The 137550-nt window shown below is 42.6% G+C and overlaps 2 protein-coding genes, 1 long non-coding RNA gene and 1 pseudogene across 5 annotated transcripts; 2 read left to right on the plus strand and 2 right to left on the minus strand.

Moving 5' to 3' along the window:
- Positions 1-8464: 8464 nt before the first annotated feature.
- On the minus strand, positions 8465-14936 carry LOC144253324 (uncharacterized). Its single transcript, XR_013343278.1, has 3 exons — positions 14827-14936; positions 14372-14452; positions 8465-14215 (listed from the first exon to the last, which is right to left on the minus strand). It is a non-coding gene; the product is annotated as an uncharacterized LOC144253324 (long non-coding RNA).
- On the plus strand, positions 14392-77898 carry Masp1 (MBL associated serine protease 1). 3 transcript variants are annotated; one of them, XM_026389391.2, is made up of 16 exons: positions 14392-14734; positions 20057-20288; positions 41386-41563; positions 43099-43230; positions 46035-46231; positions 48932-49079; positions 50509-50627; positions 51622-51700; positions 57886-58023; positions 59718-59792; positions 70233-70370; positions 72461-72574; positions 73093-73278; positions 75077-75144; positions 77018-77117; positions 77451-77898. In XM_026389391.2, exons 1-16 carry the CDS (start codon positions 14715-14717, stop codon positions 77639-77641), a joined length of 2115 nt encoding a protein of 704 aa, XP_026245176.2. In that variant the 5' UTR covers positions 14392-14714; the 3' UTR covers positions 77642-77898. The 3 variants fall into 3 exon arrangements, with proteins under 3 accessions (XP_026245176.2, XP_026245175.2, XP_026245177.2); XM_026389390.2 differs by lacking the exons at positions 70233-70370; positions 72461-72574; positions 73093-73278; ... (1 more) ...; positions 77018-77117; positions 77451-77898 and adding an exon at positions 64332-66790 and having other exon boundaries at positions 14394-14734; XM_026389392.2 differs by lacking the exons at positions 57886-58023; positions 59718-59792; positions 70233-70370; ... (3 more) ...; positions 77018-77117; positions 77451-77898 and adding an exon at positions 54056-57339 and having other exon boundaries at positions 14405-14734.
- LOC113183171 (adapter SH3BGRL pseudogene) lies at positions 45054-45416 on the plus strand (annotated as a pseudogene).
- Positions 77899-95327: 17429 nt separating the features above from the next.
- Rtp1 (receptor transporter protein 1) lies at positions 95328-97889 on the minus strand. Its single transcript, XM_026389415.2, has 2 exons — positions 97618-97889; positions 95328-95847 (listed from the first exon to the last, which is right to left on the minus strand). Exons 1-2 carry the CDS (start codon positions 97887-97889, stop codon positions 95328-95330), a joined length of 792 nt encoding a protein of 263 aa, XP_026245200.2.
- Between the last annotated feature and the right edge of the window lie 39661 nt (positions 97890-137550).

The raw sequence follows: 137550 nt of genomic DNA on the forward strand, positions 1-137550 counted from the left end.
GAAAAAGGGTCTTAGAAAAAGGAAAACCAGTTCAGTAGTGCTCAGAAATTTCCAAAAAGCACAGCGATAGCTTCAACTAGAACAGTAGCAGAGAGATGATGGGTAGAGCCATTTTAGCATTTGACCCATCCACTGCTGAGACCTGGTATGGCTGTTAATAAGAAGACAAATGACACCACCCCCAGGAAAGTCCGCATGACCCATAATATACATTCTGCAGGAAGTCATACCAACTGTGAACAAGATGGTAAAGGGTGTTTTTAACCCTTCTCTGACCATGATACATCAGACCTGGAATACATTTCAGATACAGCTTTGAGCCAGCCACACAGGAGCATGTCAATGTAAGTGGGTAACATTTTTAAAATATCTCAAACCAATGAGGATGAAAATAATATAAATGTATCAGGGACATTTTTGTAGAGATCTTCACCTAGGTTCAGCAGGGTCTTTCTGGAATGTCCAGTTCAATATCATTTCTGATTTTATTCATTTGGATACTCTTTTATCGATTCAACGCATATTTATGGACTATAAAGCACTCCTAAATATGTGAAGCATTGTTCAAGTCACCTTGGGGGATTCAGCAAGGAGGTAGTTATAGGTACATTCCTCAAGGAGCTGAAAGTTTGATAGGAAATACAAGATACAGATATAAATAACCATAACACAAGTGGACAGAGATAGATAACTCAAAGAGAAAATCTGAAATGGTACTTCTAGTTGGAGTCATGTAAGGGAAAAAGCAGTTCAGAAGACTTCCTAGAGGAGATGGCAGATAAAAAAAGTGATTTTGAGATTTTTCCAGAATGTTTACAGAATTTCTCTGTAGTTCTCAGGGAAACACTGGAGGATAGATTGAGAAGGTATTGGGATCATTAAACCACAGAAGAGGGACCTCCAGGAAGTGAGCTTATTTGTAAACATTCATACTACCAGAAAGAAAGGAGAAAGTAGTACTAAATGCCAGATCTTCTGTTCTCCATCCTATTACCATTTAGGCCACGTTTCTGGAGTATTTAGAGAAGTCTCTTTCATATAGCATAGGTCTCCTTCCTAATTCCCAATGGGCTGCTTTGCTTTTCTCAGATGCTGGGAAATGACTTTGAACTGACTTGACCAATTAGCTATTTGATGGAGCTTTGCTGATCCTGTTCTCTGGGGAGCTGGGTGGATTCACAGAGCCCCAGGAGTTTCCTGTTGGAACTATTGTCTCAGAAAGAGTCTGAAATGACTATCAGAATACTTGATTGTTTTTTATCAGAAATACAAGCATGAGACATATTCTGGAGTGTCTATTGACACATTCTCTATCTTTTTTATTTAATTGTTTTTATTTTTTCAATGCATGACAGCAGAATGCATCACAATTCTTATTACACATGTAGAACACAATTTTTCATATCTCTTTTTGTATATGAAGCATGTTCACACCAATTCATGTCTTCATACATGTACTTTGGATAATGATGTCCCCCACCATCATTGCTAACACCCTGCTCCCTCCCTTCTTCATAGGTAATAGAACATTGTGGTTAAGATTACAGATTCTAATATCACACAAACATTGCCACTTGCTAGGTGTATGATATTAGACAACTTACTTAACCTAAGTCTTCAAGTCTGTGCATTGCAAATAATAATAAGGCTTAATTCAGAGTACTTTTAGCTTACACTAAGCACTTGGTATGTGTAAACTCTTGTTTTAATTATGTCTTTCCTAACCTTCAAAATAACATACACTCTTCTGCTTCTAGTGAAAATAACTTTTAAAAATAGGAACAAATGAAAGACTTCTACATATTTACAAAATTTTGAAAATTCATCACCATCAGACCCACATTAAATGAAACATTCAAGGAAGTCCTTCAGACAAAAGAAAATAATACCCAATGGAAATATGCAACACAAAGGAATGAAGAGCACTAGAAATCATAACTACATGGGCAAATACATGAGGCTTTCTTAATTATCATTTAAATCTTTAAAAAATTAATTTCCTTCTTAAATTAAATAATGCCAATGCATGTGAAGCTCATAACACTTAAGAAAAATTATTGTCACATCGGTATAATGATGCAGGGCAGGAAAATGAAAATATGTTATTGTAAGGTTCTTAGGGTACACATGAATTAGTGTACTATCATTCAAATTATACTGTGATAGTTAATTCACAAAGCAAACAAAATAAAGAATTATAATTCATAAACTAACAAAGGAAATTTTTTTAAAATTGTAAGTACATTATTTCTAATGTGCGTTAATATAAAAGAAGTCAAAAAATAAAAGTAAGAACAAAAAGGACCAAGAGCAGATGGAACAAATAGAATACAAAAAGCAACATTATAGACTCAAACCCAACAATATTAATAATCACAATAAAGGTCATTTGTCTGGGTCAGCAAGATGGTAGAATAGGAAGTCCACTGACTGTTTCCCCCACAACAACAGGAATTTGGTCTTCATACATGGACAAAAATGTCTTTATGGGAGCTTTGGTTCCTAGGGTTCTGAAGGGAGAAATGACTCCATGTGCCCTAGAAGGTAGGTTTTCCAACCTTACTCCCTCAGAAAATCCTGAAACTCACTTCTCAACCCTCTCATCTGGGTCTGAGAGCAGCCTTGTCTCGGATGAGGCACACTCATCCCAGCAGAGCTCAGTCTCAACTGAGGGCCTTTAAGCCACTCTCTGACTTGGTCCTTCTCTCAGCCACAGTCCAAGAGCAGTTCTGATTGACTGGGGCCAACTCAGTGGCCCAGCGAGAAACTTCCCAGGGACCCAGAGAGAGTCATGGCTGGTAACAGACCCACCATCTGTGGACCCAAAAGGCAAACCTGAAATAGAACCTTATTTCAATGCCAGTTCTATTGACCAAGATCCTAGAGGCTGTTCAGTCTTCCCAGGGACCAGATGATTCATGCCCACTCAGGCCCCTGGTAACAGGCCCAACAACTGCAGACACCTCTGTAGTCTCAGCAAAAGCTATGTGACCCGACTTCACTCAATTAGAAGTCATCAGTCCAGAGACCCAATAGGAGAAGGACTTTATCTGCTGAAAGCAGTCTATAAAAATGAGAAGAAATGTTAGCTCCTTTGTAAAACGACAGGAATAATGAAAAACAGGAGAACATGGCACCACCAAAGGAAACTCCAGCAATCATTCCTACAGAAATGTAGACCTATTTGTTGCCTATTAAAATACACAAAGATATCTCTTAAGCCAAATGAGATGAAAGAGAACATAGTCAAACAATTGAAATCAGGAAAATAACGCACAAAATTAGAAGTTAAATAAGGGAATAGAAATCTTAAAAAAAGAATCAAATAGAAATCATAGAGTTGAAGAATACAATAGTAGGACTAAAAGTACAGAGTAAAGCTTAAACAACAGATTCAGACATGCAGAAGAAAGAAACAGCAAACTTGAAGAGACAACATTTGTAATTAGTCAATTAGAGGCACACAAAGTATAACAACTAACAAGAGTGAAAAAACCATAAGGAAACTATCAAGCAAACAAGTATATGAATAAATGGAGTTCAGGGAGATAAAAGAGGGAGAGAAAGAGGCAGTAGGCTTATTTAAGGAAATAATGACTAAAAGCTTCTCATGTATTGGGAGAAATATATTGAAATCCAGAGTCCTGAAACTTAAAGGACTCTCAGCAAGATCAAACCAAATCAGAACATCTCAAGACACATTACAATCAAATTGTAGAAAGGCAAAGGCAAGAAGAAGAAGAAGAAGAAGAAGAAGAAGAAGGAGGAGGAGGAGGAGGAGGAGGAGGAGGAGGAGGAGGAGGAGGAGGAGGAAGAAGAAGAAGAAGAAGAAGAAGAAGAAGAAGAAGAAGAAGAAGAAGAAGAACAAGAACAAGAAGAAGAAGGAGGAGGAGGAGGAGGAAGAGGAGGAGGAGGAGGAGGAGGAGGAGGAAGAGGAAGAGGAAAAAGAAGAAGAAGAAGAAGAAGAAGAAGAAGAAGAAGAAGGAGGAGGAGGAGGAGGAGGAGGAGGAGGAGGAGAAGAAGAAGAAGGAGAAGAAGAAGAAGAAGAAGAAGGAGGAGGAGGAGGAGGAGGAGGAGGAGGAGGAGGAGGAGGAGGAGGAGGAGAAGGAGAAGGAGAAGGAGAAGGAGAAGGAGAAGGAGAAGAAGAAGAAGAAGATTTGAAAGCAGAATGAAAAAAAAAAAGAGACACATTAGCATCAAGGAAACCCCACAAGGCACTGCAATTCCCATGGGGGGAAAATGATAGATACGAAGAGTAGAAGACTACATTCTGGAGAAGGAATGAAGGCATTTTGGGTTGCACCAGGAAAGTCTCCAAACTATTCAGTCTCTCCCCTTTACACATAATCAGAGAATAAAGAGAATTTGACAAGCTCAGTAACCTTCCAACCCCAAAATACTTGGTGATGTGGAGGTTCCTCTAGTGTTACAAACGTATTAAATGGTGAACTGGTTTGGTTAGGGATTTGTCTGTTGAAGAATACAGACTTACACTATATCTAACATTAAAAAACTGGAGTGCCTTTTCATTTGGCTAAGGGATGGCACATTCAAAACTCTTGCTATTTTTTAATCAAATATATATGAATTATGTCCCTTTCGGACCTGAAAACTCTAAAACTTATTCACTTGTTTCCATGTTAATGATTACAAAAAGTGAAGCACTTTATAGATGCTTATTTGAAGATTTTAAGAACTTTGAATCATTTTAATTGAATACCCAAATTGTAATGACACAGATGGAATTGGATATGATCAAGACCTCCAAATGTGGATTTCAGTGTGTTACCAACAAAGTTTTATTTTTTTCCCCATTCATCCCAAGGCATTTGGTAGGAAATTCAGATGAATGGACTGACCATGTGATAGAACAATGACAAAAAAACCTTCCTTTCAAAACGTGTCATTTGTCTGCTTTAGTGTTCCTTCCAGCTGATGAAATTCCAGGAGCTCTTAATGAATTAAAGCCATATTTGCCTGAATAATTTAGCAAAGTAACTGACTAGTTTGAAATTTATTATGTGGAGGGTAAGAAGCCACTTATGCAATGGTATTTGATTACCAGTACTGTTTCCACCAAATTTGCGGTCTCTATGAACAAATGAAGAATAGTTTTCTGTGCAGTCCACACAACTTAGAAATATGGAACAGAAGATGGGAAAATTCAAGAGGGAGTGTTCATGCCAGTGTATATCAAATCACGTCAGAGTTAAGAATGTGAATGTGTTCTCCAAGGTTCCAAGAAAAAAAAAAAAAAAGCTATCCATCATGATGCAGCATTTCCAAATATAGTTAATGATTGTAAAAGATGACCAGTTCTTATGAATAACCTTTCTGCAGTTGTCCATAATGTATCCTGGTAATATACTTTTCTGGGGAGGGGCACTGGGGATTGAATTCAGGGGCACTCAACCACTGAGCCACATCCCCAGTCCTCGTTTGTATTTTACTTGGAGACAGGGTCTCACTAAGTTGCTTAGCGCCTCACTTTTGCTGAGACTAGCTTTGAACTTGCAATTCTCCTACTTCAGCCTCCCGAGCCACTAGATTACAGGCATGCACCTTTTTTATATGATGAATTCTCTCTTTGGGCTTTTTGTTTTTTTCTTTTTCATTTTTAGCATTTTTCTACTATTTTAAAGTGTTAGCATTAGTTTTATAATTCTCTATGCTATATATTTCATCTCTTCATTTCTAATACCAAAGATAAAAATGGTGTAAAGACTTTTAATATAGCAATTTGTTTTATGGATTGTTTTGTGAATTTAACTCCACAAAAGTGCATTATTACAAAGTTGGCTTTGTGTGTAAACATTCTGCATGGATAGAAAAACATTAAAATTTCTCCAACAAATGAAAAGATGGCTTTTTTTTTGGTTAATCTTCTGGTGTGAACATTAAAATTTCTCAAGATTTCTGCATTTGGTCTGATGGCATATGTGGTGGTGATCCACAGTGAATTAATGTTGGGGAATAGATGGTTCCTTTTATTGGCTTCAGATAATTTTGTGAAGGGAAAGAATAGAATCAACTGGGAATAGTTGGGCTCAGCCTAATGACCAAAGCATGACTGATGTCTCAAGCATCATCCAAGAGAAGACCAGAGGTCATGCTATCACTGGGAGATGTTGCAAACCTCAACACTATACCAGGTGGAGGCAAGAGGTGCTAGATGGTTGGTGGGGAATAGAAGTCGCTGGTTGTGAGCCCTTGCTGGCCCCACCAGCCTTGGAGGATGCTGGTGCCTGTCCAGTAATGGCTTTGATCAGTGCCACCATCTCCTGACCCAACCACCAATTCCTCCAACTTCCGAAGAGCCTGAATCTACACCCTAACCTGGGAAAGGGTCTGAGTGGGGCTCAGTGGCTGCCTCTGCTGTTATCACTATCTAAACAAGTACCCAGCTAGCTCAGGGAGGAGATACCATATGTGTTTGATACAGGGTCAGCTGTCTTTCTGCTTTTTTGGGTACCTGGGGTGAATGCCACCTGGTACTGCCATGTGCTTGATCCAGTATCATGGTATTTGATTGATCCCATCAAAAGATGTAGATTGTCCATTACTGAGTTTCAGATGTTATAAAGCTGGTGGACTTACTCTTTTACCTATTTTCTTTATGAATATGATTATTTATTCATAACTATTATAGCTGTGAGGCTACCATTATCATTAATATACTTGAGTGTTTCTGTTTGCAAAAATATTTTATTTTTGCCTACTTTGTTGTGTAAGGTGTTCTATGAAGTGTTTTATTGTGTTTTTATGTGTTTCTCGAAATTTATAAAAAAAAATTTAATGTTTTCTAAGGAATTTTTAAAATTTTTTAAATGAATTGTATTTTTGAGAATTTTACCTTTTCAGATTTTAACATTCAGAATTATGCTGTTCAGAATTGTGTCTTTTGTGATTATGGCCCAAACCCAGATGTAAATATGTAGTCAAATTCAGAATAGTGATGGTCTCAACTTACAATGGTTCAACTTATGGTTTTTAAACTTTTGATAGTACAAAAGTGACACAAATTCAATATAAAATGTACTTCAAGTTATGAATTTTGATCTTCTCACTGGCTAGCAATATGTAATACAAAACTCTCATGACCAAAGGAAAACCCTCAGAGCCCAACTGCCACCACCGACTTCCCACAAGCCTCTCAACCTCCCCCACTCCTCCTGTTCTTGAGGCCAATTGGCTGGGTCACGTGGGCGGAGCCAAAAAAAGTCCCCCATTGAGTAGCTCCGTGGTCTGAAAGGGTGGGGAAACAGCCCAATGAGCATAGAGGAGCCAATCAGTTGGCAGCTAGAAGTTTGCTGGGGCCGCTGTGAGCCAATCATCAGCTGGCAGCTGGAAGTTTGCTGGCCGCTGGAAGTTTGCTGGGGCCCCTTCGGCTGTGGCTCTCAACATCTCCCTCTCTGTTTAAACAACAAGCATGTGGCTTAGGGACCGTGCCTGCCTTAGGTTGTCCAATACTACATATGGTCCTTACCCGTCATCGGATGAGCTGACCTCAAGGTGTCAGCCTCCTGTCTTAGGTTGGTACCATTGCAATTGGATCTTACCCGTCATTGACTACCGGTCCAGCATACAGCCACACCTGTGGAGAGGTCTTTGTACAGGAGGGATGAGGTTCTTTGCCTTACCGCTGTGTGCTGAATAGAGGCACCAAACCCACTTAGCCATGTGATCACAAGAGTAACTTGGCAGTCTACCATGTTTCTAAGCTGTGATGTCTAGTAGGTTAGGTGTATTAAATATATATATTTGACTTATGATATTTTCAATTTACAATGGTTTTATGAAAATATATCTCCATCTTAAATCAAGAAACAGCTGTACTCATATGTAACGGTGGTGCATAAATGACTTTTAACTCCATGGTAAATTTTTTTAATATTTAATTTTTTAGTTGTAGTTAGACTCAATACCTTTATTTTATTTATTTATTTTTATGTGGTGCTGAGGATCGAACCCAGGGCCTCGCACGTGTTAGGTGAACACTCTACCGCTGACCCACAACCCCAGCCCTCTACAATAAAATTTAAAGGACAAAAATATCTTCCAAATTGTAATTATAATGATTTGCTAATAGACACACAAAATAAAAACATGCAAAACGTGGCAACAATATCATAAAACAGAGGAGTGGTAGTTTCTGTATGAGATGGCTGCTATGTCATTATCAGGTTAAAATAAAATTTTATAACTATAAGATGCTTTATGTAGGCCCCTTGGTAACCATAAAGTTAAAATCTCTTGGAAGTGCATAAATGGTGAAGACAAAAGAATATAAACCTACCACTCTGCCACAGATAAATCACCAAATCACAAGACAGCAAGAAAAGAAAAAGAAACACTCAAACTGCACAACAAAAAAAAAAAACAAAAAGACAGTTAACAAAACACAACAACAAAAGCCTTACCATCAAAACTTTTATTAAATGTAAATAAAATTCTACAGTTGAAAGATAGAATGACAAGACAAGATTTTTTTTGTAGAAAACAATATGAAATAATGTGCTGCCTATTAAAAGACTCATGTCACCTTTAAGGATACACATAAGGTGAAAATGAAAAGATAGTGAAAGATATTACACGCAATGGTAAACAGAGAGTAGGGGAGGGTACACTTATATCACAAAAATAGACTGTCAGTCAAAATTGGTCACAAAAGACAAAGATGGTGGTCACTGTATAATGTTAAAGTGATCAAGAAGATATAAGATATATATATATATATTCCACATTGGAGTATCTAAATATAAAAAGTACATATTAACAAAACTAAATGGACAGGAACACAATAATAGTAGTGGACTTAAGATATGTACATTACTCAACCTGCCCTTTTCACATAACAAAAAGGGTTGGAGTCAAATCCATATTGATTCATATAGATCATTTTTGTTCTTTCTAATTAGTGTTTAATATTTCATGGTATGAATATAACATTTTATAACTAGCCACTCTTTGTTGAGGTCCAGTTTTCTCCTTGACAAATAATACTACAACAAAAATGTTTATATATGTGAGGGTGTTTTTAAAGTAAAATTGCTGATTTTTAAGATAAGCACATTTTTATTTCACTAATAGAACCATATTACCCTTTAGAAAAGTGTCACTTTATACACTCACATGCATTGTATGAATATACCCATTGGTGTTAGTTAACTTCTTTGCTACTGTGATCGAAAGACCTGCCAAGAACAATTTTAGAGGAAGAAAAATTTATTTGGAGTTCATGGTTTCAGAGGTTTTATTTCACAGATTTCTAATTCCAGTGCTCTGGACCTGAAATCGGGCAGAATATAATGGCAGAAGAGTGTGATGGAGGAAAGTGGCTCAGACATGGCCACCAGGAAGCAGAAAGAGACTGATCCCCTCCAAGGGCATGCTCCAGCAACTTGCCTCCTCCAGCCACAACCTGCCTTTCTATAGTTACCACCCAATTAATATCTATCAGGGGATTGATGTGCTGATTAGGTTAAGGCTGTCCTAATCCAATCATTTTACCTCTAAGCTTTCTTGCAATGTCTCACACACGGACTTTTGGGGGATACCTCATATCTTCTAAACCATAACACCATTTCTCCACAGTATTGTCAATACTATCTCTAACAATTTTGTCCCTCTTGGTGCACATTTTTCAGTAATGCTTTCTGAAAAGGTCTTTAATGGTAAATTTTAAAGTCTGAATATATCCTTGTTCCATCTTCAACTGTACATAGTATCTTTTGACTTGTGTACGATTATAAGTTTAAATGTCTTTTGCACATTAAACGATCTTCTATTTTCCCCTTATTTCTGAATGGCAATTTAGAAATCTGATGTTAATCTGATCTTCATTCTTTTGTAGACAATTTAACTTTTGTTCTCCAGTAATTTTTAAGATAGTTTTCCTTGATATACTGAAAGATTAGTAAATGCTCCTAGATATAACTCTTCTACTACATGTCCCAATTGTGGCTTAGTAGATCCTTTCAGACTGAGGCTTAATGACATATTTTTCATTTCTTGAAAAACTGAAACAAATATTTCTTCAAAGATGGAGATGGAACTGAAGACTCTAGTGTCCCCAGGGTTTTTTGGTTGGAATTGGGAAGGAGAGTGAACAACAGTGCCACAAACCTAAGTTCTTCTGGAAAGAGTGAAGGAATGACAGAGGTGAGAAGGGTGTGGAACAGCCAGAGTGGAAAAAGAGCAGGAGAATTTGGAAGGAGGGTGGGAAAGCAATGTTCAGGAAATAGCTGTAGGGAGTTAGGGAAGTCAGGGTCCTAACTCCTCCCAGATCTGAGAGCTGTCCCCCACATGGTGGAACTCCAGCTGATTGTTTGCTTTTTGTGGCTCCTGGCTCCTGGCCCGTGGTCGAGTCTGCTTGCTCCATGTGACCCTAATTCCTGGAGAACTTCCAGGGAGGGGAGACACAGGGAGTAGACAGGACCGTAATGGGTACAGGATGGATTTAGGTGAGAAAATTAGTGAGGTGTGAATGGTATGTTGATGTACTAATAATTATTAATTACTCATCATATTAATTAGTGCAATCATGAATTAATTAATATATATGAATATATTCTTGCAGAATTCTGGAGGCTTGTAGTCCAGGATCAAGTGCTGCAGGTTTGGTTTCTTCTGAGACTTTTGTCCTGGGTGTGAAGAATGCTGTCTTCTTCCTGTGGTCTTCTCCTGCATGGCTGTGTCTTCATCTCTTCAGAAGACACTAGTCATGTTGGACTGGAGCCTACTCCATAGACCCCCTTGTAACTTAATCACCTCTTTGTAAGCCACCAAAGTCATGGTCCGAGGTACTGGGGTTGGGATGTCAACATATGAGTTCAAGGGGGGCTTAATTAGCCCCTATCAGATCCTAAGTGTTCATCTTTTAAATGTAAGCTATTTTTTTTCCTTCTCTGAAAAATTGTGTAATCCCATGACAGCATGACTCATGAATATTTAAATTCCACAGGAAGTATCAGAAGTCTGTAGATGAGGGGGAAAAATCTGGATTTGGGATTAGGAGCCTGAACTCCAGACAATGATCATTCCTTTACAGACACACTCATTTTCTCTGAACAATGTGGTCTTCATCTGTAAAAAGATGTGACTATTACATGCAAAAACATACATGAAAGAGTGTGGTATTACTAGGTATTATCTCATCAAATCTAAGACACCATCAATTATAAGATGTACCATTATGTTACATTACCAAAAATGGCAAAATCACACCAGGGGAGATTCTAAAATTGCAAATTCAGATGCCCTTACAAAGATTCATTGAATTTAAATCTCCTGGGATGTAGCTCCAGGTTTGGCATTTTTAAAATTACTTTCAACACAGTTAGTCAATATGTTGAACCACCCAAATTTTAACTCTAGCTACGGTCTTTGGATCTATTTATCAGTTTCTTAGTTATTCTATAGGGAGCCCTGGGTCTCCGGCTTTGCCAAAAAACCTATCACCCAAATTCTTTGCATTGTCGGACACATTCATGGAATTCCAGAAACTTGCACTCAGGAGTTACACAAAATAAATACTTTGGTAGAACATGTAAACCCAAATCCTCCAGTGGTAGGAATGCTGCAGCAGTATTCCACAGAGGTAAGCTCTCTGAAGCCCCCCTCTGACAGTAACCCAAGAGCAGCCAGGCCACCTCCAACACCATACACTTGTATGATTCTAAATAAACTAATAGTTCCTCATATTCATTTTTAAACCATTTTTGTCAAACTTAAAAAAAAAAAAACTCATTGAAACCCTTTAAGTTCTATTCCCCCCACCCCTGAATATCTATGAAGGAATTCTGAGTAATGAATGGTGACCACAGAAAAAGCAAGTGCCAAGATGACGAAGACTACTCTAGATACCTTGAGTACTCAAGATACCTTGACTCTTCAGTGGTCTCACGATCCACTGAGCCTCCTTCACACTATCATTGCACGACCTTCACGTTCACATTAGTGTGCTCAGTAAGTTCAGCTGAGTCCAATGCATGGATTTGATGGCTGAGCAAACTGATGTCCTCCCCCAAGAAAGAAAAATGACTCTCCTAAGGTCACACTCAGCTCACAGACACTGAGCCCAGTTCTCCTAGTCCCGGTCCCTTGCATGCCTCCCCTGCCCCACCCACAATCTGATAATGACATCCAGGAGTTCACATCAAAAGCACAGGACACTGTCGCAAATGCGGTCTGACCCTATGTGGATCTGCGCTGGTTCTCCCCAGATCCCTCACTGAGCCAGTTACAGTTCTCATGCAGATTTTCTCTGAGTCTTGGCTAAATCCCAGGGAAGCACACATATCAGATCTGCTGTATATTGGCAGAACTTTGGCTTCGAACATATTTCAAATGCCTGCCATTGAACACTGGCAGCCTTGGAAAAACACCGCCAGGAAATTATTCTGGGAGGCCTAATTGTTCTATGACACTTGAGAACAAGAGGGAACGGTGACTTTCTCTTCCAAGCTCTTCCCTCTGTGCCCAGAACCAGAACAGATGATTGCCTTTCCCAGTGTGTCCCCTAAAATCGGGGAGGGCGAGCTCAGAGGCAGCATGAATCCAGGGAGTCTTTCCTGGGCAGGGCCCTCTGCGCAGCACTGTGTGCGTTTTTGCCAAGTTCTTTCTCCTTTGGTTTTAAAACCTTTGTGTATTCCAAAAGAAATGCAGTCCATGTGTTTCTGATTCATTTACACTTAAATCATTAAAATGTTGTCTTGTGAGAGTTATTTGATGTCTGAGGAGCCTGAGATTCTTTTTTAATGGGAATTTTAAAGGCGGTTTCTCTTACCCTGCCTGCAACAGAAAGCAACATTTTGTGAAAACTGTGCCTGAGTTCAAACATATGTTCTCATCTGATATACTTGTACCTGTGTTCTTGACCACAGTCTCCTGATAATGCCAGGCTTGGCAAGACCGACATTCTCAAGTGGAATGAGATTGGAGCGAAAATGGGACATGACTTACAGTGAGAGCTCAAGTCATCGGTCCCCAAAATGTGCCAGAGGAATGGCGTCTTAGAGAGGGAGTGCACGCACTTGCCTCCTGGGTTTGAATAGCAGGTAGCCCTCTGGACAACTAAGATAGCCCTTTCACGGGCATAATCTCATCTCAAGCCTCATGGCAACCTCCATTTTGCAAATGCAAAAATAAGATAAGAGATATTAAATTACTATGCCCAAAGTATGTAATCAGCTTGGATAAAAAGAAAAGATTATAGCTAAGTTCTGTCTCTGAGTCTAATGCTTTCCTCAAAATGAATCAAATTGGGGTTCTCGGTGAATTCTGCGTGTATGTGTGCTGTGTGTTTGAAATTCTTCATGCATTATAATATATTAGTAAGAAGCAATGATATACAATGCACAAGAGCTCAAATTCTTCCTCAAACACTATCTGTGTGACTCTGGGCAAGTTACTTAGCCTCTCTGGGCAGTTATCCCATATGGAAAATGGGAATAATATTACTATCCCCCTTTTTAAGATATAAAAATAACTGAAAACAATTAATCTGTTGTAGTAGTGGTGGGGAGTAATAAATATATTGCTAGGTAAACTTGGCAAATTAGATAATCTCTGAGCCTGTTTCCTCATTTATAAAAAAAAAAAGAAAAAAAGAAATATATAATAGTAGGACCCTCACAAGTTTGTGAAAGTAATTTAAGAAACACAGAGAAGATGCTGTAACACAGAAAAGATGCTCAATAAAACCTGTGTTTCACACTCAAACCTGCCTCTCCCTCCTCAAAGTTGGTTGCTATATTGTGGAGGAAGTTCTTATAGAGGGACTTATCAGTGTGGAGGGGATCATTATCATAGAGAAGGTGTTTCTTATTATTCAGCTCAGCTCCGATCCAGTGTTACATTTCTCCACAAACCATCGACACAGACATATACATGGGCCCAGGTCTTGCTATACCTCTAGGGCACCTGGCCTCCTGGCACTGAGGGATCCTTCCTAGGCTGGACTGGACCTCTGCATACTCTGAGTTGGTAAATGGCACCGAGTTGCTTTTAAGTGGGGAGAGACAAGTAACTAACTGCAGAACTTGGTGCTCCCACATGCTGTCTGCTAGGGGTTTTGGCTCACAGGAAAACCTGTAGTCGTTTGCAGATAGTCGGAGGCTTTGGCATCTGCAACATGTTTTCTTCCTAGGGTAGATGCTAGCACTGCCTTCTTAGTCGGCTCTTTCTGTGTAATTAATGTTCTTTTGCTGATGTCCTAAAGAAGAGCAAAAAAAATTTTAGACATCAGGCATGGGAGGCTGAAAAGAAATTAGACTTTGTCCCTCTCCCGCCCTCTTCCCACACACACACACACACACACACACACACACACACACACACACACACACGGGGGGGGGGGGGGCGGGAGTACCTATCTGAGCTCTGAGTTGTTTTCTCTCCAATGCTGGAGTCCGCCACACAGGATAAAGGAGGGGACTGGCAGAGCAGATCTCTTAAGGAAGAAGACAGATTCCGAGTGTGTAGAAGAGCAGTGAGAGCAAAGAGAGAGAGAGGAGAGAGGAAAAGCCAGAGGGAGAGAGGGGGAGAGGGGATCCGTTGCAGGCAGGGGAAGGCGTGACCTGAATGGAGAATGCCAGCCAATTCCAGAGACACACAGGGACCTCAGAACAAAGATAAGACATCGCTGACACCACACCGGGGACGATCTCACAGACTAGTCCGGCAGAGGGGACCCAGGCCAGGCAGTCAGGAGCATGCAAGGCAGGAGAATGAGGTGAGTACCAGGGCAGGAGAGGGCACTGTGCCCTTTGGGGAACCAAGTGTCAAGTGGCCCAGAGGGTCCGTCCTCTCTCTGGGCAGGCTCACCTGCATGTCCTGTGGGTGGCCGGGGTGGAGGTTCTCTCCCACTGAAGGGGAGGCTGGATGCACGGGAGACATGCCCCTGGGAAGCTGGAGTTTGTGCAAAAGCCTGCTCTGGCGGGCGCAGCTGAAGCTCGAATTTCTCCCTCTGCCAGCGCAGGGTGCTGCCTACTGGTCAATGTGACCTCCTCCCGTTGCCCACAAGGCTGATTTTTCCTTTTCCTCTTCTGCAAAGACCGTTGAGTCCTCTCTCCCAACACTTTGAGAGTTAGATGTGTATTTGTGTGTTTATTTGTTCTGACCGGAAAAGAAACTGGCTTCCCACAGCCCAGCTCTGTGGTTTCAGAAGTTTTCCTGTGAAACCCCAATTTAGAAAACTCAAAACCTGTCCCCATTTTACAGTTCCCTATAAATTTCTGCATTTCTCACTGAAATCAGAGGCAGCTGGTGACATGAATCAGGCTATGAATTGCACCAAATGGCTCTTAAAGGGATACCACAATTTCTTTAAGGATCATTTGGAGTTCCGAAGCCCAGGACTTTAAACTTTAAATTCTAATTGATTTGAAGCTCTTCAACCTTTCTTATTCCTCATCTTACTTAATGTTCCTTATCAGACATTCCTTACAAGTTTTTTTCTGCAGGTCTGGAAACCTAACCACTCTAATTAGTTTTGCTATTTATAAGTGTTATTGCTGCTAGAAATATACAAAAAAGTAAAAATATTAAAAAAACAAAAACCTTTCTCTCTATAAGTCCCTATGTAGCTCTTTTCCCTTTGATTTTTCTCTAAATCGGGGGATGTTTCTGTCTGTTTCTCTTCTGCAAAGTCACCCAGCAACTTTGCTGAGTCCAGGCCAATGAGGGGCTTCGGCTGCATAACTCTGAATTCCAATTACTTGTAGTGCAGAGAGATACTCGAGTCCTTAATGTTAATTCAATCATTTCATTCTTTTTAAATCCTTCGTAATTTTGAACTTGCCATCAAACTTCATTTTCCATTCTTTCCCCTAAAACAAAATTGTATTTATGCCCATCTACTTTGAACCATATCTGAATCACCTGCCAAGGAAACGAACCCACCCTACCACTAATGCCCAGCTACACCAGTGACAATCCTGTGTCTTTGTATATGCTTGTCCCTTAACCTAGAGCAATCCTCCTCCTTATTTTCCACCTAAAAGATCTGTTGGTTTGATCTCATTCAAATATCACTTGCTTTTCTCTGATTTCCATCCCCCAGAGCAAGCATCTCCTCCTTTGTTCTGTTCTGTGCTTTGGAGCGATGTCTCCTATTGTCTTTGGAGTACCTCCTTATTTAAATGCCGACTTCTATGAGAAGCAGGGAGATCAGTGTTTTCATCTCTGTAGGACCAGCACCTAACATAATGTCTGTTTCCTGCTAGGCATTCAATAAATATTTGTTGAATTGAACTCAATTGCTGAATAGCAAAGCAGCGACTAGAAAAGTGTTTCACTAGAAAAGTCTGTAAAGGGTCTTGCCTCACATGCTTGTAGCACTTCAGAGGTTGCAAGGCAGTTTCATGTGCACTGTGTCACCTAGACTACAGATTGAGGATGACGAAGGGTTTATGGATAAATGAGAATAAAAGCAGTTGAGCAAGTTTCTCAAAGCCACACTGATGATCTGGAAAAGCCTCAGACTCAAACTTGGATCTTCTTTGGGCCCCGAGGACAGCATTTTTTGTCCTACTATGCTCCTCTAGACTCTCAGTCCTGTGCACACTAGAATGACCTGTGGTGCTTTTAAATGCTCATGCCCAGGCCCCAGCCCAAGCCAATTAAACCAGAAGCTCCTGGGAGAAGGGCTCAGGCATTAGTAGTTTTTAAATTTCCCCAAAGCCATGGATTTTAAAATTATTTTTCACAGGGTTAATTGCTTTGGCCAGCTGCCTGGGCATGATATGGGCATGGACCCAACTTCTTCTGTGAGCCTTTGTTATTCCCTTCTTCGTTGAAGCAAATTCACCATATGGTCTTGGGCATGATGTGACATCTCTTGGGGTATTCTTTTCATCACCTGTCAAATGAGGGTGGAGCGTAAGGAGCTCAACAGTCCCTTCCAACTCTTCAACTTACAAAGGGAGGCCTGGTGTTGTGTACGTTGAAGTGAGAGGAGTGAGTGTGGCAGGGCTAGAAAGTGCCACCTATTGCTCCGTCATATCCCCAAGGGGCATCTTTACATATCCCCAAGAGCTTGCACCCACGGAGGAGCCCATGAAATCTGTATATTACTTTTGACATTTCAAGCAAATGGAGCTCAACTCTTTGATGAGCCACAGGATAGATAACAGGTGTCAGGAATTGTACAGCTGGTGCCTGGTATATGAGAAGCCAAAACCATTCAGAGGGTGTGATGGGGAATGAAATCTGCCACTTAAGATTCTTCGATTTATAGCCCCTAAAGCAAGCAAGCAAGCAAGCATATGCTCAGGCCCATTATGTGAAAGGAGATATTTGCTTCGTTATGTTTGAAACTGTGTTAGATGCCAACAGGCCTTCCTCCCGTGCTGACCAATTGCCCACCATACATGGCAAGGGGCTTCTAGGATAGACGGACCAGTCAGCCACCAGCCCTTGACATATTTCGGCCTGAGGAATCTGAGACACTCCTCTATGTGGTCTGGAACAAGCAGACATAGAGAAAGTTGACCTTTCAGCCTTACGTAATCAGTCGTCGCTATTGCAGGGAAGTCCAGTTTGGGAGCCAAAGCTTATGCCTAACACCTGCTTTTTGGGAAGCAGCATGATGGAGCAATCAGCAATAATGTTTGCCCAGGGCTGGACACTTAACCAAGTATGTTCCAAAGCTCCTGAGGACAGCAGGCCTGTGGGAAACCGTTATTATCACCAGGTAATAGACAAGAAAACAAATTCAGACGCTCCACCACTTCCTTAAAATGGGTAGGATAAATAAAAGCAGGGCCTCAAGTCGATCTACTCTCCCCTCCTTGGGATGGATGAGCATAAACTCCCAACCCTGTTAATGACAGTACATTTCCTCACTTGAAATCTCGAGTCCTGGGCCCTGCAAGTTGGAGTTTCTGGAATGGGCCTTCCTAATTCACTGTAGAACTTGGACCTGTGCCTTCCCTGATCACTGCCTCTGGGGTCCTTCCTTCACAGATTGGTGTAAAAAAAAAAAAATATTGACAGTGGCAATTGGATTAAAATATTTTGTTTTCTTAATAGCATCCCACATGCTGCTATTGTAAGAGCCTTGGGGAAAAAAATACACTATTTTATTTTCCTTTTATTGAAAAAATAGCACATGGTCCTTCTAGACCAATGTGAATATTTTGCATACACAAAACTAAAAACACTCCTATTTCCCTTCCACCGACAACCACTAATAATACCTTGGTGTCTATCCTTGCAGACCTTTTTATATTTATCTATTTATCTTTTATGTAAATAATACATGAAATAGCCAGATAATCTATGAATGTACTTCTCTTGCTGTGTGTATACACTCAAAAATTCATCTGTATGCATATATACAAATATACATCTGAATGCGTGACTGGGAGTCCTGGCCAGGAAGCAACTTCCTGATTAGCAAAGATAAAACTACTAATCCAAAAATGCTGTCACAGTTTCCCAACGTTGACTTTTGTAATTCTTAGACTGGTCTGTCAGTCTCAGACTCTCTTTCCTCCCTTCCTTCTTTCATTTATAATCTACAATATAGCAGACTCTACACTGGATCCTTGACATATGTTATTGCTAATGTTTATATGAATCCTGTCAAGTAGGGACGATGATGCTCATTTACATATGTGGAAACTAGAACTCAGAGAAACTAGTTGCCCATGTTTTCACAGCTGTAAATGGGAGAATTGGGAACTGAACCCAAGTACCCTCAACTTCAAAGGCTGGGCCTGAAGCACTGCAGTGTGGCCGTCACTCCAATAGGGGGCTGTGGAATCTGAAGCGATGAAGAGATAATTCACAGCCCAGGAAAGAAAAATGGGACATCAGCAGAGGAGCAATGAGCAGGGCATGTGCCATGGGGCTGAGGCATGGAAGGGGATGGCCTGACTGGCACTGAGAGAGGGCTAGACGGGCAGATCAGCACCAGACCCAAAAGGGACTTGTCAGCCATTCCAAGGCAGGTGTTGTACCTGCAGACACAGTGTAGCACGATGGTGGCATCTATGTCATAGGAAACCAGCTTTGGCAGAAGATTGCTGAATGGTATAAGGGGACCAAAAGACCAGTTAGGATGCTATAGAAATAGTCCAGATAAGAGGGTTTAAATTAAGGAATTGACTAGAGAGAAAGAGACATGGGTCTCCAAAACAGGCAGAAGAGTCAAAAAGATTTGGTGACGATTATATGTGGTGTAAAAGGCAGGAGAATGGCAGCCTTTCAGGCTGAGGGAGCTGGTAGATGAGATCACCACTAAAAGAAATCAGAAACGAGAGCAGGAATCTATGAGAAGACACGCTGTCCAGCCATGTTTGGATGTTTGAGTTCAAAGTCCCTGGGTGTTGGTGGGAAGCGATCATTTGCCAGTTGCTGGTGTGCAAGTGTTGACCATTAGGTTTCGACCAGCCTTGGTTACTCTGTTTCTTTATTGCGCCATCTGAGCTTGGCATGTTCTGAGAGTTTTACTGAATTTCCCTTCCCGCTTTTTGCAACAGTTATCCTGGATTCTTACAGAAATGAATTAGAGGCTTTTAACCCTTGTATTAGAACCTTACCAAGGATACTCCTTTGCTCATTCCAATTTTATTCAAGATTTTGCATGCCATGACTGATTTGGTAATGCAACACTTCTTTCAAAATATTAAATTGGTTTAAGGTCTCCAGATTCCACCACGGAATGTAAATCTCATCCCAATATTACCATGCTGTTATTACTTACATTTTAGAAAAATGCATAAAGAGTTTATGATTCCTAAAGGAAGCCAAACTGAAGAAATGAGACCAACTTTTACCTAATAATGTAAGTTATCTTTTCAATAGTAAAATAATATGGTACTTTCTGGAAAAGCTTAATACTCTTATCAAACTTTTAAAAGAGCAAAACTAGAAGCAGCTTCAGAAATCACCTAGTTCCTTCCTCCCATATTACAGACGAGGTAAGCAAGGCCCAGATGAGGGGATCTACAGCAGGGATATGCGAGGAGTTGGTCTCTGGGCCACTGACTCAGTTTAGCTGGGGCCCTGCGTCCAGGAATGTAAGTGGAATCACATTCGTGTCTTTCAGGTGGCTCCTTCTCTGTCATGCTCTGTGCTTCTCCCTGTTGAAGGCTTCATCCCACACGGTGGAGCTGAATGACATGTTTGGCCAGATCCAGTCACCTGGCTACCCGGACTCCTATCCCAGTGACTCAGAGGTGACTTGGAATATCACTGTCCCAGAGGGGTTTCGGATCAAGCTTTACTTCATGCACTTCAACTTGGAATCTTCCTACCTTTGTGAATATGACTACGTGAAGGTGAGACCACCAATGTGTTCTCTCATGAGGCCAGGCTCTCCTCTAGGAGTTAAAGAAGTCTAGGTGGGTTAGACACTGTCTCTTCCTTCACAGGGCCACCCAAGGACACAATGTGATGAATGAAGGTGGTAGGGGGTGACAAGTTCAAGCTGAGTAGGTAGAACTAGAAAAGACCACAAGGGGAACTTGGGCTACTGGTGTGTGAGCCAGCCAAACACAACATTTTTTTGTTTTCTTTCTCAGGATTGAGAGTGTAGTTCAGAGGTAGAGCGCTTGCTTAGCAAACCCAAGGCCCTGGTTTTGATCCCCTACACACACACACACACGCACACACACACACACTTACACACAATTCTGTTCTCCAGTCTGTAATGTCTTCACTAGTTCCCACTCCAAGGTTCCAAGGCAAGAGGAACAGAGACCCCCGAGGAAGCAGCAGTCAGACAGACACATAGCCATAATTGTGCCCAAAGATGAAGTATTAGAAAGCATTACCCAATTCCTCCAAATAATTATCAAGTGTTTGGAAAGTGCAGGGTATGCTGGAGCCCACAGGAGGAAGCAGTACTGGAAGGCAGGGTCAGGGTCCAATTCTGAAGGGTCTTAATGCCAGGCTAAGGGGTTGGCAATTCACCAGCAAAGGGCATGGGCAGCAAGGGAAGTCGCTATCAGAAGGGTATTTTAAAAATGTCTTAGGGGAGAGCTGAAGAGGATACAATATCCAACAATATTTCCTAGAATCTAGAGAGTACTCATAAAAAATTGCCATGAGTGAGATGTTCTCACTTTAAAGTGGGGCAGGGATGGATCAGAGTATTCTGAGAGATCAAGTTTATTAAAGTTGTACCTACTTTTAAAAGGCGCGTAGACCCAGGAACCTACTTTCTAAGCTCTCTCTGGCTTCCTGGGAGAGGTTCTCATCAAATAACTTCAGAGTGGATGATACGTGTTTTTAGTATTCTTGTAGTCTTATTTTCCCACAGTCATTCAGCAAAAGGTAGCCTTAGACAATGTTTTATCCACAGCTAAGTAGTGAGTTTGTAAGGTGCTTTTGAACTTATCATCTCATTTAAACCTTTAAACAAACCTATGATAGTAACTACTCTCCCATTTCACAACAAAGAAACAAACCCAGGAAGTTTTAGTCACTCACATAACATTGCACAGCTGGTGGATGGCAGATCAAGGTCCCAACTCCCATCTTATGGCCTTGAATCCTATACTCTTTTGGCCACACCAAAGAGCCCACAAGCCATGCTCCACCGAGCCTCAGGAAACTACAGGTGTTTCCAAGGGCACAAGATGGCATTGTGGCCCCACTCCTCTTTAACTCATTTTATACATGAGATGCTGTAACTAAATATTCTGAGTTCACAAGAAATAGCCCTTGATGCTGCATGTTGGGGTTTCTCAATCTCAGCGCTATTGACATTTTGAGCCAGAGAATCCTGCAGTTATGAAAACCCAAACTGTCTCCTGACATTGTCAGTGTCCTAGAACATTGCCAGGTGAGGTGCTGCAGTTTTTTGGATGCTGTGTGCTAGGGACTATCACCTTATCAGGATGCAGAAGATCCGATCCCTTACAAAGAGAGAGGAGTCTAGAAAGCAGGATCTCTTGGCATTGTAAAGAAACAGTCTATTTGAGGCAACTCATGGACTGATTTGCTACCTGAAGTGCCCTACAGATCTTCATCTGGATCTCTGAATTAGATGCATTTGTCTAATTCCTTTGGGGGAAATTGGCTTCTTTGGGGAGGGGGCTTGTATAGTGACTCTTCTGGGAATGCCCTCCTTGCATGGAACTAGCCTCACTACAGCCATGTCCCTGGCAGCCAGGGAAAATGAGCAGATCTCACTTTTGTAGAAAGCTGCATCCTCATCAGTTGACAACTGGTGCTCACAGGGAGACAGGACCCTGCGTCTATGTTCACACACTCCTGAACAATTTCCCTCAAGAATCAAGAGCCCACAGAATGTCAGGCTGCAGAGGCACTCTGAAGGCACATCGACTCCTAGGTTGTTGATGTTTTAAAATTTTTTCTCCCTAGTGAACATGTTCTTCCAATGACCCTTCAATTAGGCCCAATATAGAAAAGAGACAGAAGTGGAGTTGCCCAGGGTGAAGGTGACCCCAAAGCTCACTCTGCCTGCTCTTCCTCCTTGGTCACTACTCTGCAGCACCTTGAGAACTGATGGCTCTTGTCAAGTTCTCATTGAATGCAAGAGACTGTAGTACTCCACCTCTGAATTCTGGATTAATCCAGAAATCTTATACACATAGTGAAACCTGTTCATTTTTTTCAAATTTCCTTTTCATTCCCAGGCTCTAGCTCTTTTTCTGGCTTTGAATGAGAGAGAAGGTGGTCTCTTTCTATTTGAATAAAAGCATAAACAAGTGTGCCTTGTGACTCAGGATAAGTCAACACCACTCTCCAAAACTCTGTTATATCACCTGTCAATGAGAAGGTGTATGAGATGATCCCTAAGGTACCTTAAATTCCAGAATTCTAATTTTAATTCTTCTTGCCAGGATTTCTCAGATGAACCCACTAAACCCTCATTATCCTAGATAGGATAATCCCAGAAAACAGGAATACCTTGTTTATTGCAGCCAATTCTCAAAGTACCATGGCTATTAACACTCTGGTTAAAGCTTAGAGTCTGCTGAAGATGTCTTAGTGGCACATTATTAGAGTAGAACATGTAAGTATATCCTACCACGACTGTCCTTTAAAAGGCATTTTAAATATGACTGATTTTTCCTTTGGTGGATTAGATCCCCTGTTTTAAGGCTTTTTACTCCCTGACTGATTCCCCTGCAGCTGAGGAGTAGACTTTAAAGGACCTTCCAGCTCATAGGTATCCTTTCCAGCCCAGTCCAAACCCACAATCAGCCTCTCCCACCCAGGCCCATCCCAGGGGCCATGGCGGAACTGCTGACTGCACAACAGTAGCTTGAATAAGAACAGGATCCCAGTCCAGGGCTGTGGACGGGATGTTCACATTTATGAAAATTCCTCCCCAGCCTGGTTTCCCGCTGTCCTTGGTCTTCAAGGCACGTGCACATCTGCACAGCATTATCTGCTTCCTTGGAATGAGGCTGCTGCTGTGAATTTCTGAAGTGCAGCGATGAGGCCTATGAATCGCAGCTGGCTGATGCTACAGGCAAAGCACAGGCACTGGTGTGGGGACGGGAGGCCTAGGTCCTGCTAGTCATTCTGTACTAACTGACTGTGGACACATGACTACTACTGGAGGGGACTCTTTCCTACTCTGTCAAATGCAAGGAGTTGGGCCAGATGGTGTCTAAGTTATACCTAACCCTGATATTCTATGCATCTAAGACCTTAGAAATCAAGGTCTACCTCCATCATTGTCATGTCCAAAACCTGAGGAAGGGCAGCTCACAGGCCAGCATCATTCCTGGATCAGAATTTACATCTTAAGATACTCAGTCTTTTTAAAAAAAATATTAATGGATTTATTAGTGGATTCCCATCTTGTGAATGATTAGCATTTTAAGTTGTAATATAAGGCAGATACTGCCTATGGTCAAATGTATGCTTAAAAATCCCCTAAGTATAAAAGAATATTATCTTTTAACATGTCAAGAAGGGACATTATTTCTCTGTAATGGAACAAACTACAGTTCCTTTGGTTGACCACCAGATGAAATGGTTGACTGAGAAAGGAGCCGCAGGGCACTAGTTACAGAAAGAGGCATAATTATTTAGAAACCAGAAGCCCCAAGAGAACAGCAGATTCATACATGTCATTTTCAAGTTCACTTCATCGCATCTGTTCATTGAAAAATGGGGCATGGATCACCTAATTGGGTCTCTCTCTCTCTCTCTCTCTCTCTCTCTCTCTCTCTCTCTCTCTCTTTCATTGTGCATAAATTCAGTTGATATCTGTTTAATGCTCTTATGATGCAATGCCACTATTCTCCTATTAGCCTGTCCTTGATGAAATCAACATTTCTCCCATTCTTTCCACTTAGCCTTAGTTCCAATTCTTATTCTTCTTACCTAGTCTGTTGCAATACCTCCCAAAGTCTATCAGGTATCTGCTTTAGTCCATGCTTCACATATATCCAGAGGATTCTTAAACATTGCTTTGATTGCACCACTCTGAAAACCTTTCATTTTCTATCATGAAATCCAAGCATTCTATTGAAAACCTATCCTACGCTGTACACTGTACCCAAACTGGCCCCACAAAGGATAATTAAGGTAGCCCTGCCCTCCAGGAATTTGGTTTCATAGTATATAATGAGATAATCACATAATTGATAAATTAAAGTCAAACAAAGCAGCATAAAGGGCATAAGACAACATATATATTTGGGAGTGGTCATTTCTGTGTGATCAGGAAAGCCTTCAGAAACAATTGATGCTTCTATTAAGTCCTGAAGGATACATAGGAATTCAACAATGTGCTTCCTTACATGGGGTGTCTCAGCAAAGCCACCATGGTATGGAGGATGGAATGAGACAGATTTGATGTGTTTTAGGGAGGTACAAGAGAAAAGCCCAGAAAGATCACCTAGGGAGAGACTAAGAAATGGTTGGTAAATGTGGGCCTCAGCACACATACCCAAAGCCACAAACACATGATCAACAGGTTGAATTAATCCTACAGATGTATGTTATTGACCAACCTAGAATTGTCTGGCTCTATGTTTAAAAAAAAAAAAAAAAAGGAATAACAACAACAGCAACAAAATGAATAATGTCAACATGAAATTTCTGATCTCACACAAAATTTTTCATCTCTACATCTGGCAATTTTGATGGTGTCCAGTATGACAACACAGCTGGACCGGGTAGACGCAAAAAGTCCTGTAGGTGAGTCCCCCAATCTGGACAGCTCCCACAGGCCAAAGCTTCCTCACCTCTCTCTGGCTTCTCATACCGTGAAGAACATTAAATATTTTCCCCTAGTGCTCTACAAAAAGCAGAAGAGGTGAAAGCAATTGAGGACAGGACAAATCCGTGAAGATATTGTTTGAGAAGAATATCACTGTGCATTTCCTGTGCTGTATGTTTCTGTCTAAAGAGCAGCACAAAGCAGCCCGTTTCCCTCACCCACACTCTGTGCCTGGCATCTTTTGGCATTTCAGGCTAGGGGATCCAATTAGAAGTTTTGAAATGTTTGGGGGCGGGAGACAGGACGCAGGTGACACAATTAGGGGTATGTTTGAGGAATTTTGATCTGGAAAAATAGGTAAGGAGAGTTAAAAGAGTAAAGCCAAAGAAACTGAAGTCGTTGAAAAGGCCACGTTGAGGTATGTATTGAATAGATTGAATGAGGCGCCAGTTGAACCTAACATATGTTTCAAGGAACCCCAGAAGATCTAGGGGCACGGTGGAAGCCCAGGCAGAGATCCATGCAGGTAAATGCCACAGGGACTGGCTGTGCATGGGAGAGGGAGAGGGAGGAATCAGAGGTTTCACAGTCAGGTTAGGACGACAGAGTGCTACTCTCCCAGCAATGGAGATCAGGAACACTAATGAAGCCAGAATTAAAGACAGTCAGTATGGATAGGTGAATCCAGTTGGATCAAAGAAATGAGGTCAATTTGGGTCCAGGAAAGTTGGAGACTGCCCCTGAGGGATTGAAATGCTAATGCTTCAGAGCCCTTCCTCCACCCTTATCAAGATAACCTGCCCCTGCTCCAACCTGTTGCTAAGGTAACCTGTCCCAGGGATTGTCCCTCCCTACAGAGAGTTGTAAACCTTGTTCATTAATGTACCCTGGACCCCCTTCCTGCCATGATCACTCCACCTTACCCCTCCAGCCCATCTGTTTCTCACTTTTTGGGCATTCCACCAGAGCATCTCCTGGGCCTCCATTACCTCCTCAGGAAGAAGAGAGATTAATAAGGGGGAAAAGAGCAGGAGAACAAAGAAACTCTATGATGTTAAAAAGGTAGAACACCCTCACTTCTTGGGAGACCAGGATACCAACCATGGCCCCCTTCTTCCTCCTGAGAAGTCTGTTACCCCTTTTAAAAGAAACCCTGCTTTATATGCTTGCCTCCGCATGCTTCTCTAGCATTCTACTTCAGCATGTGAGGGAGCTGAACCGATCACCAGTAACTAGCAGTATCATGAAGAGGACAAGAAGATTTAGAGAGCTATAAAAGTGTGCAGAAGTGCACTGAGTTTGGAATCCAGCTGTCTGGGACATGCTGGCACAGATTTTGAGACAGGGCTTAAAGACCCATAAGGGCAAAATTCTGCCTCTGCCACTAAGGAGTGAAGATCCCTTTGGCCAAGCTTCTCCATCTTCCTGAGCATGAGTTTTGTCATCAGTAGGAAAAAAGTTCACAGTGGATACAGCATGTTTCTCACAGATTATGAGAGGGCGTAAATAAAAATGATGGCTGTAGGTGGAATCAACACTGAGAAAGACAGTGGCGCTCCATGGTTTGGGCCCAGGATTTAAAGACAGTCAGAACCAGGAACAGGTCCTACATCTGCCTGGGGCTGATGCTTCACCTCCCTCTGGTTCCCTTTCCCCATCTGTAAAATGGAGATAATCATGATTCCCCTCTTGTGGGCTAATTGTGAATGGCCAATGAGGTAAGAGCTTGAATCACATATGCCTGACACATATGCTGTTAGCTCAATAAATGTGATTGTACTGGCAGTGATGGTGGTGGTGTGAGCAATGAAGTGCCTGCCTGGCATCCCTAGGTGCTTGATGAACATCATCTTTCTCCTCTGTTCCAACTCTCCCACCAACTAGCAGTACAGGATGCTTCCAATCAATTCATGGAAGTGCCCTTTGAAAGAATTGCTGGAACACAGGAGGCTGTTCATTTGTCCTGTGTGTTTACCTTGTAGCCTCACAAGTTGTATGGCAGTTTCTAGTCAGTCACCTCATTCGATTCTCATGGGATAGGGAGACCAGGGATTATCATGCTTAACTTCCAGAAATGGAAATGGGGGTACAAATTGATTTGTCCAGGTTTATACAGAAAAGCCAGATCTCCATCCCTGGTGCTCATACTCCCAAGTCATGGTTCTGTCTCTCTAAGGGTCTTTCTTAGGCAGGTTGTATTCTGGAAAGGATCTTGCTAGGTTTCCTGGCCAGGCATTATGTCTAAGACAACAGTGCCTGCCATAGTGATTTAGTAATGTTTACAAAAGGACCTTGAGGGTTCTTAAGGGTCCCAATGATGTCTAGATTTTGTTAGAGGACTTTCCTTTATTCTGACTTTAAGGGAGAAAAAAAAAAAAACACTTTACAAAAGAAAAATAATAATAACGAATGGAATCTGAGCTACAAAGAATGGGAAACTGGTCTATTTATCTGGGCTCAAGGTCAACCCCACTGGACTGCAGCCCCATGAGTTCAAGGCCCATGTCTGTGTTTTCTCCAGTAGCAAGCACAATCCTGGGGAAGGACAGGAAAAGACATTCTGTATGTGAAGCAAAGGACTCTGGCCTGGAAATCAGTCACTGTCTCCTGCGGAGACCTTAGGAAAGTCCCAGGTCCATTCTGGGCCTCAGTTTCCCCAGTGAGAGAATTGGATTAAGTAACCTCTGTAAGCCCTTCCAATTCTGCTGGCTAGTGACTCTCAGTGCATTGCCCCTTCCCTGGGCCATATCCGTCAGTCTGCAATCTGCTGTATAGTTGAGAGATAAATCCTCTGAATAGGATCCTAATTCTGTGCAGTCCTCTGTTTACTTAGAACTGCACTGACCCCAGCCACAGCAGCAGCTCTGTTAATTCTCTGGGAGTGGACAGGAGGCCTTGGCCCCAGAAGGAAATGAGAAATAGATGAAAGTTTCTCATGAATTTCAATTGTACTCCCCAGCAGGATTCTCCCCTTCAATGACACCAGGTCCCAAACACCAATTCCAGCTGATTCAGAAGAATCAGGAAGTGAAAATGAGCTTCCTGAAAGTGTGAAAAAAGCACTTTTTATGCAGGAAGTGTGAACAGCAGGAGATCTTGGGTGCTGCAAAACAGAGGGAAGGGGCCCAAGCTGGGCCAGGGAATGCAGTGAGTGTGGAGTGCCAGTATGGGAAGAGTGCTCTGGGGGGAGGGGGGCACAGAGGCACACATGCGTGTGCTTGTGCTCACAAAGAACACTCCTGGAAACATCTCAGTAAAAAACAGAGCCTGGATTTACCTTTTGGAGCCAAAAGATAGGGAAAGAGAGGTTTTTATTGATTCAACATGTATTTATTGAGTAACCTACAATTTATTAGGGCATAGAATACAACAGCAATTAGGACAGAGATCCCTGCCAGGGAGGGGTTGCACACTAAACAAACTCACAAGCGAATCATGTAGTGATGACTAAGTTGATAGGCAAAGAAATGAAATCGAGCAGATAAAGAGGTCTGCATAGGCTTAGGAGGGTTTTATGATTTTAATATGGTAGGCAGACTAGGCCTCCAGGAGGTGACCTTTAAGTCATGACTTGAAGGAGGGGAGGAAGTCAGCCATGTGCTTTCTAGAGAAAAAGCATTCCAACAAGAGGGGATAGGCCCTCAGGTGGGAAAGAACCTGATGTGTTTGAAGAACACCAGGATGGTAGTGTCTGGAGGGTAGAGTGAGGGTTGAAGATCAACAGGCACAGGTGGGAGGTAGGGAAGAGGCAGGGAATGGGGTCTGCAAAATGCTGCCAGGTAATGATGGAATTCATAAGCTGCTTCCATCCCTGAGTCTCCTTTGACCTCGTGACTCTTAGAGGACAGCATTAATGCCCACCTTTTATATCTGAGAAAACCCATGCCTGGAGATGGTGAGGTGTCTACCTATAAATGAATAGCAGTCACACTGGGGCAGGGGAGAAGGGGAGGAGAAAAGTGTACCTTGTACCTTGCCACACCATTTGCCATCCTGATACAATACACATTAATTACCTCAAGAATGTGGATCACAGAGCAACAGTAAAATAATCAGGAAGTCATGAATTTCCATATAATTTATTTGTTTCTCATACAGTTGATTTAAGTATAAGTTTTAAGGGTAGCAAAATCCCCCAAAAGTTGACAGTGGGCTCTTTAATTGAGGAGCTCCCAGCTCTCACATACTACTGTCTGGGGAGGTGGAAGTGACATCCCAGTGGCAGAGCTGCGACCAGAACCCAGGGTCCTTTGGTCCGGATTGCAGTGCCCTTGAAGAATTTCTGTGCAATGAAACTGCTGCCGGACGCTGCTCCACCCGTGGCAGGTCCCTTCTGTGCCCAGCACTGGCCTTATCACTGCCTCCACCGAGTCCCGAGACTGTGACATACCTTGAGCCCGGCAGCCTCCACCGCAGAGGAACACAGCAACCCTTTGTTCAGAGCTATTTTCCTGTCAGCCTCAGAGTTGCCCAAGAGATTTGCATGTGAATGAGCCAGTGGCTCTGAAGTCCCCGAAGGGGTGGGATGGAGGAGTCTGAGCCATTCACCAGCTGAAGAGAGTGTAAATCCTCCTTGGCCCTCCTTCCCAGTCACAGTTCCCAGACTCTTCCCCGCCCAGCCCCTCTGTATCCCTACTCCCGCTGAGACGGTGGGCACCACTGGTTTCCCACCTGCGGGATGCCCGCTTCCCAGGCTCTGGGCAGGACCCCTCCCTACCAGCTCTTTCTTCTCTCGCTGCCCCTGCTGCCCTTTTCTGTCCAGCCCTCCCTGAGAGTGAGCCATGTTTCCTGGCAGCAGTGGGAATCCTGGACTCTCAGGACCTGCGTGAGCTCTTTCTCAGGCCCTCTCATTCTTTATGGTGTCTCGCTTGTGCATGTACACAATACCTTCTTAGGGGCTCACCCAGCTCTATTGGGGGGCTTTTACTCTGATTAACAAATACCAAATAAGAACAATGTCCTGGAAAGAGCAGTACAACTGGGCCCTCGTCTTGGCTCTGCCATGTGACTTTGAATGAGTCTTAGTTTCTCCACCAAGGAATGGTATAGATTTGAAGGCCTTGAGTGCCCTTTGCAGCTCTGATCTTCTGTAGTTTGATTCCAACTATTGAATCAGATCTGGGAGTCATGATATGTGGGGTTTTTCTCCCAGGCTTTGTGGCCTTGGAGAAGTCACATCACCTCTCTGGGCTCAGAATTACAATGTTTGCTTGGAGTGCATTTATTATATGATTGTTATTAGGAGCAAATAAAATAGTGAAGGTGAAAATGTTCCATTAACTAGAAAGAAGGAGGCATTATGATATTATGAGCATCCATCATCATTATTATTATTTATTCATTGTGATCAAATGACTTGGGCCAGGATTGCAGCTTCAACAGCCAGCACCTCTTATCTAAGCTCAACTGCAGTCTCAGATCTGTTAGTTTCACTTACATGGCTTTCAAGAGCCTCTGAAATGTAGCTCAACAAACAACATACAGCCAGGTGTGGTGGTGCACATTATAATCCCAGCAGTTTGGGAGGCTGAGGCAGGAGGATTGCAGGTTCAAAACAAGTCTCCACAGTTTAGCAAGGCCCTAAGCAACTTAGTGAGACCCTGTCTCAAAGTAAAATACAAAAAACAGGCTGGGGATTGTGGCTCAGTCATCAGTGCCCTCTGGTTCATTCCCAGGCACCCCTCCCCTCTGCAAGAAAACCCCAACACATATCAGGTACATCTTTTTTTTTTCCTAGACCCAGATACTTGCCTGGTATCTGATACTTTAAATTTCCTCCTACCTATGCTCTATAACTGAAATTTGAGGCTACCTGGCAAATAGCAAGGTTGAGCCAATCAATCTTTGGCCTCAATTCCTAGGATCCCCTGGTGGACTTTTAGGGAAAGTAAGCTCAGGAAAACAGAGTATTCATCTGTGAGCAGGAGTCCTGTGCCCAGGGCTACTATTAGTCTACATTCACACATCTAGAAAAATTATTGAAAGCACAGGAAATTAAAGAGAGAGATTCCTAAATACTAAACTAGCCTTCTGTGGACAAAAGCCTTCAGAGATCTCTTCATTACTCTGGTCATCTCTTATACAAAAAAATACTTTCCCTTGCCATCCATTCCCGGAATCATTGGGAAGATTTGCAAAGTGCAAGGAGTCAAGCAGACCTAAAGAGCCATCTGCCACATGAGGAGGCTGACTGGGAGGTTTCTCTACGTTCCCTTCCAGTGCTGATGGCTTCAGTAAGATTAGTAATGAGGAAGTGAAATCTAGAAAGTGGTACATCCAGGAAGATTTAGGATCTCTAAATGAGACACACAAAGTTATCCAGGCCCCACTAGCTGGGAGCCCAGAGTGGGTCCTTCCTGTGGCTGGATCTCAGCAGTCCTTTTCATACTGATTTTCTGAGTGCTAACTACATTCCAGCATTTCACATGTACTAATGCATGACATATGCACAACAGTCCCATGACACAAATTCCACTATATTCACTATTTGAGAAAATCTATATACAAAGTATACTATTTTCTTAACAACCATAACCACCACAATCCAAGTGTCTTAAAACAGCAAGAACTTATTATTATGTAGTTCTAGAGGCTGGAACTTTGGGATCAGGGTGTCAGCAGGGCCCTGTTCTCTCTGAAGGTACTAGGGGAAAATTCTTGCCTCGTCTGGCTTTCTGCAGGTTGTAGGCCGTCCTTGGCATTTCTTAGCTCATGGCAGCCAAACTCCAATCTCTGCCTCTGTCTTTGCATGACTGAATTTCCCTCTATGTGTTTCTATGTGGCAATTTTTGTCTTTTTTGTAGGGACACCAGTCATTGGGTCAAGGCCCACCCTGCCTCTATGTGGTGTCATCTTGGCTAGATTATGTCCTCAGAAGGAAACTTCCATAAAGTTCACATTCAGAGACACCAGGATTAGACTTCAACATCTTTTGGAAGACACAATTCTCTCTGTGACAGAGAGTATAAGTGCTTTTCCAACCTCTAATAGTTGGTGAAGATCGTGGGCAACCCATATGAAAACAGGGTACCACATGATCCAGTATCAATAAGGGGCTACAGCCTAAGAAGTAGAAAACTTTAAAAATTAAAAGCAATTCACAGTTGCACTCACCCTCTTGTGTAACAAAGCAAAGCAAAAGGCAGCAGCAGTGTTCTCATTGCAAACTTTCTTAAGTATCCAATATCAGTCCTGTGTGTGTGTGTGTGTGTCTGTCTGTCTGTCTGTCTATCCTCTCTCTCACCCCACCCTTCCCAGAGACTTCCCATGAAGACTTCCCAAAGTCTTCATGATCTCCAGACTAAGAAATTATTTTTTCTTTCCTAATCTGCAGTGGTTTGGATATAAAGTACACCCTGAATACTTGAAAGTGTGGTTCCCAAGACAGCCATGTTCAGAGGTGGGGATCTGACCTCATTAATGGATTAATCCATTGGCAGGTGGTAGAAAATGCAGGCAGTGGGACCTACTTGGAGGAAGGAGGCAACTGGGGATATGTGCTGATCCCTTCTTCCCGCTCTTTCTCTCTGCTTCCTGGCTCCCGTGTGCTGAGCAGCTTTGCTCTGCCACCCATTCTGCCATGATGTTCTGCCTCACCTCAGGCACAAAGTAAAGGAGCCAGCTGACAATGGACTGAAACCTCTGAAATGATGAGCCAAAAGGAACCTTTCCTCCTTTAAGTTATTTTTATCTGACATTTTTGTCACAGAGGCAGAAAGCTAATTAACACATCATCCATCCACTTGTACCCAACCACTCACTTGCTCTTGGATCACAATCATAAAATCTGCCCCGTAGCATGAGGCCTCCTAGTCTGGCCATACATTGCCAAACGGGAATTTTAATTATTCTGAGCTTCTTGATTGTATTATCAATGTTTTATTGTTTACAAATAAAAGGTTTCCGCCTGCTATTCAACTCTGTTGGGACCAAATGGGTAGGAAAAAATGAAAGGAGGTAACAGTGATAAGAGCTGTCCTGCACACCATTTCCCACAAGGTAAGGAGGACAGAAGATGAGGGACCCTGAATTTCCAGTCTGGGTTAGTTGCCCTCCTGTGTGTTCCTTTGGTTTGTTGACCAGAATTGACTAATTTTATACCATTTGGAAGAAGACAGAGGAAGCATCCTTGGGCCCAAGTGGGAAAACAAAGGAAAAAGAATAATCTACAGTTCCACTAGCCATTGTTGACAGTTTGCATACATTCCTTTCACATTTTACTTTTGATGCATGCTATCAACATATACAATTTTATTTTGTTTTTTCACTTAGCAAGAATCACATAGTGAGAGTATTTCTAGATCATCATAAATTCTCTAGTAATGTGATAATTAATGGCTGCTTGACGTTTGCTAAAAGAATGCCAATTGATGCCTCTAGAATTGGATATTCATCTTGTTTCTCATTTTCTATTATATATTTTTGATTATTTCATCTTTGTTCATGAAAGTTTTTTCCATGTTTGGAATATATTCCCCTAGCTTACATCCCCAGGTTTGAGACCAAGGTTTGAGACCAAGTTTCCAAGGCAAGTATGATCCAAAATGTCTTGATCTATACTGGGAGGTACTAAACTTCTTAACTTTGCAGCTGATAGTAATAAGGTGGTATGATGTTTGGTAAGGATGTAGCAAACATGAAGACCTGATGATTTTCAAGGCCCTGAGAATCCACTATATTATGATACTCTAATTTCTACTCACAAATGTCAATCTTACTGACTGTCCCAAATCACTTCCTTACTCCCCCATGAAAGTTATTTATAACTGTGCAATAAACCACTCAAATCCATGGTAGTCAAACAACATCCATTTCATATACTTTTAATTCTGTGGTCAGCATTTTGATCTGGCTTAGTGGGATGGTCCTTCTTTTGGATTTGCCCAAGGTCTTTCATGCAGTTGTTAAGAGCTTCACTAAAGCACAAAGGTCCAGGATGGTCTCACTTTCCCATCTGGTAGCTTCTGGTGAATGTCAGCTGGTTGGCCTAGATATCTCCACTGGACAACTCATCTGTGCCCTGTGTAGCCTTTGGTTCTCCAGTAGGCTTCCTGTGACTCCGTCACACCAACCTCAGGATACATGTGAAAAAGTGTTAAGGAAAAAAGTGATACTTGTCAAAGAACAATAAGGCAAATGTTATTTAGGACCAACATGGTAAGTACAGGGACCACAACAATAGGATTTTGTAGGAGTACAGGGGAGGTTATGCTCAAGTATCAATACAGCATGGGCAAGTGGAAATCTATAGCCAAGGAGCAGAAAGGCAGTGAATGGCAAAGTACTGGGAGGAAACATCAGAGTTAAGGGGGAGTCTGGAAAAACTGACCTAATACAATTCTTGCTTAAGAAAGGCTAGGGTGATCAGGTATCATCAGGGTGATGGTGGAGGATGAGGAGTACAGTTAGATATCTAGGGTTGAACATATCAGGGTGGGTTCTTAATAAACTGATTTATCATGGTTCCTTTCTAATACTGGACTTCATAAGGTAGTATGCAGATGAGCCTAGGAGAAAGTTCAGAAGCTTGACTAAAGTTTGGACAGGCAAAGAATTTTTATCAATAACTACAAGGCTCCTTGAATCCAGAATTTGAAAGTCCCATACCACTTCTACAAAGTTACATTGCAAAATGGACTGTGTATAAGAATGGAAGGAATTATTGTGGATATTTTTTTTTGCAAGCAAAATAATTCATGTCCTCTTTATGTGCCATATATACCCTTGCCCTCTCTTTGCATTGCATTTAGAGTCAGGCTTGAAGTCTGGGACCTCATGATCTATATCAGGTTTACAAGCAGATGAACCACCAAGGATATAGATTCTTTGGTACAACTCCTTTTCCCAAAAGGAAAGTTATTTCTCCTCCATGTACTCAATATTTTCTTGATTTGGTGAGTCAAAAATAAGATTGCCACAATAGAATTCCCATTTAAAAAATGGGAGAAATGGGAGTTATGTAATAATTACTGCCCCATAGTAATTCTGAAATTCAGCCAGGTACACAATGCCTACTCCAGATACTAGGAATGTTCTTTAGAGCCTAGTTCTGCTTCTTGGGAATGGTTCCCAGTTCATTGCTATCTGTGCTTCCTGATTGTCTTGACTCTGCCTCTCTCTTTTTAGCTTTACCTTCTGAGACATTCTTCCCTTTCCACAAGAAATGGGTCATGTTTGCAACCAACGCCTCTTTCTGGGCCCAGAGATATCTTCTCATTTTGAAATGTCTCAGTCATTTCTAGTCCAGGTTGACATGTCTACCTTAAAATCACACACACACACACACACACACACACACACACACACACACACGTACACATTCAGTGTTCTTTTCAAAATATCTTCTCTACTTTGCTGAGCATGTCAAAGTCCTTAAGATCCTTAGGTGCCTTTTAGTCTAGCAGATACAGAGTACAAGTTACTGGCTTAAATCTTTTAGATCTTAACCTACAGTTATTATAGCCACACACATGACATGATATTTACCCTGAATCTCTTCATGCTTTCTGAAATGTTTTGCCATTTTCCAACCCAGCCAGCCAGTCCTGGGCCTGTCTGTCCCCTATGTTATTCTTACATGCTAAAGTCTTACTTCTTCCCAAAGACCTTGCCATACAGGATAGAATTGCAGGATATACTTTCAAGATTCTCACTAGAGGTCTTCTTAGCCAGATCCATAAGTTCACTGTGTACATTTTTCTACCTTTTTCATTACCCAAACACAATTGCCAAATGTGTCACCACTACAGAGTTCAGGTAGCTGTTTTTCAAGATTTCTATAGTAGAATCCTCACCTATGTTCTAGCACTCACTTGTTAGCCAATTCCAAAACCAAGGCCACATTTTCTAGTTTTTTTGTGTAGCTACAGCAAGCATTCTACTCCTGACACCAATAACTCTATCAGTCCATGTTCAATCACAAAAGCAAAGCCTCTATGCATATTTTGAGACACTTGTGAGCATTACAGCTCATGTAATCATAGAAAGAACTGAGGAATTAATCATTGGTGATGAGAAGTTAGAGAACCACAGAAAAGGTCACCCACTGGTTCTTGTAGACTTTGCCATGGGTGAAGGTGTTGGCATCTGCAAAGAAATCTGGTAAGTCAAGTCTTTTGGACCAAAGTGGTACTGTGACTGCAAAGCTCATGAAAACAGGTGCCTGAAAGCTTTGAGCTCCAAAAAGCCTCAGTGGAATGACAAGCAAGCACCTGGTGGTAGATAGACATGGGCCACTCTTGGTCATCAGAGCCAATGGTTGAAAGGAAGCATGGGATGCCGAGTAAAGGAATGTGAAGAAGTTAAAACTTATTGTCACAACTGCATCTGTCCAAACAACCTTTACAGAATAATGGCTATTGCTTTTCAAACTTGCACAAATTCCTCTTTATGCCAGCTCTAACCTGAAAACATACAGGGAAGGAAATTCTGGAGCATGTAATTCAAAGATTAACTAAATTGTCAATAAAATAATTGCTTTCTGCTGCCTTGCCTCAGTTTTGCCTGGGAACTTTGTGTTTGAGATATCTCATGGAAAACAAAGACTCTGCCTTCTCATCCTGAGATCTGCTTCCCGGCTCTCTACCTTCAACAGATCCCCTCTCCTATACCAGGTGTTTGGAGCAGGGGACAATGGAACATAGTGGAGACTCTGGGTACCCCAAGGCTTCACTATTCCCTCTGTTCTCCCCACCACTCCAATCCTCCACCGACTCTTCCTACCTGATAAATCGTACTCACCTGCTATTCCTTAGCTCAGAGGACTTTTTTTTTCCCCAAAGTGTGTGTGTGTATGTGTGTGTGTGTGTGTGTGTGTGTGTGTGTATGTATGTATGTTTTGTTTTGTCTGATTTTGGTTTTGGTGGTGCTGGGGATCAAACCCAGGGCTTTGCATGTGCTAGAAAAACACAACAATCACTAAGCAACATCCTCAGCCTCTATGTGTTTTCTGATCCCCTTCATCTGGATGCAGTTTTTCCCTTTAAGCCCCTGAGCCTTCCCATCTATCATTATAGTTACTATTTACCAATAATACTCTAATATACACATTTGAGTACTTATCTTATTTTCCTACAAAAATGTCACATTCCCAGAGGCAGGGGATATGCTTATAAAGCTCATGCTTTATAAGTGATTTTTTTTAATAAAAAGTAATTTTTTACATCCTCCACATGATAGTTCAGAAAGAACTTGGTACCTAAATATTTGTCAAATGGAGCTAAAAGAAAACAAATTCACTACATACAACCACATACTGGTGCCCTCAATAATTATAGTCTGCAAGGATGCAGTTGCCCACAAGAAGAAATAGAAAGGGTGTCTGTGATCCTCAGCCACATGGTTCTCTATTGTTATAAATGTACGTCTTCAATAGATATGTTCCCTCCATGTTGATATGATAACCTCAGAGATGGGAGAATCCAAACAGAAGTCAGGGCTCAGTCCTTCATCCCTACTCAGAGACAAATGATCTTTGTAGAACTTTATAATTCATAGCAGGACATGCAAATATTAACCAGGGCCAGTGACCCTTCTGTTTAGGTTAAGGCTGTCACTGAGCCACATCCTCTTTGGGAGACAATCCATGCACCCAAGATAAGGTTTCGAGAGGCTCTTGAGCCAGGAAAATTGTTTGGTCAAGTGTCTGTGCCTTTTGTCATGTACTCTTTGGGTTTGTGGCTCCTTTCCCCAGTCTAAAAACAGTTCCAAAAGCAAAATTGACATCAGAAAATGCTCAGGTTATCTGTTTACCTTTGTGTAAGTCACTCTGCCATTTCTGAACTTCAGTTTCCTCTAGAAGAAGGGAGATTGAAATAACTCTTCAAGATCCATGCCAGCCCTGATATCCCAGCACTCTATTCTGGGCTTCAGATTGAATTCCTATGGCCCTAGGCTACTGTCTTTCTCCTCTGCTTCTCAAGTTTGTATGACTCATTTTTGTCATGGCTCTCAGCGGGGACATGCTTCCTTGTCCTCTGGAATAGTTTGGCTCTGCAGGCAGTGTGTTTATCTGTCATCATGAAAAAGTCCGTAATTCCAGAAGTTAAGAGGAGGACAGATATTTATCACAGACCCTCAGTAGGTCTCTATTTGATTTAAATAACCTCTGGTAGGTTTCACTTGAAAGTGTCCATGCTCTAGGCACTACTTGGGGATGCCGGGTTAGAGGAAAGAAGTTGCTGTGGCTGGAATTATTAATGCTCAAGGCATGACTATGCTTTGATAATCAATTTTATATTACATTGTCTATTAGTCAGCTGTTTCACTGCTGTGACTAAAAGACTTGGTAAGAACAATTAGAGGAGGAATAATTTATTTGAGGGGCTCACGGTTTCAGAGGTCTTGGCTCATAGACAGACACCTCCATTTCTTGGGGCTCAAAATGAGGCAGAACATCATGGTGAAAGAGTGAAGGGAATGAGCTCACATGATGATCAGAAAGCAGAGAGAGAGAGAGATTCCACTCTCCAGTTACAAAATGTATACCCAAAAGCAAGCTCCCAGTGACCCTCCTCCAGCCACACCTTACCTGCCTACAGTTATACCCAGTAATCTCTATCAGAGGATTAATGCATTGATTAGGTTAAGGCTCTCATAAACCAATCATTTCTCCTCTAAATCTTCTTGCCTTGTATCACACATGAGCTTTGCAGGGGACACCTATTATCTAAACCATAACACATAAATATAAATCATAAATAAGCTTAAATTCATTCATAAGCAGCAGCGATCTATGTTGAAACTCTTGCTCATTGTTGGTTGATTTAATATAAAACAAAGACGATTTGTAAGAATGCTAATATATCCAACTTGGAAGGGAATCTAGAGTTTAGCAAGTTCCAACTCCTGACTTACAGGTGGATAACTAGAGCTAAGGATGGGATGATAATATAGTAGTCTATGGTAGAATTAGGAATAGGACGTAAGACCTCCATTTACCAGGTTCATGCAACTTACATTACTCCAAAACTGAGGTCACCAAGATAGAAGCACATGATTCATGCAGTTATGCATAGAAGAATCCCTTTCCCAAGCCCTCACTTTCTATTTATGTAGTCTCCTTTTCATGAAGTTCCAAGAAGAACAACTCAAGTGGTTTCTAACTCATAACATATTAAAAATAAAAAGACAGGAAATGGAATAATACATAAAGAAGATGTAAGAATTATAAAGGCTTGTTGTTCGGCAGTAATTTCATGCATGGAAAGAATGACATAATTCAGCATCCCCAACGGTCTTCTTTGAATGTGATAGTTAAGGTACATAAAAATGTCCATGGATTATTAAGAAAGAGTTACAGGCTTCACTTCAAACAGGGCTTTGTATAAAGCACTTTTGTTTTTTAGGGTGCTGGGTACTGGGGATTGAACTCAGGGCACTTGACCACCGAGCCACATCCCCAGCCCTATTTTATATTTTATTTAGAGACAGGGTCTCACTGAGTTGCTTAGTGCCTTGCTATTGCTGAGGCTGGCTTTGAACTTCTGATCCTCCTGTCTCAGCCTCCTGAGCCTCTGGGATTACAGGCATGTGCCACCGCACCCAGATAAAGCACTTTTTAAAAAGAAATATTGTACCTAAAAGAAAATCGTTTTAAAAAATTACAGTTAGGTGAACTTTTAACCAGTTAACCAAAATAATATAGCATCTGGGACAGTCAAGGAAGTGAATTTTCAGCTGTGTGAAGAAGGGCACATTCTGCATAAGAAGACTGGTGTGAGTTCACTGGTATCAGCAGAGAAAAAATAGCAAAGCCATGATCTCATTTTCTGTTTACATTTCAATTCCCAGCTTTAGTGATTAATTGTCCTTGTGTTTTGTTGCCAGGGCAAATTGTTTTTCTTTAAAACTCCTTCTTATTTTAAATAAATAAACCATTAGTTTCAAAACAGAAGTGTCAAATGTCAAGATACTTCTGGCATACTAAGCTAATGAACAAAACAACAAATTTATTGGAAGCTAGCAGAGATGGACAGCCTTTGTGAACTTTCTTTCAGTGACTTTGAAAGACAGAAGCAATCATTCCTGGGAAGATTTTTGCCTGTATCTTGTCTAAAATATCAGCCCAGAGATCCCAAACACAAATGCAAGCTTTAAAAAATTGAGTTAGGTGTAAGATGATAGAGTAGGTCAAGTATTCAAGTATTCATAGCTTCTACTCTGTGCTTCCCAAACCAGACACACAAAATCGGCTTTAGGCAACCAATGTAGAATTCCTGCTTCACTTTCTGAGCTCAAGCAGAGCCTTTAGCTCTTCCAAAGCAGGGAATTCTATCAGCAAGTATGCAAAGTTTCCATCTCTCTTACACACACACACACACACACACACACACACACACATTTTCTGTATGATATCAAGAAGCAGTTTCTGTATTTTTAAGACTATCTATTATATCACACGACTTCCTGTTCAAAAGTTTTCCATATCTTCCACTTAGAGAATTAATGGCATTCAACATCAGCCATAATCTACTTTGTACCTCTCTTCCTACAGTACCTCTCTTCCTACAGTCTTCACAGGCACCCTGGCTTCTCATAGCTCTCAGAATAGGTCTGCTCTTTTAGTTCTTGTGAACAAATATTCATTGGACAACTGCTATGTGCCACATGCTATTGCATGCTTTGAGGAAACAGCTATAAAGAGCAATCCTAATCTTCTGTAGTGGGGGTCCTGGTGGGGATCTTTCACCTCCTCCTGCTGCTCCTATCAGAGCACTTACCAGGCTGCACATTAGCTCTATCTGGGTCCGTTCTTCACTCTGAACACTGCTGTCCTGTGCATGGCTCTCAGTCTTCCTCTTCTCTCATCATCCCCATCTCATGCTCTGCTCAGCGGCAGGCACACTGGATGCCCAATGATTGATTTATAACGTACATACAGTCTTTTTTCTTTGGAAATGTGATAAGTTCTTGTTGTACAGAGAACCCATCTGCAGGGTTATCTAACTCTTTGGAATTTTAACATTGAGTTATTTTCAGTAACTAAGCCACTTGACTGGCAACAAGAATGACAAATATCAAGCTACCCCTGTGGAACTAAACAATGTGAATGCAACTGATCAGACAGCCACATTGACTTAAGCTGTAGTCTCTCTCCCCAAGTCTAAGAATCCCTCATCCCCCTTCCTCGAGTTTCCCAGGCTGCCTAGTCTCTTTCTTCCACGAGATCAGGAGAGAAGCTAAATGTGAAGCTGCTCATCTTGTTCCCTTTCACTTTGACCTCAAAGGTAGAAACTGAAGACCAGGTGCTGGCAACCTTTTGTGGCAGGGAGACCACGGACACAGAGCAGACCCCTGGCCAAGAAGTGGTTCTCTCCCCTGGTTCCTTCATGTCCGTCACTTTCCGGTCAGATTTCTCCAACGAGGAGCGATTCACAGGCTTTGATGCCCACTACATGGCTGTGGGTAAGTGGGGGGACTGGGTGGCTCATCCTCCAGTCTCTTGTTCTCTGTACAGGTGCAAGCTGTCTGTGTCCTCTCCTAGACAGCAAACACCTGTTTACTCACGACACAGATTCTACCATTCATGTCTTATAGCATTAGCAAATGTCATCACCTGTCTACCCATCTATCTTCTGTTTATCCATCAATTCCTCTTTTTTGATACATCAAAGTAATTGCAGACATCAGGACACATCTTCCTAAATACTCCTTCATGGATATAATTTTGCTAGAGTTTTATATCTGTTCAATTTTTTTTCTTTAGTGCAAAATTTGCATACAATGGAATCAAAATCTTAGTATATATTTGTTGAATTTTTTGAAATTTATATTTGTGTGTAACCCACACCCCCAATAAGATATTGAATTTAAGCATCAACCCAGAAAGTTGGCTCATGTTCCTGCGAAGTCAATCCGTGTTCCCAATTCCCTTAGTGGAAATAATTCTGTTTTTTTTTTCTGCCACAGATTAATTTTCTTTTAAAATTTCACATAAATGAACATACAGAAAATATATCTGAGGGTGAATGGTTTTACTCAGCATTATGCTTTTGAGATTCACTTATGTTGCTGCATGCATTAGTAATTTATTCCTTTTCCTGTCAGAATAGTGTTCCATGATAGGAATATACTATAATTATTCTGGGCTCTACCCATTTTTTGGCTCCCATTAATAAAATTTCTATGAATCTTCTTGCACAAGTCTTTTTGTGAGCATATACTTTCACTTTTATTGGGTAAATATTTAGGCATAGAATTGCTGAGTGATAGGGCAGCTATGCTTAGTGTTGTAATAAATGGCCAGATCTTTTCCAAAGCCATCACATCATTTTATAAAAGTCCACAAATGCCTGGGAGTTCTGGCTGCTCGATATCTTCACCAACATCAGGTGTTGTCATTTTTTTAATATTAACCACTCTGCTGGCTCTATAGTGTATCTCATTATGATTAAATCACATTCCCCTGACAACTAATGATATTCAGCATCTTTTCATGAGCTTATTGGCTATTCATATGTCCCTTTAGGAGAAATCTATACTCAATGCCTAGGACAGGATTGGACCCATACTAGGGGCTTAGAAAGAAAGAAAGAGACAACATGAAGTAGAAGTTAAGAACTCAAGCTCTGCGGCCAGCCCACCCCAGATCTCTATGGCTTTACTTCATCATCTATAAAACAGGGGTAGTAACAGCCCTGAGCTTGCTGCCTGGCACGCAGTAATTATCACAGCTGTTAAAGGATAGTTCTTCTACCAGGAGTCAAGTTGCCTAGGTTTGAACCCCAGTCTCTGAGGTCTGGGATCAGCTGATCCACTTTTCTGAGTTTCCTCATCTGTAAAATGAAGATAATAACTACCTCTGGGCTTTATGTAATGATTAAATGAGACAACTCCTGAACCCCCAGTGGCCAGGGAGCAGGCCACACTAAGTGCTGTATATGTTGGGGGTCATCTCCATCATCACGCATGCCCTGATTGAGGCTCTATCTTCCTTGCAGATGTGGACGAGTGTAAGGAGAGGGAGGACGAGGAGCTGTCCTGTGACCACTACTGCCACAACTACATTGGCGGCTACTACTGCTCCTGCCGCTTTGGCTACATCCTCCACACGGACAACAGGACCTGCCGAGGTAGGGCCTGGGGGTGGTTCTATACGTGGCCATGACATGCCACACCTTCCCGTACAATTAGAAGAGGCTCAAGGGAAAGATAGATACACAGTACAGACAATTAACAATGAAGTTAGAGGTGTGCTTCAGATACCATGTGAACAGAGATACTGAAATAATGCTCCCTCAGCCTGGAAGCCTGGGTTCCTGTTCTCAGTGAAATACAAGAGAAAATATTTGACTACTAGGACATCTTCCAGGGCAGAATGTGTGCTGCATAGGTCCTGTCTCTTTTCCTACAGAGGGTGAACAACATGACCAAGGTAGGGAGAAACCTGAGGTCCCCAGTCCTTTCTCTCTGAGCTATGAACTAAGCCTCTCCCAGCAATTCCTTTTTCTCTTTGCTTTTGATAGCCTCTAAGTTTCTCTATGACAGAAAGAAACTCAGTCCAAAAGGAGGAAGTATAGAGGCAAAAACAGAGGCAGCAGGAAAACTTTCCACCCCTTCTCTCTCTCTGTTTTCACCTCCCATCAACATGGTAGCCATGCTGTGGGCTCGAGCTGAATGAGGGATGGAGAGATGGAAGGGCTCAGCCACTCTGCAGCAGTAGTCCCTAGACTACTGGGGCAATAGTCCTATAAGCAAATGGTTAGATGCCGAAAGTGCAACATTTGCTACATTTATGTGAAGGAAGTGTAGACAGCTCAATCAGACCTGAGCTGGCCTGGAGAAGTGGAAAATACTTCCCCAAGATGATGACCCTTGGCAGAGATGAAAGTATAAGGAGAGGGAGGGCATTCTATGCAGGGAGAATGGCTTCTGCAAATATTCACAGGTGTGATAGAACTTGAGGCACTTGGGGAATTGCCAGCAGATTCGTGTGACCCAGGGATCTCACTCTGAACTTGAGTGAGGCAACATTGGAGGGAGGTGAGACTGTAGACAGGAGCTCTTTTTCTTTCTCCTTCAAAAACTGCTCATTTCTGAATAAAGCCCAAATACTTACTCATCAGAATAAAGCAGTATAAGACAAAAACAGCAGGTACATTTTCTTGGCGGGGTATGTTTTCTATTCTTATTCAGTAAGTATTTATTAGCTATCTACTCTATACTGAGGCTAGGGAGGGCTGAAGGTAGAGCAAGTTTTCTCAATCTGTCTTTATTTTCTGCACCCAGAAGCCCTTTCCTTTTTCTTTTTCTTTTTTCTCTTTGATACCACAGACATGCTGTATATCTGCTTATGCACTATATGTCTATGCATTATGCATAAGAACAGCAAGACTTCCTACCAAGAACCAATTTTAGTCCCCTTTGGGGATTTTGAGATTACCCCTATGTAGAAAATGAAAACAGATGGGACTTTTAAGAGACCTCAATCTAAACCTTGTTCTGCAAGTTCTGTGGGACTTCAAGTTAGTCACGCCCCGCCTTTCTGGGCTACAGTTTTTTTCATTTGCAAATGAGTAGGATGAACAAAGGCTTAGCAAGCAAGGACATCCCAGCTCTAGGATGGGTCAGCCAAGGGCAAAAGTTTAGCAGTAAACAAAGGTGCCTGGGCAGGGTTAACTCAGGGCCAGGCCAGGCCAGGCCAGGAAGGAGGTCCCTGGTTGCAATAACTGCAGTGCAGAACAAAGTCAAATCCCTGAGCTCATGGAACGCACAGTCTAGTGGGCCAAAGAAACCAAATGAATATGTGACACAATGTCAGGCAATGAGAAGCACTGAAGGAAAAAAGTAAGAAGGACAGGGCTGGGGTTCAGCCTCTAGCTGGATCCCAGCCACCGCTGCAGCTGCTCCACAGCCCTTTCCAGGGCCCAGACAACTGCCAGCCGCTGGTCCCAGGATGGTGATTCGTGTATATATTGCATCTTCCTTCAGCTCTACAGTGATTAAGAAGAAACAGCAAGATGTGCTTGGTGCCAACAAAATAGGCTATACAGAAAAAGATCCTGTAGCCAGTGAAGAGAGTCAGAAGCGGATGAGAGAAAATGCACCTGAAAATAGTGGACCCGCCACAGGGTCCTCCCTGCCACCTCAGATTTTCAATGACAGCCAGAATTGTGGGGACTAGGATGACTCTTTGGAAGCCCAAGAAAAGAACACAGTGTATGCCTTTTTAGGCTTGATGGCACCACCTGGTTTAAAGGAAGCAGAAGGCTTCCTTGCTGCACAGCAGCAAGCAGGAACCTTAAGCGTTCTGCTTTAAGCATTTTGAAAAATGCATCTCCATTGCTTTAAAAAAATAACAAAATTTTCTTGGCTTCAAAAGAAATAGGCGTAATGTTGAAATAAATGGATTAGTTGGTGTTCCTGCATACAAACAATCAAAATGAATATGTCCTTAAAATGTGAATATCATGGTGAAGGGGAAAACAAAATAAAGGAAGGACAGGGCTGGGAGAGAGGGTATGTGTGAGGTCTATATTACAATAAGGACCAAGGAAGGGTTTGAGCAGAGACCTAAATGAAGTCTGGGCAAGGAGATGAGTAGGGTCAAAGAGGTCCAGATAACCCCATGACTACTCCATCCCAAGCCTCTCCCTTATCAGAGTCCTCCCTGCTCCTCACAAGTAGCAGAGAATTTGCTGAGAGGTGCCATCACACAGGGTAAATAACTCTGGACAGACAGAGACGTCTGCATTTGAGTTTTGACTGCAAATTGCTAGGTATCTAACTTTGGGTAAATCACTTCCCTTCATGGAGTTTCCCCCCATCAGTGAAATGGGGATACTGGTTCCTTCCTGGCACTAGAAGGATCACAGTGACATAGACAAGGGTCTGCTGTGGTGTTGGTGTGCCATGTTCTCTGCTATGTTTCCCACAGTGGAGTGCAGTGACAACCTCTTTACCCAGAGGACCGGCCTGATCACCAGCCCTGACTACCCCAACCCTTACCCCAAGAGCTCTGAATGCCTCTACAACATTGAGCTGGAGGAGGGTTTCATGGTCAGCTTGCAATTCGAGGACATTTTTGACATTGAGGACCACCCTGAGGTGCCCTGCCCTTATGACTATATCAAGGTAAGCCTGCAGAAGGTGTTTGTCCAGGGAATGCTGGAAAATCTTGGCTGAATTGGGAAAATTGATATTCTGCTGTTTTCATCTTATCTCAGGATAGAAGGCCAGGCAGCTAGTTTATCAAAGTCATTATTAAGATAACATCTACCAGCTTAATTAGATCTAGTCTAAGAATCTTCCATGATCCAAAGCAAGCTCCTTGGCCATCAGTGTGGTTTGAGATAGACAGTCCAAGAGTCAAGTCTGCATTAGCAAAAGTCCCTGGGGGTACACTTAGTTTCATGGACCTGCAATCTGTCCATGTCTCACAAGGCTCTATACTCAAAAAGAACCCATAGTTGGTTACAGTTCTGCTGTTGCTATCCTGAACTTCTTAATATATTTTGAACAAAGAATCCACATTTTCATCTTGCACTGTATGTACCCATAAGTTATGATGCTGGTCCTGCTTGGGAGAAGAGACTATGCAAAAGGCAAACAAAGAGGGAAGAGAATGTCACAGGCCAATAACCACTGAATTTGTGGTGATTCTACTAGTATAGATAAGATGCAAAGGTAGCCTAAATTTATGCTATTGGCTGGGATAGTAGGAGAGATATTGTTTAGACATGTAGGAAACAAATCAGCTATTCTTAGAGAGGGACCAGCCAAAACATCCAGGTGGACCTGCATGTTGGAGTCTGACCTCAGGAGAAATACTGAGCTGGGGAGAAAAAGGGATGCTACTCAAGTATACAAATAGGTGCTTGTTTAGACTACGTGAACAGTGAGCTGGCCTAAGACAGATGGAAGGCAGAACAGAGGCACCCTCGATGAAAGGGCCATAAAATGAGAGAGTCAAAAATGGAGCTGTCAATCGGGCAGGATGGCATACGCCTGTAATCCCAGTGCCTTGGGAGGCTACAAGTTCAAAGCCAGCCTCAGCAACAGCGAGGCACTAAACAACTCAGTGAGACCCTGTCTCTAAATAAAATAGGGCTGGGGATGCGGTTAAGTGCCCCTGAGTTCAATCATCAGTACAAAAAAAGAATGAAGTTGTCTACAGTGGGGGAAGTTTGAGAGTCTATGAAAGAAAACTTGAGAACTTAGAGGCTGTCCTATCCCCTACTTGAATTCAGAGGCTAAGAAGCAGCTTGGCCACAGGTAGACTAGCAGAAAACACAGGACAGGAGTATTCTTTGCTGTGTAATAAACTGCCTCCAACATAAAAGCTTACAGCAATTCTTTTTACATTGTTTTGTAGACCAGAAGACCCAGAAGATTCACTTGGGTTCTTTGATTAGGGTTTCCCTAGATGGAAATCAAAGTATCAACTGGATGGGATTCGAACCTTGAGGCTCTGGGGCAGAATCCCATTTTCAGGGTCATTTTAAATTGTTAACAGATCCTTGTAGTTGTAGGAATAAAGTTCATTGCTGCTGTAGGACTGAAATCCCATCTTCTTTCTGATGGCCAAGAGTTCCTCTCAGCATCTAGAAGCTGTTCTCAGGTCCTTTTCTACTGTCCCCTAGGGGATTAAAAAAAAAAAAACATTTTTTTTTCCATGTAAGAAAACATAATCACAAAGTAATGCCAGGGGTGAAGGTATTGTCTTAGAATTCTGGCTACCACACAGAGTTCCCAGGAGCTATGCATGGGAACCTCAACCAGACACTTCACTTTCTGGGGCTTCACTTTTACCCCCTCTCCATGATAAGATGAAGATGCTACCCAGGATTGTGGAAGTCACCAAATGCTACCTAATGGGCCCTGGTCCTGGTCCTCAGAGATGGAAGGAAAAATGTACAGGAAGAACCCAGGACTGGGAATGGGGGACTCTGGATCAGCAAATACTTCCTGCTACCTTCTCTCCTTCTCCACTGCCTCTGTCCCAGTCAAGCCCCATCACCTCTCCCGTGCTCAACTGCTAAACTCCCCAGCTGGTTTTCTTGCTTTCACCCTTGCTCTATACAGTCTATTTACCCATAGTCTTGAGAGTTAAAAAAAAGAAAGTAGATTGGATCAAGATTTCACTTGGAATTACACATAAATTCCTCCATGCAATGTGGCCCTTGCCTGCTCTTCCAACCTCGGGTCGTGCCACTCCCTCTGTCCCAGCCACATGGCTTCCTTCCTGTGCTCCACACTTGCCAAGCTTGTTCCCACCTTTGGCCTTGGCCTTTTCCTAGCTATTTTCTCTGCCTGGAAAATGCTCCCCCCTCCTCCTACTCACCCTACACATCAGATTCAATGTCATTTCATCACGAGACCTTCTTTGAGTACCCATTTAAAGTTACTAGCTATTATACTACTGTCTGTTATATAAATGATGGCAGAGATACCTGTGTTATGTTGATTATTGTTTTTTTTTTTTTTTATCAGTTTCTCTTTACTCGACTACAAGTTCTTTGGCAGCAGAGAGCTCATCTGTTTTGTGTACTGGACAGGGCTATGTCCTCTGAGCCACAACATGTTTGTCTTCGAGCAGAGGATTATTAACCTACCTTGTCCACTTCCTAGGTCATTGTAAATTACAAAATGAGAGAATGGAGATGAAACTGTTTGGTGACTGGAAAGGCCCACTCAAACCATGAGTGAAAAAAATCATGGATTCACACAGAGGCTTCCAGAAGACTCTGGAAGGCAGTGCAGAAGAGTTGCCTGCAGCAGTGCTCTCAGCTGCTCAGATGTGACTCTTCTCTTTCTCTGTCTTGCCTTTCTTAGATTAAAGCTGGTTCAAAAGTTTTGGGACCCTTCTGTGGAGAGAAAGCCCCAGAACCCATCAGTACCCAGAGCCACAGTGTCCAGATCCTGTTCCGCAGTGACAACTCGGGGGAGAACCGGGGCTGGAGGCTCTCATACAGAGCTGCAGGTAACTTCTCCCCTCTCACCTGAGTGAGCCTCTGTGCTCAGCATTCACAGAGAGGGTGGTTGGGAGGGGATGCAGGCCTGGAACTTCTCTGGTGACCTTATGGGACTCTTAGCTGAGAAACTTGGGACCAAGACATATGCTCTCTCCTGACTCAGTTTCCTATCTGTAAAAGGGGCCCCAGGGCAGCAATGAGGTTGAGTTTGAACTAGACTGGAAGTTTTCAAAACTAGCTGTATTTCAGCATCGTGTGGGGAGACTTAAAAAGAAAAAAAAAGAAAGAAAAGAAAAAGAAATCTTGTTTCCTGAACCCCACCCCTCACACAGTGATTCACTAAACCTGGAAAGGGCCCTTTCGTCTGGGGCTGGAATTTGAGCATGGGCTTGTAGTTTCCAATGTTTCATTATGGTGGAGCCCTTGTGGGCCCCTTGACTGGCAAAGCCTACAGGTCCCATTCCTCAGCTCCCCAAGGCAGCCAGTCCTGGCTCAATCTTGATAGAGGCATTTGACCCAAGAGGTCTGTAATAACTCAAGAAGAAAGAGGTGGACATCAGCCAGGTGTGACTTCATAGACCCTGAAACCCTGGCTCTGCCTGCACTAGCCTATCCAGTGCCCAGTCTGGGGAGAGGAGTGAGCAGGAAATTAACAAAAGAGAGTTTGTCCAGGAAAAAGTGTCAGGGATAAGCTCTGGCCATGAGGATCTTGTCATGAGGATCTTTTGAAAAGATGTCTCAGAAGTATATGATTCACAGTCTCTAAATGCTTTGAAGAAGGGTCTTGGGGAAAAAAAGGGTAATTGGGGTCCTCTGCGTGGTCCAGTGAGTAAGATTTACAATGGAAGAGATTTCAGCTAAATAGGAAAACTCTGTTCATTTAATCTGAGGATTCCACATGTAGAAGTTATAGGTTTGGGAGGAATTGAGTTCCCTGTCTTATAGAAATGCAAAAAGATGTTGGGTGTCTACTGTGGAGAATGTTGTAAAGAAAACATCAGGACAGTGTTGGAGTCAATGACACTTAATATTCCACCCAACCCTGAGTTAGCTCTTCACTGACTGTTGGGATCCAGAGTTATTGCAGTGGCTCTGACCCTGACTTATTCTGTGATTTGAACCAGATTCTTTACCTCGACTTGACAATAAAGAATTTGAACTAGCAGAATTTATGCAGTGATTCTAAAATAATATAGTCCATGTAAATCATGAAATCATCTGGCCAACCATCTAATTTTAATAATAAGCAATCAGGGGTGGGGTAGGGTGGAGGAGGCTTGCAATTTGGAAAGTGACTTGCTTCTGGTTTCGGAGTAAGTCCGCATGCAGTTCTGTCATTTCCCTCCTCCCTCAGGGCTTGCTGTGTGGGTCTGGCCCTTTACTGCCAGACTTTTCCTCGTTTTCTTACCTGCTGTCCTTTCATTTGCTTCCTGCCAGGAAATGAGTGCCCTGAGCTACAGCCTCCTGTCCATGGGAAAATTGAGCCCTTGCAAGCCACATATTCCTTCAAAGATCAAGTGCTCATCAGCTGTGACACAGGCTACAAAGTGCTGAAGGTGCAGCGCCTGCCTGGGTGAAGGCCAGAGAAAATCTCAAGAGTTCCCCAGGGCAGATGGGCTGCTGGAACTTGGCAGAGTGCCAGCACAGTATTTCCTAGCTGCCACAAAAGCCTCCCAAATGTTCTAGAAATTCTAAAGCATGTGTCCCAGATTGTCTCTGGAAGTGACACAAAAGTCTTTTATCAGAGAATGGGCTGGCTTGGATTAAAAAAAGCAAGTGGTGGGGGTGCTGTACAGCTCTCTAATCAGGGCTAACAACCTTAATAAAGTTCATCAGGCTTATGGGGGTAGGGTGGAGAAATAAAGGTTTTAAAGGTGACAGGTACTCCTTACTTTTCCATCGTCTGAGACAATGGTTCTCTTACTTAGCTTTAAAAATTTATTTAAAAAAAATGATCTCCTACATCTTAGTTGAAATTAATTAAAGCAATATCTTTGGGGTTGAAACTAAGGCTTGGCTTTTTTTTTTTTTTTTTTTTTTTAATGTTCTCTAGATGAGGCTAAAGTGCAGCCAAGCTAGAGGACCACTGTTCTCAAGGAATAGTTCTCAATGAGAGGTCCCTGGACCAGTAGTATCAGCATCACCTGGGAACTTACTAGAAATGCTAATTCTTGGTTAGGTCAGACTCAATAAATCAAAATATTCTGAAGACACCGGCCAGGAATCTGTTTTAACAAGCCCCCAGGTGGTGCTGACCTCCTGCTCAAGTTTTAGAACCAGTGCTCTGAAAAAGGAGTCAAGGCTCCAGTTTTTCTTTCAGAGACCATTGCCCAAGGCCCCCTTGTGCATAGCCCTTGCCTCTCCCTAGTACGAATGCAGAATATGAGTTCAATATCTATGTTTTCCTTATCTTCAAACTTGGCCTTGGAGACTTGGGTGGAAAATCCAATTGAGGACAGTGAGGCTTGGAATTTGAGTTCGTTTTGCTGGGAAGCAAACACTGACTCCACCCCTTCCTTCTTCCCACTCCCTTCTTTGGTTTCTTTCCAGGATAATGTGGAGATGGACACATTTCAGATTGAGTGCCTGAAGGATGGGACCTGGAGTAACAAGATTCCCACCTGTAAAAGTAAGAAAAACAAATGGCTTGATTATAAGGATAATGAGTTCCCTCCTGCTCTTGGCATCAGACCAAATATCACACAGGGGTGACAGCCTGGCAGGAAGTCTCTGAGAGGGATGGGGGGAAACTCAACAGACACTTGGGGCCAGAGAAAAACAGTATTAATGCCTCTTTTAGCAGTAAGACTTTAGCATCCCCAAACAAATTTTGTTCTTGTTGTTGTTGTTGTTTTTGTGGGCCCCAGTTTATTTTCTAAACACTAATTTTACCTCAGCCTGCAGACAGGTTGCCAGATTTGCTAGAGGAATACATGTCTCCAGGTCTAAAGCCAGCTCTGGCAATTGCTAATTCAGGAGACCAGTATGGCACGGATTCCCAGAGCTGAGTAAGCTTGTTAGTCTCTACATGGCCACCACCACCCATGGCAACTAACTCTTCTGGGTTGATTTGGAGCTTTGGAAAAATGACTGTGGGGTCAGCATAGTAGACCTAGTTGAAGCATGGAACACAACTCTTCACTGACTGTTGGGGTCCGAGTTCTTGCAGTGACTCTGACCCTGACCTATTCTGTGATAATGAACCAGATCCTTTACCTTGACTTGACAATAAAGAATTTGGACTAGCAAAATTTATGCAGTGATTCTAAAATAATATAGTCCATGTAAATCATCTATTGAGTTTTGTAAGAATACAGATTTCCAAACACTAGCCCCTCTCCCTCCACATCCAGGGGATTTCAATACAAGAGTTATAAGGACAGCAATTTTAGAAACTTATGTATGATGAGAAGAGGCACAGAGACAGAAAGGGCCAGGAAGGAAGGAAGGAGGCAGGGGTTTGCTTTAGAATGCAGAAATGAGAAGTCAAGAATTGGGGTTGGCCCCATCCATCCACATTTCAGGAGTGCTGTCCTATTCCTTTGTCTTAAATGGTTCCCATCCAGTAGGAAGGAAGACAGATCTCTTCCCACTGCCCTTAGGAGGTGCTCTCAAGCAGCAGGGCTCCTGGAGGCAAAAGCCAGGCAGAACTGGAAGCAGAATGTGCTTGTTTCCTCTTTTATATGGTGATATTGCTGCAGTCAGGTCTCAGTGTGAGAAGAGAGGAGCATCTCATGACTTCAACAAATTTTCAGCAAACATTTACTGGAAGCCTGTGCAGACTTAAATCCAGAACTCAGAAGGAAAAGTTAAGGTCTAGATAGGAGGGACTCGATGGCTCCTCTTAGTAGTGCTGTGACTGGATGCTGAGCCAGGCACTCAGCAAGAGAGAGCAAGGGTCATTTTGAAAAAGGTAAAGGAGGATTTGAGATTTTCAGGACAGAATCTGACTCTGGAGTCAGGAAATTCTGGATTTAAAATGCAAATTCTATCAGATGAGTGTCCCTATGCAATTTACTCATTTTCTGTTGGCCTCAGTCTCCTTCCCTCAAGATTGCTATGAGAACTAACTGGTTTAATATATGTACCATGCCTGCAGAGTGCAGGAATAAGCAAAAGCTTAATAAAAGCTTATTTCTTTTCCAGCCCCCAGCATCACCCCTCACTATCAGGAGGTTTTTTGTCTCTCAGTCTCACTTTTGAAAAGTAGGAAACATTATTAATAGTTTTCCCTGATGAAACACACACATACTTTGTGTTGTAATGAAAGCATTGATAGAGTAAGGCTCTACGGTATTAGCACTATTTTGTGTTACTTATGCAACAGAATGCCTTGCCATGTTGTACTCAAGAAAACAGGCTGGATTAGGTTGATGAGAGCTCCCATGCAGATATATCCAGCATCTTTGCCTAATCAATACTTACTATTGGCATTTCTCTATACCATGTACTATGCTGGATCCTATGGGAGATGCAAAGATAAGACTGAGGAATTAAGAGTCTCTGGGATGATGGCATAAGGGGCTGGGAACAAACAAGAAGTGTGCAGTCTATGGTAAAGAAAGATGCACCAGAACAGGAAGTAGGAATTCTGGATGATTGTCCCAGCCCTGCCTTCACTTTGCTGTGATGACAAGTCCTGGTATTCTCTGAATTCTATCTGTCAAGTGTGGTTTTGGACCAGATAAATGCAAATCTCCCTGCAGGGAAAGAATCTATAATCCTTAGGAGCCAACGAGTTTGAGTGCAAATTCTCAGAATGGTACAAATTCAACAATCCCAAACTGTCCTTCACACTGGCTATTCCTAACCTGCATTCTTAATGGATTCTGAAGGAATGGTTTCTGTATTTCCTGCAAGAACTGTTTCTGCTTTGCTTGCTAACTTTTCTCTCTCTCTTTTTTCTTTCTCTCTTTTTCTCTTCCTCTCTCTGCTTCCTTTCTCTGCATCTCCTGGTCCCACTTTGACTTCACCATGGTGACAGAAAGCGAGATCGATTTGGAGAGCGAATCCGAGTCAGAGCAAGTGACAGAGTGAATGACAAGAACCCCACACAGTGCAGACATCCAGGAATGGATCACTCACAAAGACCCCTGGGTCCCGAGCTGCTCCACCCCTCCCCACCCACCAACACTCCATCGCCCGCTTCAGTGTGGATTAGGATGGAGGCTGAGCCCCACCACCTAGCCCCCGCAGCGGGAGCCACTGTGCTATGAGAATAAATTATCCCCTTGAGGGTTTGGTCACCACTCAAAATTACTCCAGAAAATGACAAAAAGACAGTGGGAATTTTTTTTTAAGTATCTCTAGGTGGATTGTACTCTTCTCAAAGGAAAAATGCCTTCAGTTCTAGAAACACAAGATTTAATGCCCAGTCATGTGGTCTGTGGCCAAGCAGATCGAAGTGGGCACTGGTTTCTGATCTGGTTCACATTTCAAGTTCAAATAGGCCAGAATGCTAGTCACTTGATGACATTAAACTTTTTATTTGATATTACCTTTTTAACCATGAGTAGCTAAAATGAGTAATAACTCAGTGTGCATTTTTGAGAATCTGGGTATTTTCTCATCCACAGAAGTATTCCTTCCACCCATACATCACACAGAGCTAAAATTCCATCATTATAGGTGCTTTCCCCTGGGGATTACAGTTTTGTGTTTCCTAAAATTCACTGACAACTTTAAAAGGATAGAAAATGCTCGTGAAAGCAATGGTCCTCAGCTCTGGGACCACAGACATCTCTAGGTTATAAACAATGATGAAGAAAGGGCTGAGATCAGCAGCCTAGACAAGGTCTGGACACAAATATTAGAGAAGCCCTGAATTGGAGGGTGGCTACCTATCGATTTTAAGATTAACTGGCCACTTGGTGAAGACAGAACCCTGCAAGTATAGACAATGAGCAGTCTGTAGTCTGAGGTGCCATCCTAGGGTAGAGACAACTCTGAGAGAGGAGATGGGCTAGCTGCTAAAGAAAAGTGCCAGCTGAATACATGTTTGTAAGCCCACAAAGTATTAACCGACTTCATACTTAGTGTAATAGAATCCCAATGTAAGAGGGAGAGTTGATACGTGCTCAAATAATTGCAATATCAGAGAACATAAGATCATGCCACCCAAGAGATATGAATAAAGAATTCCAGAACAAGGTAGCTCCCCTGTCCAGTTAGAAAGATTAAAAAAGGCTTTCAAGAAGAACTAGTTTTCTGACCATGGCCTCTGGGGTAGCCACATGGACACAGAGTGTCCCAAGCAGCAGTATGGCATGGAAGTGGAGGTAGAAGTGACACAATGATGGGTCTGGTGACATTGGAAGATGGGCACACTGAGGGAGGGAAGAAATTGAGGCTGGAAAGGGGACCTCATCTCTGGACTGAGTGCCAGGGTGAGCAAATTGTGTAGAGTTCCCTAGGAAGTCCCCAGATTATGGTAAAGAGACTCAGAAGCATCTGCAGGTCAACGAAGGTGTATCTGGAGGAGAATAAACAGCAGACAGAGAGGAGAGTGGAGACAGGGTATAGGGTGGTGTCTCCCATGCCCCAGAATGGTGAGCAAGGAAATGGGAGAGAGAAGTGTGTTTGGATTCCAGGGTGTGGAAGTGGCCAGAGAAAATTCAGGAGGACCCTTTCTAAAGCAAAGATGGCCTCGCTGAGGGTGCAGGATCTGACACCCGCTGGTTGTGCCAGGCAGAGTTGATCAGGGATCTTGTGAGGAGAAGTTGCCTCAAGGTCCCTTAGATACATGGGTTTTAACCTCATTGTACACTTGGGAAGAAAAGTGTGCCCTTTCCTCACTCACTAGCTGACCAGACTCTTTCTTTTCCAATGGACATGGCCCCCCTCTCTCTGGTTGTAGGACCAGTTGTGTCAGTGGGCAGAGTTGCTTCTCTGGAGTGCAGTGAAAATAGCCCCTCTACCCAGAAAACATTTCCCCACCAGCACCAGCCACACAAGTACAAGGACAGTCCTAGAATTCTTCTACTAGAAGCCAGGTAGTTAGATCTTGATGATGCTCTAAGACAAAGGAATTGCTAAAAAAGTTAAGGGAGACAAGAATGATCTCAATATGTAGGTACCAGTCAATGGCATTTCCTAAAGAGGCAGGAAAGTCCACTTGGAGTCTCAGAAAAAAAAAAAAACTATTTGTAATTTTAAATAATAAATATTATTACTTCTTATTATCTTGGCATTAACCTTTGCACATTTATCTCACAAACTATAAGAGTGTTTCTAGTTTTGGGTGATCAAAAGAAAATGGAAACAATTTGCCCAAGGGGACTGGAGCCCAGTTTTTTTGTATTTTGCCTTCGTTGTGGATAAGAAGGACACACATTTATTCCCTTCCTTCATCCCTTTCCTCAAACCTGGAATCATACATGTTTTAAGTTAGTTGACTCCATAGTCAATTTAAAAAAATGAATTTGAAGCCCTAAAAATTAAAATCACAAAGTCTGATTAGCACTCGGGGTAAGTCTCTCCTCTCTATTCCCTAAGGTGAACAAGTGATATTCAGGAGGGGGTAGAACTTTGCAAATTTCATCAGGATTCTGGAACTATTGACAAGAAATGTTCACCACTAGCCAGCTAATATGTAACATAGGCCATTTAACATAGGGCATTTAAACAATCCTGAGAAAGTATCAATACCATTTACTAAAAGATCACTGAGTTTAAGATCTCGTTCTCACTCTGACATTCACTCACTGGGTGACTTTAGAATAAATAGCCAAGTCTCCTCTCCAGGCTTATGGGCAAAACAAAGAAGATATTCTAGATGGCTACCACCAAACTCCTGCTACACCAGTCTCCTTTCCATCTGTCAAACTCTATGATTCCTCTAGGATTCTTCAACTTTGGCATGGGTTGTTATGTCAAATATGAAGATTTCCTAAGAAATGAGCAGCATTGTTTAAAGGATCCCCCCTAAGAAGACGTTGATGAATTGGGTCCTTAGCCTCTGATGTGGCCATGAAGAGGTGCCCTGAATCTGAGCTGACTCATGCTGAGATCCCTCAGGGCCAGCAATTCCCCTAAGACCTGGCAGGACTGAGGAGCTCCCCAAAGACCACCTCTGAGGAGCAGGCATCTTTGGTCATGTCTTATGCTGTGACTGCAACCAGCCCCAATATCCAGCTACCAGAAAACTGGAGAAAATTGGAGACTAAGATTTGATTCACCCGTGACCCTCTTCTGCCTTCTGTGGTGGAGCAAGCTGCCTGTAGAGAGCCAGCAGGGTGGGGCTGTGTACTCATGCAGGAACTGGGTTTTTTATTTGTTTGGGTTTGTTTCTTTTTTTTTTCTTTTTTTTTTTTTTTTGGTATGTGTGTGTGCACCAAGCTCTAATATGAGCAAATTAACTGATCTTAGTCAGCCTGTGGTTGGGACTGGAAGAATGGAAGATTCTTTGGTTCAGGTCAGCCAGAATTTTCAAACTGAGCATGGGCTTCATGCTTGGGCAGAAGTAGCAGAAAGGATTTCACAATAGAACTAGAAGTTGGGGAAAGAGGTTATGGTAGGGAAGAGACTTGGATCTCCTTAAATCTCAGCAGAGTTGTCTCTACTCTGAAATTGACACTGGGCCAGGTGAGTTGATCATAGAATAATGTCATGATGGAAAGACCCCAAAAGCAAGGGCACTGGGAGCTGCAGAGGTTGGACCCTGTACAATTCCAGGGGCATCCTTGACTTATAACTTTGCTTTCTGGAGTTGTGTTCATTGCATAACCTGCACATCTGTTGAAGAAAAAAATCCAACAGATGGTAACAAGAGGAAGAGCAAAAGATAGTGAAGAAGTCTCACTGCTTCTCTCTTAGTTGTAGACTGTGGAGCCCCAACTGAGCTGGAACATGGACTGGTCACCTTCTTCACAAGGAACAACCTCACCACATACAAATCTGAGATCAGATACTCCTGCCATCAGCCCTATTACAAGATGCTTCACAACATCACAGGTGAGCCCTCCATACTCTCCCCCTCCCTCCTCACCCTCTCTGGGCCTCTAGATAGGCTGGGAGCTGAAATCACTCTGTAAGGAACAACTGCTCATAGGTATGGGGTGCTTAATAATGCAAAAATTGTCCTCTCACATATCACCTCATCTAATACAGAAGCTCACAGGCCAAAGGATATACTCGTTATTTTGTCCATTTTAAGGTGCAGAGACTGAGTCTCAGGACCAACACCCTGTCCTTTTCTTTCTTTTTTTTTTCCTTCTCACTTTAATCTAGCCCAGATTCTACCAATGAGCATAGATCTTTTAGGAGCATAAAGGAGTCAAACAGAACACAGCAAAGGGAAGATGTGAGAACCTAAGGAAAGCCTGGAATGTCCCAAAATGAATTGCTACATGTTGCCTGAGGCTGAGTTGAGGTTTCCAGAAAATGCCCTGTGTCTCCACTTCAGCCAGTCTCTGCCTTGGTTTCTGTCTGAGTGTAACATATGACCAAACCAGAGCCATTTGGCAAGCCTACTAGGAATCTTCCTTCAAAGACCTGTTCCTATTTTATGCACAGGGTCCAGGTGGAGTGGGGAATGGGGAGCAGATCCATCTGTCTCCCAAGGTATCCCAGTGTATGCCCTGACCAAGACTCCAACACAGTTGGAGCTGTCCCAGTCCAGGTCTCATCCACACCACCTGCCAGGCTCCTGGCTACCCCAGAGGTCAGACAGAAGCTCACAGGCCAAAGGGTGAAAGACCACCAGTGGCCAGTACACTGGTCACAGTGAAGGTTTGGGAAGAATTGGGAAGAGACATATGTGGTGATATGTCCCACCTTACCCTAGAATGAGTCTTTGAAGCATCCCAACACCCTCATGCATAGTCACAGTCCTAGCAGAAAAGAGAACCTCTCAGAGATAGAAAGGCCTATCTCTGCCTCTATGGAAAATGAGCACTAAGAAAACTCTCGCTGGTCATGGTGGCACATGCCTCTAATCCCAGTGGCTCAGGAGGCTGAGACAGGAGGATCATGAGTTCAAAGCCAGCCTCAGCAAAAATGAGACACTAAGCAACTCAGTGAGACCCTGTCTCTAAATAAAATACATTAAAAGGCTGGAGATGTGGCTCAGGGGTAGAGTACTCCCTGAATTCAATCCCCAGTACCAAGAAAAAAGAAAAGAAAACTCTTCTAATTTCTCTAAGTCTCCAAGAACTCACTTTTCAACAAGGAACAGTGACACAGCTCACAGAGCTATTGTGAGACTCAAATGAGAAGGCGGACAGAAATGTGGCTTATTAAAGGATTTAAGTGCTGAGAGGCATGTGTGCTGCAGAGAGCTGTGTGAACCAAGGTCTCAGTGATTAATGAGAGGGAGAAAACTGCCAAGGGATGGACAGCCCAGGGCAAGCAACCTCAAACCAGCAGGAGTCAGACTGCACAGAGCGCTGGACACCACGAAGAGTGTGGTATTTACTTTTAAGGACAGTGAGGAAACACTGGTAATTGAACTGTGGTTAGATTCCCATTTTAGAAAGATCCTGCAAGTTGCAAAGAGGACAGGCTCGGGGAAAATGATATCAGAGAGGGCATTTAAAAGAATTTTTTACAATAATCCACATTAGAGGAATTAAGAATCCAAACCTATTTTCCATGTGCTACACATCAATCATTTTCTTTCTCTTCTCCACCCTTTTTCACTCCTGTAGGAATGTATACCTGCTCTGCCCAAGGGGTCTGGACAAATGAATTACTGGGAAGAAGCCTGCCCACCTGCCTTCCAGGTACCTTACCCTCCAAGTCTTCTGTCTCGAAGTCTCCCGTTCAAAGCCCTAGAGCCCCAGGTGCTCTGGCTGTTAGCAGATGCTGAAAGGGAAGATGCTTTGATTTTTTTTTAAGAGATGTCTTCAGAAGGTTGAAGGTCAGAGAAGCCTAGTCTCACACCTTCTCAAACTAACTAGACTCTATATTCAGCCTGTTCTGTTGTGCAAGAACCCCCTGTTGCCTTTCTGTCCAATTCCACTCCCTTTCCACCAGATTTTTTTCATCCAACACAACACAATCTGTTGTGCCAGAGAAATCAAGAGAGCAGGCACCCTGTCCTTGAGCACTCACCAGGCTCCAATAAGAAACAACTGTAGGACAGAGGAAGAAGTTCTTACAAAGAACAATGCATGCAAGTCTTTTTGAGCTCTGCCTTCCCTGTGTTTTATCTGCAGACCCCACTGTAAAATGAAAAGAGGATTTGGTGGTAGCATAGCAGGAAGTGTCACTGTGCATACAGTTTGGGGGGGGATATTTTCTTCAGTGCTGAAAGTATGGATGATTTACATTTTAAGCAATGTGCACATTTAAATAAACTTTAGAAATCATAACCCAAAAATGCACACAGGAGGGTTAAACAAATAACTCACAAAAATTAAATTTAATATTTACAACACAGTAATTGATACATATTTAATTTTTAAAAAATTCAAGTATAGCACTAATTAAATGATACATCATTCCAGGTAGCATTAAAAAATTGAAAATTAATTATCCTTCCTGATTCCATATGCACATTTGCATGAACAGCAGGAGCTATTGTGAGGCTCAAATGAGAAGGTGGACAGAAATGTGGCTTATTTTATCTGTAGTAAGCTGAAGCTGAGTAGCCTTTGTATTTCACTGAATTACAGCATTGGGTAAACTAAGAGTATTAGGGAAATGGCACACATTCACTCAGTGGGCTTCTAGATGTTAGGTTAGATGTTAAATGGAAGGCCCAGGAGTTCTCTACCATTGATTCTTATGAAGTGAAGAACATATTGACATTTGAGAGTCAGTTTTCAGCCATCACAGGTGCCATGGGATCCCAGAGAAAGAGGAATTGACTACACTTTATAGTGAGAGGTGAGCTCCAGGAAGGAAGACTTCACATAAGAGGTCTTATGCCTAAGAAAGAACCTGTGAAGAGGGAAATAAAGAAAGGTCAAGTTGGTCCCATTATGCTCTCCCACTCACCTCAGTTTGGCTTGGCCATGAACATACTCAAGGACTCCAGGTGGTGAAGCTTCAGAGAAGAGGAGAATAGTGGAGATGTGGTAAACTAGAGGTTCAGTTTTCTCTTTTGCTAAAAAACTAATGTCAGCCAAAGAAAACCAGGGGTGATTTCATCCTGGGAGGCCATGTTGCAACACTCAGAAGGGAAATGCACTGGACTAGGAGTCACAGGCCTGGGTGGTACGCCGGTGCTGCGGCTTCCTAACTATCATCCTTAGTAAGTAATCTCGCCTCTCTAGGAATGGATTCCACACCTCAGAAGTAAGGGAGCCACACATTCTTTGAGATACATCACATTCTATGACTCGTAATGGTTATTACTCTTTATGTTTATACAAAGGATCTGGGATATGATGAGTCATGAAATTCTCTTAACACCTAAAGTTGGCCAAACTATCATGTACCCTTGGATCAGGCTGGAAATTTCCAAATTCTTTCCTCTCAAAATACTGAGACATGGAACTGAGATGCAAACCAGGAGGGAAAGAAAGCCATTTTATCTAGCACCAAAACCCTTCAGGGGGCCTACTAAGGAAATATGAGCTGCCCCTTTGTTTTACAGATAAAACTTAGAAAAGTGAGGATCATAGTGGTATAATGATTTGTGCAAGGTTTCCTCCAGAGACTTAGGAGCAGAACTGGAGGATGATCCTGAAACTTTTTATGTCAACATAAGTATTTTAGTTGGCTTTTTTGCTGCTCTGACTGAAAGACCCAACCAGAACAACTGTAGAGGAGGAAAAGTTTATTTGAGGTCTCACAGGTTCAGAGGTCTTAGTCCATAGAAAGCTGGCTCCATTCCTTGGGGCTTGAGGTGAGGCAGGACGTCATGGCGGAAGAGTGTGGCAGAGGGAAGCAGCTCATATGATGATCAGAAAGCAGAGATTTCATTCACCAGATATAAATATATACCTCAAAGCCATAACCCCAATGCCCCACCTGCCTCCAGGTACCACTAAGTTAATTCCATCAGGGATTAATCTACTGATTAGGTTAAGGCTGTCATAACCCAATCATTTCTCCTCCAAACCTTCTTGCATGGTCTCACACATGATCTTTTCAGGGACACCTCACATCTAAACCATAACAATCAACAATGTTGAGCTCTTTTTGAGTCAGTCATTTTTTATGCCATCCTCATGCACTCAGAGTCCTGGAATGTCACCTTTTTATTCTAAGGGCCCTTCTTCAGTGCTTACCATCCTGTAAGCCCAAATATGGCTTTAGCACAGCCAAAGCTATAGCATTTCAAGAATAGTCCTTTGTCTCAGAAAAGTCTGGGAGGAGAAGGGCAACAGCCAGTAATGACTGCATTTCAGCTGGGTACAGCGGCATGCCCTATAGTTCCAGTGACTCACAGGTTTATGGCAGGAGTATTGCTTAAGCCCAGGAGTCTGGGGCCAGCCTGGGCAATATGGCAAGGCCCCATCTTAAAAGAAAATCAAAAATGACCCCATTTCAATGAGCTCTTTCAAAGACTTGTTGTATTATTCAACCTCATAAAAAGACGAGGGCATATCAAGGAGGAAAAAGAAGCTGGAGTCAGGAGTAATGGGTTCTACTTCTTTCTCTACCACCAATGATTTTGAGTATATTATTGGCCTTTTCTAACCCTCTATTTTTCCATCTGTAAATTAGCTACCCTCAGAGGTTGCTCTGTTCTGACCTTCTATGACCTGGGGTTTGCCTCTTTGGAGGAAGGTACCATTCAGTGCTGGCCAGGGGCATTGTAGTGACCATGATTTGAGCCACAGAGGCCTGCCTTACCAGATGAGGATCTTTCAGTGCTAAGAGAATTGTTACACAGGCCAGGCATAGACCTGACTTGAGATATCACCTTGTAGGCTGCAGCTTCCAATGGGAGGCTAACCTTGAAAGGCCAGGTCACAGAGAGTTACAAATCCCCATCTATATCTGACCTGGGGTGAATGTCAGAGTGCTCCAGCATCAAACAAGAAGCATTTGGTGTCAGCATCCAAATAACATTAGGCTGTTGAAAACCCTCCCTCCCAAAGTCACCAAGATACAAGAAAACTCAAATGTCCCTTGGTCTCTGAAGGATTGTTGAGAATATCTAGGGCCAAGGAGTATAGTCTGGCCATTTACAACCATAAGGGGACCTTCACAAACCAGACCTACCTCCCAGACAAAAGCACCCTGTCCCTGTGTGCTTGTTCTTAGCCAGTGGGAGGGCTGGTTCTGAAGACCCACTGCTCATGAGCCAGAGGCATTTGGCTGCAGGAGGCCGGTGGTGCATGTGCATGCTCGGGGTACAACTCAGTGGAATGAAGTTTGCTCAGACCTTTCTCCTTCCCTTGAAGGTACTACAGGGCTCCTGGGTGCAATGATGTGTGGTCCAAATAAGGCCCATGCATCATTGCTTGTGGATTATGCCACCTCTCCCCTACATACTATGTCCTGAGACTTAATGCACAGGCATCAGTGAGTCCTTTAGCCAGATGAGAAAAGGTTTGAGGGTCTACAACTAGGGTCTTAATATGTAAACTGTCTTAAGAATCCATTTAAGACCCTACTATCCAACTTGATAACGATATACTCTTGGAATAGTCTCTTAACTGTCTTCATCCATAAACTGGGGGTAGTCAGGGAAAATGAAATAAAAATCAAAGGAATTTGGAATTTGAAAATTCTTGAAGATCATCTTGACCAACTGTTTCATTTGGCAAATCAAAAACTGAAATTGAGAAAAACGTTCTGATTCAAAGTCGCATGGAAATAGAAAGACCAGGTAAAGGCTCCAAGCATCTTGGTACCCAGTCCAGTAACTATTAGAGCTTGCTAGATTGTCTTTTATAATACTTCCATTTCTCTGTGCCCATGAAGATGGAGAGAAAACTTATAAAAGTTCTTCAAGTGCCCACAGTATGAACAACTTCTGGGATATGAAATACCTTTTTAGAAAAGAAAGGGGATAAGTGAATACTGCTAGGGATAGTCCTGGCTAAAGACGGTCCAGACCAAAAGTAGCCATAGCCAGAGGTGGTAGTTCAAGAGAGAGATGGCCCAAACATGAAATGATCTGGTCTAGAGATGGCTCCAAGTACTGGGTTGCCATCACTGTGGGAGATGGGCCATCCTATAGAGACCTAGATACAAACTGTCCCAGGACAGAGCTCTGTTAGCATGACTCAGACAGGTTAGGGTGCCATGGTGGCATAATCCACAATGGGTAAGATATGAATTTTTCTTAGTGGCTCTTTTCAAATGGTTGTCCTAACCAGTCTTTGTCTCTTGTCCCCACTCCCTCCTTCTCCTTACAGTGTGTGGCCAGCCCTCCCGCTCCCTGCCAAATCTGGTCAAGCGGATCATTGGAGGCCGGAATGCTGAGCCTGGCCTCTTTCCCTGGCAGGCTCTGATAGTGGTAGAGGACACCTCAAGGGTACCAAATGACAAGTGGTTCGGGAGTGGAGCACTACTCTCTGAGTCTTGGATTCTCACGGCCGCTCACGTGCTGCGTTCACAGCGCAGAGACAACACGGTGATACCGGTCTCCAAGGAGCATGTCACTGTCTACTTGGGCCTGCATGACGTTCGGGACAAATCAGGAGCTGTCAACAGCTCAGCTTCCAGAGTGGTGCTCCACCCAGACTTCAACATCCAGAACTACAATCATGACATAGCTCTGGTGCAGCTGCAGGAGCCTGTGCCCCTGGGACCCCACGTCATGCCTATCTGCTTGCCAAGGCCTGAGCCTGAAGGCCCCGTTCCCCACATGCTTGGCCTGGTGGCCGGCTGGGGCATTTCCAATCCCAATGTGACAGTGGATGAGATCATCAGCAGTGGCACGCGAACCTTGTCCGATGTCCTTCAGTATGTCAAGTTACCCGTGGTGCCGCATGCTGAGTGCAAAGCCAGCTATGAGTCCCGCTCAGGCAACTACAGCGTCACAGAGAACATGTTCTGTGCTGGCTACTATGAAGGTGGCAAGGACACATGCCTTGGAGATAGTGGTGGGGCCTTTGTTATCCTTGATGACTTGAGCCAGCACTGGGTGGCCCAAGGCCTTGTATCCTGGGGAGGCCCTGAAGAATGTGGTAGTAAGCAGGTATATGGAGTCTACACAAAGGTCTCCAACTATGTGGACTGGCTGTGGGAGCAGATGGGCTCCTCACAAGGTTTGGGAGAGCTCCAGGTGGAGCGGTGAGCTGACTTACTTCCTCAGGGTCTGTCTACCCTGCCCCAGCTCAAGTGAGACTACACCACACACCTCCAACGGCACACTCCATGTTACTTAACAGACCAAATAGAATGGAACACAGTGACCTACTGGGGCACTCATCCTCCTAAGATGGACCCCAGGACCCTGAGAGGCAGCAGTGTTCTATGGAAAAGGTTCTAGGCTAGAGACCAACGTCCACTACCATGGTCAATTCCATTCCCCTCACTGGCCTTCACTCTTTCCAGCAATGCAATGGGAAAGCTGGACCAGAAGACCTCTGGGCCCATCTAGCACTCCTCTCTGGCAAGCTTTATACCATAGCCTTTATTCACTCCTAATTATATATCAAACCTATTGGGCCCACTGTTGGTATATTTGAGCTTGATTATTAGGAAATAATTCCTTGCATTGAACTTAACTCTGCATTCATATTTTGACCCAGCTCTGCACTCTGGGCCTATATCGAATCCATTCCCTCCTCTAGGAGAAAACCATTCAGATTTGGGGGATAGAGATCATAAACCTGGGGGGGGGGGCTTCCTCTCTAGTACAATAACTTGGAGCACTTTTGCTCCTAGGATTCGTCTTCAACCTTCTTCCAGTCCAAGTTTCATCCTTTATATTCCTATTAAAGAAATGTCAAGGACAAAGAGAAAACCGGTGACTGAGGAAGACAATAGCAGTAGGAGGGTCCCCAAGCCCCTGGAATTCCTACTTTCAGCTCAGAACATCACTTGGGCTCACATGCCACTCCTGAATGGCTGACATCCCAGGCTGTCAATATGTACCACTCCAGACAAGTGCGAAGCAACCTTTCATCCCTGAAATGAGTCATCTGAAAAGACTACCTGAGCCCTGAGAGCAAATGTGGAGAGAGACTTGGCTGTTACTTGGGGAAAAGAGAATGTGCACACTGTATCCCACTGTGCTTCTGGACAGGAAAATGGAAGAAAGGGTGAACTCAGGACTCTAGGAGTCACCTACGTCCTGCTCTATAGCCAAAGGACCTAGCTCAGCAGAGAATCTACCCAGCAGGATATTCAGAGAGATCCAGTCCTGTGCTTTCTGGGAACCAGAGATCAAGGGAAGCAGAGACTCATGGGTGACAGTGAAAAGAGGGGAGAGCCATGAATGCTGGTTTCTAGCCCTGTCTCTGTCTCCAACTGGCGCTGGCTATATAACCTTTGACAAATCATTTTCCCGTTGAGCCTCAGTTTCCCTACCTGTAAGGGAAGTCATAAGAGCCCCTTAGGATCTTTCCATCTCTTGCATTCAGCACTTCTCTGATTGCCAGCAGCCTGTCTCTGGCTGTCACAAGCTGATTGTGCCCCCTCAGAGCTCTTTTCCCTGGGAATCTTCATCAGACAAATGCAGCCAGAGAACAATTGGGAAATGTTCACTTTTCCAGTCAGTTCATAAAAACACACTCCTATACCTATGAATGGTGCATGTAGAGAATGCTATATTTTGTATATTTAATATCACATGCTTTGCTACTCTGTAAGGGGCCTCTGCACTCTGTCTCAGCTGTCAGGGGTCCAAAGTGGAAATAAACCCTCTGTGGATAACCAATAGCCTTAGTTTGGGAGTTTTGTTATTGTTGTTGAAGTGTGACCATTTGTTTTGACTTTTTAAATTGGCCCCCTCATTAAACCAAAATTTCCCCTGTTACAGTAAAAAGAAAAAAAAACACTTATGGCATCTGGGCATCACCCAAGAAGAAGTGTCAAAGAGAGGACTTTGTTATTGATATGTTCCCTTCTCAGAGGGTGCACGCTCCTCCATTTAAGTGCCTGTCATTTGAGTCCTTGGCTTCAAAGAGCTCACACTAGCATGGGAGACAAAGTTGTGTTTATGTAAATATTAAACAGGCAAAAGGAGTTGGACATCATAAGAGAAATTGCTATTTAAATATCATGGGAACTTAATTAAAGGAAGATGTGATTTCATACAGCTAGAGGGGATCAGAATGGCTTTGCAGAGACTTCAAAGATGTACTTGGAGATGGGCAGGAAGAGGCAGAGTGGGCAAAGTTATCAACACAGGAAAGTGAGCCACATTTGGAGTGGAAGCAGTGTGCATCGAAGGAGTTGAAAGAATCTAAAAGCTGTACTCTTCACTCTGACCTGTGACAAGGGATTTTCTAAGTTTGAAGTCTATCAATCAGAATTATGGGGTAGGGGTGCTTGTTAGGAATGTAGATTGCTGGGTCTCACCCACTGAAAATTGAGAATTTGGCAGGTCTGAGAGCAGGCGGTGTGATGTGGAAAGTGGAGGGAAAGGGACTGAGCTAGGGAGAGTGGCTGGAAAACTACTGAGACTCTCCTGGCAAGAGATGGGGAGAACCCACCAAACCAAGGAGCTGTGACAGTGCAAACATGAGGTCAAAAGTTTAAAAAATCCATTTAGGTTGTAATCCCAGTAAAGGTTGGCCTTAGGCATCTCTTGAGATTGTACAAGCTTTAGGGTGCAGGGGTTGATGTGAGTCAACCTGAGAGCGAGGGCTCTCCAGGGGACACACACACGTCTTGCCTTTGTTTGGGGTTTGTGTCATGCTTTTATTTTTGTGTCATGCTTTTTACACTATTGAGAACTAAAAGAATCCTAAATTAGACTTCATGCTTCGTATGTTGCTGGTTTCAAGGACTATCATATCCGGTGTTCCACTATATTTCAGATTCTTGTTTTCTTCTAGATGTTTGGAATTTATGTTGTGACATACCGAGACGCTGAGGTTCTATGGAGAATATTGGGACATGGATGGGGACGAGGCCTTAGGTTGCTTCTCCTAGTGATTCAACACCAACTTAGGGACTGACTCGATATGGGGGTAGAAGAAAAGGGAGGCAACAGAAATGTGGTTGTTGCAGACATTCACAGAGGTCTGGCTAACAAGAGGAGAAAGTTCATGAAAGCTGGTGAACAGGGCTTAGCATCTTTAACTTTGAAGAGTTTAAGTAGGCAGTAAAGAATAGTGAGTTCCAGAGAAAGAGGGCAGATTTAAAGACACTGAGATGAAATTCATTAGCATTTGGGTAGAATATGGCAGAGGGGTGGATTTTCATCTATTGGAAATGTGCAGAAAACAAAAAGGAGCCTAAGGGCTCAACAAGGCAAATACCAGCATAGAGATCATGAAGAGACGCCCCAAGAAAGAAACAGAGCAAAAGAAAGGACCAAAAAAAAAAAAAAAAGTAGGGAGGGAGAAAGGAGAAAAGAAAAAAGAAAGAGGGAGGAGCAAAACAAGAAGAAAAGTATTCAGAAGCCAGGGACAGGAAATCATCAAGAAGGGTGAAGAACTCAGTGGCATGCATTACAGCTGAGGGTCCAGGAGAAGGCCCTGGGGTGGATGTTCCCCAGCACAGGCCCAGGTCTCAATGGCCATCTCAGGGAGGACAGAGAACAGGACCCCCAGTTGCATTATGTCTTTCTCTCATTGTCCCTCCACCCGGGGTATCTCCCTCCTCCATTCCTCCAGCCTCTTCACTGGCTCCGAGAAGAGCTTCTACGTACAGTAAAAATTATGCACTCAGTCCCCCAGGGTTTGATTCCCTATAGCCTACACGTTTTTGTGAGTTTGTTTGCTTTTGTTTTTGTTTTTATTCTTACCACAATCCCCACCTCTGCAAATGAAAAGTCTCTTTCTAGACATTGGTTTAGGCTTTGCTCTTTCAAAAGCCAAAGCCTATCCATTCTTCCCCAATGTGATGGGTATCCCAGCTTCATTGGTTGGGGAATCCCAGGACAAGGAGAACTAATGCCTAGGAGGAAGAATACATCAGACAAAATTTAAGTCTGTATAGTACGTGGCACTTTCTTCTTCTAAATCCAACTCCAAAGGAGAGGGAAGACTGAGCATCCACCCCTCTGTGCAGAAGCTTGACTGTGGAAGGGAAAAGAAGAGGCTGTGGCATGAGAGAGAAGCAGGGAAATGGAAGTTGGTTTTTGGGATGAAAATGCTTGACCTTGTTTTAGAGGCAGAGGAGAAGCAGAGATGGAAAATACAGAAGCTGAGCCAGGTCCCTGAGAGTTAAGTGAGGAGATCCAGAGCACAGGATTGGTTATGAAGAGAGAAAAGTTGACAAGAGGAGGATATGGGGAGGAGGATGACCGAGGAGCTCCCACCCAATGGACTCCTGAGCATCTGGTAGGAAGGGGGACAGGACTTCCATTGAGGCAGCTGAACTTAGGCACAGAGAATGACACTGGGAGATGCTGGAGGTTCAGTCAAGGTTGCAGCATATTTATCTGTGATTTTTGTCAGGCTGTGATGTACATGGATGTTTGGGAATTCAGGTCAGCGGAAGACGGGATGGAGCAGACAGACACTTCTTGTAGGGCTTCTCTGAGAATAGGCCTCTGCAGTTAGAGCATGAAGTTCCTTTATTAGTCAGAACTTTCTTTTCTAAATGACAGAAATGCAATATAAACAGCATAAGAAGAAAGAGAAAGAGAGAGTGTATAGGTTCCCATAATGAAGAGGTTCTACCAAACGGTCTCAATATGGTTAGTTCAAAGGGCTCAAAAAATCTGAAGACAGTCTCTCTCTTCTCCCCTAGTCTTCCAGTTCCACTTTCTTCCAGGTGAATAGCATTACTCGGCGAACTCTTCATGAGAGTATCACCAGCAGATGTGGGCTTATGGCCAACAGCCAAGCAACCCCTGTAGAAAATGACTTTCTCTTTTTCTAGTATGCTTAGCAAAATTTTCAAGCTAGGCTTTCATTGGCTTGGCCAAGGTCACATCCCATCTCTAAGCAATTGCTGTGATCAAGGGATCCAGGGTTTTGATTAGTCACAATTCTCTTCCCTGAAACCAAAGGTGAAGTTAGTCCAACTTAGGCTACATAGACCAAAAAATGGACCCTGAAGAAAACTCATGGTACCATTATCAGAAGGGGCAACACTAACAGGTGTTCCTAAAAGGGCGATAAACTGGTAACCCTGGAAATGGGCAAGATGGAGCCCAGAATATGATCTGTCCCTTCCTCCCTTGGCTGCAGTGTGTGGTCTTCCCAAGTTCTCCCAGACGCTGATGGCCAGGATCTTCAATGGACGCCCAGCCCAGAAGGGCACCGCTCCCTGGATTGCCATGCTGTCTCACCCAAATGGGCAGCCCTTCTGTGGGGGCACCCTTGTAGGTAAGGAGGATGTGGAAGGGGTGAAGGACTCAGGACTGGTGGCAGGGTGGGGGCTACCTGATCCTGTTCCTGAAGGCAGACCAAGTTCTCTTTGTTCAGAATCGCTGTCTGTAGCAGTATACTGTGGTAGAAGGAACTCTTAACTGGAACCAGGAGACGTGTGTTCCAATTCTTTGAGATGCCGAACACCTCCTAAATCCTCATCAGTCTCTGGCCCCAAGAAAGACCACATCAGGGAATCAGACTATCAAACATGAATTAGATGTAGATGAATGTAGATGATTTCAAGTTCATTCATGTTCTTACCTCCAGGAATGGGTGAATTGGCAAATGGGATATGTGAAGTCCCCACTCTAATTCCCAGGAGAGCAGAGATGAAGGATCCCACTCAGTGGAGCCTCAATGGGACAGGAAGAGCGAGCAAAGGTGTCAAAGAGACGGACGATGTAAAGCCAGCTGTGGCTGAGGGGCACCCAGTGGGGAGCAGGGCTGGGGAGAAGACCAAGAAAGATGAGGAAAGGGAGATTAACAGAGGGAGCCGGTCAGCAGCAGAAAGGACCAAGAGACAGAAAGAGACCAATAAGAGAGACCTAGGAAATAAGAGAAAGGAGACTGAGGGGTGAAAAGAGAAATTAAAAGGCACAATACAACCAGAAGACAGACTGGTAAGATGTGCGATACCCAAGGAAGAGGAGAAATCATGGAAGAAGAAAGGGAGGGTGGACCCCCACGTGCAGAGAGGAAGAGAGGAGAGCTGGTGAGGAAGAGTGACAGGCGAGCTGAAGCCAGGCCAGGTGGCTTGTCAGGCAAGGGAAAGAGATGGATGATGTGCCCAGTGTTTTAAGACTTAAATTCATTGTTTTAAACCTTGAGTTTTTAAATCAACAACGTTCCTGCCTTATTCCCTACAACTCGTGTTTGAGAGTTGTTTGAAGTTCACTTCTCTACTCTCACCCAAGCCAAGAGCTCCCTCACACCTCACCCTCCCAGAGCTCTCACAAACTAGACTCTCTTTCCTCTGTGCTTCGGTTTCATGGAGGGAAGGAGAGGTAGGAGAGGGCAGGAGAGCCCAGAGGGAGCTAAGGGATGGAGGAGATGGCAAAGCACAGTCTTGTTGCCCACAGGGAGACTGGGCAGAGGGATTGGCAGAGCTGGAGGGTGAGGCCATGCAGACAAGCCAGTGCACAGTGCTGGGCTCATCTAAATAGCCCAGGTCCCCTTTCTGAGGCAGGCTCCCCTAAACTGAGTATTTTAGCCAACTTACCTACCTGAAAAGTCAACCCAACATCTCCTGACCATGGGTGGGGTCAAGATCAACTAGAGGGGAAAGAGGGTAGCCTTGTGATGGTCTATGTAGAGCCAGGGGCCGAGGAGTTTGGCATCTGCTCCAGAAAAGTACCTCTTCCCTTAACTTTGAACTCTAACCTAATAACCCTGACGCTTACCCCCTAAGCCTAGAGCCTTTCTTTTGGCTTGGCTCATCCAGGGTATACCTCAGAGTTCAGCTACTTATGGACTTGTCATCTGTCTCACCTAAAGGATAGCCTGGCCTAAATTAAACAAAAAAGTTGAGGAATATATCTGCCCAGGAGAAGAAGATAGCCAAGACATAATAAATATACTTGGCTGCTAGCTACTGATCATTCCACTCTAACTGTAATGAGCCCATGAATTATTTAGGGATCATGCTAAAGTGCAGGCTTTGATTTGGTTTTCATTTCAAAGGAGTTTCCAGGTGAGGCTGATGTTACTGATCCAGGGACCACACTTTGAGAAGTAAGACCAGAGAGGCAGCCAGTGAGCACAAGCTGTTTATCACCCCCATCATAGGTTTAAGGGAACCCTGAAACTCTCTTTAAAACATTCAGTCCTGGTGTGATTTGAAACAGGCCATTGAAATCAGGTTTTATACCTCATCTTCCAATTATTCCCAAGTAAGTGTCTGAGACCGTGAGATGCAACAGAGAGGGGTTTGACCTTTGTAAGGTCTGAAGGGGTGCCCTGGAACAGTCTCAAGTCCCTTAGCTCAAGACACTGGGAGGCAGGACAGGGTGGTGAAGGACATGGTGTTTGTATGTTCTGTTCTCCAGGCTCCAATTGGATTGTGACTGCTGCTCACTGCCTCCACCAATACCTCGATTCAGACGACTTGACCCTGGATGACTCATACTTGCTCAGCCCTTCTGACTTTATGATCATTATGGGTGAGTGAGGTGCAAATGAGAAGTGGTTCTTGGAACAGAGTTCTGCTCCTGCCATTTTTCAAGGCTTTCCTGTATAAGATCAATAGCTGATTCAGTTCAGGTATACACTCTGCCAGGACTGAATGACACATTGTCATGAATATCTAGCTCCTGCCCACAAGGAGCTACCGTATAACAGAGGAACAAGATACAAATGCAGGGCCATCTGACCCAAGGTAGGAAGCAGCTCATTTGGTAGTAGAGGGACAGGTGAAGGGCCACGGGAGTTCATAAGGGAAAGATTTCTAACTGAAGTGTCTGAGAGGCTTCATGGAGGAGGCAACGTGTGACCGAGGCACTGGGAGGTGAGGATATTGGACTGTGGCAAGAGGCATAAGAAAAGTTCACTAAGGCAGTGGGTGGGTGAAGGGCAAGGAAAAGGTTAAGGCTGGAAGCAGGCCCTGGATGGCACCAGATGTGACAAGGTGGGACCTTATCCTCCGTTATCCTCGTGCCTCACATGTCTTCCTCTTGCACAGGCAAGCACTGGAGGCTCCGGTCTGATGAAAACGAACAGCATCTCGGTGTCAAACATTTCATCCTCCATCCGCTGTATCAACCCCACACATTTGAGAACGATGTGGCTCTGGTGGAGCTGCTGGAAAGCCCAATACTGAATGACTTTGTGATGCCCATATGTCTGCCTGAGGAGCCCCCGCAGGAAGGTACCTTCCCCAAACCCGATCCCACCTCCGCAGCACAGCTGGGATCTGAGCAGGGAGTTCTCCAGTCTTGGGGAGGCTCTGGTGCCCATTGAGTCAGCCATTGGTGGCTACATAATCCCCTGGATGCCTGCCCTAAAACTGCAAAGTCAGAACTAGTTTGGAGGTAGTGGTAGGCACATAGTGAAACAGGCAGGCCCACTGATCCAGACAGGGAAACAAAATCCAGAGTAGTGATGGCTACAGAGAGAGTTTATGATAGGGTATTGGCAGAATAAATAAGTAAAAGGGAAAAGCTGACTACTAACAGGAAGAAACCTCTACCTCTAGGTCTTGGGGAACAAAAGGAAGAGGCTGGAATTATAGAACCTAGAGGCTTGGAAAGGGACCCTTTGGAGCTAGAACTTAGACTTCCACAGAAGAGGCTGATGTGTTAAGGAAAATAGTTGAAACCAATTGCCACCAGTAGAGTGAAAAACCATTAAGGAAATCCTCCAGTCTCCCTGAAAATGCCCCCTATGTTCAGGACACCAGCCGGACCAGCAGAACTGCCATTTCAAAGTCTCACTCCTAGTACCACAAAGCAGAGCATAAACAGGTAAGGCTGAAGCCAAGGCACAATAGCTTAATAGCCAGCAAAGAGTCAAATCCCATTGCTTGCATTCCCAGTTAGGTGATCAAAGGAAAGTACTTGGCCTCATTAAACCCCATCCACTTACTTCTAAACTGGAGACAATATCCCTTGGGGTGGTTGTGATATTTAAATAGATAATATAAATGAGATAACATAAATCCAACATAGAATAAGAGACCAGCTCGTGCCGGTTGACTTCCTTTTCATTCTAAATTCAGTGATACCATATCATAATTCACTCCTTTAGCTCAAAGCTGCTAAAAATTTTGCTAAGATAGAATCTAAGAAGTTCTTATGGGAAGTAAGCAGACAGAAAAGGCACAGAGTCAGCTGACTTTAACTATTTGGGTGCTGTGTACTTATCACGTGCCAGCTAGTTTGTATCCCTTCACTTACTACTCATGAAAGCCTTGCACGCTTGTATTATAGCCCCATGTTACAGATGAGAAAATGGAGGCTTGGCAAAGTAAAGTAATTCATCCAATATATAGTCTATAAAAAGCAGATCTGAAGCTAGTGTCCAGGTTTTCTGACTTTAAGCCCAGTGCTATTTTCAGTATCCAGGCTCTTTCTCAAGTAAGATTACAGTTGTTCTGTTAGCATTCAATCCATTTCCACATTGTCCCCAGATTTGCCACCTTCATAGCTTCTAGAATGTCAGAGCTAGAAAATATTTAGAGAATGCCAAGTCCAGCTTCATCATTTTATGGATAAGGGGGCTGAGGCATAGAAGGAGAGAAATCTCGGATAAGTCTTCCTAAAGGTAGCATAGCATATTGTTGGTTAGGCTGGGCTTTTTATTTATTCACAATAATTTGTTGAGCACCTACTATGAGTCAACATCCTTAGAGGCCAGGGGATATAATAGTGAACAAGGTAGATGAGATTACTGCTCTCACAGAGCCTATGTTCCAGGCTTGTTGGGGGTAGAAGGAAATAGACAAATAAATCAGGTGACATATCATAGAAACAAATGTCCCCTATTCTGTCACAGATCACCTCCAACTCAGCAGCCTTTCCCATCTTCCTCTCCATCTTGCTGCCTTTCTCTGAAGTAGCAAACTCAGCCCTTCCTCTACAGGCAGAGGGTGACAGAACTACAAGATGCAGCATTCTGAACACCCCACAGACAGCCCCTGTGTCCTGACAGTGTCTCCTCTCCTCCAGGAACCATGGTCATCGTCAGCGGCTGGGGGAAGCAGTTCTTGCAGAGGTTCCCAGACACCCTGATGGAGGTGAAGTTCAATCTATATCCTACAAACAGTGACACCTTGGCCCTTGCTGGCCTTCATGCTTCACATTGCTTTCTCAGGATTTGGAGGCTTGGGCAGGCTGGTGAAAGAGAGGCCAGAAATCCAGTCTCCCCTCCAAAGTTCAGTGGGACTTTGGAACCCAGAAACCTTGACTTGTTTATTCTGCCGATGGTGGACTCTAGCCTCCAAACGCTGTTCAGTGTCCGTGGTAGCTTATTAAAGCCCCAGATTATGGAAATTCTCCAAGAAAACAACAGTTCTGGACACCACAAAGGTTCATGATTCATTTTACACCACGAGGACGACATAGCCAAGAACGGGACAGGCTCTTGCGAACCCCAGTCCTTGCAAACATGAACTTCACCATTGCATTTAGAAGGTCACATTTCTGTCATTTTAGAAGAGAACACCAAACTAGACATAAAGAGCCAAGCCCTGGCTCCCCATCTTGGCTTCTACTCATTTATCGGATTATCTGAAAAAGTCATTTTGCCTCTTTAGGCCATAGCATACCATCTCCAACTGCCAAGTTCAAGGGCAACACTAGATGACCTCTATGAAATGCCTGGCTCTAACATAACTAATTCTGTGACACAGCTAGCTTCTAAATCCTTCAATATGCATTATTTTAACACACTTTGAAACTGCACATCTGAAACATCCCTTCATTCATGAACTCCCAGTTGTTTATTTAGTGTCTCCTCTATAGTAGCTGTTAGGTGTGCTGGGGTGGAGGGTGGATAAAAGGACAGATCTGGTTCCCAGCCTCCTTGGGCTTATAGTCAAGTAGGTGCATCAGAAAGTACTTATGGGTGTGATAAAGGTGACGATGGAGAAGTTCAGAGGACTCTGGAATGTGGGGGATCCAATCCTATCTTGGGGATTGAGGAAGACTTCCCCAGGACATGACACCTAGGTGATATACTGAATGATCAGAAGAGGTTAATTGGGTATTCAACAGTTTAGTGCGGACATGTCTCACAATGTGGCTTCCTCTTCCCACTTATCTAGGCAAGGCCCTAGCCCAGAAAGAATCTGAATGGCCTCTGGTTCCCTCTTCACAAGGACCAACAGAAAGTGTATGTTGGAGCATCTGGTCCATTCAATTCTTGGCCAGGTTGAATGAGATTCATGTTTCCCCTTTTTATTTCAAATAGTTACTCCAACATTTACCCCATGCTGAGTCCAGAATGATGATGATCACAATATCTTGTTTTTATGTATCCATTTACACCTCAATTTTTTAAAAATATTGAGTATTTACTATTTTCCCAGTTATGTAACATAGAAATGGACAGCATACAGACTCAGTGTCCAGAGGCACATCCTGTAATGAGGGAGAGAAACACAGTGAATGTTTGCTGTAAAGCAAGCCAGGATGACCCCTAAAGTACTAATAGTTATAGCTTTTGTACCTTTTCAAAGCTCTTGTTCATTCGTTTCCTCTGCAAATAACTCCACATGATTAGTATGTCAAACACGATGGCTCCCACATTTTGGATGAGGAAATAGCCTTGGAAGTCTGAAAATCAGTGATAAGCCTCATCCCACGGTAAGAGCAAGGGAAAGAAACAGACCATGGTTCTTGTACATAATGTCATATTTGAACTAATGCATATGCTGGGCAAATAGTAGTATCTCCATTTTATAGACATAAGAACTGAGTCCCAGGAAGGTCAAATTACTTGTCCAAGTTCACACATAGCAAGTTCATAGCTGAGATGGGACCAGAACATGAGCCCTGGGTTCTCCATTCAATTGTTTCTTCACTGGCACCAAATCTAAGGTGGATCTAGACGCTCCAGGGGTGTCAGAATGGCAAGGAGTGGGAACCAACAATAGCCTTGTGTTCCAGATTGAAATCCCCATTGTTAACCACCATACCTGCAAGGAGAACTATGCTCAGCGGAAGAAGATAGTAACCAAGGACATGCTCTGTGCTGGGGAAAAGGAAGGTAGGTTATGCTGACATACAACATGGGCACCAGCGCCCAGCAGTGAAGGGCCAGAGCCCTCCCAACCTGCGGGGAGAGCTTCCATTGCATCCGAGAGAAACATGCTAAGGATTTCCATCACTCCTTTCTTGAACCAGCACTTTCTAAACTCATTTTGAGCTCTGAGGCCTGAGGGAAACGACTCAGAGCTCAGGTTTGGGTCACACGGTCTGCTGCGCCCTCTAGTGCCAAATTCTCTAAACTACAAGTTAGACTTGGAGAGAAGGATGCTTCCTCTGGATTTGGGCTGGGAAGGGGCACCCTAATTTTAATCTGCATCTCCTTTACATCTAGGGGGGAAGGATGCCTGTGCGGGAGACTCTGGAGGCCCCATGGTGACTCTGGATATGAAGAGAGGCCAATGGTACCTGGTGGGCACGGTGTCCTGGGGTGAGGACTGTGGAAAGAAGGATCTCTATGGAGTGTATTCGGACATCTACCACAATAAGGGCTGGATCCAGAGGGTCACCGGGGTGAGGAATTGAGTTCGGCTTTCAGTCAGCACTGCCTTCTGTGGTCAGTCAGCAGCTGAAGATAATCATCTCATGCTCGCAGTCACTTCTCCCTGGCCCCTCAGCCTTCTCCCCTTCATTCAGCCCACCTGTCAAAGAGCAAGTGCGGGAACATGCTGTCTCCTTCCCCCTCTCTTTAAGAGGCAAAGTAGCAGAGTGGGCAGAACTCAAGGCCAAATCCAGGTCCCCTTCACTTACAAGCGTCAGGATGCCGGACAGCTGATTTGGCCTCTGACTCTGCTTCTTCATTCATAACATTGCAAGTGACACACCTTACCTACCTCATAAAAGTCTGATGATGACCAAATTAATTAACATATACATAGTTCTTAACCAGTGCATAGCCTAAACTAAGTGTCCCATAGATGTGACTTAGATCAACTATAGGCAAATGAAGTCCCCTTGCAAAACCCCTGGCTGGGTCTCAGGCCTGATTAGTGATACACCTGTCCTCCCCCATTGACCATCTCCTCCATTTGCCCTCTATGTGCTTCTTTGCCACCTGCAACTCTCCCAACCCCAACCCTCCCCCATTAAGAAGTAAAACAAACAAGGGTCTTAGTCCTGCGGCATGCCCCACAGCAAGGTGGTTATGCCCTTGAGCTAGGTACCAAGTTGTGACAGTGACAGAGAAGCAACTGCCAGGAGAGAGACTGGGGATGGGGTTCTGGGAAGTCCGATATCTGATGCTAGAACCAGTTTTGTCCCCCTCCCAGCTCATCCTGTGATCCTATGCAAGTCCTTTCCCCTCATCTCAAAGGGCCCTTCCAGCTCTGACAATCCAGGATCCAATGAAGTCCTATTTTCCCTGATGAGATGAGTTAAAGCCAAAGTAACCCAAAGGCCAAAATTTCATCAACTTCAAAGAGCTTAGATGGAGACAAAATGCTGTTGCTGCTCCTGCCATCTCCACCACTGCCCACCACACCCTGTTTCCCAAAGACAAAAACCAGGCAAAGTGCAGCCAAAAGATCTTTCCATATTCCTAAGAAAAGCAACTGCTCTGGACCCTGGGCTCCTTGCCTTCCCTAGTCCCAGGCTGCTGCGGGTGGGCACTGGCAAGCTAGACCTCAGGCCCCTGAGCTCTCTGTGTCCACTGATGGCCCCAGGCAGCTGTTCCCAATTCCTCACCCCTGTGCCGCACCCTGAGCTCCCTAGCCTTGCAAGGTCATGAATGTTCTCAAGCAGTAATCCTCCCTCATCCAAGAACCACTTCCTCCTTGCTCAGGGAGCTTGTAGAGAACTCCTCAACTCCAGAGCTCCAAGATACAAGCTCTCCAGGGATCAGAAGTCCCGAGTCTCTGTCTTCTGTTCTGCCAGAATGTCTCTTGATGGAAAATTTGAGCTCTTGTCCTGCAAGGCAGCTGCTGTGGTCATTCTGGGTCTCTTGCTAAATGAGGAAGTGAGCAAGTACTCGTAGGCATTAAGCCCTCAGCTGAACACTCAAGGACCGCCATGCAAAACCTGCCTCAACTTCTTTCTGTGTGCTCTGCTTTTTCTTCTGCAAAGGGAAGAGGATAAGGGAGTCCAGCTTCATCAGATGCCAATCAGACAAGCTGGAGTTCTGTGTAAAACACCAAAGAAGAATTGTGACACCAAATTTTGAAATCACCCCAACAGTCATCCCAAGACACTGTACCTTCCCATGTCACAGCACTGCCTGGGAGTTCCACAGGCTTGAGGCTGTGCTGTCTGCTGCACCGGGTAGTGGGATGAGAAGAGTATGAGTCACGCCTTCCAGGAGCTCCTACTGAGAGACGTGACGCCTAGATAAGTGACTGCAGTGTACAGGAATGTACCCCACAAAGTGCTAAGTTTGAGAGAGGCACAGAGGTCAAAGAAAAGTCATTCTGGTATGGAGGTATTGGGGAAGGAAATGCTAGAAAAATCTTCCAGAAGGAGATGGTCTTGAGGAGGGTGGGCATCTCAATGGGTAAGACAGAGGGAAGCCTTCCAGATGGTGAGAGAACAGCAGTAAATATTCACTCAAGCTTCTCTAGGTTACCAAAGCTTCTCCCATGAAATGGCACATCCTAGAGACCAGTGTCTGTGATGAGAACCAATATCTAAAGGAGCCTTTATCCTTAGAGTTAGAATACTAAACAGGGCTTAGCCTAAGGATTTATGCACAGATATTGATTTCTGGCCCAGTTTATCCTCTTTATTCTAAGTGCAACTTCATTCTTATTCAGAGACAATGTGTAAATGGGCAGTGGAACCTTGGCTTCCTCTTGATCTATAAGCATCTATTAAATGTGCAACTCCTGCACTACTGCTGAGGTCCAACCAACCCAAATACCTCACAGAGCCACAGCAGCAGAGAATAGGGGTGTCAGGACCATCTTAACTCTATGACCTCATTCCTGAACCTTTCTGATGATGACAAACTCACTACCTCCAAACACAGCCCATTCCAACTTTAAAATATGCTGCTCTTAAAAAGGTTTCTCTTGGGGTACAGGGGTGCATGATGTAATCTCAGTGACTTGGGAGGCTGAGGCAGGAGGATCACAAGTTCAAAGCTAGTCTTGGCAACTTAGCGAAGCCCTAAGAAACTTAACAAGAACCCGTCTCAAAATAAAAGATAAAAAGGATGCAGTTCAGTGGTAAAGCACCCCTGGGTTCAATCCCCGGAACCAAAACCAAAACAAAAAGGTTCTCTCTTCTATGCAACCAAAATCCACCTCCCTAGAATGTAGTCTGGATAACTAAAGCTATAATTTCATACCTTAAATGCTGTTTTAGCACTACTGTATTTCATTAGCAACAAAAGCTGCTGTTCTTATGGGAAAATACATATTCATTCCAATAAACATCTGCATTGAGTCAAAAATCTGTGTTTGGCTTGTATGTTTTTTCATGCACTGATGATTCTAGTGAGTTGTTTTCATGTTTCAAAATTGTACTCTATTTGACTAGAATCACTGTTCCATGAAAAGAGTGAGAGAGAAAGAGAAAGACTCTGATGGGAAAGTCATGTCATAAACACTAAAGCATATTCTAGGCTTTTTGGGTACCTTGTATTCCTGTGAATTTCAAAATATCATATAATGCAAATGTTTCAGCACCCAAATTCTATCTTTTGAATGCCACCCACACTCTATTTTCAGGGTGGGAGAGCTGTTCAGGTCATGTATTCAATGTTTGATTCAGAAAAATTTTTCTGTGGCACTGGGGCACTGTGTCTAGATTGACCTGCTCTGGGTTGGAGTATATTCTTTCCTTCTGCCATGAGCTAATCTCATTCACAGAGAGCATGAAGCAAAGATATACCAGCACTGAGAAAGAGATAACTCTTCAAATAAGAGGCAGGCAAGAGTCAGGGAGGGAGATCTAGATCACTCACATGGCATAGGTGCAGATAATCATAGTCTAGAATGGCTATTGAAATCAAGAGACTTAGGGTGATTAAGAAATGTAGGTTGACTCCCTTATCCGTTTCATTTTACCATCTATAAAACTTGCAGAAAAATCTCCCCTGAGATTGTTCAGTCAAATAAATTCACAGATAGTAAAAAAGTAATTTTGAGAAACTATAAACTTAGCTAAAACATAAATATATTCTATAGGAAATAATGATCACATTTTTTGAGCATTTAATATCTTGTCACAACTGCACTAAGCTCTTACACACATTCTATAATTTAACCCTGAAAACAACCTCTAATGAAAGAGCTAGTATTATCCCCATTTTACAGCTGGGCAAACTGAAGCACAGTTAAAAAATGTGGTCCAACCAAAGAGCAATGACTTCCTAGAAGCAATGAGCATGCGTAGTGCTCCCGTCTTGGTTTCTAATGCCATTCTCCAATTATAACAAGGGCCCCTTAAAGAAATGCTTGACTCTAGATCAGGGGCAAGAAATATTCAAGATGAACATGGAGCATCATTAAAAAGTGCTCAAAGAACTCCTCAGTGGCAGGATATGTCAAACGGACCCAGGAGCCTGTGGAAAGAGCTCAACAGCCAAAGCTGAAACAATTCAAGCAACAAAACAGATGAAATAGTGTCGTATAATAACCCGAAATATAAATACAAATACAAACCCATAAACGGTAAGAATAGACAAGTTTCCCACGGAGAAGAATGGCATAGAATCCATGTAAATGCCCTTGAGGACACGGAGCAGAAGTGGGCCTCCCTTAAGTGCTGGCAGCACATAGTGACTTCCTTCCAAAGGGTCCAGGATGGACAGGGGGAAAGCAGGAACTCTACAGAGGAGAAACATAGCAGTGATACATCAAAACGGGTTCCTTCTGACCTATCTACCCTACAAATGTAAGATGATAATAGTAGATAAACCTGGTGCAGGGGGAATGGAATTTTCTATAGCATTCTCACTACTTTTTGTAAATCTAAAACTATTCTAAATATGAAAGTGTCTTTACAAAAAAAACATCACTCAAGATCTCTGAACTAGGAGACAAAGGAAACCAAATTCAAAACTGGTTTCTGATGAACTCTGGAGTCCAAGGCCTGAACTCCTTCACCAGTATTCAGACAAAGCCACCCTCAGAAATCCCCTGGGGAGTTTAAGAAAGGACCCTAACTAGGCCCCTCCTTATAGAGCTTGAGGTGTAAGGGTTCTGATGTAAGGCCTGAGCCTCGGGGGTTTTAAAGGATCCCCGGGTGATTCTGATCTGCATCTTGTTTGAAAGTCATTGTTCCAGTGTATCCTACCAGAAAGTGTCCTCTGAAGAAAGGTGGGAGCCTCCAGTTCCCAGGCTTGGGGTCTTTGACTGACATAACTAGTCTGGTAAGAGACAGAGATGGGCTAGGTTTTCTGATGTTCTGGCCCATGATCCTGAACTGTTTTGTGACTTTCAGTAGCAACACCACTGCTAAGATATTTCTGTAAAGAGCAGTGTTATTTTACTTTTCAGTAATAAACTAAAGAAGGGAGAATGCATTCCAGGAACTGGGGATTAGCATACAAGAAAACAGGGATATGAAAGGACCATGGATATACGAGGGAAACTGAGTGACATGGAACCCTGGAGAGATAGACATGTGAAGCCTTCTGGGGAGATCAATAAGTATGGTGTCAAGAAAGGCCCTGGATGCTCAGCTTGGTTTGGGGAATGGGGAGACACTGAAGGTTCTGGAACCAAATAGAGATGAGACCACTTTACCTTTCAAATCAGGTATTAATATGGAAAGTGAACTCAGGGAGACTCCAGATGGCTGCAGAAGATCTGGCATCAGACAAAATGATCCTAAACAAGGGCAGGTCTGTGCAAAGCAGGGAGAGGAGTCTGCCCTTGGGGCTCTGAGAACCTAGGACTAGACCTAAAGAGTCTTTTATGGATTCTCCACCTCTGTTAATACTTGAGAGTGAATTTGTGGGAGAGAGGGGAAACAGGGCAAGGGACCAACCCCCAAAGAAACCATGGTTTTCCAGATCCCTGATCTTTCTGTGATCTACTGGCATCAGTGCTTGCCTTTAGAAAGGAAAGTGGGGCTCTCTGAACCTGAGAGTAGGAGACAAATAGGGACTTTGCAATGCTTCCCTACATCTGGTATGCATTGGCCTGTTTTTTTTTTTTTCCCAAAAGATCAAGAAAATGTTATTTGGATGCAAAAACACAGGCTCAATTCCCAGCATTGAGCTTCTGATCACAGGGAGAAAGAGCCAGGACAATTGCAACACCAAGGCAGATCACAAAGGCTTCAAGGGAGTCCCTGCTGAGGCATGAGTATTAAGACAAAGCAGTGTTACAGACAAAGGGAAGGTGTGTCAAGCCTGGGTGGTGCCCAGGGCATGCATGCTGAACCAATCAACATGGGCAAGAAATGTCTCCCCCACCAACATCTGCTAGCCTCTGTAGGGACTCTGCAAAGTAAGATGTTGCTGTGGTATGAATGTGGGTAGTGTCCCCTATAAGACCACATGTTAAGGGTGTGGTCCCAAGGGTAGCACTATTGGGAGGTCGTTTCTCCAGGAAGGAGGGCCAAATAGGAGGTCCTTCGATCACTGGGGCTTTCCCTCAAAGGGCAGGAGGTTCCCTAATCTCTCTATCTCTTTGTTTCTTGGCTCAAGATAGAAAGCTAAATCTAGTATCTGTTCCTCACCACTGCCATCCACTGCCCTTACCAGAACTGGGTCAATGCAGGCACCATGCCCTTGAACCTCCAGAACAGTGAGCCAGCATAAACCTCTCTTTACTTCCTAAGTAGCTTGTGTCAGGTATTTTGTTGTATTAACGTGAAGCTGACTGCTATAGAGGTTATAAAACCCTGATCCATGCCAACCGGCCAGCACCAACCAGAGAAAACTCTAGAGATCTTAAGGTACAGTGTACATGCAATCTAGACCCAACAGCTCTGAAGATGCTGACATATTTGAAAAGTGAAAATTCTCATCTTCCCTCGGGCTAACTGTCCTGTGACATTATTCCATCTTGCTTTTCTCCTGGGACCATGTGGTTTATTTAATCCGTGATCATCAATGCCCACAGTGACCAAGGCCTGCCAATGGGATCCAAGAGGACAGAATCCTTCCTCTAAACAACTCTGACAACACCTCCCTTTGGTCGGAGTCTGTGTGTCCAATTCACAAATCCATGTTGGCAGCCTGGGCCTCCCACCATGTCTTTTTATTTTAGTGCATTTTAAAATTATGAAATACTTCAAACACTTAAAAAAAAAGACAAAGACAGAACTGCTCAGACTTGTTGAAAACATCACGTCCCACACAAGGAACATCAGGAGGATTCCAATCCAAGAAATGTGAGGAGAAAGGTACCCTGGGCCAAGGCAAAGAGCTCTCAGTCCTGCCGGTGAAGACCCAGGCTCCCGGCCCAGCTCCACTTCCAAGGCTCAGAAGGCTCAACCAAATATGTTCTCTGCGCCTGAGTTTCCAGTCTCCCCATTGCTTTCTCCTCATCTTTTCAACCTCTATGCCTGGAGAGCCCCAAGATCCAGTCCTTGAGCCTCTTGACCATCTGCCCTCAATCCTGGGACATTCCCACCCTAGACTTGTGACATCTACCCTCCCCTACATGCCGATGCCTCTGATGTTTCTTGTGTCGTTGTCAAACAGAATGTCTGAAAAGCATCCAATACTCCAAAACCAACCTCCTGATATTGTCTCCGAATTTGTTCCTCGCAGTCTTCCTCATCTCAGAAAGTGGTAACTCCATTTTGCCAGTTGCCTCAGCCCAAACTCCTAGGGCCTCTTTCTCCTTTCCTTCACTCATGTCGCACATCTGAGTTATCAGAACATGCTTCCCTCTGAACCTGGAAAATACGGCCAGGCTCAACCACAGTTGCTCCCATCAAGGTACAAAGCCACCACCCTTGAACAGGCCACTGTTGTCTCCTGCCTGAATGACAGCGGGAACTTCCGGCCAACTTTCCCTCTTCTCATTCTTGTCCTCTTGACATCCTATTAACATAGTGACAGTAACTTAGATAACACTACCTTCTGTTCAACTCCTGTAATGGCTTCCTGTCTAACTCAGGAATGTCCTGTCAATGACCTTGGTCTATGACCTATATATGCTCTTATCCCCAATTTTAGTACTACTGTACTCCAGCTACATTGGCCTCCTCACAGTTAATAATTTCAGGCTGCTAATACCTCAGGGCCTTTGCACATCTTATTGCTCTTAGTTCCTTCATCTTTCTTCAAATGTCACCTTCTTATGAAACCCTCCCTGGCTACCCAATCTAAAATTTGTAACTCTATCTCCTGCTCTTTCTATACCCTTTGACTCTTTTTTTTTTTCTTCTCCCTGTACTTAGCACTACCTAATATACCATACATCTTCCGTAGTTTATTGTCTAGTTCCTCTACTAACCACAAAGGTAGCAATTTTCTCTCTTCACTCTCTGTAATATCCCAGTTCCTGGTATATAATATGCACTCAGTCAACATTTGTTGATTGAATGAATCTTGAAAATAGGAATGTCTTATCACTCCTCAAAATATCACTCTGACCCTATTAAGATAGGGGTGAAGAATTATTGGGCTTGTTTTAGAAATGAGGGGGTAAGACAGAGAATGAAATTCCATCACTACCACCCAAGTCTTTATATAACACCCTATCTTTCGGGGTAAATGCTTCTAAAAACTCAAATATCTTTAGAGAAAGGTGAAAGAGTAAGATTGATAAAGGTTTGTTTCTGGATAACAAAGTAAAGGAAGATGTTACAAATGTTTTAAATTAGAAGGACAAACTCCAGCCAGGCCCAGCGGTGTATACCTAGAAACCCAGCTATTAAGGAGGCTGAAGCAGGAGGATGGCAAGTGTGAGGCCAGCCTGGGCAACTTAGTGAGAGAGCCTGTCTCAAAATAAAATTTAAGAAAAGAGCTCAGGCCTTGGCTCAGAGGCAGAATGTTCCTAGGTTCAACCCCCAGTACAAACAGAGGAGGAGAAGGAAAAGGAGGGTCTCCAAACAAACCTAGGCAGACTAAAATCCTGGGTTAACAATTAGATGACCCATAGGAAGGATCCATGTGAGAGTACCATCAGAAATACCCAAGGTCAGGAAAGGTTAAGCAGCAGTTTGTGAGCAAAGTCAAAGCTGTCAGGGACCCTCTGATTATCTTACCTTACATTTTCACAGACGGGGAAACTGAGACTTAGGGGAGGGGAAGGATTAAGTCACCTAAGACCAAGCAGCCTAGATGAAAGCTCAGCCAGGACTGACCCACAGGCTGCCTGACTCCTTCCCCTCCTCCACCCACCCTCACAAGACCCCAGTCACTCAACTGTCCTAAGACAGGCGGATTTCATTTCCTTCCTGCATGTGGCAGTACCCATGCAATGCCAGAAATGACTCCAGAGGAAATTCCTTAGCCGGGAGTCTTGCAGAGAACCAGAATGGGACTTGGAAAAGAATTAAATTCCTTCTGGAATATTCCAGCCCATAGGAAAGGAGCCCAGAATTCACTGATGTTTTCTGTTTGAGGGAATTTTTTAAATAGATACCTTTGAAGAATGGAAAATGGCCACTATGCTTCTAGAAAAACCAAGTCATGGCTTTGAAATACATTGAACAGGAAGAAAAAGAAATGACTCTGCATGTATTAAAATAAACTGGTTTTAAACCTTGGGCTGGGAAATCATCGTTGCCTTTCTTTTTTTTTTCCTAAAGTGTTTACCAACAAGAGTTTGACTGAAATCACAGAGAGGAAGAGTCTGTCAGGCTTCGAAGGGGAGTCTGCAAACGAAAAGGGAAAGAGGAAGAAAGAAGAACATAAATACACTGTAAGCATATTCTCTGCAGCAGGCATTTCCCAGACAGTTAGGTCTATTGCTCATTCCTTATAATAGCTCTCCAGGGCAGGAAGTATTATCTCCAATTGATGAGGAGGTAAATGAGACTTTAAGAGGCTCAGCTGACTTGCCTAAGGTAAGAGGCTGATAAGAAGCAGAACCAGCACTCAAGCATCCACTTACCCCAAATGTCATGATCCTCCCCTACCCCGTGCTGCACGGTGCTGATTGAGTTCTCAATATCTCCTCTGTTCCTCATCTGTGAGATAAGCTCCTAGTCTCTAATTTGACTTACAGCCTTTGGTCTATGGACTTACTATATTAGAAATTTTCCTTATTTAGCAGACTGCTCGGTTCTCAGAGTTCCTAATCCCAGGAAGAGTTCTGAATGTTTTGAGGAAAGCAATGGAGAAAGCACTTCTTGTGGACCCTATATGAAGAATTCCAGTCTCTGGAATTCGGTGCCTATAGGTCTCTGGTTGGTGTGAATCTCAAGGCCAGTGTGCAAACACTCTGGTGGCAGAGGGCTGGAATCCTGGAACGTCCCCAAGGAATTTATTTATAACACATAGGGTACATCTAACAAGTTCATCGTGTGGCATGTGGCAATATGTGTGAAGAAAGAATCATCCCAGGAGAGTCTCTGCAAAAAATAAGGGCTGAGCCCAGGAACAAAACAAAAGTATCCTCGCATGAGAGTCCATAAGGGAGACAGGACTCTCTTTAAATTGTCAATATCTTCTCAACAGTGTAGGAGGAGTCCTGGGAAAGAGTTATAGACTAAAGCCAGCCAGGGGTGGGCTTCTTATTCTACACTATCTGGTGTGTTTTGGGATAAGTCATTCCCATGTTCTAGTTGCATTTTGTCATCTATGAAATAAAGTAATTGAGTCTTTAATCATTCTTCCAACTCTAACATCCCATGTCTATAAATATCCGCTTCCCCTAAATAGACTTTCAGAATCATGAAGCCTTAACCTTAGCGTGGGAAGCAGGGAGGGAGCTATGGAAGGAGAAGCAGAGGGAGGGACAAAAGGTCTTAGCAGAAGCACCAATTCTATTCTTGCATGAATGAAATGAAGAGGAAATAGTGTAGGCTGGCAACCGAAGAATCAGTTGGAATTAGCCTGGCAAAGAGAAAAGAGGAACAGATGGGACCGCGTTCAGGAAGAAGCATTGCTATGGCGCTGGGTAGAGGCTGGCTTGTGGGAGGCAAGAACAGGGAGAGCCGTTAAATCCACTACAACAAAATGGCAGGCTAACAAGCTCCAAGTCCATGTCCCCCACAGAAATGTTCAAAAACAACCATAAAGTGGCTAAAATAACCTTATAGAAGCCCAGGAAAACAAAGGTCCAAAGTGACCAAGTGGGTGTCCAATCAAGAAAAACCCACATTTGAAATGAGAAATTTCATGGTCTTTTGCTCACCCTTGACCCTCTAACTCCTCAGTAAAGCACAGTCATGGTCTGGAAGAGGCAGCAGCCCAGTTCCTAATTCCCTCCCTTGGAACAGAGGTAGTAGAATAAACCTTATTTGCCTATTCTCACCTGTCCAGGGGCTACTTGGTCTCTGTCTTACCTAGGGTCTTCTGTAGGAACGCAATTCTGGAAAACTACAGAAAGACTACAGACCCACAGAGCTGGCAAGATATTACAGGGGGAGAAACACAATAGACCATGTAAGACCCAGAGGAGAAGTGGGTAAGACTCTGGGAAGTGAGAATATTCAAAAGTAACTCTGCAAATGGGGAGATTTAAAAAGCCACAGGCCCAGGAAAAATGTGTGCTCAGAAAAGACCCAAGAAATCAAAATGCATGATCAGAAAAGACCAAGTTAGGCTTTTACCTCCAGCATACCCAGCTAACTAGTGAAAAACTTCTTGGCACAAAGCCAGTCTGCAAAGACTGGGAGATGTGGTTATTTTTTTTCCAGATGCCCCATTTTTAACAAACAGAACCACACACACACACACACACACACACACACACACACACACACACAATGTAAGCATGGATTCAAATAGATAATTGTACACCAATTTTCATAGCAGCGTTATTCACACTAGTCAAAAGTTAGAAACAACTTGACATCCTTCAATAAATGAATAGATAAATAAAATGTGGAATATACATACAATAGAATCCTAATCAAACTTTAAAAGAAATTCTTTTAACGATGATGAGCCTTGAAAATATCATCCTAAGTTTAATAGGTCAAACACAGAGGAACAAAGATTGTGGCTACCATGCCACTGGAAAAATGAAATAATTGCTTTGAAATAAATGGGAGGGGAATAAAAGAAATGACTTTGCATATATTAAAATAAACTAGTTCAAACAGTGAAATTAATAGAGACAGAAAAATGGATTGGTGGTAAAATTGATAGAGACAGAAAAAAATGGCTGCTAGCAAGTAAGAAGGGATGGGGAATGTATCAGTCTTTTCTCTATGACTATAACACAATACTTGAGGCTGAATAACTTCATAAATATGAGGTTTATTTATATCACCATTCTAGAGGCTCAAGTGTTGGTATCCACTCCCATGAGGACCTCATGACAGATGCATGTGCACATGTGAGAGCAAAAGATCATATCACCAGACAGGAAGCCAAACAGAGCAACACAGGGGTCAGGCTCACTCTCATAACAACTCCCTTGGAAAATAACACAAAATTCCAAAGGAAATACCTTCATTCTTTCTGAGGGCAGTGCTCCCAATGACTTGTGGACTTCCCACCACTAAACTCCATCTCTTAAAAGTTCTACCGCTTCCCAACAGTGACAAATCCAGGACCAAGATTCCAACACATGAAACCTTAGGAGACAAACTCAAACCATAGCCAGAAGATAGCAAAGAGCAAGTTTTGATGGGAACAGCTTCAGTTTAGGATGAATAAAAGTCCTAAAGAGAGGTACACAATCACATAAATATACTTGATGCCACTGCATTGTACAATTAAAAAATGGTTAAAATGACACATTTGGAGGCTCAGAATATAGTTCAGTTGGTAGAGTGCTTGCCTCACATGCATAAGGTCCTGGGTTCAATCCCCAGCACCACACCCCCACACACAAAAAGATACATTTTATGGACCACCAGAGAGGAAAACAAATTTTGCAATCCATTTGGACATGGATTCTGAAACAGTCTCCCAAAAATGGAGATGTTAAGTAAGAAGGAAGACCACAGGGCCAGAAGCCCAGGAAAGTTCAGGCCTCAAGGCAGAGATTTCAGTCATTCATCAGCATATACGTAATAAATAAACCCCCAGGCTAGATGAGATCACATGGACAAACTAGAGGAGCAAACAGAAGGCGCATGATAGGACCCTAAAGATAGCAGCAGGCAGGAGTCAGGCCGGGGCAGTGAAACCTATAAAGAAGATTGAGAGGGAGCCAGAAGACCAAGGCACATCAGGAGCAGGGTGTCCCTGGAACCAAGCACACAGTGTTTTCAGTTGGTCAATATTGTTGTCCTTTGAGAGGTCAAGAAGAAAACAAGGTTTACAAGTATATATTGAGGTTGGGGATGCAGCCCAGCAGGAGAGCGCTTGCCCAGCATGCAACAGGCCCTGGGAGCCATCCTCAGCACTGAAAAAAAGAAAGAAAAAAAGAAAGGAAGGAAGGAAGGAAGGAAGGAAGGAAGGAAGGAAGGAAGGAAGGAAGGAAGGAAGGAAGGAAGGAAGGAAAGTACATTGTATGTAGCCATAGCCTGCTGGTAACCTGAGTGGGGTCAGTTTCCGTAAAGTCATGGGGGTGGGAATCAGCCTGTAGCATCAATGGGAGGTGATGATGTGGAGACAGAGAATGTGGACAGTGTTTGAAATACTTGGGTTTGAAAGGAAGAAAGGCAGGATCTGGAGGAGAATGTGGGGTGGAGGGAGGAAAGGGAAGTTGAAAACTGAGGGAGAGGGCAGATGGGCACAGGTCTGGGGTCCATTGTCCGAACTGACCACATGGACTGTGTCCAGAGGGGAACAGCCTGGTGGACCCATCCAGATAGGCTGAAACACACAAACACCATCTAATCTAAGCATGAAAGGGAATGTACTAGGAAAGTATGGGCCAATTCGCTGAATGAATTAGTGTTAACATATTAATATATATTGGAGAATAAGACTCAGTAAAGGAAAAATTTGACCCTGCTAGGAATGTGAATAGCAGGAAGTGTTTTACAGCCTAGCCAGGGGGCCACCATGGAATTAATATGCTCCATCTGTTCTCAGGGTTTTTATCATTTTGCTCCTCATTGAAATTCCAGTTGCCTCTCTTGGGCCATGTGTCCTTGGTTGGGAGCTAGGGAGAGGAGCCAGCTCCTTAAAACCCTCCAGACTACCATCCACAGGGAGAGGTCAGGGTGCTGGGCCCCCACAAAGAAATACAAAGAGGATAGAACTGAAAGGGGGGAGCTTTTTCTTTTCCTGAGAAAGTCAGAGCAAGGGCACAAACCTTGTTTTCAGACCCCATTCAGAATTTATCCACTTAGTTAAGGCACTCATGGCCCAATCATGAGTCTTATAGGGGTAAACCCTCAACTACAGGGGGGAAAGAACCAGAGAAGAGAACCACCCCACCCCCACCACCCTGAAACACGTTTCCCCTGGCGTCTCAGATGGTCTCAGATGGTCTCAGACCCAACTGTTGAGAGCCACAGCCTAAGGGGCCCCAGCAAACTTCTAGCTGCCAGCAAACTTCCAGCTGCCAGCTGATTGGCTCCTCTGCGGTGATGCTCATTGGACTGTTTCCCTGCCCTTTCAGACCACAGAGCTGCTCATTGGGGAACTTTTTGGCTCCACCCACATGACTCAGCCAATCGGCATCAAGAGCAGGAGGAGGGGGAGGTTGAGAGGCTTGTGGGAAGCCTATGGTGGCAGTTAGGCTCTGAAGGTTTTTCCTGAGGAGCTGTTTTGTTTGGGGTGTGTGGTTCTAAAAATAAAGTTCATTTCTTTTGACAAGTGGCTCCTGAATTGTGCCCAGCCAGACTGCGGCACCCAACTGCCAGTCACCAGCTGAGGCAGCCAACTTAAGACTGCTTCTATTGGCTTTCTCAGCTGCTCTGCCTCCTTACTGAGGTCCTGAGTTCACAGGCCTCCAGAAAGTACTTCTGCTTCTGCTTCCTGGGAACCCAGCCCAGGGCAAAGGCCACAGGGATCTGGAGCCTGGAGGTGGGTGAGGATTCAGGGTACAGCATGAAACAGTGTGGCAGAGGATCCTGGCTGAGAGGATGAGACCTGAGCAAAGGCTTGAGGGAGGTCAGAGAGTAGGTCCAGTAAAAAACCACTCAAGACAAAGAGGGCTAAATAGAGGTTCAAATAGGGCCCTGGGCAGGAGCATGCCTGCTGTGTTGGGGAACAGCAAGGGAGCCAGGGTAGCTATAGAAGGAAGGGGGAAGCATGCTGAAAAGTGTCACTAAGATGGCTGAGCCACATCCTATCTGGCCTCGAAGGACCTGGCTTTTGCAGAGCAGCAAAGGGAGCAGCAGAATGGCAGGACCTGACTTTGGATAAAAGAATGACAGTGTTGAAGAAACCGGAAGAACACTCCCCAAGGGATCCCACTTGTAAGAGCTCAACCTGGCAGATGAAAAAAGACAAATCCTTCAGAGGGAGGCCTAAAAGGAAAAAGCCTTCTTTAAAAGGTCGAGCTATCCAACAGTGGCCTGAGCTGTCTTGGGTGGTAATGATCTCCCTGACCCTGGGGGTGCTCAAAAAAAGACTGCATAACCTGTCATCAGAGAGGATGTAAAAACAATGCTTTATATGGGTTGGAACAGGATGATACAAAGAAAGACCTTGAGATGTTCCAAACCCTAAGACAGTACCTGATATCCAGAGAGAATGATGATCAGCTGAAAGTCCCAGGGAAATCTATCTAAAATTAAACCAGGACCCATATAGCTCCCTGTGCTTTTAGGGTTCAGAGCCCCATATACAAGCCCATGACACCTTCTGGGAAAAAATCAAAACAAACTGTCTTCTTCCAAATGCTTTGATTTAAATAGTTTATTTGGGATATATGAATATAGAATCTAGGAAAAATAAGAGGTGACGAGAGAAGGAGACTCCAAATATTGTTATAAAATAGATGTGCTAGGGAGATAAGGATCTGATTGAGTATGACCTAGCTCATTGTTCATTTAGTTGTTCAAAACAATTTATTGTGTACTTGTTATGTGCTCAATATAGGTGAATAAAATGCATGAAATCTGTGCTTCTTAGCTTACATTCTAAAAGGGAATACAGCCATAGATGAGTAATAACCATAACTCTTGATGTGTCCCAGTAAAGGTGAAAGAACTCAGTAAGGGAAACTCTCAGGAGGATTAAGTCACTGCAGCAACACATCTGCAAGAGCAGAGGGGGAATCTTGAACAGGGTGGAGAGTGAGTAGGGAAGCTGAGCCCTAGTCCTAGAGAGTTCAGGGAAGATCATCAAGAAGAATATCAAGGCATAATTTTTATAAAACTAAATGCAAATGGAAGCATATTTCTCAATTGGAAAGTATTATACCAAGAAGCACAGATAGATCACCTGGGAGTTCTATTATTATTCGGATGCTTAGGGCCCCCTCCTAGAAATTCTGATTCCAGTGGTCCAGAGTAGAGGTGGAGCAATAATGTTTCTTTAAAAATTCCCAAGATTTCTCAAGTGAAGCTGGGGCTGAGAACCTCTGTGGAAGGCAGAGCCCTCTGAGAGACAGGGCCTGCCCACTAAGTGCCCTCTGTATCTAGCTCCTAAATCAGGACTTGCTGCAGAGTAGATGCTCAGGATATGTGAACTGGGTAAAGAAATGAATACTGTGAGAATCAAGTGAAGGAAATCACAGCTAGTTACTAAAATCAGAGCAGGAATCAAACTGATTTCCAGCATCCCATCTTAACTATGGACTGAATTGGCCCAGAGTTGAAGCTAGTTGCAACCTCACAGGGGGTCCCAGAAGGGGAGAGGAAAAGGTTCTGGGGAAAGATGCAGAAAACCAATGGCCCAGTATATCAGGAACAGTATGGAGAATTCAAACATGCATTAATGACCTCTAAGCCCAACTGAAGACATTCTGTCTTTATTTAAGTATCCCATCTTTATGTAAATGGCCCTTTTCTCTTCACCACAACAGATGATAGTGACTTGTTATTAAAGAGGAAAGTTGTAGAGGAAAGAGGACAGGGAGTCAGGTTATTAACAGAGGTGGATGAATAAGGGCTCTTCAACATCCAGGGTGGTATCCCATCTCCTGCCCTCTGCCTCTCCCCCATCCCAACCCCTACTGCCAGTCTCCTTTCCTGCTATCCAAACAATATTACATCCTATTTTAAAGGAATGTGAGATCCTAGGTACTTCTCTACGGACAAATCACTTGGCATCCTTAGTGTCCCTTCCTCTTATTGAGGACACTCCATCCCCACGGTGTGGGTAGGCAGCCAATCTTTGACAAGATGGCCCATGTATAGCTGATGTGGGGAAGCTACTCAACTATAGTTCTATAGTTGCAGAAAAAAAAAAAAAAAAAACGGAGGCCAGGCTTCAACTCCAGTGTTCTGGCTATCAGCACTGCTAAGAATGTGAACTTTGAAAACCCCTCATTAAATGGAGAATCGTTATATATGTTTCCTAGAGATTTTGTGCTTTGCTTCTAAAATGCTGTCTTCTAAACCTCCCCCAAAATTCTGTGCCAGTTCATTTGTACCAAGTGGGAAGCCTTGCTCTATGGGACTCTACCCCACCACCATCTTTCAGCCAGTCAGGCTCCAGGATCCTTCTGAGTGGAGAGAAGCTGGAAGCTGGTAAACAGAGTCAAGGAACCCTGTAGACCCAGCAGCAAAGAAGCAGCCTAATGCCCTCAATCTCTCTTCTTTAGAGGGAAACCTCTGCTGGGTGCATGAGGCAGAGCTGTGGGTGAGGCTTCTGTAGTAGGCAGAGGTGAATTTAAGCCTGCATCTAGAGGATGTGGAGATAACGAGGAACAGGAGTGGAAACCTAACAAGAGAGCCAGGTCAAACTCATTGTTGTGGAAAGGCCTTTTGAGATCACCTAGTCCTGGAATTTTCAAACATTTTTAAGGCAGTTAACCTTTTTTCATACAAATAACTAAAGTAGAATTCCACCTAAGGTGCAGCTGTTCTGATAGAAGCAAGAGGAGAAAGTAAGAATTGGAGGTGGGTTGTTGGACCAGGAGTAGGAAACCCACCCACTCAGTCCACTTTCCAAATCCAAAAGTCCCTAAGGCACCTGCACAGAATTTTGGGATACTTGATCTTCCTTTGAAACACCCGATCTATCCCAGATGGGGAACATGGGTAAACTGTCCAGAGTCCCCACTGAGACAAGGACAGCATTAGAACTAGAACTTGATCCCATTCCCAGGCTAGGTCTCTTCTCACCCGCTCCCACCAGCCAGCAGACCCCACCCCAAGCCTCTGGCCCACCGAGGAGGGCTTAAAAAGAGCTGCGGAAGGAGAACTGTAGGTAGATGATCAACAGGAGAACAGTGGCCCAAAACAAGCACCAAGGAATAGAGCAGAAGTTGCAGCCCGAGCCCTCCTCAGCCTGAGGCTTGGTGGGACTGGGCGCCCTGGAGAAGGTGTAAGTGGTCGCCTCCTCCTCCAGCAACTTCTCGCTGGGCTTCCAGTGCACGATGCCCTCCTGGCAGGCCTCGCAGAACTCTCCCCGGTGTCGTCGGTGGTCCTGGCGGCTGGCCACGTGGATGCGGTACTGGCCGCCGCGCTCCCCGTAGCACTGCTCGCGCAAACTGGTGATGAGGTTGTCCACCAGGCTCTCGATGTTCTCCTCCAGCATGCTGGACTCGTCCAGTCGCGCTGTGCCACACTCGTAGCACAGCTGCTTGAAGACCCGCATGCGCACCGAGCCTGCGCGCTGGGCTCGGTCCAGGTACATGTGGAAGAGGATAACCACGTGGGGCGATTGCCAGGTGTGCCAGCACCAGGAGCAGTGGAACCTGCAGACAGGGGAAAGGAAAAGAAGACCGGACTGTGTGGAGGCAGAAGAAACAGGCCCAGGAAGTGGGTGAAGGGACGTAGAGGGTCAGCAGCGCCTGGAAGTGGGGGTGGTGTGTTGACAGCCCCTTGGGTTCCCCAAGAGGCTGCCCAACCGGCCCCATTGTTAGCACCCCTGGGGCTAGAACACGCTCCTTGGGAGTGGCATCCCACTGTGCTGTGTCTCCTGGGTGCTTTACAGAGGCCTCTGCCCCCTCCATCCCAGTTTCTGCAGGACTTGCTCCCAGATCTTGCTCTCTGGGCATCATTTCTCATCTGTAAAATGAGTGCACTAGGTGAGTCCTTCCTGCCCAAACTGCCTAGGAGTCTGATAGTACAGGTACAGCCCTCATCAGATTGGAAATGCACAATCTATGTGCACATTCCTATGTCAATGCTGTCTGTGGTCCAAATCAGGAAAAAAATCACATTATCACCTATCAGTCTCAAGTCAGTGCCAGAGTTAATGCATGCCAAGGCCTAGAAGTAGAGGCACTCTGCGCCCAGAGGTCTATAATTTCCCAGGCTAACTGGGTCCAGCTGGGGATCACAGGTCACAGGCCAGTGCTGGGAATGCCATAAACCCTCCCTACTCAGTCCCCCAAGTCTTTCATGCCTTCAAGAAGCTTCTGAGTCCTTCAGGCAAGTGGCATCCTTCCCATCTGTTGATTTGGGAGTTTGATGTTTTCATGTTCATTTCTTCTTATTTATTCATGTCATTTTGGGACTATTTTTCCCTCTCATCACAGACTACTAAACTTGAATTTTAAAATGTCAAAATCTCAGAAATCTCCCAAATTAATTCTTCATTTTTCTCTGAGATACAGAACCTAAAAGAGCCATCCATGTACATACAGCCAGCGGGGCGCTGAGCCAGTGCCCAGTAATGCTTCTTGAATTGAATTGAATTGAATTGACTGAACCAAGCAAAGCAGGAAGCCTTGCTTCAGATTCCAAGCTGAACCACTCAACCTCCCCATCTTATGTCCCAGAGGTAAGTCTTGACCCTATGGACAAGACCCATAGACTAGAAGGTTGTCTCAGATATTATAGAATATACAAAGCACTTTAGGGAATCTTATTAAAATGCAGATTCTGATTCAGGTCTAGAATGGAGTCCAAGATTCTGCATCTCTAGCAAGTTCTAGATGATGCTCCCTGGACCACAAAGCAAAGAACTAGAACTAACCTTTCATTTTGCAAATGAAGAAAGTGAAGTCCAAGAAAAATATTGAATTGCTCAAGAGCCATGGAATCAATTGTAGAGCTACTTTAGAACACCACGTGTGTTTGATATTTTAAATCAAACCAAGCTGAATTAAATAGATTAAAATTGAACTGGCCCAGGAGCAAAGCACAAACCACACCATGGACCTCAATCCTCCCATCTTTCAGTTTTCAACTATTTGTTTTTAAATATTAAAATCTGAAAATGTGCAAGGTGCCAGAGTTTAGGACTAATAATCTATCCTACCTCTTGATTCTCTGGATGAGGAAACTGTGAGAAAAAAAAAACATTACGCAGGTGATGGATCAGTAGAAGAGCTGGAATCAAAGCCAGGCATCCAAGCTCCCTTTGGGGGACTTACTCTGCTTCCCAGTCTACACTAGTCTGACAGTGAGATTGAAGCTAAGCACTTGGGTTCTGCAAATCCTTATCTTTCCTTGCAAGATACCCCAGGGCTAGGGACTTGGGGACTGCCTACATGGCCCCTACTTTCTGAGCTACTCACCTGCCTGAGGCGTGCAGTTCCAGGTACTGCTTCCAGCCAGGGGCCAGCACGTTATGCTTGAGGTTGGGGTCAATGATGAGGTCCCAGCTGTCAGCTGGCTTAGCTTCCTCCATCTTCTCATAGAAGACTTTCTTCCACTCACCTGTGGTCACACTTTTACACATATCCTCGTCAGTGTTAAGGGAGGGCAAGCTCCACTTTAGTGAGAATGTGGAGAATGAGGGCAAGTGCAGGGCAGGGCAGCGCAGTCTCCACGGTCTAAAAATCCTCATCGACAGGACCAGAAGGAAGCAGGACCCAGCTCCCTCCTTTGTCCGCAGAGGAACCTGTTTCCAAGGCAACCAGGCAGGGCGCCAAGAGACAGAGCTTGGAGAGGAGGGAGTCTCCAAAGAGGTGTTTCAGGGCCCGAACTGAGACTGCAGAGGCAGGATTTGCAGGTCTCAGTGATCCAAGAAAGCACAGGGGCCTGAAGAGGCTCTGAGCTTCAGACCATTCTTACCTTGGCCTGCAAAGGGCATGGAGAAGTGAGGACTTGAGAGGTGGCTCAATTTCACCTTGTTGCCCCTGGAGGCATCATCAGTATCTGGCTGCTATGGTAACCATGATACCTTAGGGAGTCAAGGAGAAATAAGATGTGGGAAGATGTAGACTGATAGTAGGTAGAGCAATAATAATAAATTTTTTCTCTGCACACTTACCCATCCTGTGACTGATACACTGCCATTTAAAAAAAAAACATAATTGGAGGTCTCTTAAACCACAGTGACTATTAACATTGTACAGATCAGCAGCCTGGGGCTCATCTGGCCCATAAATAGAGCTTCTATCGAAATCAAAGATGTAGACCCCATATCAATTCATTCACTTATTTATTTCACATATATTTATGCACCAGCTCTTATGCCAGATGCTTGTTCCTGAGTATGTACCCAATAACCATAATGTGATGAGATTCCTGCTGTCAGGGCTATGCAAAAGAGCAGCCATCTATGCACTAAGGTAGAAGCCATTGCATCAGCCAGGGAGGAGTAGACAAGATGATTTCCAGGGTGATTTTAGAGGGGCATTACACACAGAGAAAAACTGCCTTTATTATAGGTAACTGCTACTTTTTAATAAATTATTTTTCCTTAAAAATTCATATGGAATTATTATAGAAAAATTATAAAAATAGATAATGTTAAACAAAGGTAAGACTCTTCCATCACACTCCAGCCAAAATGATTATAATTAATATGATGCAATTTTTCCACACATGTATGTATGTGTATATATAAAAATCTACATACACATTGTGACATATTAAATAATAATATATCATGAATATTTTTCCAGGTAATTAATATTATTCCAAAGCAGCATCATGTAGGGTGCCTACACTCTGTTGTATGGATAGGCACAATTTATTTAGCCAATCTAGTATTTTGAGGCATTAAAGTCTTTTTTTTTAAAAGAGAGAGTGAGAGAGGAGAGAGAGAGAGAGAGAGAATTTTTTAATATTTATTTTTTAGTTCTCGGCGGACACAACATCTTTGTTTGTATGTGGTGCTGAGGATTGAACCCGGGCCGCACGCATGCCAGGCGAGCGCGCTACCACTTGAGCCACATCCTCAGCCCGCATTAAAGTCTTAGGTCAGTCCCTTACAAGTGAACCATGTATCTGTATAGTTTGATCAAGAAGTTCATGAACCTAGATTCCAAGCACCAGAGACAATGCTTCATGCAATCAGAAAACATGCCTCAGCTCCATTCTTCAAAAGTTTGGTGTAGCTAGCAGAATCTGAGCAAGATCTCCAAACAGTGTGAATTATGGACAGCCTGCAGATACTGAAGTTTGGGGGTTTAAAAAAAAAATAGCCTAAAAATCCAATCTCCCCTCTGAGGAGAGAGACCAAAGACCACATTCCAAGTGCTCCAATGCCTCTGCATGAACCCTTGATACCTTGATTTATATTATTTTAACCTGCATTGATTTATCTTAGCAATAAGATCTCGCATAGCTTACTGAGCTTTTTGTTGTTGTTGTTATTTTTGGGGTTTTTTTGGTTTTTAATTACCTTATATCTTCATAAGTATCCATTCTGATACACTTAATATGCATCTTTTCATTTTGGTAAAATATGTGTGGATGTTTTATGTAGATATCTTTTTAGTTTGCATAGTAACAGTAATCACTATATAGTACTTACTGGGAACCAGCCATTGTCCTAAGCGCTTTATACATATTAATTTATTTCTCCTTAATAACAGTCTTTGTTTAGGTAAAATATTTTTCTTTTTTTTACTTGTCAATGGACCTTTATTGAATTGATTAACTTATTTATATGCAGTGCTGAGAACTGAACCTAGTACTTCACACATGCTAGGCAAGTGTTCTACTACTGACCTATGACCCCAGACCCCCCCAAAAAATTATTTCTTACCTATGGTAAGAAATAGCAGCAGCAGCTCCATTTTATAGGTAGGTAAGCAAAAGCAGAGAGGTTGCCCAAAATTCAGTAGCTAATAATTAGTTGAACTGGGACTTGAACCTATATGATTATCTCCAAAGCCTCAGCTTTAAATATTATGCTGTCCAGCATGACATCTAGAACATAACAATTGCTAATTAAATATATATACCTGCCTTATTTTCACTGAATATGGACATTCTGGACTCCAAGGATTAGAGATCCTAAGAATCCATATTGTTTCAGCAAAAGGTTCACTAGGCCACTTGGCGATAGTCCCCCATAAGAGGCGAGAGTAGAATTTGACCTTCCCGGCTCCCTGCTACCACTGAGGATGCTGCACACTTCTGGATTTCATGATGCAATAGCATCCATAGACCCTGATGCTCCAGGTAGATATTTTAGAACTAAAAGAGAAGTTTAGCTTAAAATCTTGTCCAAAAAATATGGTACAGAAAGTCATCTCTACAGATGCATACCAGCCCTGTGAAACTGTCATCATCTGAGGCCAAGCACCCTACTTAGTGGAAAAAGCACTGAACCAGGAGTTAGGAGATAAAAATTCATACTCCTGCTCTGCCAGGATTCTGTGACCTTGGGCAAATCTCTGTCTTCTCTGCCTTCATTTATCTGCTCAACAAGGAATTAGAGTAGATGACAAATCTAAGATCCACCTGATGGTAGCCATAGATAGTTGCAGAAAGATTTATACTTAGAAACCAGGCTCCTTGGAGAATAGGAGGTAGGATGGAGGAGGAAAGCTTCCAAGGCAGTGGGCCAAGTTGTGCCTGGAGCCAGGCTCTCTCTCCTTGGGGCCTATGACATAGTTGGAGAACACTGGGGAAAGTGTCACTCTGCTAGATTTGTACTGAAGAAAGTGAGAAGGATAGAAATCAAATCTAGGAACACTGAACATTAACACTGGGAAGAACTTCTAAATTCTTTGGATACTTCCTTAAACAGTTAATCCTTTGGGTTGGCCTTTTTGTCTCTGAATTAAGGCAGTCGACCCCCAGATAAGTAACTTAACCCCCAGATAACAGACTTAACCAGCCTCAGAGTTGTGAACAGGAGCTACCTCAGGTGGCAGGCAGCCACAGGCCAAGGTAAGAAGGCTGGTGACTCTCCAGAAAATATGTGAAGCTGAGAGGAACTTACAAGAAAAAGCGTTACCCACATCCAGAACAAATCCTCTAAAAGTATTTTGCAGTTGGTTGCTACAATAAACAGTATGATGAAAAACAAGACAGAAAGTAAGAATCACCAGAGTGGTGTGTGTGTGTGTGTGTGTGTGTGTGTGTGTGTGTATGTAGCCAGCTGATGCAATCCCCATTGGCACAAATTAAGTTTAATTTAGGACCTGAGCTTGCGATGCAGAGGCCAGTGCAGTACATCCTACTGTATAGCAGTGTTTTCTCTAATAAAAATAGTTCTAACAAGATAAAAAACATGTGCTGTTGCAACTTGCTCTTTAACAAGAGAGCTCTGATGTTGTGGAATCCACAATTTAGAGATTGCCAATCTAGCCATCTTTAAAGCTATGGGCCTCACTCTGATCAATTTTTTAGAGTTTATGATCATAGTTTAAATGCCTAAAATGGTTTAAACCAAAACCCGCTACCAGAAAAAACAGCAATTATAAGAAAAGAAAAAAACCTTGTCTCTACTTTGTTATTTGGCTCAATAGAAAATATTTTATAAATGGTATTATTTTATAAAAATGAAAACTGTCACTTAAAGATGATACATTAATAAAAAGTGATTTTCAACCAAGGACAATTCCCTGTGGTGTCTAAGTGGCATTTTGAGAGATGGAGGGATATGTTTGGGGGCTAGGCCAATGACGAGAAGAGTCTAGTGACACTCAGTGACCAGGAACCAAGAATCTAAATGTGCCGAACTGTCCCACAACAAAGAATCTTTCTTCCCAGAATGTCCCACCTATGTTGAGCCAGCATAGTAAGTCTCTCCATGATCCATTGATTGAAAATGCCCAGATAGTAGTGTCAACTCTCAGTTCAAAGGAACCATGATTTTCTTCCCTGGTGGAAACCTTTTTTCTTTGGGAACCAAGATCTCAACAACAGCAGAGTTCAAAGCTATTGGGACGGGAAGGGAAAAAAAATCACTAGTATACCATTAGGGATAATATTGAGATTGTCATTTCTTTTTCTATCTATCCCTTAATCCTGGGAAAAAGCAGCCTTCTATCTTGGATGCTGATTCAGAACATTTGTCACATTCAAGAGAACATTATCCCAGCCCTGGAAGGTGCTGTCACCCAGTGGTATCTGTAATTGAGTCTTCCAAAGATTATCCCACTATTATACCAGGCCAGCTACTTCAGGAGGATGGGCCATATGGCAAAATTAATGAATTCTATGATCCTTAAAATGAGTCCTGGTCAGAAGCAATGCTGGGTGGAGCACCACAAGGGTAAACCAGGCATTCTCCAACTCCACTGCTAAAGCCCAAATGTCTCTAGCAGAGATGGACACTGGATCCTTGATCAGGGCATGAGTCTGTGGATAACCAGCCAACTACCAGGTGTCCAGATGATTACGCAGACCATTTCCATTAGAACAGTGATCTATTTTGATGGGATAGACCATGACTCTGGATATGAACAGTCTTTCTTTCTCTGCATTGCCTCTACCCTTGGTGAACTTCCATGATGACCTTCTCACTATTCTGGTTTTCCTGTCTGGCCACTGCACTTAGCTGCTTAAGCTCCCTTACTGTATGTTGGTTGGTTTCCAAGAAGGCACATTGCAAAAGGAAGGAAATGGAAGTTTCTGGTTGTCTTAGGGTAGAGTAAGAAATCCAGAACATCTCTCCTGTCATACTCTACTGGTGAAAGCAGTCACAGGGCCAGCTTTATTCAAGCAATGGGAAATAAGCTCCCTCTTGATGAAGAATTGGCTTGTGCCAAAAGGGAGGGAAGGAACTGGTGATGACCATCTTTGGAAACTCTTCCACAGCGCCTACTTGTTTCCTCGTCTTACAATAAACCTAGTGCTTCATAAAGCTATGTCAAATCCTATCATGGAAGTAGAGGCTGACACTATCTTTCAAAAAATAAAGCAAGTAAGGATCAGAAGGCAAAATAGCCAGAGTAAACCAGTCCCCCAAACCCATTTCCAAAACATAGCCACAAAGGGACAATGCATGGGCTCCCTATGGAGCACAGCAAAAGTAAGTATCACAGGCTCTCAGCCCACTCTACCACCAACCCCTGCACGCACAGTCATGATGTATAGGAATCCCTTTCTCTCCTTCCCTCCTCTCCTTGCTACAGCCATGAACTTCTTTTTAAAGCTACTGCTCAATTTTGTGAGGCCTGTGTGCCGCCATGGACCAGAACACTGTCCAGACTATATCTATGGCCTTATAGCCCATTTGTCTGTCACAGTCCAAAAGCTAAGTTCCTATAATCATCTCACTTATGAACACTTATCCTTATAAAACTCTGTGCTTATTTTTGAGTATGTGATTTGGTCTTTGAGACAAATATATCGGGAAAGTTTCTATATCTACTACCAAGGTTTTGATATCTACTGTCAAGGAGATGGCAATGATATCAAGATCCAGGTAGTTAAAGAAGAGCATGTTTTAGAAAAATTAGAAAGTCCTTGAAAACTATTTTCCCCATGTTCAGAATATTTGATCCAGGATAAAAGTAGCTCACTTCCCCTTATTCTAAAGAGGTAAGGTTCAGCAATGTTACCTGTGGGAAAGGACAATTCTATTCATTTATTTCATTCAAAACAATAAAACAAAACAAATCTCTGAATTCTCAGCTACTATATGCCATGTCCTGCACTATAAAGGTGAATTATTGTCCCACGGCCCATGTCCAGGAAACATCCATCAGCCAGGTGACCAGTGTAATTCAGAGCCTTTATGCCAGAGAGACTGAGTCTTAACAATGTTCCTGGTGGCAGTCACTACTGTGGACATGTATGCAACTGGGCAGCTTGGTTTGGGAGGTCTAGGAGGAACGAAGGCCCTGTGCATTCTCAGGAAACCTTACTGTGGTTGATGTCAGACTCGCAGAATTCAGAGGACAGGGCAAAGCTCTCCTGCACTGTCCCACCAAGTCTCAGTCCCCTGAGAGGCATGTCCATAATTTTTCCTTCTTTTTCCTGTTCTCCTTTTTGTTGACTCCTCTGTGATCTCTTCTGCCCTACTGTTCTGTCTTCAGGGCTCTGATTCAACTTTCCAAGTGGAGTTTCTACAAGCAAACAAACCTTCCTCTTGCTAACACTGACCACTTCCCATTGCATATCCATCATCTCCATTATTACACTAACAAAGTTTATGTCTTTGCATCCTATTATATCAAAGGCCTTCTATTCACTAAGGTAAAAGGAAGAAGGAAAGTAGAGAAAGGAGAAAATTTTGTGTTGACATACACTGCCCTCCCTCTGACTAGGATCTTTTCAAGTAAAGCAATAAAATCAGAAGGCTTGGTTCTCTTCTTTGGAAATTAGAGACAACTGCTCTGGACATCAAATGTGAATCTCATGGTTGACACAAAATAATTATGGATCACATTTCAATTCAATTACTTTGGCTACTTCTCGATCACATGACCAGCAAATATAAAGATGTACAGAACAGAGTCAAGGAGAACAAGAGGTCTTAGAGTTGTCTCAGAATCATCTGAACTCCTGTGTCTTGTAGCTATGGGCCACTAGTTTAATCATTTGTGGTCAGAAATTTTCCATGTATTTCCATTTCCATTGTAATGACAACTTTATACATAAAAAATAGTTCAGGGGCTGGGGTTGTGGCTCAGTGGTAGAGCACTTGCCTAGCACATGCAAAGAATTGGGTTTGCACCTCAGCACCACATAAGAATAAATAAATAAAATAAAGGTATTGTGTCCATCTACAACTAAAAGAAAAAATTTTAAGTAGTTCAAATATGTTCCCCTTATGGCCTCATATGCTTACCAGTGAATGTATATATTTGGAATATATAGTGTACAAACAATGTGTGATTGGCATAAAATGGTTTATCCAGAAGTCTAACTTTACAAGGCAAAGTAATTTTCTATTAAAGGAATTTGATAATCCTGGTGAACCATAAGAGTTAAATAAAATTCCATTTATTCAACATCTATCCATTGGTTAACTCCTGCATTCTAGACGCAGGCTATGAGAACTCAAAGACACAATATGCTTTACTTTAATCTCTCAACCTTGTTTTTAGGTTAATTTTATGATGTTGACAAAAAATAAAAGACCACAGGATTTCCCCAACATCTAGAATGTTATGTGATATATAGTAGATGCTCAAGAAATGCTTGTTGAATAAATGAGTAAGAGTATTGCTGGATATCACATTCTAATGCCCAGCTTCTCAAAAATGAATTAATTATTCAAGGTGACTTTTGAATTTGGTTTAAAAAACAAAGAAGATTTACTCACCTCCCATTTTCATCTTTCTAAGGATACATAGTACACATTTATAGAGTACAGTGAAGCGTTTCAATAAAAGTATACATTGTGCAATAATCAGATCAAGGTAACCTCAGTCATTTATCATTTCTTTGGGTTAGAAACATTCAAAACCCTCTCCAGTAACTATTTTGAAATCTATAATAAATTGTGGTCGACCATGTCATTCTACTGAACTATAGAATATTGGAAGTTATTTTTTTGCATCCAAATGCACCCCTGTATCTTTTAGCCATCCTCTCTCCATCCCCCTTACCAAGGCTTTAACTTTTGATTCACTGTGGTTTGGAGGTTCATTTGGAGCTTTGAATAGAATTTTAGAATTGCAATATTTGACACAGGTGAAGGAACTTGGAGGGTTGTGTGTAGCGTAAATGAGACAAAAGACAGTGAAACAACTAGGTGCAGCCTTCCCTGCTGCTCGCATTAGTTGTCCAATCAATGACTTCTCCAAACACTACTCTCATTTTTCTCTTAGAAGCCACTGTTCATCTTTCGAGGACCTATGTTGATTCCTTTTAGATCTGATTCAGGAGAAGAGAGCTAAAGGAGTCCTCACTTGATAGCTACTCAGGAGCCAGGAGTCCTCTGAGATCAGATTCTCCCAGAGCAGATAGTTTCTTCCCTGGAAATGAGGAAAAGAAGTCTTGGGAAGAGAGAGGCCTCATTTACACACTCCCTGGAGTAAAGCCTCTTCCCTTGAGGTGAGTACAGGCCAGACCTGCTTTAAGGTTAAGAATGACAAGTTTGTGGCAGGCATGGCAATGAAGAGGAGGAAAGTGAGCTGAGACTGGAGCAGGTCACATCCAGGATTAGGGACTGGCCAGCAGGCACGTGTGAAGTGGGTCTTGTTGAAGACTGCCTGGGCCCCAGCATCAGGAGCTCCATGTCAGTTTCCAAGAGTCCCTGCCCAGGGAACCCTGGCAAGCACCGCAGGAAGGTGGTGTGGCTTTCACACCAGGTAGAAGGGCAAGGGATCTTAAGGTCCTTATTTGAGTACCTGCAAGGAGTATCTCCAGAAAGCCCAATCAAAGAAACACTCCAGCAGGAACTGGACAAGTCTGCACCAGAGTCAACTCCTGAGTCACAAAATCTGGTGTCTCCTTACATAGCAGCTTGTCTAAGGCTAACTAAAGGCCAACTAAGGGCTTTGGCACCCATAGCCTTTTCCACTGAGACAGTATCTTAATTATTTTCTTTGGACTTTTTCCATTGTTTGACCCATGTTTCTGAAAGCAAAGACATCTGGCATGACTAAGTGACACTACATACCCTTACATGTATACCCAGGGCTATCTTAGGTATAAATATGAAACTTAATTCATACATATCTACATTAGAAACCACAGAAGAGACAGAGTGAATTAATAAGATGTGGGAAAAACAAGAAAGAGAGAGGAGATATGCATTCTGTCACTGCTTGGTCACTTTGCTATGTGACCCAGAGGATGTGGCCTGTCTGCTCCTATGTTCACATGTCCCTAAACTCAGTAGAACTATGAGAACTGCATGGTCTTAGAGTTTCCTCTCTACTCCAACAAGTTGTTGGTCACAGTTAGCATTGGATGGGGCCAGATCCCCTCTCCAAAAGACCCCAAGACAGAGAAACCTGTTTATGGAGCTGTTTTCTATTTTTCCCAAGGAGGGAACATTGTTATGGCCACAATTTTTCTAGATATATTTCTAAATAAATAAGGACTGCTGGTTATCTAGGAAGCTCATCAAATTTTTAAATGATTGAAGTTATAAAATACCACCACCTGATGGAAACAGTTTTGGGTAATCTCTTTACCTAAGTCAATATGTTCTCCAGTTTGGGGGTTTTTTTCCCCTAATTCTTTGTAAACTCAACAGAGTCACAAAAGAATGATGCCAAAGTATGGGAATCAACACCTGCTCTCACACTTTAGAGCCACCTCACTGGGCTAATTGTTTGGCAAGATACTCATCATCCATCATGATCTAGTCTCAATCTAATTTGCCAAACCTAGCCCCCATCACCTGACCCATTCTCAGCCCATCTGGCTATGCTTGTCCTTTCCCAAAATAGGACCTGAAATCCTGTGTCTATGTCTTCATTCTTGTGCTTTCTTCACCCTGAAATGTCTTGTTCCCCTCTGCACAAAGCCCCTTTTTTGCAGACGGACATACCTACTCTCCCATACTGGGGTGAGGTAGAGGTGGGCAAATCCCTCTGCTCTCTAGAGTAGCCCACCCATTCCATGCCATCCCATTTATAAAGACTGCTAGCACAGACTGAGTGCTTTGTATGTGCCAAGCAGGTACCCTACCGAGAGTTGACATTTTCCCTTGCACTAACTCTGTGAAATAGACTTTTGTTTTTCGACCTTTCGTGGGTGACTCAAAAAGTCTTGAAATGGTCCAAAAATTTTCCTTGGATCACTTAACCATAATATACTAAGAGGAGGGATTTGAACCCATGCAGTCAAATAGCAGCACCCTTTCTCTAAACCAGTGGGTCTTGCAATGGCAGGTTTAGCTGTATCTTCCCAACAAATGTTAAATTCTCTAAGGCTGGATTCCACATCAGCTTACTGACTGATGCAATCCCAAAATCAAGTATAATGTGAAAGAAAGTCAGCATTGAGTGAATGAGTTAAAATCTTGTTCCCATGGGAATATGCCCCCCTACCCAGTCTTTCTTTCTCTTCTAGGCCAACTCCCTTACTTTGCCTCTATTCCACTTATTGTATTATTTTATGAATACCTTAGTTGTGATGACAACTATATTAAAAACTCACAACCTCCTTGCAGCACTGTCTGCTGCTTAGGCTTTTGCATTTGAACTAAGGTGAACTGCAGGAGGCAAGGGCTGGACCCAAGAAACACAAATACACTTCCTGCCCTCAGGGACCCTGCAGTCCAATGGGAAAACTAGGTCACACATTCACAACACCCCTCCAGCCTCATAAGAGAAACAAACACATCTGCAAATGCATTCTACCTTGCTTGGTAATCAGCTGCTTGATGACTGACAGTCAAGAACATGGTTATGTTTTTGCTCTGAGGTAATAGGCAGTGAAGTGTCCCTTGGGTAAAAATATTTGTAGACATTTGATAGATTACTGAGCTAAGTATCTTACCAAATGGAGGGGAAATTTGCTAACACACAGAGTCCTTTACAGTTGTTCCTGGGCTCTTCTGGCTAAGCATCTCAGTGTCACACCTGCTGTGCAATGATGCCACAGGTCCAGATACCCCAGGCTTACAAGAGATGAAGGTGTGGGTTCTGGAATAATCCTGCCTGCATAACACTCTTGGCTTCACTTCTTACTGACTATGTGACAACTAAGTGACTTCATCAAATTCCTGCCTATAAAATGAACAAAAGAGTAAACCTATGAGGAATAAATGAGGCAAAGGGAATCGGAAGAAGGAAAGAAGTCCTTCTTGGTCTGGCTGGGTCGCTCTTGATGCACATCTATGGGACGATCACTCCCTCCAGGGAGTCATAAGGTAGCATTTACTAATCATAGCATAGTATTTGGCTAATATGGTAAATATTAAATAAATGTCAGCAATTATTGTTTCTGATCTGGAATGGACTTTCAAGGCCACCTAGGTCAACTACCACTCCAGTGAAAGAATATCCCTGCCTGCACTTCAGCTTCTGTTTGAGTATTTCATCCTCGTTGGTTCCGATTTTGACCAAGCCCTGCCTTTCATCGGACTCCTTCTTTGGAGGAGATGAGCCACTTGCTTTCCTGTTTCTTCCACACAGTGACCTCAGCTTTGCTCTCTGACCTACACTGACTCGATGTTACCTTGCTCCTCAACTTCATGGCATCCTTCAGCTATTTAAAGGCAGCAGCTTTTCTGATCCTTGGAGTTTCCCCAGCCCTCATCTCAAGACACAAGCCTCAGAAAATGGTTCTGTGGTTTAACTTCCTCTCAATAGAGGATGCTAAAGCCCTGGGGGGAGGAGAAAGGATCTTCAGAGCTCTTCATCCAGCCATCTGTGAGATGCTGACACAAGAAAACACCTCCAGGGCAAGGCCCCAGCTTCTCTTCTACCCCATCCAACCCCACACTTTAAGGGACATTAGGCTTTTGGTGTAGGATGTCAGGACTTCATTCACAATGATCTGGTGCTTGGTGACCTATATAGACTTCAGATATTTTCCAAAAAAAAAAAAAAAAAAAAAAAAACCTTCTTCTGTCTACATTTTTGCTGCCTTACCCCTCAACTTACCTTCAAATTGTGGCCTTTTCCTCAGGCCCATTTCAACCTACCTCAGGGGGCCTTCCCAGAATCTTCTCGTTTGTAGTCTTTTTCTTACTGCCTTATATTTTAGTCTGTTCTCTCTTTGCATCTTATATACAGGCCCAATATAAGGCTGATGAACCTGTGTCTCGTTCATTCTTGTGACTACATTAGGGAGGAACGTGCTGGTGGGTGAAGATGAAACACCCACACCGTGTCCACCCCCTGGACATCATTCCAGATCCCACCCAGATCCCCTACTCTCTGCAGATGCTTGCATCCCTCAACTGGAAATGCTGGCTGCTGGTGGCTCACTGGCAATTACCCTTTAAAACAGGATCTCAAGGCCAATAACTGGCTACTATAAGAATGCAAAGGTCTGACTTGAGACAAGTCTGCAGTGCTTTCTCAGTTCCAGGACTTTCCACTGGATGGGCTCAGGCTTGGTTGCAACTACATTGCATGCCAATTTCTTGTTGCCATTCCTGCTTCCTTCACCTTCATAGAGGCAGAATTCTCAAAAGCACTTTCATGCAACTCTATCCCAGAGCCTGTTTCCAGGAAACTCAACTGAGGCCCCGTTTGACAGTGCATAGCACATTGCCACTGCCACACACCTGGTGCATCTTGCTTTTCTCAACAAGCTTCAACAAGTGGAAATAGGACCAAGGGGATAATGATGTAAGATGTGAACTCATATGCTGCAAGGAAAGGAGCCACAGGGAGAGATTTGTGCCCCCACCTGAGGCTCTGGGATTGAGAGGACCTGTAGCTTCAGACCCTGTCACTTTCTCCATGACATGGGATGGAAAATAAGGAGAGGATTTGACAAGGTTTCCAGCATGTTGTCCTCAGCAGGGACTGACTACATAAACTAAAAGGGAAAAATAGAGAAAATTAGACACACAGGAGGGAGAAAGAGAGAGGAGATGAGGAAGGGAGAAAGAGGAGGAAGAAAGAAAACAAGAAGACTGAAGGGGAGAGACAAGGGAGCCACCGGAAGAAAGAAACAATTTGACAAAGAAGGCAGATTCTTCACAAGCATGCTTTGAAAGCAGTGTTTTCTTACTTTAAGTTTATACTGCCTTTGCTTTCACAGATTCCATTTGGATTGGACTATTTTTATTTTGCTTAATTTGGTTTGTTTCCCTACTTGCTTTAATTTGAAAGATGGTCCTCTGAGGTCCATTGCTTGCCAGCAGACAGGTATAGATTCGTCTCTTTTCTGCCTCCTTTCCTGGGTTCCCCTCACTCAAATCACACCCTGGAGGGAGTGATCGTCCCATAAATGCGCATCAAGAGTGACCCAGCCAGACCAAGAAGGACTTCTTCCCTTCTTCCAATTCCCTTTTGGATGACTGTAAAGAGAAGATAAGTTTGGACTCACCTCATGATTATACATTACACAGAGCCACAGCAAAAAGAAGCACAGACTAAAAAGGCTTTGAAAAATGATGACTATGACTATTGACATCTCTCTCAGAGAGGTACCAGATGGGGAATTTCCTCTTATACCAAAAGCAAAGTGGTCTAAGTTTTCTTCCCACTCCTCCAGTCCCCATTTCCCATCGGCAGCTATCCCTCTGAAAATATTCTGGTCTTTCTCTAAAACTCCATCCAGAACCCATCCCTGTCAATTACCTTCCCTCAACAAAACATACTCACTCACCCTCCCCTTCCTCCCTAGATCTCTTGAGTTCTTTCCAGAGTGGCTCTATGACTAATGGGAGGTCTCTCTGCTCCTGCCCACCCTCGTCATCTTCCCATCACTCATTTCTGTTGGCACAACAAAGACAAGCAGGACAAGGAAGGAGTGGGGATTATCTCAAGGAAACAGTCCCCAGACTCACTGCCCCTGGGCTCTAATTTTGCCCAGGCTGTGTTTATATTTTGTGCCAGGAACAAAATTAACACAAACTCCACCTGCATTGTCCTTTCACCCAAGGAACTGCTGTGTCCAGTAGATGTGGTGAGTTAGAGACAAAGCATTTGGCATGGCCTGGAGAGTTGGGGAGAGGCGTGCCAAGTCCTCTTGCCAGCATCATCATGACTAGCCTCTGCTCTGCTTCACAGTTCAAAGTGAGTTTTGGCCACCAAAAGCTTGTCATTTTTAAGTCCCTCTGTGTTGCACTTAGTGGGAAATTTCCCAGACATGGGCAAATGGTCCATTGTCACCCTTAATTCCCACCTGTTAATTGGCCATTGTGTCCTTTGTGTGGTTTCTGCGAATTTTGATAAGAAGTGGGGAGATGGCATATCAAAGATAGTTAGGCGGATGCTATTTTAGATGGCCGTGTTTTGACAAGGACAGTTGGTTGGCAGGTTGAAGGAGGATTCAAATGAGGAGAAACATCAGAGTGGCCATCTGAAGGCCACAGCTATCATCTACCCCAGATGGGTAGAAAAGGGTTTGGCAGGAAACAGTGATTAAGAGCATGCCCTTGGAGCCAGACAGACAAGGTTGACTCTGCCACTTAGCAAGACTGCATCTTTAGAGAAGTTTTTGTCTTCTGTAGCCATTCCCTCCCCCATTTGGCTCACGTGGAAGGTGGGGTTGGGGGAGACGGCAATCATTTCTACCTCACAGGTTCTTATAAAAATAAATAAGACAAATATATGGAAATTTTACATTTAACTTTAAAATCTTAAGAAATCAGAGTGGTGAACAGAAAAGGAGGAAGTTGCTTCCAGGGTAAATGCCAATATTAGCACAAAACATTCAGAGCTAAATTCTGAACAGTGGAAGAACAAAACCAACTCAAGTTCCCAAATTAAGCCTAACAAAGACAGGCAGATGCAGAATCCTTGGTCTATAGCTTCCATGGGCTGCTGCAAATACAAGGTCAAATCTTCTCTGGAGGAAAGAATCCAGAATCCAGGGGCTAGGGTTGTGGCTCAGCAGAAGAACACTTCGCCTAGCACGTGCGAGGCCCTGGGTTTGATCCTCAGCACTGCATATAAATAAATAAAATAAAGGTATTCTGTCTAACTATAACTAAAAAATTTTTTTAAAAAAAGAAGAAGAAGAAGAATCCAGAATCCAGCCCTAGGCTTTCCACAGACTGCTGAACTGAATCAAGGATTACAAAGCACTTCTCTTTAGGGAACAGATTTCCAGTCAGCCTCTAACTCATCAGGGAGCTGGCTCAGAAAGTTCCTTTCTAATGAAAGAATCCTCTGCAAGGCAGGATGTGGCTGCTCCTGTGGCTTTGCTCTTGGGCAGCCTGACTTCAGTTTTCCTTTAAATGGCAACTACACTTGCTAACACTTTGCTGTGGATTATTTTCTTTGGCCAATGCATTGGCTTTGCTCTGATTCAGATTATATTTTCTGTTGCTAAGTTTTTCTTGTTTTTCAGAAAGTTTGCCAGTGATTCCTGTAATTTTACTCCAGAAGACCTGGATTCAAGCATTAGGATGTACAGGAACGTCTGGTGTGACTCAGCTTTGCCTTATAGGTCTGCTTATCATTAGAAAGAAGCATGACTCCATGGTAAGTATTTGAACAGGCTTCAGTTAGTATATAACTAGAACATATACAGTCACATATGATTTATGTAGCACTGATAGTCAATTTAAATCTGAATATGCCATTACCAGCAAACTCTTGGTGTTTTCTTCATGAAAACCCTATGCTCTGTTGAAGCCATAGTCCATATAGGTCAATCTCTATATGGCATCATATTCAAAATGCACAGTACAAGGGCCAAAAAAGTACAGAAGAATCTTATGCATTTGCTTTTCCAAAGGAAACAGAGGTGGATCAAATTCACAGCTCTTGCCTAACCCTAACCCTAACCCTAACCCTAACCCTAACTCTAGCCCATATATCTATTTTTTTTCCACTCTACTTTGGGCCTTCTTTGTCCTTTAGAAAGTCTCACTAGCTGCCTTCACCTCCCTACTACGTGGTCTACCTCCCATCCTCCATGGCCTCAAATTTTCTCACCTCCATCTCTCCACCTTTCCCTCTCAGTCATTCATTCTTCCATAAAATCATTCTCTTTAAAATTTTTCTTCTATTTTTTTATATATGACAGCAGAATGCATTATAATTCATAGTACATATTTAGAGCACAATTTTTCATATTTCTGATTGTACACAAAGTAGAGTCACACCATTCATGTCTTCATACATGTACTTAGGGTAAGATTCTTGGGGTTATGACAAAAGAAAAAAGACCAATGAAACCAATTTAGAGGAACTTCCACTGGCCAAAACTGAAACAATTCAATCATCAAAAAGCAAGTGATTGAAATATACCAAATATGCTAAAAATCCATGAATAAGTGAGGTCCTAAGCAACTTAGTGAGGCCTTGTCTCTAAATTAAAAAGGGATGGGGATGTGGCTCAATATTTAAGTGTCCATGGGTTTAATCCCCAGTACCAAACAAAATAAAACAAAATCAGAGAATACATAATTGTAATTTAAATTAAAAAAGCACCAGCTAAGTATTTCAAAACCAGATAAAAGAAAAATGTCAAATATTTATCCTTTCTTTATTATGTAAGCTACATTCATTCATAGTAACCAAATAACAGTTGAAGGAGAAGTTTTTTTTTTTTTTATAGAAGAATTCTAGCTAATAAAAGAAAAAAGGGATTTGGGTGCAGCAAACTGGTAGTATATGTGCTTAGCATGTAAGAGGCTTGAGTTCCGTCCCTAGCACCCCTGTCCCTGCAAGAAGAGAAAAAGGAATAACACAATCCAAATATTTCCTTTATGCAACTCCTAAAGAAATAATGATAGAGAAAAAAGTCATCTAAGTCATCTATGTTAGTTGAAACATTGTGTTAAAAGTTAGAACTTTATAGTGTCTGAGACAGGCTGACACCATGGGACCTCAACAATCAGTCATGAAAAGAAGGACCAGCAGACAGCAGAGTCTAAGATACAACACTAGCCATGCAATATTTGTGTCAAAAATAAATAAATCAGAATTGATTATGCTAGAGAAAATACAAGGTATGAGGGAAGATCTCAAATACCACCATGATCATGCTGTCAGCAAAGCCCAAAATGTAAAAATTCCACAAGACACGTGTTTTTTCCAAATAAATAAATGATAAAGGAAAAAAGAGGGAGAGAAGACTATTAAAATTTGAGATATATACTCAAACATGATATGTGGATCTCCTTTGATTCTGATTGAATAAAATCAACTATAAAAAGACATTTGAGATAACATGAGGGATTTGATTTTAGAACAAATTAGATGCTTCTGAGGCATTCTTTTTGAAAAATTATTAGGAATTATGAAGAAGGATCGAGAAATTATAAAGAAATTTTAGATATGGTTTGAAAAATATGAACTAAAAATTTTAAAAACAGTAAAAAAAAAAAGCAGAGGGTAGGGGAAAAAAAGAGTAGAACTGCAAATATGATGATCCAGGATGGAGTTTGTTGCACAAATGAATTCCATATTTTCACATGCATGTGTTAGGAAAGTGTTCACAAAACTGGCTCTATGTTTGCAGCCACCAAAGGGAAAAAGAGAATAGGAATAGCAAGGAATTCTTGGTGTCCATACATTTAAAAAAAAAAAAAGATTTTTCAAGTAGAGCTCCTTTCAGAGGCTGAGTACTGAGAAAAATCTCTCCTGTGGGTCTTCATTAGAGAGCCACAGTGAGGTACTAGAAGAAGCATCTTCAACAAAACAAACCCAGGGCAGGGTGCTGGTGCACACCTGTGATCCCAGGGACTTAGGAGGCTGGGACAGGAGGATCACAAATTTGAGCTGGCCATGTCAACTTAGTAAGAACCTGTCTCAAAATAAAAAATAAAAAGGGCTTGGAATGTAGCTTAGTGGTAAAGTCCCCCTGGGTTCAATCCCCAGTACTGCAAAATAAATAAAAGGGAGGTGTCTCTTTTTAATGTGATTCACCAAATGTTCACCAAAAGTCTTTACACCATCTTCCAACAAGCAAAACTCTAAGACCCAAAAGATTATTTTCTTCATCACTAAAAACACATTAATTGAAGTCTGTATTTCATTATATGTGCCAGTCTCTGCATTTAGATCTCTATTAGTAAATGCTGGTGTTCTATAACCATATGATCATGCAAAAATGATGCATGTCATGGCAAAAGAAAGAAAGTCTGTGGAAGTACAGAGAAGAGCTCCAATTCAAATTTTCAGGACAAGTTAGGGTATTTTTCTGAAGAGTGGCATCAGCATAAGAAGGATTTTGACATGCCAGGGAATCACTCCACACGAAAGGAGAGGTAATGACACAGAGGTGGTCTGCACATCCTTCTATGGTACTTAGTGAGTTGCATTAATAGGTGTGCCCAAGTTCCTATCATTCAGAAAAGTTACATATGGACTTGGATAGCTTCCCACAGAGGTAGTGACATTCAGAGGGTTCAAGAACCTTTTATGACTATTCCCTCCCAAGTAAAACTAAGAGATTAATCAGGAAGTCAGTAGCAGGGGCATAAGTTTGTTTGGGACTATTTGTCTCACTCTTGACACTCTGTGTTGACTTTCAGAAATTATATAGACTCTTGAGAATTGGGTCTGTATAGATTATAGCTAACCAACTTATGATGGTCAACATACAATTTTTCAACTTCACCATGATGTGAAAACACTATGCATTCATAGAAACCCTATTTCCAATGTTCAATTTCAATCATTCCTCAGACCAGCAATATGTAGTAGGATGCTCTCTCTCCTAATGCAGCTCCCAGGCAGTCACACCTTCACAAAGGTAGGCAACTGATATTCCATAGTGCACAGTGTTGCTAAGCCATGTGGTTAGGTGAGATGTATTAATGCATTTTCAACTTGTGACATCTTCAGTTTATGGTGAACTTCCTGTGATCCAACCCCACTGTAAGTCAAGGAGCATCTGTATTTTGTTTATTTGACTATGTGTTATTTGACTATTTAAATGTCATGTATGTCGCTCTCTCTCTCTCTCTCTGTCTCTCTCTCCATACACACACACACACACACACACAAACACACACGTAAATGTGTGTGTGTGTGTGAAGTATGATATACATGTAAGCATACAGGTTTATGTATACATCCATGGTGCTATTCCAATAGGACTATTTTCAGTGTTTAGAGAAGTATTTAATATGAGCTCGGCATTAACACATAAATGGTAAAATCTACAATGAGAGTATCTCTTCAAAGTCAACCTTGGACCTTCTCCAAGTAGCCAGAGACATTTGGCCACTCAATGCTCTGGAGTACTGCTAAAATTAGCTAGAGGGAAAAAAAGACACATATATCTTAAGGATAGCCAGGAGCTGAGTCCAATAAAGTGACTGTCAGAAAACTGTAAGCTTCAGGCTAAAAGGGGCTTCCAAATCTGTTTAACTTCCAACTGGTGTGTGAATTTCCTGTACAATACTAAATTTGTTAACTATTGCTACATAAAAAATAATTTTAAAATGTGTTGGTTTAATTCAACCAAAAACAAAAAGATACCTGTTAGTGTCTCACATAGTTTTGTGGGTCAGGAATTAACAAATGGCTTGGCTGAATCTTTCTGGCTCAGGGACGACCCCTGTGAGACTGCAGTCAAGATGCTGACCAGAGCCACAATCCTCTGAGGGTCGAAGAATCTATTTCCAGCACATTCCTTTCACACAGTTAGCTGTGTGAAAGACCTCAGCTTTTAGTCACATGAGCCCATCCTTAAGGGTGCTAGAGAATCCTCCTGACATGATGGCTGGTTCTCCCAGAAGCAGTGAGGTAGAAGAGAATGAAGCAGAAGCCACAATGTATTTAGTGACCTAGTAATGGAAGTCACACTGTCATTTCCACAGTATCCTATTGGTCATAAAGATCAGCTCTGTTTATAGTGGAGGACTGCACAGGGCTTGAATACCCAAAGCAAGGCAAGGATCATGGTGCCATCTTGGAGTCTGGTATACCAAACAGGGGCAGTCCACCTCGATAGCTTGTAGTGATGGATGCTTACTTCACAAGGCAACCTCTGATAGAAACTTCTTTTTCTTCAAATTGTAAATACAATCCCTTCTTTTTAGTTTTTCTATTTCAAGGGTCACAAAAATTCTAATCTTTCTTCTGAAAAAAAAATTTAAAAATCAGTTCTTTATTTTTATCCTTCTGGTTTCAAGAATTAGAAACTTAGAAAGTCCATCCTCACCTCCAGTTCCTTCAGCCCTTTGTAGAGCTTTAGGACAAGATTAATTATTATACTAAAATATTAGTTTAAAAAGAGGTGAGGGCACTTATCCCCACCCCAGATGTCTCAGCTATTATCTCAGAATCCACTTCTTTCCTTACATAGATCAGCTACCCTGGACATAGTAGCCAGGTGCCATTTCATAGACTATCAAAACCAAGCTCATTTTTTTTTTTATCCGAAGCCAAGACTTTCTTTTGAAAGGCCAAATAAGTCCCATACAAGTGTTACATGGAAGCAAAGGAGGGAAAAGAGAGCCCTTATCCTCCAAGGCTTCATGTCAACTTACTTTCCTTCTTTACTTTTTGAAATTGGCTTTCAGGACAATCACTTTCTTGGTTTTCCTTCTACCTTGATTTGCTGGACTTACCACTTCTTCCAGCTTATAAATGCTAAGCATCCCAGGGTTCAAATATCACGCTTCTACCACCCACTACCCCAGTCCTTATGTTGTCTCATTCAGCTCCATTGTTTAATACTGGCTTCTACATATAAACCCCCAACCTAACCTTTCTCCCAAGCTTCAGGCTTTTGTACCACCTGTCTAACTGGATATGTGCACTTGGACATGTTTAGAGACATCTCAAACTTATCACATACACATAAAACTATTCTAAACTCCATCCTCCACTGCCGGCTGAAACCAAACCCTGGATTCATGTTGAACTTCCATTTCTCTTATCCCCCACAACCAAGTATGTCTTCAAAATACATCCTGACAACCAATCCCACTACTTTGTATAACTACAAGGTACCAATTAAAAAAAAATCTGGAGAACTATTCTAATTTTTTTTAAAATACACCCTGAAGTGATCACTTTTCACAATCTCTATCATTTCACCAGTTCAAAATTATCCCCATTTTTTTTTTTTTTGGCCAGGACTTTTGCAATAATTTTCTATTTTATCACTTTGCTTATCCCTAGATTCAACTTTCTACCTGCAACCAGAATGAGAGCTTCAAAGCATACTGTATTCCCATCACTCTCTGAGTAAAATCCAACATTCTCACCATATCTATAAATTCCCACCCATCTCTCCATCTCATCTTCTACTCAGCCTTCCTCTCTGTGCTTCTACCACGCTGACCTTCCTGTTCCTCAAACATGGCAAGCTCCATCTACCTCAGCACTTTCGTCCTGGCAGTTCCTTTTACCTCCACTTTCCCTGGACCTTCCTGTGACTTGCCCTTGTTACTTCATTTGCATATCTGCATGTCACCTCAGACCATCCTGTTACCTTCTATTTCTTTATTTCTTTGTTTTGTAGCCTTCTCACTAACTAGCAGTAGATTGCAGCAGTCATTTGCCTATGTGTTTATTATATTTGTTCAATTTATGCATTTTTTTAAAGAGAGAGAGAGAGAATTTTTAATGTTTATTTTTTTTTTTTTTTAGTTTTTGGCGGACACAACATGTTTGTTGGTATGTGGTGCTGAGGATTGAACCCGGGCCGCACACGTGCCAGGCGAGCAAGCTACCACTTGAGCCACATCCCCAGCCCAATTTTATGCATTTTTTTAACCGGTAACAATATCCGGCACTCAGTAATATCCAATAAATAAAAGAATGAAGCATCCATGGAAATGAACTTCCCTGTCCTGTTTTCAGAGTAGGACTTGGTATATGAGTTAATGATGTTGTCAAAATTACCTTCTCTGAGAACCATCTGTTAGTCCCCTGAGCACCTCCCAACTGTACAACAGCAAACCTATTCAGCCTGAATTTCTTTCTGTTCTGATTTCTCACCTCAGCAGTTAGGCAGAACTAAGTTTCCTGCTGGTAATGAAAGCCCTTTCCGCAGAAGACTTCTTTGTAACTGAGTGGTGTGGCCTCCTAACCCCCTCCGTGGAATTTGAGCAGGCTGTCATGGTGAAACTCAAGCTGGTTTGGGGGACATTTATTTGCTTGTAAGGAAGGAGGAAGATTATATACATGACAATGTTTTTTTATAACTGCTGTAAGACACAAGGGGGCAGCAAAATCAAGTCTTACTTTAAAGGTGAAATGGGAATTTTAATAGCTACAATCAGACATTCAATAGATGGGACAAATTTCAGTACATCCCTACACTGAGTATTAGGAAGTAATGAAAATGAATGAACTGTGGCAACAAACAACAACATGGATAAAGTCTCCAAACAAGGTAAGCAAATGCAATGTTGAGTGAAAAAAGCAAGACACGTGGTATGATTCCATGAACGTAATATTCAAAACAGGAAAAATGAGTATATTGTTTAGATTATGTTTGTAGATGGTCAGACTATAAAGAAAAACAAGGAAATGGTAGCCCCAAGGTGAGCCTTGTGAAGATAAAGCAGCTTGGGGTCAGCAGGGTACACGTGACGCTTAAGGGGCCCAGCATATCCTATTCCTCCACATTTACAGAAATTACACAGGTGCTTCGTTTGATATTTATGTGTTAAATTGAACATTAATGGTTTGTGTCCTTTTTAGTACATATATCTATATTTAACAATACAGGGTTTTAAGGAAAGGAAATGGAAAGAAAGAGATGAAGAAAATGGGAAAGAAAGAGATTAGGCAGTGAGAAAAATGAGAGGAATAGGTAGGAAAGTAGCTTCAGACATAAAGGGGAAAAGAGAAGCTTGGAGTCAGATGAGAAGAGACATCCTGATGAAGGAAGAAAAAGAAAGAGGAGGGGAGAAGAGAAGAAAGAAAGAAGCAGGAAGGGAAGAAGCAGGAAAGGCCCAGAGAGCAGGAAGGAGAGGGAAATAAAGAAAAAGAGGAAATGAAAGGTGAAGCGAGAAAGAGGAAAAGGAGTGCAGGGGGGGAAAGCAACAGTTATAGACAGTGTCCAAGAGGCATCATCAAATAGAAACATGTAGGACCAAGACGACTTATTTGGCCAGGCTAGACAGGTTGGGCAGAATGGGGACTCAGTCCTGCTACAATTAGAAAATAACTGTGTTAGAGTAAGATGTCCAGGTCTTCTAAGACTTTCAGCGTCAACAAAGAGTTCTTCACCTGCAGATCTGTAATAGAGAGACAGGGCTATGAAAGGCAGGGGCAGGGGCAGAGCCACAACAAAAGGATGACCAATTCTTAGCTGGCATCAAAAGGATGAATTCAGGATTACACAACTGTCCACCATGTTTGGAGATTTTTAGGTGAACTCTACGAGCACACTCATACATGGTTTGTTTCCAGTTTTAGTGTATCATTTCCTCTCCCTCCTTCCCATTTCTACACCTCTGCTTCCTTCACAGGAATCCTGGGCCTACAGGATATGCTGGACACAGTGCTAATGTCCTCAAGACACTAGAATTCTCCCTAATGGAGAAAATGAAACCAGTTAGCTCGTTCTCTATCTATTGCTCAGAGAAGGAGGTTTATTCAAAACTCTACTGTGAACAGGTGCATGGACCCATGAAGCAGGGACTTTAGCTATTCTTCTCAGTACCTTGTTGGTACCCACTTTCTCACCAATAACCAGTTCTATGGTTTAGAAAAAAACCAAATGCTACCAGGAATTTAGGTCCTAAAATAAATAAATAAATAAATAAATATTTTTGAAAATGCTGTTTTTATTTCTTCTCTAACTCTTCCTTCTTCACTTGGTCAAACGGTGCCTTCCCCAGAGGAAGCAGAACTCTGGAGACATGAATATGACTTGTTTGGAGAGGACTTTGTTCTGGAGGAATCCAATAATAATTCTAGGTAAATCTCAAACCTTAGATTGAGTCGTAAGAATAGATGTTATCTTGTCTTACCCCTCCTTTCCTCTTATATGTCATTTTGTATAACCCTGAGGATCGCCTTCCATTTCCATGCGATTCCCCTTAAATGGAAGAAGTGATTTACAGTAGAAGGGGTAGAGAGAGAAAAGGGGAGGGGAGGGGAGGGGAGGGGGGATAGTAGAGAATAATATAGACAGCAGAATACATCAGACACTAGAAAGGCAATATGTCAATCAATGGAAGGGTAACTGATGTGATGCAGCAATCTGTATACGGGATAAAATTGGGAGTTCATAACTCATTTGAATCAAACTGTGAAATATGATGTATGAGGAACTATGTAATGTTTTGAACGACCAACAATAAAAAAAAAAAAAAAAAGAATAGATGTTATCAGAGAGAGAGCCTTCATGTGCTCCCTGTGGCCACTAGGAGCCTTGCCAGTAGGTGAGCCAGAGGTGGACACGCTTCCTGGGTGGAGAGTAAGGTGTCTATAAAAAGCTTACACCTGGCTTCCATGCCTTTGGGCCTGCGCACTGGAGGCAGGCGCACTGGAGGCAGGCACTCTGCGGAGGCATCTTAGTGAAGATGTGCCTTGGCCTGAGTTTTTCATCTTCTTTCCCCCAACCTTCACAAAAACATTCAAAAAAGAGTGCAAATATTGAAAAATCATCTATAATAACATCTATAAAAGGGAATAATGTCATGAATGAATCAGGAATGTGAAGGTATCTTTTGGGGGAAAAGATGGGATGATTCTACAAAAAGCCTTAACCACCCTGTCAGATGTGAAGAGGGCCTGAGAGAAAAATAAGATTAAGACCTAGCCAGAACCTCAGAGCCACTAAACTAGAGCTGGAGGCCTGGGAATCAGGGAATGCCTTGGGACATGGAGGTATCTGGTCTAGAAAGAAAGTCGTGGTAAAAACAGCAATCATTGTAAGCACACTAATAAAATGATGTGAGCCTGCAAAATAATTCTTGAAATGTAAGGTACATGATGCAAAAGAAAATTTAATAATTTATATCTCCTAATGTTATGAGATGAGCTTTATTGAAAAACTGCTATGTACAAGCACTATGTTAAGTGCCTTATATGCATTATCTCACTAAGTACTAATATAGTACCTATATGGTAAATACCATAGCTATATCCGTTTAAAGTATGAAGAAACAAAGACTCAAAGAGAATGTAACCAAAACCACACAGGACCAAAATGTTAGCCAAGCTGGTCTGACTTTGGAATCTATGCTTTTTTCATAATGACAAAATGTTTCCTCTCCTATAATTCCAACAACAACAACAAAAAAAATTAGGGAGTCAATGGGAAAGACAGAGAGGTGTAGGCATAGTTTCTAAGTGACTCTGAGTTGAATGAACTTGTGATGTTCCCACAGGAAATGGGAAGTGTGGTTGGATTAGGGCTCAGATCCTTTAAAGTCCCTTCTAGCTAGAGTAATCTGTGAAGCTGATGCCCTGGGGACTCTTTCGGGAAGGATATTTTTATTTGTATTCATTTGTTTTAAAGTTCACACTTGATGGTGAACAAGAAAGTGGTAACAGATCCTAACAACAACTATTTCAATTCTCACTTTAGTAATTTTCCATTCTGGGTCCTTCAAGGATAGGAAGCAAAAACAGTTGGGAAAGTGCCCTTAGAAAGCATTAGTCCCTGATATCCCATAGTTCCATTCCCTCCCATGGAAACTCCATGTGTGTCAGTCAAACAGAAGGTGGAGGGGAGTGAAGCAAGTGAGGTGACAAAGAGCCCTCACCAGGTCTCCAGTGCAGGATGCATATAGTCATTGGATGCTCCAAACTAATCCTGTCATGCACACGCATGTGCAGGGATTGGAAGCCAGGACAGGATTGGAAGCCACTGAAGACTCAGAGCACTTGGGAACAAGCCAAAACTTTTAGAAGCAGCAAGCAACTACAGGCTCCTGCTTTTAAGTCATAAGTCCAGAAAACCCCCTTGTACTTCATCCACACCTCACCTTGCACACCTATTAATTCCATAGAGCAGGATTTTTTTCCTACACAAAGACATTTTGAATTCAAAGCCTAGGATCTACCAACCAGATTTAATGTAAGCTCCAAGAGATCTTTGCTGCTCTTCCCTCAGTCTCCACTGTCAAAGCAAACCCATTCTTCAGGGTATAGCTCAAAAGCCACCTTCTCCTAGAAGCTCTCCTGATTCTCCGAGCCATAATCTCTCTCTTATTTCTGACCCCAAGGGTCCCATCATGGTTTTCTCTTGCCACCTTTATTGACAGGGGTAGCCATGCAGCACAGCACAATGCCAGAAACAATCACAGAGTCTCTTAGGAAAAGCTCTGGATGCTGGCTAAACCCAACTGTGTTACTCACAGGGCCCCAGACCTCATCACGGTGACCATCTTCATCAACTCACATTAGCAATCCCTGGCTTGTTAATGTGGCCCCAACCAAGAATCAGATATCTCAGAAAGACCACCTCTGCTGAGATGTGGGTCACATAGATGAGTATCCATCCAGAACACAGCTGCCTCTCAGCTCAGCTATGCATGGATTCTGAACAGAGGACTGTCACTGGCCACATGTGCAACCCATTCTGTAGAAGGAGGTGCAAGTCAGGATATCCAGGGATTATTGCAGAGTGTATGCAGACATCTTCAACTCTTATTATTGCTAAATGGTTCTTAGAGGCTGCCCTCTCAATACCAGGACCAGGGTGTCTATAGGACCATGGCAACTACCATCTCACAGAATTCACCATTATCATGACTGCTCAGGGGGATGTCCTTTGCATATGTTCAGAAGAGAGCAGGGCTTCAAGGAAAAGCTCCATATGGACTCTGTCTTCGTGCAGCCCCCACTCTGGATGCAGGGTCTTAATATTTTGGTCTTTCTCAGCCTTGTGAGGAGTCTAGTAGCCAAGGTTATGCCCCTATAAGCCAGGACCTCTTAACACTGCTCAGAAAGGAGGGGCAGTAAGGAAAGCCCCCAGGGCAGGAAAAAGTTCCAGCTTCAATAAACCAAAGACAGGGAGGGAGCAGTGAAATGAGGCTTTCCTGACCACCAGGGATAGGGAGTGGAGGGGAAGCACAAGAGGGGAGAAAGTAAGAAAGAGACAGAGGAGGAAAGTGAATAGAAAGGAAGGAAGGAGCCATAATAGTGACAAAAGGGCAAAAAGAAGGGATGGAGGTAGAGGAAGAGGAGGAGAAAAAAGAGGGAGACTCAATGAAGCAGAGAGGGTGATAAAAAGATGGGGGAGAAAACAAAGAACAGAGTCAGAAACAAGAATTGGAAGAAACAGGGGAGAAGGAACCAAAGGAAGGAAAAAGAAAGTCTGGGCAAGAATCATCAAAGAACAGGCAACATGGAGAAAGAAACTAAGGAAAGCAGAGAATCCTGAGGAAAGGAGAGACAGAGGCAAGAGGAAGGGGGAGTGAGATCAGAGAGAGAATGAAGAAAGGAGAGAAAGAGAAGAGAGGGTCTCAGAATGCCAGAAAGATCTAAAGGGGAAGAAAGGAAGAGAGATAAGAGGGTGGAGAGGGTAACATGGGGGGGAGGGAGCTCAGAATGTGGAGGCAAGAGGCCAATAAGAGACACAAGCACCCAGAGAAGGAATTGAGAGGAAGGAACGGCGCAGCCAAGAGGAAGTGTGTGAGGAAGCAGAAAGTGGAATGGATATTAAAAACCAAAAAGAGAGAAGCCAAGCTGGGTCAGAGAGCATGTCTGAGCCTGAGTCTTCTCAACTGTAAAACAAACTGCTTTCTTCATTAATTTTTATGACCATTACATACCAGAATGTACATAAAGCACCTGAAATACCATTAGTCACTTAATGATTCTTTTAAGTTTGTGAATTGCAGCTCTGATGCCAACTATGAAGTAATTTTCAGGAAAACAAGGACCTCATTTTACTCACCTTTATATACCTGCCACCTAACACCCACCCCTCTGGGTAGCCTACATCTGATGTCAAATGAACTGAACAAAGGGAGAGGAAGATACAGAACTCTTAGAAGTAAAGAAGATAAACACAAGAGAAGAAAAACGGAGATGAGAGAAATAATTTATTATCATCATCATCATCATCATCATCATCATCATCATCATCATGAACGACTAGGAACAATGTAGAGAAAAGAGAAAGAGAAGCTAAGAACTCCCCCCGTGGCAACACCAGGCAGCTCAGGTAGGATGCTCGCTTGGCTCAGCAATGTGGACCTGCATCCTTGGCTCTCACAGGATGTAGAGCCGCCAGACTGACACATCTAGCTGAGACCTGGAGCAGCAATGAATGGTGGGACAGGAGGCAACTCTGAGGAGGATCACAGGAATGTTTAAGGACTGAAGAGCTCGTGACTATCTGTCACCTTCTGGGGTTAAAGAAAAACAAAAGCAAAAAAAAAACAAAAACAAAACCCTGAGCCCAGCCTGATTTCTTCAAGCTCCGTCTAATTTCAGCACATCATTCCTGGATGATGAGCTTAGCCTGGAGCAGCCAGCCCATCATGCTGCTGAGGCACTAGATCTCAGAACTTCATCAGACTGTGAAATTACAAAGCTAGGGAGGTTTTGGAAATCATCTCACTGGTAACAAAGGTTTGCCTAAAGGGGCACTACAAGTAGAATTGATTAATGAATGAATCAACCAAGCAGTTCCCTTACCTGTCTGCCCCCACACAGGGACATTATCTTTTCCCAAGAGATCTCTAATGGATTAAAAATTGGGGACTTGATGCCAGAATCTATTCCTTGTATTGATATATGTCTGGCTAAACTAGCTCATTAGAAGCAGTAAACATGGGAAAGAGCAAGAAGTTTGACTCAGTGACATCAAATGTGAAGGGACTAGTCTGAGTTGTTGGGGCAAAGGCAAGGCTCGGGCCTAGGAACCAAAGTTTGAGGATTTGGCAGTTGAAAAAAAGATGCAAGGCTCAGTGGGAATACAGGTCATCCTTTATTCAGAGGTAGCCACAGTCCTTAGCCAGCCCCTTGAGCCATTTTCATAGTCTCTTTTTATGTACAGTTCAAACAATGAAGGCACACTGCCAACAGGTTACATAAGGGGCTGCGTGCCCACAAGTTACAGTTTATAACGTGCTGAATCAGACTGTTTCTGGTCTTGACTAGCCATAATACAGCCAGTTCCCAGCCCTGGCTACACACTAGAAGTATAACATAAGACATATCATAACCCTCTGGAAGTCTCAATGAGGGAGCCTAACTACAGCCATTTTGAAGTTGCCCCAGCATGAGTATAACAGGGTGTTTGTCACATGTTCTGGGGAATGAGGGCGGAGTGAATGTGGAAGGAAAATGAAAGATCTTTTTTTAACTAAATACCATGTTAAGCACTGAGGCACAAAGCACCATGTTCAGAGTCAGGGTGCCCAGTAATTAATATCGCACACAAAGGAGAAGAGTGTAGCCCCCTCCCCCGCCCTCCGTGGAATTCCTTGGAGCTTTGGTATATAATAGCTGCACTGCATCATGGTCACTTATCCCAGTAGGAGCTGGGGTACATCAGAGAGCAACAGCAGTGTCCAATGGGGCAAGATGGTACCCAGTGGGAGATGGTAGTTCCTGAAAAAAAGACAGCGGTATCCAAAATAAAGCCAATGGTAATGGTGCCCAGCAAAGAGGACGCTGTGCAGCTGAAATATTAGCAATGCTAAAATGAGTGGCCAAATTTAATGCAATGACCACAACCAAAAATGAGTGTCTGCAGGGCATGTAATTGACAATGGTTGGCAGATAGAGTGATTGGCACTCCACAATACAGTGCCAGGACAGAGAAAGGAAAACCACCGCTGCCCTGATAACTCCCAGACATGGTTGTTAGGGAAGTAGTTCCTTATTAAAATGATAATTCTGTCCTCAAATCTGTCAGAGGGAGGAGAATCTATTCTTCAGGAGTTACAGCTGAACCTAGCAGGCTATATTTCTCATTCCTTGAGAACCACCCTCTATTGGTCAGGAGTTAGCAGCTAACTTAGCAGCTAATCAGATAGTGGCTTATTCTAACATCACTGACCCTCGACATTCCTTCAGACTTATGAAAAAATAACTCTGTTTGTTTAATCCAATTGTTGGACTAGTTTATATTACTTACATTTAAAAGCATGCTATTTCTAACCTTGAAAACAACTGACAGGAATTATACCCAAGAATGCAGAGCTAACTCTAACGATTCCCAGCAGTGACAGCTCCCAGCCCATATTCTCTTAATTGGGTTCTCTGTCAACTACCAACCTTTTTGATATCAATGGATCCATAGGGACAGAGAAAGGGCAGTGAGTCCAAAGATAGCAGAAAAAGTTAACAAAACTTCAGAAAATAAAACTGGTTGGATGTGTGTAAGAACAAAGTAGATAGCCAGTGGTCAGAAAGCCTTAGGTAAAAGGATACATTTCCCACCTGAGGCGTCCGCATCACCTGGGAGTGTGTTAGAAATGCAGATTCTCTGGGGCCACACTGGACCATCTGTATAAGACTTTCTGAGGATGAGTGCCACATAACTATGTTACAATGAGTTGTTTAGAGAGAGAGAGGAAATTTTTTAATATTTATTTTTTAGTTTTCGGTGGACACAACATCTTTATATGTGGTGCTGAGGATCGAACCCAGCACCCCGTGCATGCCAGGCAAGCACATTACCACTTGAGCCACATCCCCAGCCCAGTATAGATCTTTCACCTCTTTCGTTATGTGGATTCCCAAGGCTTTGTGGGGGGTTTTTTTGTTGTTTTTGTTGTTGTTGTTGTTGTTGTTGTTGGGGTTTTTTGAGGCTATTGTAAATGGGGTAGTTTTCCTTGTTTCCCTTTCAGAGGATTTCTCACTGATATACAGAAATGCCTTTGATTTATGGATGTTGATTTTGTATTCTACTACTTTGCTGAATTAATTTACTAGTTCTAGAAGTTTTCTGGTGGAATTTTTTGGGTCTTATAGGTATAAATAGCCCAATCAATAAATGGGCCAAGGAATTGAACAGACACCTCTCAGATCAATCAATCAATCAACAAGTACATAAAAATGTTCATCATCTCTAGCAATTAGAGAAATGCAAATCAAAACTATTCTAATATTTCATCTCACTCCAGTCAGAATGGCAGCTATTATGAAAACAGACAACAATAAGTGTTGGTAAGGATGTGGAGGAAAAGGCACACTCATACATTGCTGGTGGGACTGCAAATTGGTGCAGACAATATGGAAAGCAGTATGGAGATTCCTTGCAAAACTGGGAATGGAATCACTATTTGACACAGCTATGTCTCTCCTCAGTCTATACCCCAAAGACTTAAAAACAGCATACTACAGGGACACAGCCACATCAATGTTTATAGCAGCACAATTCACAGTAGAAAAACTGTGGAACCAACCTAGATGGAACCAACCTAGATGCCCTTCAGTAGATGAATGGATAAAGAAAATGTGGTATATATATACAATATTATTCAGCAATAAAAGAGAATAAAATCATGGCATTTGCAGGTAGATGGATGGAGCTGGAGAAGATAATACTAAGTGAAGTTAGCCAATCCCCCCAAACCAAATGCCAAATGTTTTCTCTGATATAAAGAGGCTGATTCATAATGGGGTTTGGGGGGTGTAGCATGGGAGGATTAGACAAACTCTAGGTAGAGCAAAGGGGTGGGAGGGGAAGGGAGGCGGTATGAGGGTAAAAGAAGATGTGGAATGAGATGGACATCATCACCCTAAGTATATGTATGAAGACATGAATGGTTTGAATATACTTTGTATACAACCAGAGATGTGAAAAATTGTGCTCTGTATGTGTAATTATGTAATTATGTATAATATGAATTGTAAGGCATTCTGTTGCCATATATAACAAATTAGAATAAAAAATAAAAATAATTAAAAAGAAATATATGAAACGAGATTAGAAGGCTATAAAAAGAGTATTGGGAGAATAAAGAAGAGTTCTTAGAAATTTTAAATGAAATTAAACTTAAAAGAAATTGAAGAATTGTAAGGTAAATTTGAGATTTTTGAGAAAGCAGAAGGAAAAACATGGGGGGCAGATAATTTGAGAGAAGAGATAAGAAAATTAGAGGACCAGCCCAAGAGATTCTTAATTGAATAATAAAAATTGAAGGGGAGGAAATTGTAAAAAGAAATGACTTCCAGGAACTAAGAAAACAAATTTATTGATTTAAGTGACCCAGTGGAGGTGTCACATATTCAATATAATTTTAGGATCTTTTATCAATTACTAGTATTTTGGGAAATTTCAAAATCCTAGTAATAAATAAAAGATCCTAAAATTTTCAAAGATAGGAAAAAGAAAGTAACATACAAAAGTTCAAGAACAGTTAGGCATTGGATTATTCCACAGCAGCCCTAGAAGCTAACAGATGGAGTAAGGTGTTCAATATTCAGAGATAAGATTAATTCCTACCTAGACTTTTAAAGACTATAATGAAGGCAGAATAGATATGTTTTCAGATATAATGTCTCACAATATTTTCCCTCACGTATTCTTATTCTTAAAAAGCTACTAGAGGAGGTTTTACACTAAAGCAAGGGAATAAATCAAGAAAGAAGATCTGAGCACATGGGAAACAGTTGTTGTTGCCAGAGAAAGAGGAAGGGGATCTTTAGTTGAATTATGAGGAACCTTCCTTAAAAAGCAGTCAAGGAAAAAAAAAAGACTTACCCTTTTATTTCTAATATATGAATTTAAGATTAAAAATTTCTCTAGCAGTGCATAAACTGCATGTGGCAAGTTTTGATATACTTAGTTAAATATATTTTATAATATCCTTTGTGATTGCTGCTTATGACCTATGGATTATTTAAAGATATATTCTTTAACTTACAAATAAATAAGGATTTTTTTGAAAAAAAAAAAGCAGTCAAGGAAAGATTTTGCAGAGATCTCTGCATGGAAGGCAGATTTAGGATTGAGGAGTTTGGCTTAACATTTCGCAATCCAAAGAACCATTGCATGTTTTCACTTCAGGAGATAGGAAACACTTCCAGGAAAAGGAAATATTAAGTGTATTATTGGAAGAAGAAAGAGCTAAGGACATCAAGTTCATTTCTGATGGCAGGAAATTTTCAGGTGGATGGCAATGAGATGGGAAGTAGTAAGACAACAAAGGTTTTGATAACATATTTCTCACAGGGGACCTGGGAAAATATATTCATTATCTTTTTAGGCTTTGACCCAAGTTCACTGATCTGGCTCACAAGGTTGATTATTAAGACAAAGGTCAGGGAAGAGCCAGCACACCAGATATTTAAGAGGAATTATGCCTTAAAGCAAAAATCCACTGCAATAAGATGAAACTCCTCCCCGCAAAAATCATATGTAGAAACCTAATCCTCAATGTGATGTTGTTAGGAAATAGAGCAATGAATGAGATTAGTGTTCTCACAAATCAAGCTCATTTGCCCTTTCTGCCATGTGAGATCACAGCAGGAAGTCTCCACCTATGAACCAGGAAATGGGCCCTCACTGGATATTGAATCTGCAGGTGACTTGATTTTGGACTTCTCAGCCTCCAGAGCTGTGAGAAATAAATTCTGCTGTCTATAAGCCACACAGTTCATCGTATTCAGTTATAGCAGCCTAATGGATTAAGACATCTACCACTGTAATTTTCTCTACATACTCCAGTCTTTTAAAACACACACACACACACACACACACACACACACACACACACACACATCTTTTAACAGGAAAAGAGTTTAGTGTGAAGAGGTTTGGTCTGAAGATGGAGGATAATGTTCCCATTTCTTCTGGGAAGAAGAAAGTAACCACCAGAAAAAGAAGCAGAAATGTAAATCCTTCTTGAAAAGACACTAGGAGATTTCTGAAACTTCTAGTTCTAAAACTAGAGCAAGTAGGGAGGGCTAGGAAAGTCCATGAAGAATATGGAAGAATGTAGCAAGAGGACTCCCATAATAACAGATCTTAGAAAGAGGTGATCAAATATATAAAGTATACTTTCTAAAGACAGGGAACACTCTGAAATGCAAACCTTTAATCTTTTGTTTGTAACTGAAGGAATATAGTAACAGTTTCCCTGTTTACCATATTCCGTGGCTTTGATGAGAAAAATGGAAAATATAAATTTGAATTATATAGGTAACAAGCTATGTATGTAGTAGGAAGAAAAGAGAGACTTTCAAGGTAAAAACCTTATAGCAGCCTTTTTCCATCAAGAGGAATAAGTAAAGACACACTTAAAACCCAGACTCAAAAGAAAATTCCTGCTCACAGGACCATCTTCATATGAACCTCTCACAATTGAATACAGCAAAACCTCAGCTCATTCAAAACCTAGGCTACCAAAAGAGAACTGCAAAAGATCTATGCAAAGACCCTATAAGAACAAATGAGAAGAAGAACTAGAAAACTAATAATAAAATCAAAATACACTTATCAAGGCAAGAAACTTTTCATACATATACATAAATATATATGTGTAAATTTCATACATATATGTATATACACATATACATATATATGTGTGGTATACACACACATACACAAAACTGGTCAGTTTAGAAAAGTAGTAAACAAGAATCAAAGCATTATAGAAAAAAAGGTGACCATGAGAATAGTAGAGGAAAAATACAAACTATAAAGTATCAGTAATGTACATTGAGAAAATAGAGCCAAATTAAGTGGACATAAAGAATTAAAAGGGATTATAGAGAAAATAACAGATATCAAAAATACACAAGGAAAGCCTACATAAATAAATAAATGCTTGGAGTCTTTATATTTAATGGGATAAAATTAAAGAAATGATTTAGAAATGCTTTCCAAAAATAAAAAATTTGATTAAAAATTTGAACAGACACAATGTCCCAGGAGAGAGTAACACAGAGACATACATAATAAAGCGACAGATCTTCAAAGACAAGGAATTCTTTGGGGAGCTATGCAAAAATGTCATTTACAAAGGAAAGAAATTAAGAACAACCTCAAATTTCCCCAGAGTAAACTTCAAACCAGAAAATAGTGGAGCAATGCTATTATAGCTTGGATCTGAAATGTTTCCCAAAGGCTCATGTGTTGAAAGTCTGATCCTCAATGCAGCAATATTCAGAGGTAGAGCCTTAGGTGATTGGATCACAAGGGCTCTAATTGCTACATGGGCTATTGGGAGACTGCAGAAACTTTAGGAGCCAGGGCCTAGTTGGAGGAGCTGGGTCACTGAGGTCATGCCCTTGAAGGATATATTTATTTTGTCCCTGCCTCTTCCTCTCTCCCCTGACTTCTTTGCTGGCCACCATGAGGTGAGCAGCTTTGCTCCACCCTATGTTCCCCACCATGATGTTCTGCCTTACCATAGGCCCAGAGCAATGGGACGAAGTAACCATGGACTAAAACCCCTGAAACCATGAGTCAAAATAAATCTTTCCTCCTTTTAGTTGCTTTTCTCAAGTATTTCATCACAGTAACATAAAGCTAAAAACAAATCCTTATAAAATTCTCAAGAAGATAAAGACATACACATTTTTGAATACATGATGAGTCTTTCTTGAATACTAGATGATGAACTTCAGGAAACCAATAAATGAAAACAACAGGACTAGCATTGAATTTGAATCCACTTTATTGTAGGAAAAAAAATGAAAGCAAATACAGAGATTAGAGCAACAGAGTAGAATGAAATTTTGAGAGAAGAATTGGTATAACTATTTCATACTAATATATGTTCTGTTCCCATCCTTTATAGAAAGGGGATAAAAGATACCATTGGAAGATGATAAAGTAAAAATAATGACACTGATTCAGTAGGACAAAAGTAAATGCTAAAAAAAAAGCACTGAAATTAAGTGGAAAGGAGGCAGGAAAGAAAAAAAGGAAATGATTTGTGACTACTCCCAGTGTTAATAGCTTCTGTCTAAACAGAGGATTAAAGGTTTTATTCTGAATTATGGTTATAACAGTATTCTTAAGATAAAAAGAAAAAATATTTGCCAAAGTATTACAATAAACACACACATTTGAAAAGTTTATAAAACACATTTCACGACAGATATTACAACACCAAACCATAACATAAAATAATATGACAGAATTAGTTCAAGTTTAGTGATAGCCAGTGGTGTGCTGGTAAATGCTTAATGACAGGAATTAGATTGAGGAGGGGAAAAAAATAAAGCACCTTCGCTTGTAGCTCTGCTGATTTCCATGGCTCCTCCATGGCCCCTTTCAAGCTATGAATCTGATTTTGCTGCATGTGAGCTGGTAGGAGCTGGTTCCAGCTCACCACTGCAGACAGCAATTAGCAGAAGTCAGCTTTGAAAAGGAAGTTTGTATTAGAATATAAAGCAAAGCCAATTCATTACTGCATCCAAAGCATGTTTTAAAAAAAAATTGCAAACTTTGAAAGTAAAGCACTGGATAAACATATACAAGGCAAATGGTGGGAAAGGTGGGAAGAGGAAGCATTCTCTTACATCAAATAAAGAAAACTGTATCAAATGAGATGTCTCAAAAAGTGCTTTATAATAATAAAATATGCAAAATAAAAATTATGAATATCTATTCACCAGCATAACATCAATACTTGTAGACAAAATTTGTAAGGAGTTATGAGGAGAAAGGGATGATGTATTAGTGGAAAGAGATTTTACCACCCTCAGTCCAAGAAATCCAAGTGAACAGAAATGAATAAAAAAAATATAAAAGACTGAAATTGTTGACGATCTAAACAACATACTAACACTTTTTGTCAAATTACACATCCTAGAGGAAGATTCACCACTTTCTTTCCAAAAAAGCATGAAAAGGAAAAGTCATAAAAAATCAATGGCATATTAAACCACAAGAAGACACAAATCAAATTTGTCTAAATAGAGAAATACTCTTCAGGCAACATTCTTTGATCATAATAAAATCCAGAAGTTTATAATAAAGTTTTAAAAAGAAAAATTTCCTACTACCTGGAAATTCTAATTTCACAATTTTAAATAATTTTTGGTTAAATGGGAATTCAAAACTGAAATTGCAGAATATAGTACAAAAAATAATTATCAGATTACATATCTGAATATATTGGATGTAACTATAACAGTGTTTAGAGGAAATTATATAGCCTAAATTTGTACATTAATAAACAAAAGGAGAAACTTTTTAAATAAAAAAAGAGCAATAAAACCCAAAAGAAAGAAGCCAAGCACAGTGGTGCATGCCTGTAATCCCAGTTACTCAGGAAGCTGCATCAGGGAGATCTTGCTTCAAGGCCAGCCTGGGACACATGTCAAGACTCTCATCTAAATAAATACATAAATAGAAAACAAATGGAAGAAAATCATGAAGACAAAGGCAGGTGTATTATGAATTCAAATGTTTTTAAAAGTTGGAATATTTTTTAGATATCCAAAAGCTGGTTCTTTGTAGGTCTAGGTAGAAAGTAATAAAACTGATTTACTGTTAATGTAATTTTATTAAAGGATACATGCAGTTTTATAAATTGGACTATAATAGAGGAAATAATTGCAAACAGAACTGACAGAGTCAATTTTGTAAAACTCTATGCAACTAATTTTGAAAATTCAAATGAAATATATAGTGATCTAATAAAATTAATTATATTAAAATGTAACTTACCAAAATTGGTCTAAATAGATCAATTACTACAAACTTATTTACAACGTGGCAAAGGCCTGTCTTCCAAAAATACTAAGACAGTTTCAAATATGACTGTTTCTAAACTTACAAAAAGCAGGTGATCCCAATAATATTTGGATTATGGTAAACCATAGAAAAAGAAAGAACTATATCTTGGAACTATATCTTTTAGGAAAAGACACTTCATTACCAAAAAAAAAAAAAAAAACAACTATAGATCTTACTTAGGGATAAAGAAAGTCCTACTTAAATAAAATGTTAACAAGTAAAGCAATATAATGAGACTAATACAATATGAATAAATTCATTAGTATAAATTCCATATTAAATACTAACAAATATTATTTTAATAATCATTGCCTTAGACACTGAAAAGCCATTAGATAAAATTGAACACCTGTTCTTGATGAAAACTCATACCTTACTAATAGGAATATAGAATGGTACAGCAGCTCAGAAACCAATTTGGCGATTTCTGAACCAAACTTGCAACTACCTTATGACTCAGGAATTGCACTTCTGGCTTTTTTCTCATAGAAATGATGGTTCATGTTCACATACAAAACCTGGAGACAAATTTTATGGAAACTTTCTTTATAATAGCTAAGAACTGGCGTCCTTTAACTGGTGAATGGCTAAACAAATAAATAATAGTATGTCTATACTTTGGAATACTGCTCAGAAATTAAAAGGCACAAACTACTGACCCAGAAAATTGAGCTAAGAATTCCAATCCCAAAACGTTATATACTTAGTTTACTTTTATGTTAACAATCTTAAAAATACAAGATTATACAACGGCGAATAGATGAGTATTATCCTGGGTTGGGGGTGGAGACAGGTGGCAATTGGTGTGGCTATTTGAGAGCAGCGATGGATGGGCGAGAGGGCACCTCCATGAGGCCCTGACAGTTTCCACCTCTTTGAGCAGCTAGAGCCCTAGTCTCCCCAGTCCCCTACAGGAGGTGCAAATCTTTTACTTGTCTATCCACCAAAAGCGCATAAAGTCACGTGGTATGCCGGCAACAGTTAGGTAAAGCTCTTCTGCAAACAGAAGACCAAGGAAGAATGGGGAACACAAAAGACAGCTTGTGGCATCACCATATGCTGTCCCCCTGCCACCTGGCTACTACTCCCCAGGAGGCGTGGCTGTACACGTGGCCTGGGGCGGGGCTTGTCGCCTAGGAAACTGTTCCTATGCTGCCACAGGCTTCCAGTCCCACTTTCAGTTGAACTGCTGTAGGTGGCCGTTGGAGCCCTTGGCTGCCAGTAAGACAAGGGGTCTCTGAGGCTCAGGGATACTGAGGCCCCTGCGGCAATGTGGCTACCTAGGCCAGGTCGGTAGTGTAAGGAGGCAAGGAATTAATTCAGGTTTGCTGTTCCTGCACCTGGGGGAAGCCAGACCCCAGTTCCTCACCGATGTCCCAAGTCTCTTACAGATAGAGGTCTCCGTGGTCCTAGTTGGGAAAAGCAGAAGTGCAGACAGGACAGAGAGCTGCTGCTAGGCCCGATTTGGAAAGGTCTCTCCTGAACCTGGGCCTGAGTCCAACCTGAGAGAGGCTGGAAATGATGCCACTGCTCCAGCAAACTCCCAAGGTAGCAGCTTCTGGAGGCCACTCCTAGTCACCATCTGTTCCTGGCTTGGAGAGGGGAAAAGTCACAAAAGAAGCAGCCTTGGAGGGATTTGCTCTCAGGCCTACAAATCGCCTTTTCAGATGTCAGACCCAACTAGGGTCCACAGTAGCTGGGCCTGATAAGTTTCTGCACGTGTGAGTGACACTGATCAGTGTTTTCATCAGCAGAGCCAGGTTGTCTCACCTACCTCCTTCATTCCCTCACTACCTCTTTCTCCATTCTCCAAAACATACTCTCCTCCAGTTAATTCTAGTAGATGTGACTGAGAGGGTCTTTAAGATAGCCGGGAGAACCTCATCACTGGCTTGCCTTTTACAGATCTGGAATTCTTCCAGAGACATAAGCCCTGCCAGGACCAGCTTCATCAACCTATGCAAGTGACACAGGGCTCAAAAGGGCCCTGTGCTTGTATTAATGATCTGTTCCCATCCTCCATAAGGTCTTAATTTTTGAACCAGGGGCCCCATGTTTTCATTTTTGCAATGGCTCTGGCACCAACTCTTGTCTTTTCACAAAAGCTTTCTTCTCTAACATTCAATTATTTTAAAGTATATTTTAAAAGGGATTCTTCTCTAGACCCATCAGTAGCTGCTAAGACATCAAGAGGTAGAAGAGGGTGATTCTGTTAACTAAGCTGAGAACTGTTAGAATCATAAAAACTT

The sequence above is a fragment of the Urocitellus parryii genome, chromosome 2, assembly GCF_045843805.1.
Source record: "Urocitellus parryii isolate mUroPar1 chromosome 2, mUroPar1.hap1, whole genome shotgun sequence".
Lineage (NCBI taxonomy): Eukaryota > Metazoa > Chordata > Mammalia > Rodentia > Sciuridae > Urocitellus > Urocitellus parryii.

What these genes read in the sequence shown, in the direction of transcription:
- Masp1 (XM_026389390.2), top strand. Translation starts at nt 14,715, where the DNA reads ATGCAAGGCAGGAGAATGAG. An exon ending in ATGCAAGGCAGGAGAATGAG is followed by an intron (nt 14,735 to 20,056) that starts GTGAGTACCAGG and finishes CGTGTCTTTCAG; the next exon opens with GTGGCTCCTTCTCTGTCATG. An exon ending in TGCCCACTACATGGCTGTGG is followed by an intron (nt 41,564 to 43,098) that starts GTAAGTGGGGGG and finishes TCTTCCTTGCAG; the next exon opens with ATGTGGACGAGTGTAAGGAG.
- Rtp1 (XM_026389415.2), bottom strand. Translation starts at nt 97,889, where the DNA reads ATGAGGATTTTTAGACCGTGGAGACTGCGCTGCCCTGCCCTGCACTTG. An exon ending in GAACTGCACGCCTCAGGCAG is followed by an intron (nt 95,848 to 97,617) that starts GTGAGTAGCTCA and finishes CCCTGTCTGCAG; the next exon opens with GTTCCACTGCTCCTGGTGCT.